Source organism: Prionailurus bengalensis, chromosome B1, assembly GCF_016509475.1.
Source record: "Prionailurus bengalensis isolate Pbe53 chromosome B1, Fcat_Pben_1.1_paternal_pri, whole genome shotgun sequence".
NCBI classification, from domain to species: Eukaryota; Metazoa; Chordata; class Mammalia; order Carnivora; family Felidae; genus Prionailurus; species Prionailurus bengalensis.
Window position 1 is genome coordinate 42,545,861 of NC_057344.1, and position 125,458 is coordinate 42,671,318.

At 39.3% G+C, this 125,458-nt stretch overlaps 1 protein-coding gene across 1 annotated transcript; it reads right to left on the bottom strand.

Moving 5' to 3' along the window:
- Nucleotides 1-32,125: 32,125 nt before the first annotated feature.
- Nucleotides 32,126-111,691, bottom strand: IDO2 (indoleamine 2,3-dioxygenase 2). The gene is made up of 10 exons (XM_043563501.1): nucleotides 111,432-111,691; nucleotides 83,159-83,254; nucleotides 67,247-67,366; nucleotides 64,456-64,574; nucleotides 62,150-62,164; nucleotides 57,881-57,980; nucleotides 55,685-55,802; nucleotides 41,125-41,176; nucleotides 34,764-34,912; nucleotides 32,126-33,344 (listed from the first exon to the last, which is right to left on the bottom strand). The coding sequence occupies exons 1-10, from the start codon at nucleotides 111,528-111,530 to the stop codon at nucleotides 32,989-32,991; spliced, it is 1,224 nt and encodes a 407-aa protein (XP_043419436.1). The 5' UTR covers nucleotides 111,531-111,691; the 3' UTR covers nucleotides 32,126-32,988.
- Nucleotides 111,692-125,458: the final 13,767 nt, after the last annotated feature.

Sequence of the window (125,458 nt, forward strand, 5' to 3'; positions counted from 1 at the left end):
AACCATGTTACAACTATGAACTCTGCTTGGACACCTCTGTCATTTGGGATCCCACACTCGGTGTTGGCCCAACCCTGCTCATAATTGGTGACATCTGCTCCTTGAATAAGAAGACTCAAGGAAGTATCTTTCATAACTTTTGCCTTACAAACTTGAAAGAAAAGGCAATTTTCCTGTACGTCTTTAAAGATTTGAGAATTATACCACTGCTGACATCCGAGGACACAGCTTTGAATTGCCCAGTTGGTTTGAGAAGGAGAAGCGCTTACACACATTATTTCACCTGTCAGACCCTACCTCTTAGATAACATGAATGCCATAGATTTTTATATTCCTCACAAGTGTGCAGTGCTCAGTTTTGGTTTCTTTTGGGTTCCAGTTTGATTCAGGAGATATTTACAAACATGGCATATGGTACTGGTACAAGCTGTACATAGTGTCTGAGGAACATTTCATCATATTAAACAATTTACATTTCCCTTAAATTTGTGTATATGTCAGACCAGATGTAAAATGCATGAAGAATCGTAGCCATTATTTACCCTTGCAGTGGAAGGGATACTAAATGTTAAAAGTTAAAACTTACTTTTGCAAAACTATTTAATGAGGCTTACTTATGTTTGAAAGAAAACATTAAATTTTCACCTTTCCTCAAGTTATTTGCATTTCTTTATAGATTTTAATGTTTAGACATATGGTCTGTAGGCCTCCATTTATACTTCTGGCCTAGGCCTTATAAACATCAGAATGGGCTAGATCACTAAGGCCTCATAGGTCATATAGTAAGACAAGTTGATTTTATTCTTTAGGTAATAGCATTTTAAAGCAGAAGAGTGATGTTAGCTAACTTTGAGTTTAAAGTAATAGTTTTCATGTTATATGGAAAATTTACTGTAGGATATAAGAATAAATGCAAAGCTAAACTAGAAGATTCTTATAGTCATCTAAGCTGTGTGGAATGATGGTTAAGACTATAGTCTCTGGAGGCAGACTTCTCACGTTTGAAATCTGTTCTTGGGCACAAGCTATCTCTAGGACATCGTGAAAATGACAATGCCCATCTTTTCACTTCCTTATCAGTAAAATGGAGGTAAAAATAAGATAATTTATTCATTTTTTGTAAAGATTGAGTTATGCAAAGCGCTTGCAACCGTGCCTAGAAATGAGTAAATGCCATATGAATATTAACTATTATTATTACCAAATGTGGAATGGGGAAAAAAGAGTGATATTGAGGGCAGTTTTAATGTTTTTGGTTCAAGTAACAAGATGAATGGTGGCAGCATTTACTGAGCTAAGAAACACCGGGAGATGAGTTGATTTGGGTAAAGAGAATGGAATCAAGAATTCAGCTTTAGACTTACTGGGTTTGCAATTTCTGTTCGATGCTTAAATGGAGATTGGATGTTGAGCAAGCAGCTGGATAAATGAGTCTTGTGAGAAAAACAATTTATATAAATTGGGGAACCAACAGTGCACTGGTTGAGAATACCTAAGAAGTGAGTGTATATTTAAAAGACAAGAGGTTCAAGGAAAGAGCCTTAGGACACTACAAAGTTGAAGATTTGGGAAGAGAAGAGGATCCACCCAAAAGAATCAGAAAGAGCAGTCAGTGTGGTGGTAGGAGAGCCAGAACAGTATGGTGACACGGATGCCACATGTAAAAAGGGTTTTAAGAATGAGTGGCCATTTGTGTAACAATGTTCTGAGAGGTCAGATAAGAATGAGAATGAGAATTGGCCACTAGATTTGACATTGTGGAGGTCATGTTGGTTTCAAAGGTATGTATTGAGTGGATTTGAGACAGAAAGGAAGAGAGAAACTTCAGACTGAGTATAAACACACTTCTGACAGGGTATCTGCCAGGATTTCCCCTGTAAATATACTCTTTTCCTATTTGAAGTAAATAAGTTATGGGTGTTTTCTTTGATATTATGTAAATATTGAATTTCAACTAAAACATTCAATGTATTCATTTATTTATATCAGAATAAGACTCATGGTTTCCTATTTTATTCAATTAGTTATAATCTGTTACTATAATGATTTATTTTGATGCCCAAATTCTTTCTTATTTGACCAATGGGACCCTGTTCAAGCTGGCATCCAGGTCCTTTTGGTATGCACAGCCTCTTTATCCTGCTTGACTTTGATACTTCATGCCAGTCTCCCTCTTGCATGGGTGCCTCCTTACCCCTTCTTGGGATATGACACCATTTGTTTTTGCATCCCTCCCCCGAGTCCACTGTCACGGATCCCCCCTTGCTCTGCCTGGACTTTGACACACTGCTGTGAGCTACCATGGCTCTTACCACCCTGGCTCAGGCACCTTGACTCCACTTAATGATTTGTGCACAGAATTGTTCCTGAAAGGAAGAAGGTGGAAGGGAAATATAGATAAAAGAAAGGAAAGGATATAAAGCATAAGAAAGAGAATTAAGGAGAAAGAAACTAAAGGGAAAGGAAGGGGTGGGGAAGGACGGGGAAGAAAAAGAAGGGAAGGAAGGAAAAGAAACAAAAAGGCATGAGAGGAAAGGAGAAAGGAAGCACAAAAAGAGGAGGAGCTAAAATAATTTCTTAGTCTTTCCATGTTCACTCGTGTCCCTTTCCCAGCCATTACCCATAGAGCAGCTGAGTGCCATTTGCAAAATCTACATAAAATCATGGGAGTATGTTGGTTATTCAAACTGTAATATGATCTAAAAGGGCCTGAATCCTCTTCTGTTGACTTCTCCATCACCATCTCTTCTACTGTCCCCCTGTTGTACTGTGATGCTGCTGTGCTCAAGTCGCTCAGACCTTCTTTCACGTTCTTATGCTGTTGGACTTTTTTCCTTCCTTCAGATCCTCAGTGTATGTCTCCTTGTGTCTGGTATGCTTTGCTTCCTGTCCTTTGTCCAGCAAACTCCCAAAAGTCCCTCTAATCTCAGCTTTACCAGAACTTCCTCAGAGATGCTGTCTCCAACCTGCCAAGCTATGAAACACCTTCCCTGGTGTTTTCTCTCACCGAACCCTGTACCCACCCCCTCCTTGCACTTAACACAATGGGTAATTACGTGCATTTATTTTTTAAACGTCATTCTCATTCAGCAGGGATAAAGTCTACTTTGAACATCATTATGTATACAGTGTCTCACATATATAAGGTACTTTATAAATAAATGTGGCCAGATGAATGTCAAGATAAATTAATAAAGACAGCTGACTTCCAAACCAGGTTGAGCCATTATGCTACTGATTGTCTACCACTTCTTTCCTAGAAATTATGCTTTCTCTCTTAGCATGGTTTCTTTTAAACCTTCCACTTTGATCTTTAATGGTAGCCTGGGGTGCATACACCAGAAATAATTCTTCTTGAGCTTTCCCACCATATGTTACCTTAGAGACAACCCCCAGAGGAGCCTTTTGGGTTATTTCCTAATTCTGAGACTCTACTGTTGACACAGTGTGCATCACGTTACCAAATGGAAAAGATTTCTTTAGAGCAAGATCACAATGAACTAAACTTTAGATCAGCAAGCTCAGGTAGGCCATATGCCACTACTCCTAGTACTACTACTACCGACGATAACATTTTCATGCATTTAGCACTTCCTGTGTGTCATTTTCTATATAATTTCATTCATTTATTTCAGCTGCAAGTTAACTACTGGGATGTATGGTACTGTTTTCAAACTCCATTTCTGAAAAATAAGTAAAAGAATAGGATCCTGTTTACCTCCAGATGAGAAAACTGAGCAGCAGAGCAGTAGGTTCCGAGGTGAGATTCGAGCCCTGAGTAATCTGACTCAAAATATCCTAACAATAAGCATCCAAAGAAGGCAAAAACAGAAGGAGAAATAAGAAGCCCTTCATCATATGATTTACCACATCTGTTGCAAAAAGAAGCCCCATCCAGAATTATGGCACCTGGGGGGAGGACAGGTTGGGAAAGATAATTTCTAAATGTTAACACTCTTTATTCTTCACCACGTTTCCCTTTCTCAGAGTCTGAAACTACATTATCTTACTGTAGCTGCACCTCTTGAAGCAAAACATTACCATTCTGTGCTGAAAAAAGGAAACCTTGACAGAAGGGGTCTTTGCCTATTTGAGATTACTGAGGAAGATCCCCGATGACATTTTCCCTTTCTAAGTGTCTCCACTGATGTCTAGGAATAAAAAGCACAAGTCCTCTCCATACAAGTGTCACTGAGTTACATGATCCATCCTGAAGTGAAAGGCACTCCATTATGAAGAGTCACCAGGCTGAGTCACCTGCTGATTAGCACTTTCTAAAAGGAAGTGCCTGTAGACAGTGTCTTTAGATGCAGAATCCTTTGGTGTTTGTTTTGGAGACCATTTGCTCCACAAACATTGAAAAAAATACACCTTGGACCAAGAACTCTATAATAAGCTGTTTCAGTTCCTGGTAGACTGAATGCTAGACATGGGGACTGTGGTTTTGATTTTTTTTTTTCAATGTTGAAACCTGAGTGATGAAGTGACCAAGCGTTTCTGTCTTACAGTTATTTCTCATGACTGGTAGGTACAATGCCCCCTAGAACTTGCTTCTTAACTTTACAGACTGAGATTTGCTAACCTTACAAAAAACTTCATCATCCATGCATTTGGGTTGTATTGTGATGATTTCTGATTTCCTCAAACATTGATAGAAATTAGAAAAAGATTTTGTAAAACCTGGAAGTATTTTTTGACAATCAGGGTATTGGCTCTGCTGGATGTCCATCTCCAATTAACATAATACATTTTATATTCTGGCATCCAAGTACTAGGTAATTACTAGTGTTTGTATTATACCTCATTGTGTGAAAGACTTGATTGAGTCAGCTTGCAAAATTGCAAGGGAAAATTTTGATTGGAATATAAGATTGTGCTTGTGGGGAGAGCTAGAAAATAGTCCCCTGAGTCATGGCGGTGGGGAATGTGTCTTGGTTTAAAAAAGCCTGAGCAGAAACAAAGCAGAAGACCTGAGTCCATTGGCTGACTCCATTGGCTTGTGGCAGGACAATGGAAAGATTTCACCTTTGTATCATTTCCTCTCCGCCCTAGTTCTGTGTCCAAAGCTAATGAGTTGACTTTGATAGTCTGTGTGGAAAGGCACCCTGTGCTCCTGAGCCACCCAGTTCTGGGGCTGCAGCACGGAGGGGTGGGAGATTCCATACCAACAGTGTTTTCTCTGCCTCTGGTCAGATGCCCCCAATTAGTTCAGGCCTCACATCCCAGCAATTCCACTCACCCTTGCTGACTCAAACACTTGTAAATTCAAAACAGCTTAGTAAGCGCTTACAAAATTAATAATCACTATTTTCTAAACATCATTTTATATGTGCTGAGCTCCTAAACAATGTTGGTCATGTAACACAGGATATGATTACTATTGTGTATAACCATCTGTAAGATTCATTATATTCTCCTCATTTGAGAGAAGAGTGAACTGGCCTAGGAGCAGCTGACTGGCTTAGTTGGTATAGTGTGTGACTCTTGATCACGGGGTTGTGAGACTGAGCCCCATGTTGGGTGTGGAGGTTACCTTAAAAGGAGAGAGAGAGAGAGAGGAGAGAGAGAGAGAGAGAGAGTGAACTGGGCTTAAAGAGATAAAATTATTTGCTTCACTTTACACAGCTAACAAGTGAAAGTATTAGAATTAGAACCCAGTTTTAGTGTTTGGATCTACACTCCATCATTCTGTACTGCCTGCCAGGATAACAGTAGTGACAGGAGCTTTGATGAATACCTCCAAAAGGAAGAGAAGTGTATCTATTGTAGTATTCTCCATATTCTCTAATAGAGAAGAGGTACATATATGAAACTGACCAAAAATAACAAATGGCAATAGATAAAAAGTTTCAGAATTGAAAGCAGAGACTTGAAGAGATATTTGTACACTTATCTTCCAAGTGGCATTATTCTCAAGAGCCAAAAGGTGAAAGCAACCCAAGGGTCCATGAATGGATGAATGGGTAAGCAAAATGTGGTATATACTTGCAATACAATGGAATAGTATTCAGCCTTAAAAAGGAAGGGCATTTTGACTCATGTTACGTGGATGAACCTTGACACTGTGCTAGGTGAAATAAGTCATTTAAAAAAGAACAAACACTGTATGATTCCACTTACATGAGGTATTTAGAGTAGTACAGTTTGTAAAACAGAAAGTAGAATGGTGGTTGGCAGGTCTAGGGGAAGGGAGATAGGGTGTGATTGTTTAATGGGTACAGAGTTTCAGTTTTATAAGTTCTTGTGGAGGGATGGTGGTTGTGGCAGCATAACAACATGAATGTACTTAATGTCATTGAACTGTGCACTTAAAAATGATTACGATGGTAAATTTGATGCCGTGTGTATTTTATCACAATTTAAAGGAAGTATGTGAGATCACCCAGCAAAGACAAAGATCTTGGTTGGGGAGTGGTCTGTGAGAGCCGTGGGGACTCTACCATAAGAGATACTTTGAAGGAGTGGGTTAGATCGTGCTTCTCCCTTTCCTGTGATGGTCTTGATGCAAAGCCACAGGACCAGAACAGCCAAATTAAGTCATCCTTTCCTTTTGCAGCAACCAGGGTAATTTTTCTGTGGTGCAAACATGGTCACCTCTCTCCTCTTTCTAAAAAATGTCATTGACTCCCTATTGCCTTCCACATAGAATCTAAGACCTCTAATATAGCTCCAAGGCCCTTTGTGATCTGAACCCTGGCGAACTCTAAGTCTCTGCCCCCTCTTGCCTTTTCCACTGCTTACTCCCTGAGCTCTGGACCCACTGAGCTGTTTTCAGACCCTTAGATGTACTAGATTATTTTAGATGTACTAGATTATTTACATATTTCAAGTTCTCTCTCTCCCCAAACCTCTCCATGAGCCCTTCTTGAAACATTCTTCTATCCTGCTTTCCCTGACTAACTCTTTTTCATCCTCCAGAATAGATGTAGGCATTACCTTCTTCAGGAAGCTTTTCCTGAGGGCTCTCCCCAACCCAAGCATGAATAATGTGGTCCTATTTGCATTCCTATAGTACCTTGTACTTCCTCATAGCACTTACTACACTTCATTAAAACTTCCCTGTTTTTGGTCTACATTCCCCCAAACACTACAGGCTCAGTGAGAACAAGCACATTATTTGTCTTACTTACTGCCCTATCTTTAATGCTTAGTGTAGTGTCTGACATGTAATAGGCAGTTATTCAATAATATTGGTTGAGTAAATAAATTCAGTGTATAATAATGTTTAGTTTTATGCAAATATCTATGCAAGCACTTTCTCATTTTGTCCTCCTAAAAATTTTGCCATCAAGAATGTATAGATCCTATAGCTTGCAATTTCACAGATGTGGAAATGGAGGCCTAAAAATACATTCAGACAACAATGTAGGCCACAAATAGAAAATGGTGGAGCTACCTCTTGTTAAAGCCTTTGCTTACATCACAATACCTCATGTCTTGGTTTCTTACTTCATATAAAGAAGATTCCTCCTCTCTCAGTATCTCTTCATTTGTTTCCCTCTAGATGCAAATTTTGAATGTGTCTACTGACTAGCAAACACCACTGATGTGCTCTCTCCAAATCCACAGCCTACCTCTGAGTACACGGTGGTGGTGGTGGTAAGTGGTTTCCAGAATGTGGAGAACTCTCCACCTCGAGAAGCTACATTTACTTCCCCTCTGCCTAAGGGTTTTCTTCAATACCACCTGCCCTTGCTCTCTGTATTTCAGTGCAGCCTAGAAATGTGTGCAGGGGGCTAATGCCCTTGGGAGCATTCCCCAGTGAATGTGGGTGGGAGCTGGATAAGTCATGCAGCCTCTACACTCTCTGGTGAACCAGTTCTAAGGGGTGCTTTCTCCTCATTGATTTTTATGGGGTCTCTTTTGGGGTTGAGCCCCAATTGCCTACAGAGCTTAGCCCACACAATAACATGGCCTTTAATGGTAATTTTCTCCCTCCCTGAATTGTTGTCATTTCTCATTTATGCTTCTAGAGGTCGCTACACAAATAAATTAGTGGCACCCAAGTCTTTGTCTCAGGGACCTCTCTTGGAGAAAGCCAACCCAAGATATTGATAAATACATAGCAAATAAGGACAGGGAAAAAACACAGCTTTATCTCCACTGCTAATTAAGCGTCCTTGGAAGACACTCCTCTCCCATGTTCCTCACCTGCCTCCTCACCAGATGATCTTTCAGGGGCTCTTTCATCTTCGGGAGGGCACTCATTCTACTCTAGGGTATTACTGTTTATCAAATGCCAGATCTGGACGTGGCTGTTCTTCCCATTTTGGTGTTCCTATAGTTGTGCAGACGCCCTGAGGACACTGACCTATGACAGGCTGGCAATTGGCACAGAGCAAGCAGTTTTCAACCTCTGTGCCAGTTCTCTCTGTCCTCTGTTTATCAGAACTGGCTGGAATTACTGACTAAAATCCCTAAGGGGAGTGCAGAAGTTGCAAACAGCCATGGCTGTCTACACTCCATTAGCTAAAGCAGACAGAGCCAGCAGCACAAGAGAGTATTAACTTCCAGACGTACGCATTTAGTTCTAGACAGTCCATGAAGAAGGGTGGATAGTGTATAGAAGAAAATGTACCCACGTACTGAAGTGCAAATGAGCAGAGCACCAAATGCCCTTGGTCAACTGTTGCACAACAGATTTTCAAAACCAGTTTTCCCAGAGTTGCTGAAATGTTTGTTTGTTGCAGGGACATTTCTCTAAATTCCAAAGGTCAATTTAGCTGACTCAAGTCAGCACCACCTCCACCACAAAATGTGCACTTCTGACTTGCACCCTCCTTTCACCTCTCCCTGGGGTCCATGGTGGCCACCTGCATCGCACCACCTGGGCACCAATTTACTATTTTCCTTACCCCAACCACCTTAACCTGATGACTGCTTGACCACACACTCTACCCTAGCAGGAAGAAATCACAGGCGCAAGGAGGCAAATGTGTTCCATAGGTAGTGGCTGACACTTGATCAAAGTTTGGGCACCTACGTAAACTTTTGCCTGATTTATCTTCATATGCCATTCCTAAGTAGAGTGTCTGGCACTTAGCAGATGCTCATTAAATATTTGTTGACTCTTTGGATACATGCATGAATGGATTAATGAATATATGCATAATTATTTTAGCTTGAAGGAGTGAGGCTTATGCCATGAATATATTTTCTGAATAATTAGCTCCGTGCATAGTGGGTGCTCAATAAATGTGAATTTATGGATCAACAATGTACCTGAAAGGGCTTTGCAGATAATAAATCACTGTGGAGGCCTGTGAATATGCCCCCACCTGGCTGTTGGTGGATTGTATGTAGTACCCATTGAGTGATTATAGTCATTGTAAGTGATTCTTGTATTAGTTTGCACTACTGAGATTAATAAGACATCATTTTAGTTGGGCTTTCTATTTTGTCATATACCCTTTTCCCATATCCCAATTTGTATTCGTCTTTTGAGGAATCTAGGCAGGGTTAGATAGTGGGGGAGGACCGGGGCTATAATTGGGGTCCAAACAAATCCTTTAATTGAATAAGAGTTTGTCTGTAGTGTTAAGTGTAGGCAATTAGTCCCCAAGGGGAAGTACTAGCTATGTTATCTATAGTACACTGTGACATGCAATACATTTTATAAAGCCATAATAAAGTAATAGTTAAATCATTCATTGTTATCTTTATCCACTTAAATGTGATTCAGAATGCTCTATCAAATACAGCTTCTTTTTTTCACTTTCTAATGATACTGTAGAATTGAGATAACTTGTTTTTCTACCCTCATATAGCATTAAATATTTCCAGAAAGTTGTATAAATAGTACACCTGAGTCAACATTTCTTATATTTAATAATAATGATAGTAGTAAAAGTGGTAGCAGTTGCTGTTTTTGAGCATTTACTATGTGTTAGACTCTACTAAATGCTTTATATGCATCATCTGATTTATTCTTTGAATTTTTTATATCTGATTTAGATAAATTTGAAGTATTTTGTTCAGTTTATGTGTGAGGAAATGTATATTTCGAGAAGTAAGTAATTTGATCAATATTATATAGCTGGTAAGTCATAGCCTATTTGATTCAGAATCCTTTGCTCTTAATCATTTTACTAGCATGAATGAAGGAACACTTCACAGAAGGTGGAATTAGGATCATCATTTTAAGAAAATGGGACTTAGAATAGAAACAACTACCATCAGATGCTGTGCTAAGCATATTATATAAGTTGTCTCATTTAATATTTAGACTGTGCATCCAATAAATTGTTTTAGGTCCTTTATATAGATGAGAACATTTATAGATGAGCTTCTAAAAGTCATGTGATACGCTATAAGCAACCTGCAAGTGGATAGTAGAGCTATGACCTAAACCAGCTCCGCCAGACCTTGAAATTTTGCCAGCATCCCCATAACAATATTGTGTCTAATAAGGTAAAGATTGCCGAAGTATCTATAATGAACATTTGTCATTTTTTGCCTGTATAGCATTCATTTCCCCCTCCTATTGACTCCTTGATTTTGTAATTTTTAAGTTGTTGGGGAAGGGGCAGATATCTCTTCTCATGTATGTAGAGTTACTGAGATAGTGGATCCATGTTCATACCTTTCACTAAAGAAGCTAAAAGGACCACTTTTTACTTTCTATCATTTCATGTGAGCAAGATGTGGACAGAAGACCTAAATTTGACAATTGAAATACTTTTGTTGCTGTTGTTGTTGTTGTTTTCAGGGACTTGAATCATGATGTCCTGATGTAAGTAGTAAAGAAACAACTGAAATGTATTAATCTCATTTCTCTTCCATCAAATTTCCCTGCTATGAGAGTATTCTTGTGATTCCCACATCACTATAACCTCTTTCAGGCATAACCCTGATGCATAATGAAGAAAGAAAATCCTTCCACGAGCTGAATTCTAAACAGCATATTTCATCAACTTTGTTTAGGAGAGATGGTATGAGATAAGATCCTCACTTAATCATGGGCAGTGGATAACAGTCTGATCAGATGATGAGGAATTTGGAAGGAGCCTGATTAGGAAATTATTGAGAAAGAAGTTTTGAGAAGTATGTGGATGGACCTTGAAGAATGGATCCTATATTATTTAGGATTCGTTTCAGCTTACTACAACAGAAAACCCTACAAATAGTAACCAAACAAGGTGGAAGGTCATTTTTTTTTGTTCCATTTGTTTATTTGTCCTCACACAGGAGGACTGATATACCTGCTCCAAGGTCATCATGGTTACTTTATGGCCCAACATGCATGCTGGAACTCCAGCCAATAATGTTCTAGGCATTGGAAAGAAGGAAGAAGAAAAAAATCAAAAGAGGAGCACCTCCCAGCTGAATTAGCTTCTTTTTGTCAATCTCCCTGAAAATCCCATGCAGTACTTCCACATACATCTCATCAACCAGAATTTAGTTACATGGGTGTACTTAGATAAAATGGTGATTAGGAAGTATAGGTTTTTTTTAGCGAGATGGTTGGACACTCTAAATAAAATCAACTTTCTATTTTATATAAATTATTACCAACAGTCTGTCACTGCAAAAGAGGATCTTAATAATTAGGTGGACAGACATGCATTTTACTAAGTTCCTTTCCTAGTCACCCCAGAATTAGCTCAATACACTCACCAACAAAGTAGCCATGTTGGCAGGCATGGAAAATGTGCATTGGCTCAACAACAGGACATTCCCTCACCAGTGTTGATATGCACTCAACCACTGCTGAATATCCAGTGGGCCTACATTGCTGAGCACCCAGTTTAGCACCACTTGCTGATAAGAGAATCCAGCATGGTGACAGGCGATTGTTCATATTAGGCCACTTCCTTCATGAAGAAAGCAAAGATTTTATTTTACTGGCACATTTTTTCCCCTTACATTTGGATTTTCTTTCCATGTCTTTCATGGCTTTGCCAGTACTATAATCCCCGAGCTTGTAGAAGTCTTCATATAACATTATGGTATCTCACAATTACATGATATCAAATATATTGCCTCATTATCAAAGTAATAAGGCAATAATTCTATGCTAATGGTATTCATTGATCCTATTCTCTGTCTTATCACCCTGAAAAAAGAGGTGTACCACAACTAAGAAACAAACCTTGCTAAGTTGTACTGCTGTCTTAGGGAATGTAATTAGTGCTATGAGGCAATGACCTGAAATATGATGGTGCTTCACCCACAGCCAAAATATATGGTTCTTAGGACTAAAATATGGAAATGGATTTGGTGCTTCACAAGACTACATATCTACTTGCCATCTACAACATCATTGCTTCCTGTTCTCAAGACTTGGAAATCTGAAACTTTTAAAAATGAATTCACTTGGGAACACACTTGGGAAGTTGGAATTCCCCCTGTCCCTAGGTGAAGAAGTCAAAAAGGAAGTTACATGGGGAAATTGAATTACTCAAATACATTTGGTCAGGAAAGAACATGAGTGAAATCCAAGTTATTCCCTTGGGGATTTCCTTATACAACAATGCCTAGTAGTGAATGGTTAACTGAAGTCTTTAATATAAGGACTGCCAAGGTCTCAGTTGTTGGCAAGGCAAAGGTATTGGTCACCATATTAAACAATCTTCTGATGAACTGGTTGTTGGCAAGGTGGCAAGGAGGAAAATAATATATGTATGGGAGAAAGGGAGAGGGAAATTTTAGCTATTGTCTTGTGACCAGTTATAGAAATGAGATCTATAATCCCTATCTTTACAGATTTATTGTGCATATCACTGCAGAACTACTGGAGGAATAATTGTCATCAAACACAGTTCTTTGATTTGGAGATGGAAATATAACTTACAAGACTTAAGTTACATAGTTTTCATTGTATGTGAAATAGTTGTAATTATATTAGTTGGGGGAGGTCTTCCAGAAAGTTTAACCAAGGGAGAAGTTTTATGGATATTGGATATGGAGGTCACATTTGATGGATATTATGTGTAAGTGAGAACTTGTGTAAGTGAGAGTGCAGACCCAGGACATTCATCCCCACTAGACAGTAATTAGCCTTCCTACCCTACATGATGTCAGCTGGATTACCACCACAACCTAACAGTCGTAAGGTGCCCTCCATTTCTTCTGTTGTAGTAGTAGCAGAAGGGGCTAATGAGAATCACCACCCAGTGACCTCAGTGGGGAGCAGTAAGAAGATACCCGCTACACTTCTCAACCAGGAGAGTATTAGCAGAGGTATAGTTCAGATACTGAACTCCCAGTAATAAAGAAGAACACCCCCATTCCATGGGTGTTGATGGAGGCATAGTGGGGAGCTCAAACTGCCACACCATCTGGCAGTAATGAGAAGGTGCTTCTCTTCTCCTGCTGAAATGGTGTCAGAGAAGGTTTGCTACACCAGAAAGTATAAAAGGATATAAATATAATACATAAAGTATCCAAGTTTATTCACCAATCACTTGTCATATAAAGACCAGGAAAACCTCAACTTGAATGAAGAAAGATAATCAAAGGACAAAAAAGGAGATGGCAGGTAATTAGAATTGTCTCACAAAGGTTGTAAAGCAGGAATCATAAATGAATGCTTCAACAAGCAATTAAGAACACAGCTGAAACAAATAAAAAATATAAAATGTCACGAAAGAAATAGAATGCATAAAGAAGAACCAACTGGAAATTTTTGAGGTGAGAAAAAGAATAACAACATTAAAAAAAAACTTAATGAATGAGCTCAACAGTGGAATGGAGAGGAAAGAAGAAAGAAGAAGGAAACTTAACAAGTTTCCTTATTCTTATAAATTATTTAGGAGTTAGAACATTAGAAATTATGCAATCTAAAAAAAAACAGAAAAAAACAGACTGAAATGAATAAATAAATAAATAAATAAATGGACTCGGGACAAAAAATAAAAAAATAAAAATCCAATATTTGTGCCATTGGAGTATCCTAGAGGAAGAGAAGAAAGAGTTGACATTGAAAAATCACTTTAAGAAACAATTTTCCAAATGTGTCAAAAGATACAAACACAGATTCAATAACTTGAGCCAACACCGAGGATAGATCCCTCAAAAGCCAAACTTCTGAAAACTAAAGACAAGGAAAATTCATGAAAGCAGTAAGAATTGACACTTACCTATAGGAGAAAAACAACTTGAAAGATAGTAGATTTACCTTTGGAATCTAGAAATGCCAGGGGGAAGTAGCACACCATTTTCAAGTGTTGAGAAAAGGAAATGTCAAGCCAGAATTCTAGTCCCAGTGAAAATGTTCTTCAGGAATAAAAGAGAAATGAAGGCACTCTGAAATGAGAGAAAACTGAGAAAATTTATCTATAGTCAAACTACACTAAAAGGAATTTCCTTAAGAAGAAGGGAAAGGATATAAAAAAGAAAAATCTTGGAACATTAGGAAGGAAGAAAAAACAATAAGCCAAGTAACAATACATGTAAATATAATAGAATATTTTGTGCTTTAATTTTAAGTTTTCTAAGTTATATTTGATATTTTTCACAAAATTTATAACAATGCTTGATCCAGTTCTCAAAGTATGTGAAGAAATACTTAAAATAATTACATTGTACATGGAAGATGGTTAAGGTGTGTAAAGTGAGGTGAGGTTTCTACACTTCACTTGAACTGATATAATGTTCATACCAGTAGACCTTACAGAGCTGTGATACTGTGTATATGTTACATAATAAAGCAAACACTAAAACTGCTATACAAAGAGACACAGTAAAAATACTGTAAACAAATAACACTAAATTGTAAAAATGTTCAAATAAGTCACAGGAAGATAAGACAAAACAAACAACAACAACAAAAATGACAGACATAAGCCCTACCATATCAATAATTACATTAAATCCAAATACTCTAAATACACTAAAAATCAGAAATTAATACAGTGGATTAAAAAAACAAAAACGAAGAACGCCTGGGTGGCTCAGTCGGTTAAGCATCTAACTTCGGCTCAGGTCACGATCTCCCAGTTTGTGGGTTCAAGCCCCGCATGAGTAGCACTGTGCTGACAGCTCAAAGCCTTTAGCCTACTTTGCATTCTGTGTCTCCTTTTCTCTCTGTTCCTTGCCCATTTGTTCTCTCTCTCTCTCAAAATAAATAAACATAAAAAAAAAATAAAGGGGAGCTTGGGTGGCTCAGTGGGTTAAACATTAGACTCTAGACTCTGGATTTCAGCTCAGGTCATGATCTCATGGTTCGTGAGATTAAGACAGCATGGAGCCTGTTTGGGGTTCTTTCTCTCCCCTTCTCTCTCTGCCCCTCCCCTGCTCATGTCTCTCTGTCTCTCTGTGTGCTCTCTCTGTCTCTGTCTCTCAAAACAAATAGGCATTTAAACAACAACAACAACAACAAAAACTTATCACCTAGCCATGTGCTTTCCACAAGAAATTCACCTCAAAAGTGACAGTATAAATGACTCAAAGTAAAAGAATGAAAAATATACCATGGAAACATTAATCAATAAAAGTAGAAGTGGCTATATAAAATCAGGTAAAATAGACTTTAGAGCCAAAAAAGGTATCAGGGACAGAGAGGGACATTACATGATAAAAGGATCAATCCACCTAGAAGATAGAACAATTCTAATGGTATACACCAAACAAAAGAACTGCAAAATGTATGAAGAAAACATTGATACAACTGATATGAAATATAAATATTAATTCATAATTAGAGTTGCAGACTTCAATACTCCTCTCTCAACAATTGATAGAACAACTAGACTGAAAATCAGCAGGCATATAGAAAAAATTCAACAATATAACTGACATGATCTAATTGACATTTATAGAACACTTCATCCAGCAATGCCAGACACATATTCTTTCAGGTACTCACAGAACACATCTCAAAGTAAACTATATCTTAGGCAACAAGTCTCAGTAAACTAAAATAACTGGAATCATACAGACTATGTTTACTAACCACAATAGAATCAAACTAGAAATCAATAATAGAAAGAGGAAAATCTCTAAATATTTGGAAACACATTTCTAAATAACCCATGAGTCAACAAGGAAGTTTTAAGGGAAAAAAATTTATATATAGATTGAACTTACCGAAAATGAAAATCCAGCATATCAAAATGTGTGGGACAGAGCTAAATGGTGATTACAGAGAAATTTATACAAGTTAAATGCTTACATTTGAAAAGAAGAAAAGTCTGAAATCAATAATCTAAGCTCCCACTTCATGATATGAAAAGAGAAGATCAATATTTACCCAAAACAAACAGAAGGAAGGAAATAATGAAGACCAGAATTCAATGAAATTGAAAGTAGGTAATAATAGAGAAAGCTAATGAAATAAATGTTGGTTCTTTGAAAAGATCAATAAAATTAAAAAAAAAAAAACCTTTTGCAAGATTGGCAAATGGAAAAAGAGAAAAGACATAATTCACCAACAATAGAAATAAAGACTACCACTACAGACCTTGAAAATATCAAGGCACTAAGGGAATACTACAAAAACTCTATATACATAACTTGACAACTTAAAGTGGCCAATTTCTTGAAAAGCATAAACTACCATGATTCATTCAATATGAAAGGGATAATTGAATATCCCTATAACTATTAAGCACATTAAATTGTTACCAAAACCAAAATAAAACTACTCAAACAGAAATCTCTTGGACCAGATGGTTTTACCAGAGAATTCTACCAAATATTTGAAGAAGATTTAACCTAAATTCAACACAATGTGTTCCAGAAAATGGAACAGGATGGGACACTACTGAATTATTTTATAAAGCCAGTATTAACTTGAAACCATAACCAGATAAAGCCTGTACTGAAAAAAGAAACAACCCCCCCCAAACTATAGACCCATAGTTTTCATGAATATAGATGTAAATATCCTTAACAAAATATTTGCAAATAGAATTCAGCATTTTATGGAAAAATTATGCACTGTGATTAAGTTGGTTTTATTCCAGGGATGCAAAGCTGTTTCCATATTTGAAAATCAAATGATATGATTCACTATATTAATAGATAAGAAAAAAAATCTCATAATTATATAATTTGCCACCACAACAAAAATATATTTGATAAAATTCAACATTTATTCATGATTAAAATTCTCAGGAAGCTAGGAATAAAGAACTTCCTCAATTTGATAAAGAACATCTGCAAAAAGACTTACAACAAACATACTTAATGGTGGAAGATGGAATGCTTTTCTCCTAAGAATGAGAACAAAGTAAAGATGTCCACTACCATTCAGAATCATCTAGATGACATAATTGTCTTTGTAGAAATCCCAAGTAATCTACAAAGGAACTTTAGAACAAATAAGTGAATTTAGCAATTTAGGGATACAAGATCGACATATATTTGACTACACTAGCATTAACATCATCGAAACTGAAATGAAAAATACAGTATTATTTACAATCACCTGATAATATGAAATATTTAGGTATAAATCTAACAAAGCATGTACAAGATTTATATACTGAACACTACAAAACACTGATGAAAGAACTCAAAGAAAATCTAAGTAAATGGAAAGACATACTGTTTTCACTGATTTGAAGACTCAACTTAGTAAAGATGTTGGTTGTCCCAAACTGATATATAGGTTTAATGCAACTCTTAATCAATATTCTCACAAGACTATTTTGTAGATATTGACAAGATTATTCTAAAATTTATATGGAAGTAGAAAAGTACTAGAATTGCTTAAAAATTGTTTTGTGGGGGCGCCTGGGTGGCGCAGTCGGTTGAGCGTCCGACTTCAGCCAGGTCACGATCTCGCGGTCGATCTCGCGGTCCGGGAGTTCGAGCCCCGCGTCGGGCTCTAGGCTGATGGCTCAGAGCCTGGAGCCTGTTTCTGATTCTGTGTCTCCCTCTCTCTCTGACCCTCCCCCATTCATGCTCTGTCTCTCTCTGTCCCAAAAATAAATAAACGTTGAAAAAAAAAATTAAAAAAAAAATTGTTTTGTGAAGAAAGTATAAAGTGGGAGGAAAAACTACCTCACTTTCAGAGTTATATAGCTAGAGCAATCTAGAATGTGCAGTATTTGAGGAGGGATAGGCACATACATCAGTGGAAAATAACAGAAAACCCAGAAGTAACCCTACATCAGCATAGCCAACTCATTTTTTTTTACAAACGTATAAAAGCTGGAAGAGAGATAGTCCTTTTAATAAATGACTTTCGACCTAAACTTCACACCTCATGCAAAAATTAACTCCAAATGGATCATAAACTAAAATATAAAATTCAGAAACAAATCTGTTTGAAGAAATCATAAGAGAAAACCTCTGCAACCTAAGTCTTGATACTGAGTTTTGGAATGTGTGACACCAAAAACAGAATCTATACAAGAAAAAAGTCAATAAAGTGGACTTCATCAAAATTAAAATCTTTTACTCTATGAAAGACCATGGCAATGGTGCAAAGAGACAAAATAAAGACAGGGAGAAAATATTCTCAAGCCACATGTCTGGCAAAGGACTCATATCTAAAATATATAAAGAACTCTTAAAACACAACAATAAAAAAACAACCCAATTAGAAATGGGCACTGACACAAAAAAACATTTTACCCAAGGCAGGCAAATAAGCACACTAAAAGATGTTCAGCATTGCTAGTCATTAAGGAGACGCAAATTAAGACCACTATGAGATACAGTTTCAACTTTTCAGAATGGCTAAAATTAAAAATAGTGACAAAACCAAATTCTGGCAAGAATGCAGAGACGCTGGATCTCTCAGACATTGCTGGTGGAAATGTAAAATGATACAGACACTTTAGAAAAGAGTTTGGCAACTTCTTAAAAAAATAAACACTCATTTACCTTATGATTTAGTAATCACACTCCTGGACATTTTTCCCAGGGAATTGGAAACTGATGTCCACACAAAAGTCTGTACAATGACTGTTTATAGCAGGCTTATTTGTAATAGTCAGGAACTGGGAACAGGTAAGATTCCCACAATAGATGAATGATTAAAAATCTGTGCTCCTACAATATCATGGAAGACTACTCAGAAATCAAAATAAATAAACTATTGGTACAACAGCAACTTTGATCAATGCCAAGGGGGGAAGAGAGGATTTTATGTAACCATTAAAAGGAATAAAAGGGATCTCTTTTTTGATGACTGAATAGTTCTGCACCATAATTACACTGGTGGTTATATGAATCTACACAGTTGTTAAAACAACATAGAAAGACAAATGTATACACACACACATACCAATATGCCAAGGTCAATTTTCTGTTTCAATGTACAGTACTATTAATTATGTAAGATGTAATCATTGAGGGAAACTGGATGAGGAGTATACAGAATGGTTCCATACTATCTTTGCAATTTTTTGCAAATCTGCAATTACATTAAATAAAATTTTGAAAAACAAATGGTTATATAGCCTTTCTTCAATTTCACAAATTCCCAATGTCTTTTAATAAATCCATATTTTGCTTAATATAATAACTCTTGCTTTCATCCAAATTATCCTAACTAAATATGTGACATTTATATGAATAATTCATCTCATCCTTGGGAGAATGAATAATAAAAAGACTTGTAGAAGGTATGTATTGGAAAAAGGGATCAGAGATTAGAACTGCCTCTTTCTTCTCTTATGTCAAAATCAGGTTATATTAAATTTGACTTGTGCTCTCCTTTCTGCTGAACACAATCATGTATTTCACACACACACCCTCACCCCAAAGTCCCTCCCCCAACTACTCTGCCTTGGTTTAATCTGTTGAGATGATCAGAGCACTCCTTATGTTTGGTAAAGGAGACATTATGTTTTTACAGCCATTTATTGAACTGATTTGTTGCAAGGGACAGAGAGACACCTAGCTAAATAAGCACCAGGAGCTCAGAGAGAGAATATTAATTTCTTTTATGTATAATGGTTTGGGAAATGGGCACTCCACGGATATTCAAAATCTTTTTTTTTTGTCAAGAATCCATGGTTATTCATGGACCTTCTTTGAAATTTTAGAATGTTTCTCCTTTAATGTGAGTCAAATATTCAAAATGTTTCTCTCTGTCAATTCTACTGTCACCTGCTTGACCCTGAAGCCCCAGAGGACAGGGTAACACAGTATAAAACATGGCCCACTAGGTAGTGGGGACTATGGATGGAGTGGATTTCCTTAGAAGGGAATGTGAGTAGAACAGGAAAAAAGCAGCATCATGAGTGTGGCTCTGCTTGAAGAATGCTGGGAAAGCTCAAAGCCCGCCGACCTGTTGAACTGCTTGAAATCACACCTGTATTCCTTTTTACTTAAAACATCTCTGCTTTCAAAATACAGAAAAACAAGTGGCAGTACTAATGTGGACATACTCCTTCAGTTAAGGAGTTTCAAGTGCTACCTGATATCCTGAATGGGTATTAAATCTCAGCTGTGTAGGTTGGTAGAGTTGCAGTGTACTTTCAGGCCAAGAGGGAAGAGCAGAGAAAACCAAGGGTGGAATGAGAAAGGTGAGTGGAGTGTGGTGTGCTTAAATGCACTGGTGTGGCTGCAAGATTGCGAGCAAGACCGAAACTTACCTACAAAGCAAAAACAGAGGCAGAGGCCTGGCCAGCAAGAGAAACTCAGCACCAGGGAGAATGTAAAACCTCATCCAGGAATCTGTAAGCATGAAATTCTGTTAATAACTCTTGAGATCACATCTGACAGAATTAAACAAGAAAGCCAGGTGCAGATTCCAGGACAGGTACATAGTGAGGACAAGTAGTTGTAGACAGTAGTTCATTGTGTTTAGCTTTTTTTTTTTTTTTAATATAATGTATTGACTTAAGAAACTGGAAAGTCCAAGGGCAGTGCCGGCTTCAGTTACAGTGCAGTGGCTTGGGACATGTCTTCTAAGCTCTCTTCTGTCTCTGTCTCTTTCTCCCCCTCACCTTTCTCACTGCCCTCCCCTTCTTGACTCCACCTCCCTGTTTCTATTGGTTTTATTCTCAGACAGGCTTTTACCTACATTTTCATGAACTTCTCTCAGCAACCCGGATGTCCAAAGTCAGAGAAGAGTCTGATTGACTCTATTTGAGTCACACGTGAACCCCCTGGCCTGGGTCATTGTGAATGTGAATAGGGTTATTCACACGTGATCCAGTCCCCCCACATCTGTGGGCAGGAGAGCTGGAATTGGCCCTTCTGGTAGTAGATGAAATGCAAGACAGCCATTCTCACCTTGATCTCACCTTGAGTTGGGGGATGCTCTTGCATGTAAGACAGAGCCAGCATGGGGGAATTAGGAGTCAGGTATAAACACATTAGAACTTTTGAGATTACATAAAAAGAAACAGAGATGGAGGACAGCACTGCAGACAAAAAAAAAAATTTACTTAAGCATGTTTTCAGAAAAGGTACATGTGGAAGGAAGCCACACATGGAGAAGTTTTGACATAGAGATATCACATTAAGATAGTCACATGAGAGGCTGAAGGAGAAAAAATAATTTCCCTCTGACTACACTGGGCTGTGTCTGGACATAAAAGTTACCCCCAGGATTTGCTTATATGGAGTAAGAAGTCTCCTGTCTCAGAAAGAAACGAAAGACAGATTGTGATTGTCCAGTCTGTGTATCTTCCTGAAAGCCTGGACTCTGAAATAGCCTACACCTACCCTTAAAACCATGAGTGAGACAGCATATGGGTAGGCTAGGAATAGAACTCATAGAGCTTAATACTCAATACTCATGGAGTGATGGATGTTTTGCCTGGTATGAACACCAGGCATCATTTTATGCATTATGCATTTAATGCATCATTTTATGTCTGAGGCTCATGGTCTCTAGGTACCAAACAAGGAACAGAGCCATTCTGGTGTTTTGCAAGGTGCCACATAACACTAATAGTGTGAACCTTACCCTTTATCTACCATCTTAGATAGACTGACAGCTCTTTGAGAACATGTCTTGAGACCATTCTCTGTGTATTTTATTTATATATCAAGACCCTAGCATGTATAAGGTAAAATGTGCTCCAAAAATGATCATTTATTTGATGGTCTAGAAATCAATGGCCATTTGAAATATGTCCTTTGGGGCACCTGGCTGGCTTAGTTGATTAAGCATCCAACTCTTGGTTTCAGCTCAGTTCGGGATCTCACCATTCGTGAGTTCGAGCCCCACATCGGGCTCTACACTGACAGTGCAGAGCCTGCTTGGGATTCTGTATCTCTCTCTCTCTCTCTCTCTCTCTCTCAGTCTCAAAAATAAATAAATAAACTTTTAAAAAATTTAAATATGTCATTGGCTTGAAAACACACAATATACTCCCTAATATTTTTATCCATTTCTAAAGTCACTAAATTATTTTATTATGCTCTATATAAAAGCTTATATGACCATGATTCAGCCCCTTAGCTGTAAATAGCACCTGCATGAGGCAGCTCTTTGACAGACAGTATTGCTGTGGATTTCAGTTTAGGTTATACTTTTTTATGCCTGGATTAGTAAACCAAACCTTACTTTCCTCTTTAGACAGAAGAGTCCCGGTATATAGCTTTGTGATGTCGTTAGAGTTTTGGAGATGGGGAGTAATGAAGCACCAAATCAAACTTGTTCCCCTGCCTCCACCCAGGGAGGCCCTGTGGAGGACTGGGGAGGGTATTTCAAAGTCTCACCTACGGAGCTCCTCCATTACTGCTGTAATAATTGGTGATCCCTGTCTCTGGATTAATCCCAGAACAAGGAAGCCAGATTGCAAATGCACTTTAGATTACTCCCTGTTTCACCATTGAGGAGTCTTGGCGGTGACCACAAGGGTGAGGATTGAGGGGAAGATGCTATATTAATGGGTATTTCTATTGAGAATGAAAAGGGACATCTGCTTTCATTTTCTGCTCTCTTTGGTCTCTGTGAGGAGACATAATGCCATAGCTGTTGCCATTGCCCCTAACTATTAAATGAAAGATGTCTCGAGTAAATGGAGCTGTTTATGAAGTATGAATTTAAGATTAGAGTTAAATGGCCTGACTCACTGGTGATTGAAGGGTAATTCACTATAGGGGAAATCTCTGCCCAAGGCCATTAAGTATAGTCTGACCAATTAGGGCCATCTCGTTGGGATCCTGTACGTCTGAGATGTTGCTGCCAGAGTGACAGGAGCAACTGTTGGGACAGGAGACCAAGTGACCAAATGCTGAGGCAAAAGAACCAAGTCCTCTGTTGAGCCATTTGGCAGAGACTGAGATAGGCTGCCTGACAACATTCTCCTCCTGCTGCCCACCCCCCTCCCAAGGAAACATGCATCCCAGTGTTTGAAATTGCTTTTGTTTTGACAACAATGTCATGAAGGAACAATACAGATGCCGTTGCTTTTGGAGCTAAAAAATCTGGGTTGGGTTCCAGTTCCACCATTTACCATGCTTTTGAACTTTGGGGAGGTCACCTAACTCCTTTGAGTTGCATTTTCTTTACTAGCAGAAGTGAGATAACAATAGTACCCACTTGACCAAGCTGTGGTAAAAATCAAATGAAATAACATCTGTGAAAGCACTTCACAAACTATATACATATTATAACTATTACTGTTTTACTACTATTGTAGTAATCGTAATGATAATAATAACTGAATGCTTCTGTCTGAGGTATTCCTGATGCTTATGCTGTAAGTCTGTCAACATCTAAAGCCTCACTTGATGTAGATTTAAGTAAGATTTTACTAGCATCAAAATGTGGTGAGGGAAATACTCATGAAGTCATTCACCCCAGGCTGCAGATTTATAGGGATAAGTAGACTCTTATTCCCTGGTAAGGCAGTTTCTTTCCCCTTTTACCAGAAGTTCTAACTGTGTTTGTATTGATGGCCCTACCACAAATGGGTTCTCTCCACACACTCTCTGAGCTTATTCAAATTCCTTCACTCATTGAAAGAATATTTACTAAATACCTCTATACTGGCATAAGGGACACAGAGGTGACTTCATGGAATTTATAGTTGAGTGGAGGAAGCAGTTATAGAAGGTAATTACAGTGACCCTGTTAGACAAATCCAGAAAGAGGGGCAGGTCCAAGTTTTAGGCAGCATCTAGGCTGCAGATGGCAGGTGGAGTGTTAGCAGGAAGGGTCCCATAGAGCTGATGCCTGAGTTGAGTCTTCAAGGATACACCCAGGAGCTAGTCAGGAAGGTACAAAATGGGAAGGTGCTAAGGAATTCCAGGCTCTCTCTACATAGAGTAGATTGACTTAGTTAGCTATCATAAATGATGAGAAGTTAGAATAACATAATTTTAAATAGCAATAGTCACCCAAATGTTCCATGATACTGTTTGGGAGGAACAGATGGCCATGCATCGGGAGGGCTTGTTCAAGAGAAGCTGGTGGTTGTGGGTTGGGCATTTCAGGTAAGGGAGAAGATGGGTTTCTCTGGTGAATGCCATTATTAAACTATGATTAGTTAGTCTATTATTTACCACTTTATTTGTCATAAATGTTGCTTATGTTCAATGCAAACAAGCAGAGTCCAGCCTAAATAACAACGAACCTCCTAGGACTTAGAATAACTCCTGATCAATATCACAGATAGAACTAATTCCCTGTGCACGTAGCCCAGGACCGACTCTTGCATACTCAGAAGAGCATTGCTGAATATTAGGAGAGACCCAGAGATCATGCATCACAGCAAACTCACTAGACAATCTAAGACCCTGAGGCTCAGTGAGGCAAGGTCATGTACCTAAGATAGGCAGCAGGGAGGAGTAATCCAATCATTTAGCTACTCAGTGTGTATTTATTTGCAGAAGTATCCTGATTTGTATTAAACATTTTCCAGCTCTGTCTCTTCTCACTAACTTTTAAAGGGGTATTTTATTCATTAATGTTAGCATCATTTAAGAAACACACAAAACTAGATTCAGTTCAAGACCCAGAACCAGATTTCCCTCTGATAAAATCATGGTTAGTCAGCAGTTGATTTGGGATTGTGCCTTTATGGGGAAACCATCCATCTCCTTTCCTGTGTCTTTTGGCCCAAGCTGTCTTATTTTTTTTTTTAATTTTTTTTTTTTTTACTGTGTCCTTCATTTAACAATAGGATTGCTTTTTTCCTGAAACTTAAATTTTTTTTTCAATTTTGTTAAAACTTAATGGTGCGAGAGAATGATCAGAAAGATATATTTCTCTTTACAATGTAAGCAAACACTTTCTACATGTTTTTTTGGAGAGAGATGCTTATGTAGGCCACCAACACAGCTTAGGTATTTTGTGCTTTCACATTAAGATGATTATAAAGAGCTTAAGGTTTCCTCCTTCAGAAAGTAAAACTCACTTTCATTACATAGAGGTAATAGTTCATGGTGCCCTTGATAACAAGGAAAAGAGGAAAACATCATAAACCAGTGATTCTCAAACTTTAGCTTATGATATCATCACAAGTAAATTATCAGGCTGAACCTGAAACCTACTGAGTCAGAAACTCTGGGAGTGGTCATATAGATCTGCGTTTTATCACGTTCTGGGCAATTCTAATGTAGGGCTAACATTTTGGTTGTAGACTGCTATACGCTCATGGAATGCAACTCATTTAAAGAGTTGACTCCTGACCTTCAGAATTAAAGAGTTGACTCCTGACCTTGAGAATAGGTAGAATTTCTTCCAACCTGAAAGCAACTCTTTACACTAGCAGGACTTTTTCCATATCAGTGTAGCTGCAAGTTGAAGACAATATTGCAATTTTTAGTGCCAGCTGCCTGGCCTCAGGTGAAGTGTGGGTTTTCCGTGTGCAGAGATTTCACCCTCTCTTCCTGTCAACACTGCCTGTACTCTCCTTGTATCCCCCTACTCCTTCTCTTGAAAATTTACTAGCAATGTTTAATAACTGTACTTAGGTGTTTCATCCTATGGTAATTCACATTTCTTAGGCAAGGTTAATGCTTTCATGGCTTATCAATCTCTTATACAATAGAGTGAATTTTAGATTCTTTTCTGAGGAAAAGTTTTGAGAAACATGAAAGGCCCTAAGAAAATTTGACTATGTAAGGAAGATATAATACAAATGGCTTTTTGTTGCTTACCTCAACATGCATTCATTCCCTTCCTTTTTTAATGTATTCTTTTTTTAATGTTTACTTATTTTTGAGAGAGAGAGAGAGAGAGGGGGAGGGAGGGCATGAGCAGAGAGAGAGAGGGAGACACAGAATTTGAAGCATGCTCTAGGCTCTGAGCTGTCAGCACAGAGCCCGACGTGGGGCTCGGACTCACGACCTGAGCCGAAGTCAGATGCTTAACAACTGAGCCACCAAGGTGCCCCCCTTTTCTTAACAACACTATTTTTTACTAGGTGTGTGGTTGTTCTGTTTAAAGACTACGTTTGCGAGTCTATGGTAGCTAGGAAGGCTGTGAGACTGAGACATAGTCAATAGAAAAAATATACATATATACATATGAATATGTATATATATACACGTGTATGTGTGTGTGTGTGTGTGTGTGTGTGTGTGTCTGTAGGGGTCTTCTTAGAAGTTTCCTCAAAAAAACCCAGAAAATTGTCCTTCTTTTCCCTTTTCTTCTCATGACCTACAGGGCAGATAGAATGGCTGGCATTCCAGCAGCCATCTTAAGCCAAGAGGTGGAAGAAACCTCCTGAAGATGTCAGGGTACAGAGAGAACAACTTGAGTCATTAATGACCCAATGGAGCCGCCGTTCTATCCCTGGATATTTTGAAACATGAGAGAGAAAAACACTTCTCTCCTTGGGACATTTTTGATTATATAAAATACAACATTGCTCTGATAGAAGAGATGTCACCAATATGGAGATTGACAGCACAGAAAGGGGAGGTTCAAGTGTGGGAGCTAAACTTCCCATACTTTACAGCTTAGCCAATCCTGTCAGGTGCTAGGATATTACATTCCTTCCCCCAGACAATTAACTTCTTGCCAGTATGCTTATGAGTCCTTTGCTCTGTCAATCCTAGTTGTAGGTTGTTGGGTTTTTTTGTGTTTTTTTTTTGTTTTTTTTCAAAATCTACAGTATCTCCACTTCTTTCAAATCATGTTGTAAGATCTCATAACAACACTGACATGATTTTAGTTTGATTTTAAACTAGAAATTTTATTTTATTCAGAATTTAGAAGGAATGTTGGCGAAGTCTTTGTATAGTGAACATGAGAGCAATCAAACAGCGTCAGAAAATATTTCCCTAAAAAAGATGAAAAAGCAACACTCTAGAAATTTCTCAGTTTTTCCAAAAGACTTCCTCTTGCATTCTTAGATCATAAATTTCCCCTTTCAGGTGAAGAGAGGTCACTCTTCTGTGACTCTATGTCCTAGGTTTTTGAAAGCAAGCTTTCCTTCCACACTGTTCAACAGTGTGTCTAACAGTCCTTGACAATTAATAATAACAATAATAATAGCAGCAAGTAGTTAAATAATGTTTGCTCTGCATAGACACTGGTCTACTACTACTACATATAGTAACTTATATAATTATCATACCCTATATAAGTGTTATTACCCTAAAATTGACACATGAAGCTGTTACAAATTGTAACAAATTGAACTGGAATTTGTAACCGGGCAAGTGACATAGAAAGGAAGGATGTTATGAGTAGATTTGTGTGGTCTTCGTACTCTGTATCGAGCTCACTAATCTCGAATTTATGTTTGCCATATGGCTATAGCAGATTGAGTGGTATATAGTCTAGATTTGTTGTTTCCGTTAGTTTCATATTAGAATTTTTAATTCTCTGGTCAGCGTCTTTATTAGTTTTTGGAAATTAATGGACAAGGGAGATGATAAACAAAAACACTATAAGTGTCCTTTCTTTTATGCTTCTTTTATATTTTCAACACAGGTTGAGCTTGGCAACTATGAGCAGATCAGCTAGAGATGTGCCTCAGTCCATCCACATTTCCCTCTCCAGAGTTTGCATATAATTCCAATGCTTGCCATAATAGGACATTTTTAAATGAACTGTGTGCTTGCAGGTGCAGATTGCATCACGGAGCTATTATAAAAGGAGGTATCCCACACAAGTCATACATGGCTAAGTGCCACAGAGCTGGGATGGATGTGAGGGGGGCAATGAGAAGAGAAATTATTTAATGAGTGATGACATTTGTATTTTCTTATAGAGAAAACCCCGACTAACCTCTTTCTAAGCCCAAGACAGTTACTTGGCTTTTCTTGTTTCCTGTATTTATATGCTCTTTTTTTTCAGTGCTAGTCTTTCACTACTAATCTTCTCTTCGCAATTTGGCAGCATTTAAGTTTCCCTGAGAGTAAAGATTCTCGGATAACACTAGTCACTGAGGTAGGATGAAGAGTTTCTCTCTCTGACTTTTACAAAAACATGCTTTAATGTTTTTCTTTTTAATAAAGAAAAATATAAAAATGGGAATGCAAATTATCTACAGTTCTAGCACCCAGAATATCCCTTTTAAAATGTACAAAGGAATAGAATATGATTTGCTTTTGGACACCAGTATTTATCTGGATTGATTTAGTGTGGCTCTGTCTGGAGGCATGGTTCTGGGTGATAACCTCTCCAGATTCCTCCGAGTCCTACTGTGGAGAAAGAGATATTTTGAAAAGGGAAAAACCTTCCTCCTATGGGATTAGCCTGGAATCTGTGCTTGAAGCTTTGGGGCTGAGCGTTGCAGGTCGCGATTGCCCTCTGGTGGTCGTATACAAGACTTACAGGCAAAGTTTAAATGACAAGCTTGAGACTTTAACAGGCCTTTTGTTTGCCTGGGCCTGGGGTAAAAGTACAAATGGACATCCACATACCGTTTCTTTTCTACACATACATAAATTAGATTATAGATCAGTCTAGCAAATAAATAAAAGGTGTTCTATTATACCCTAGAAAAAGATAACTTTCAAAATAACCCGGAAGCCCACCTTGAAGTTAATTCTCTCACTCCTTAGAATTCCATATCAAACATGGAGACATGGGGATAGTCAGTCTCAGGTCCAGCCTCACTCTTTCCAGCACTGCTATGTTGCAACTTCCAGGGACCGCTCCATAATGCCTGTAAACACCCCAGCCTCCTGGCTGAGCTCCACGCACATGCCTGCAAAAAGCCTTGTCCTCCCTGGGGGCATAGGGACTTGAATACCAATGGCACCGTCAGAAGCAAACCCAGGAGAGAAGACTCTGTACACACACCCTTGAGGCCATGTGTGCAAGGTATTTGGGCGTTCCAGGCGTCCAGAGCATGATATGGAGAATGGCAGTAATAGAAGTGATAATAGAGGGCAGGTCTAGTGACCAAATTGCATTGCCTGAATCTGACTTACTTCTAGCACTGGAAGTCTCATGTTCTGTAAACCCCTTCACTGGGGTATTAAAAGCTCCGTTTTTCAACCTTGTGTCAAAAATTAAAAGAAGAGTGAAAAATCCATATGACTGTAACACTGTTTTAGTATCGAATGGGTATGGTGCTGATCATCCCTCTCCTGTGGTCTTTGTTACTGGGTTTTCCCTTGACCCCTGATGTTGGCAACCGTAGTTCCTGGTTCACAGTGACGGATGGCTCACTGTGGCTCACTCTGAGCGACATGACCCGTGACGTGACCCAAGCAAGCGTCTGAAGCGGGTCCTAATCTTAAATAGGAACAGCTGTCGAGGCTTGTGCCCATGGATGACCAAGATAGTAAAAGTGTGATTTCTCACATTGTGAGTATTGTGAGCATGTTTCCTTAACTCTTCTGAAAAGCATAGATAATAAAAATGAAAACAATTACATAGTATTTGTTTAAATAGTCTTACTAATTACCACTTACTGCCACAGTGAACTAGCCAATTGTTTTGTTTAAATAATAGCATTTATGCAACAGAGGCGTAAGTAGTGCTGAATATTGTAACATATTTTCAAATGGATGTTTATTTTTCATACTTTAATGACAAATGAATAACACTTGTGTGTGCCTGTAATTAATTTTTATTATTATTGTTATTATTATCATTATTGGTATTTTGTCTACTATGGGTACCTGAGTATGGGTACCTCTATGAGAACCTCTGATGGGTTCTTTAAAAAGTTGATCATCCTAAAGGCAAGTTCTACTGGCCCCAGGACTCCTTGCCTTGAGAAGAAGGACATGGCCTGTGAGGGGTCAGAGTCGATCTAAGGTAAATGCTCCCTGTACAGTGCAGGTCAAATTCTGACTGATACCTTAAAAAGAATGTGGACAATTAAAGGCAAATACCATAATTGAGTTTGGTTTGAAACCTATGCAGCTGCCATAGAACCATGTGGGCCAATAGATTTGTGAGTTTACAAAGGAAATTACTTAGCAAGAAAAAATCATTTATTTTTGATGATGCTTACATCCAAAAACTCAGTTTTTAATGTTGCTGAGAAGCAGATGCTAAACTGCAAAAATTAACTAGCAATTGCATTTCAGAAAGCAATGATATCCGACTTCTTTATTAAGTTTACTGTTAAGTGAACAAAGAAAGAGAAGAGTGTTTCTTCCATTAGCAAAGCAAATAGGACATCTGTGCATAAGAAAATGCAAGACAGAATTTGGTGGGTGAAATTCACTGTTGTGGAAGAAATAATTGCTTTCAGGTACTGCAAGTTTTATATCCCAGATCTTAAATTGGATAGGATCTCACAGGTTTCAAGCATTTCTTTATGGTTGGTGTTTAGTTTTATTTTTATTTTAACCCTATATAGATTGTGTTGAAACAACAAAAAACAAATTTCAGACTAACAACAAGGGAAGAAAAACTCAGTCTCTGAGACTGTCTTTGCTGGACACTCTGTAAATTGAGAGTTTGGGGATCCTGTTCACCTGCATGCAGTCTAAGGAAAGTATAGGGTCTCTGTGCCCCACAGCATGAAGACTGAATGTTGCTCATGCCATCTAACTGGTGTTCCTTTATGATTTTTGTTGGCTTGCTTTTAAAATCATCCCTGAGTCCTTTCTAATGTCTTCTAAAAATGACTAAACTAATCCTAACTGCACTTGGGCACAGGATAAAAAAGAATCAGTGTCTCCTTGTCACCAGAAGGCTTAGGTGTGTGTGGGGGGGGGGGTGGTTAGGTGAAGGTGACTCTTATGTACAAGGTTTAAGACTTTAAGGCTTTGCCCCCTTCCCAGGTGAAGATTAGCCCTATAAGGTCAACCTCGAAACAGCGGGTTGGTATTTTTATTAAAAGAGACAATGGTTTCATTCTACACAGATCACCTGGTATAAAGAGCCTTTAGCTGTCAATATAGTCAGATTTTTGTGGGCAGTATTCCATCCTTCTCTCTAGGGGTTTCCATCCAGTGTACTGCCTGTATCCCTTCCCAGCATCTCCTGGGGAGAAACTATACATCATTTTTGTACCTCCTGCCCATCATTACAAAAGAGGATTCTTCTCTAATAGAAATGTGGGGAGGGTGTGTATCAGATACCATAACTTTACCCTAATTCAGTTTCTTGTAAAGGAGGCTTGTGATAGCTAATTCTATGTCATCTTGGCTGGTCCATGATACCCAGATATTTGGTCACACATTATTTTGTACGGTTTTGTGAGGGTATTTTGTTTGGATGAGGCGAACATTTAAATTAATGGACTTTGAGTAAAGCAGATTGCTGTCCATAATGTGAGTGGGCCTCACCCAATCAGTTGAGGGCCTGAATACAACAAAGACTGACCTTCACTGAGCAGAAAGGAATTCTACCAGCAGTCAGTCTTTAGATGGTGATTCCCTGAGTCTCCAGGCTGCTGGTCTACCCTGCAGATTTTGGAATTTCCAACCTCTATAATCACATAAGCCAATTTCTTAAAATTTCTCTTCTCCCCCCCCCCCCCCCAACTATATATACAGTAAAAGTGGGGTTTAAGGGCCTGGGCAATGTTGGAAGTGGTCAGATGTTTTTCCAAGTGATATGACAAGACTTTGAAGGCTGATTAATCTGAAAGGCTTGTTTGAAAGGATTAAACAAGCTGCAAGCTCCATTTGACCAGTACTCATATGGGGAGGGGAACTGCTCAGCAGATGCTAACTTGGGCAGAGGCTGTTCCTGATGATCAGGTCCTTCTCCTTGAGGCCATGATTCCAGATTGGCCCTGTGGAATGTAGATACTGTCTCAGATATATGTGTGTGTGCACAGTGTGGGGCTGGGGAGGGGGGGCAGGCCTAAATTCATGGAGTTTATCTTAAATTGGCAAGATTAAAGTTTTCTAGCTTTTGCTATCAGATGAAATGAGATCTTGAGATAGAAAATAAATCAATAAAAAGTTACATTTATTTGTAAACTAAACATGTGAGTTTACTATTTATTCCTGTTTCGATCATTTACTTCCAACGGGTCAATTAATTCATTTTACAACTATAAACTTTTGGTGTAAGAAGAAAGAATCATTCTTCCAAAAATAAAGAATGAAACTAAAACAGAATTTGCAAATTGATGAACCATGCCAAAGAGCCTCATCCGTTCGTTCCCACATCGTTAACTATTCATTGTTACACTGGTGACTTCCAAGTCTTATGTGAGCCTCCTCTTTCCTCCACATCGCCACTGGAGCATTTCCAACCTCCTGCCACAAACTCAGCACACTCAGGGAAAGGAAAGCTGGATGGGGACCACAAAAATTCTCTGCTCTAATCCCTAAACCAGTGCTCAGTAGGAACGTAGTAAGTCGTTGACTCACTGAATGAATGAATGCATGCACGAGTATTTAATTTGCTTTTTAAAGAAATCAAAAGGGGATCTGTCCACAGGCAATTTGGTTTGTTTTTTGAAATTTAGATTGATTTTCTATTATTTGAAAATGGAATAGGGGTACACAGGCTCCTCTGTGGGGTTCTGAATGAGAAAGTGTCCAAAGCTGTTTGCTATTAACCAGTAATTAGATAGGGAAAGGAAAATTTCTGACTAGCCATGGAAATTCTCCTCTGTGAAGACTAACAGCTCTCAACAAGGGAGAAGATGGTGTTCTGTAGAGCAGGAACATAAACAGGGCTGAGGTTCCTGTCAGATAATTCCAGACATTCTCATTCTCCAGGCCTACGTGCCCTCCAGTGGGAGAAAGGGCCAGGGGAAACCCAAGTTTCTGGTTTTGCATTCTTGGGAAGAGGGCAGTCTCTTAATCACTTTGGTGGAGAATTGCCTCTAAGGTCTTATCCCTGACACTCTTCAGGAAGCTCAGAACTACAGTCCCACCTGTGCCCCTCTCTTCTAAGGCTAGTGGTGGCCCAGGGACATAGTTCGGCCTCCTGCCCTTTGCTTTGGTGGCTGCTGTGATGAGGTATTTGGTCACCACAGTGATGTGATAGCTGCGTAGCTCCGCCAGGGCCTCCACACACTGGTTATAGGCTGTCAGAAGTTGGCCATTTCCAGAGGACAGAATGTGGTCTCTCAGTGAAGGAGTTGAATGAATTTCTTCTATAAAGGCCTTGTGGGAAGGAGGCATGTACTCCCTCATCCTGTGCAGAAAATCAGCTGAAAGAAACAAACCAGAACTATGTCATAGCTCCACATGGAAAGATGCGAGAGCCTGTCTGGTTTTCCAGACATCAGTGCAATGAAAACTTGCTGTCATCTAACTTTCCAATCCACTCTGCTGGCTCTTTTGCTTGTAGACTACAAATACTACATTCCTGAATATTGATGGGGAAGGAAAAAAGAAGCAAGTACATCTCAGATAACTGAGTTGGAACCATATCTACCAGTCAATGTGTAAATATGTATCATATACCCAAGGTAGGCAAAGTATCTTGATGAGACTATCGTCATGAGAGATATCTACAAATGTAAGGCATAAACCCTTAAACCGATTTGCTAAATACTCTCCTGAATTTTGCTTTGTTTGGAGAGTGCTAAGGAAGGGGAAAGTAATAGAATTTATAAGGGCAAGAAAATAAAGAGTGAGCAACTGTTGGGGTGCCTGGGTGGCTCAGTCAGTTAAGCGTCTGACTTCGGCTCAGGTCATGATCTCACGGATTGTGGTTGGAGCCCTGTGTCGGGCACTGTGCTGACAGGTCAGAGCCTGGAGCCTGCTTCGGATTCTGTGTCTCATTCTCTCTTTGCCCCTCTCCCACTTGTGCTCTCTCTCTGTCTCTCAAAAATAAATAAATGTAAAAAAAAAATTTTAATAAAAAAAAAGAATGAGCAACTGTTTTTGTAATAATAGCCTCTTGAAGTCAAGTTGTTTAAAAATCAAATCAATAGATATTTATAGGAAATACAGATAGATTGATCTTTTATAGGAAATTCATTACGTGTTTAATATCATCATAGTTCTTGATAAGTGACTTTTGTGGATGAGACTGGATGCTATTTGGCTGCACACCAAATTCTAGTCATTTTTTCCCCTAAATCCGACTTGAAAATGCCATACTCTGAAGTGCCTTTTTGCAGCTCTTAAACATCGGCTTGATGCTGGCAGGTAAGGAAATGAACAATTTCAAGCTTCTAAACTGGTAGGCCTATCTTCTGGTCTAAATAGACTTGACTTGAAGTTGCAGCATTTTTACGGGGAAGGGCTTTGGTGAGGAGCTCAGACCCATCATCAGCCATATCCAGACTTTGTAACTTAATTCCACAGTCTTCAAACTCCGGATCTCTCCCCCATTTTAGACAAAGCAGGCTATTGCCTAGGATCCAAACAAAACTATGCGGAACAGTTGGATATATGGCAATGTTTTAAGATATGGAAATGGAAACCCAATATCCTGCTGAGATCAAATATTAACTGACTTGACACAATAACATCTGGCAGGCACACAGCCTCCTGGTTGACTTAGAGAAGTATAGACTTCATGACATTTTAATTTACACTTGGTCTTATCAATTGATAAAGACATCTCTGTTCTTCCTCCCTGTTAAGGAACAGAAAGAAAAAGAAAATGTCTGACTTACCACTTTCCTTGCTGTGACAAATGCCTAAGAACTCATCAAAGGCATGAAGCACTGTGCTCTGAGCTGCACTCCCCCCAGAGTATTTCAGGGGCTCTGGGGAGACTCCTTCATAGATCAACCCCACTGGCATTGCTGGGTTATCCTTCCATCTAAGCAAGAGTAAAAGTCAAAGAGAAGAAGTGGGTGCTAGGAGTTAAGAGCATATTTTCTGATACAGCACAGTGAGTAAGAAAGCAAACACAATTTCAACGGTGTTTTTAGAGCAAAAGACTGGGTATCTTTGTAGAATATATACTTAAGCATACTTCAACTTCATAACAGGCCATTGAATACAGCCCTTCCTTTCCCCAGTTGGAGGATTATTCCAGAAGAGTAAAGGAATCCTTGACATTGATCCTATGACATATTTATTAGAAAAATTCAGTCATAAAGATGACATCAGTGCTGCTCAATAGGAATAATTTAGGGGTTCTGGAATAATCTTCACTCCTTCTGCTCACCTCAACCTTAATCACCTGATACCTTTAACTCCACAAGTAGAGCTTTGTAAATAAGTACACACACACACACACACACACACACACACACGCCCCTTTGCTTTTCCCTGTAACAGTTTTAACAGTTGTCATGTTGAACTACCAGTGTTAAATAATGCATGACTTTGTGGGAATACCTTTGTCAAATACATTCTTGACAGCACGTGTTGATAATGAGGGCAGCAACAAAGAGAACACAATACAATCTTGCAGGTTACCAAAGGACAGGTAGATGGACTGGAATTGAGGCTCTGGTCTTGCTCAGATGAAGTGGGTTTTCCCCGCTTCCTCTCCTCTCTTATCTCCTTTCTTCTCCCCTTCTGTCTCCATGATTCCATTTCTTTGCCTTTTTGTGTCTGAAAACCCCTAGTTCTACCTCCAACTATTTTACTCATTTCCCTGTCACATTTTTTATAGAGTCTTAAACAATTACAGAATGTATGTGCTGATTCCATAAGATAAACAATAGCACCAAGAACACGTTATTGTACTTCCAATGTGTTAGTCTATAAACTCTCTTCACATTCATTTTCTTTTTTTAATGTTTACTTATTTATTTTTGGGAGAAAGAGAGAGAGCACAGGCAGGGGAAGGGAATAGAGAAAGAGAGGAAGACACAGAATCTGAAGCAGGCTCCAGGCTCTGAGCTGTCAGCATAGCGGGGCTCGAACTCACAAATTGTGAGATCAAGACCTGAGCCAAAGTTGGACAACCGACTGAGCCACCCAGGTGCCCCTCACCTTCATTTTCTAACTTGACCTCTTTTGAGTAGATGAAGGCAGGTGTCTAAAAACCCATTTTACAGATAAGCAAACAAAGGCTCTGAGCAGTTAATTCTCCAGGGCCACACTGTTCAAAAATGGGAAAACCAGAACTTAAATCCCAAACTTGTACTTTTCTATGTTCATTTTCTCAAGACCCCCACATATGGATTTCCACTTTTACTAAGGAATATAATCTTTTTTCTCTTATTGCCAGGAATGAGCCACTGTCCCTGCTGTGAACAGTTTAAATAACAGGCTTACAGTGGAAGACGTCTCATCTTCTTCCTATAATTCTAGAAGTCATTTTGCTCAAGAAAAGGAAAATGCATCACACACATAAAAAAGCTGTAGCCAGACTGCTCAGCTGGCTGTTCATGACCTTTGTCAAATACTTCCTTATGGTAGGAAATGCTATAAGGAGCTGCGTTGTTTGCATTGGAGAATGGTTTGGTCAGCCGTTCTACGGTTTCCACTGGATGAACGTCAAAATGGCCTTTTTAGGTGGGGGGACATCACTCTGGAAACAGATGAGGCATAGACAGCAGAGCAGGGGGAGAGCAAAGGAAGGAGTCTGGTCATAAGAGGAGAACATGAGGTAGCTGTTGGGTGAGAGGGCTCTATTTCAGGCAGATAGAAAATTTAATCTCAACTTTGATATTTATTAACTGTGAGCCTTGGTTAATTAACCTCTCTGAGCCTCTAGTTCCTCACCCAAGTGATATTAGGATCTACCTTATTGAGTTCTTGTGGGAGCTAATTAAAATAATACCTGCTCAGTGCCTGGAACATATTAAGCATTTGCTAAATATTAGCCATTTTACATTATTTAGAGTGAGTTGGAATCCCGCTCCCTCCATTCATTATTTTGTACATTTGTACACACCTTCCTGAGACTTAGTCCTAATTTGCACCTACTTCCTAAAGCTGCTGCATAATTAAATGGGTTCCAGAGAATTTTCGTGACTTGTCAGAGTTCAGGACACTGCTCCAATGAAATTTCTAAACAGCATTTTAGAAATATTTGGAAATAGGGAAGAAATATTGAAAGCGTGAGTAAGTGGAAGAGAGGCAGTGGTCACACTGGTTCAGGGTTGTCTCTGCCATGTTGTGGATGATCTCAGATGGTCACTTTTGTCTCTTTCAACAGTCCCTCCTCATCATGACCACTTTGGTGTTGGACTTTCTCAGAGCTCAGTTTATGGGATTCTTGCTACTCTCACTTCCCAAGTGCTCTTATCTACTTCACTGATTTAAAAACCAACTATATTAGGAGTCTTTAAAAATGTACACTTCTACCTGGACCATTCCCCTACGTTCCAGACTCATATATTAAACTGCCAACTTACAGATATCTCCACAGAAATGGACATGTCCCAAACTGAGCTCCAGATATCCCCTCCCTTTTGCCAAATTTCTTCCTCCTACAGTCTTCCCCATCAGAGAAAATGGCAGCTCTATTCTTTCAGTGGATTGGGCCAAAACCCTAGAGTCATCTTCGACTGATCCCATTTTCTTCCTTCCTCCTGCAAACCAATAGCAGATCCCATCAACTCTACCTTCAGTCATTTCCAAAACTGAACATTACTCAATGCCTCTTCGGCCACCACCCTAGTCCAAGCCATCACCCTGATTGTGGGCATAGCTTCTTGAACGTTTTCCTGGCTTCCATTCTTGCTCTTCAATTATCTATTTTCCACGTTAGAAAATAGAGCGATGAGTTGAATTAAGACAGATCATTTCATTTGTCTCCAGACTTGCCTCTGCTGCCCTTGTCTCTCAGAAAGTAGCCAACAAGCCCTGACATGATCTGGTCTTCTGCCGTCACTTGTATCTTTCTCATTCTCCCCCATACACACTGCATTCCAGTGCTGCTATCTTCCTTGCAACAATTCCTCCATGACAAGCATGCTCCAATGTCAGGACCATTGCAATTTTTATTCCTTTTGCTTGTAACAAGTATCCAGATAGCTTAGTCCTCACTGCCTTCAGTTATCTGCACAAATGAAGTATGGCATTCCCAGACCATAATAAATAAGTAAGAAACTTACACCACCTCTCCCTAATACTCCATGATGGCCTGTATCCTACTTTACATTTTCCCGTATCACTTATTGTTGTAACATATATTGTATAATACTTTTTAAATTATACTTATTTATGCATGATCTGATTCCCACCATTAAAATGTAAGCTCCACAAGAATAAAGTAGCTGTTTTGTTTTATTGCAACATTCCCTGCACCAGGAACTGTGCCTGGCATATGGTAAGCACTCACTAAATAGTTGATGAATGAATGAATGAATGAATGAATGAAAAAACTATTATTCTATAATTCTGTGTTATATATCTAGAATATATAAACCCAAATGTTTTTTTCTGGAAAGGACCCGCCAGCTTTAAAGAACCATCAGATGCTCAAATGGCCAGGAGACATCAATATTTTTTTGGCGCCCCAACATGAAGCGGATGTGTTAAAGCCACATTGAATGTGACAGAGAAGACACCAGAATGTAAGTCAAAAAAGATAAAACAAGGGGATCTACTTTCAAAAGCCATATTCTCCACCTGTGATACAATTGGTCTGAGGGAGGGAAATAGGGTTTCTCTGAGCAGTCCCATACACTCTCAGGCCCAAACTAATGATTGCAAGGAAAGCAATTACTTTCCTTTCAAATCTCTGTAGGCAAGGTTATTTTTAGTCTTTCTCATAGCCTATTTTTAGGAAATCCAAGAAATATAAACAGAAGAAAAAAAAGAAAGAAATGACATTTTTCCACAGGGGCTAACTTCCATGTGAAATTTAATGTGAGTGGGAAATGGAAAGAATAAGTTTAATCTACAAATGATGAAACGCCTAAATAAAAATGTTTTTAAAAAGTAAATGGAAACAATAAATCAAACATGGGACACATCAAGAACATAGGAGGAGATTTCAATTTTCCAAGACCCCAAGTTCCCATTGGGAACTCTCAAAAATCCAGATGATTTTGGCCATCAACACTTTCAATACATTTAAGATTTGGTGCTGGTCACTTAGTTGCACTACATGAGAAATATTTTTGAGGCTCAGACCGACGGGAGGCGTTTATGTAGATCACAGATAAAATGCATCACTGACCCAGAACTTATTTTATTGAAAACATAATCACCCTCTAGTGACCATTTAATCATGATAGGCAGAAATTGAAAAAGATAGTCCCAAGATTTCCATTCTCATTCCTAGAACTGTTCATATTATAAGCTATCAATACCTGTCAATATGATATACAGCAAGGCAAAAGAGACGTTCCAGGTATAATTAAGGTTACTAATCAGTTGACTTTAACATAGGGAGTTACTCTACATTGTCTAGGCGAGCTGAATCTAGTAACATAAGACCTTGGCAGAGGTTTTCTCTGGCTAGTCGCAGAAGGAGAAATCAGAGAGATTTAAGTACTAGAAGGATTGGAAGTATCATTGCTGCATTGGAGGATACCGTGTGATAAGGATTGCAGGAAGTCTAAGCTGAGAGCAGATCCTATCTGACAGCCAGCAAGGAAACAGAGACCTCAGTTCCAAAACCATGAAGACTTGGATTCTACCAAAAACCTGAACGAGTTTGGAAGTGAATGATTCCCCAGGTTCTCCTGATAATAGCTCAGCTCAGCAGATAGCTTGACCTCAGCATTTTGAGACCCTAAGCAGAGAACCAAGCTGAGTTTGCCTGGCCTTCTGGTCTACAGAAATGTAAGATAATAAATGTATGTTGTTTAAAACTGCTGTTTTAATTTGTTAAAACAGCAGTTTTTTGTTATGGTTTTCTGTTATGTTTGTGATTTGTTATGTAACAATGGAAGACTAATACACATTTAGAGAGCAAAGTGAAACACAAAGAGATTTTCCAGAATTGGGTACTTCGTAAACCCCAATGTATTTAAAATGTTTAAAAGACTTTTTTTCCTCTAATTTTACCAAAACATATCTGCATATTTTGTTTTACATTTGTTGCTAGAATCACTATTGCACAATCAGATCTTTGTCTTAACCCTGATTATATGTAAAATGTGCACACAACGAGAAGAGTTCTGAGCACAGATAACCTCTCTGGGGAGGATTTTGGGATTGAATGGGTATACAGCAAAAGTCTGAATTCTGAGAACACTCCCAATTCCATTCCACACTCTTCACCATTTTTCTTGTTTCCTCATAAACCAGGAACCCATTAACCTCAAGTTATTCTCTAGAGACCCTCCTGCTTCCCCTCTCTACTCCCTAGAGTGAGGAATGCCCACCCAGGCTGGCGTCCCCTTGGACTGTCCAGATCCACTCAATCTAGAAAAAACACTGGGTTCATGTTGTCACTCCCTTCTTGCACCCATGTCCCTTCCAGGTGCAACTTCATATTCTTTCTGTCTATAGCAATTCGGCACCTCCTGGGTATCAAGATGGAACACTAGGTGAGCCCTATGTCAAATTTTTCACCTCATCCATTCACTACCTCTACTTTTCACTATTAAAAAAGTAAACAAACTTAATTTCTCTCGGTTAATGTGAATGGGAAAGCAATTTGATTAAAACATGTCAAGGTATAATTAGTATATCTAAAGGAAGAAATGTATCTAAGGGTAGAGTTCTTTATCTGGAAAAATTACAGTCCATGTGACAAAAGAAGAGACCCACAAATATGAACAAATGACTTGGGGTAACTCTTCCAAGAATATTAGAAGAAGGCTTGCAAGTTACTTTCTATGCTCCCATCAGCCTTAGTAACAGGGGAAGAGAATGGATATAAATGAGAGAGCATTGTGGTTACACAGTGGGCTTTTTTTTTCTGCCATCAATATGGGATTCTAAGTGAATACAAATGAATGTAATATGGTGGCCTAAGGACAATTATTCTGACCTTAAATATTCATTTGTCCTGCAGATGGTACCCCACCTCTTTTATCCAAGAATGGATCCAAATGATCACTTTGTTAGCAAGGTTTCTTAGTGTGTTTATTACTATAGGAAGCTTCTGCCTCATAAATTTGGAATATGCTACAGAGGTCTCATGCAGGAAAGCAGTTGAACTGTACTTACCCAGAGAGAAAGATCCGGATGACTGCATAAAATATGTCTGGATCAACATAATCTGGAGAAACAATCAAAATGTGAACTTTACTACAGGCAAAAAAAGCAATTGGTTACATGTGCACGGGTCCTGCTGCTCTCTTGGGGCCACCCCCTCTATCTGATCTGCACGGAAACCTGGAAGGAAGGCAGCAGCAAGAGGGGGATGGAATGTTCTCTTCTGTAGCCCCCTCACTGGCACTGGCCAAACTTTTAAACTATTCCAAATGCTGCCCTTTTCTATTTGTGGTGCTTCCCTTTTCTGGACTTAATAACTACAAAAGTAGAGATCAAGGCCATCTTTGAAAAATTAATATTTTAAACAGACATGATATTTGAGAGAATGTAGGAAGTAGAAAGGAGAAAAGCAGAGAAAAAGAATCACCTCTGTCCAGGCTTTCACAAGAGAGGAAAACTCAAGTTGTCAATGCTCAAGCGAAGTTCTATATAGGCAACCAAAGATGGAGGAGTGGAGAGGCTCTTGCCCAGGGATTGCCACACCAGGTCAGATATAGGCTCATTTAGCTCCATGTTAAGCTGCATTCATTAATCTGTGCAGCTATTTTTGGCTCTAAGCCACTGCTTGGGGATAACTTATTCCACTAGTTTATTAACTTGTATATAAAGAAGGGTGTCCTCACATTTGTACTAAATTTCTTTTCATTAACTTTTGAAGGCTGTTCTCTCTTCTTCACATAATGGGGCCCCTCTGTGAGCTGGTATGTTTCTTTTACCTGGATCCTGTCTATGTTTCTTTGTTTCTCTTTGAGAAAAAACAAAACAACACAGCAAAACAAAAACAAAAAAAATCCACATCTTTTTTATGAGACCCAAATAATGTCATCTCTATACCATCAGTTATCTTTTCTACCATCATACCTAGTCTCTGTTCCTCTATCTCTATGTTCTCTGAAGGCCCATGGGCTCAGGTAATTCAGATATTCCTTTGGTCCCAGGATTTCCCAATGCTCCTGAGTGGTGTCACATTCTCTCTACTCTTCTGTGACAATGTTCCATGTGCTGGTCTTTTATTGGGCCTTGTTTCCATGTCTTTCCCACCTGGTGCCCTATTCCCACAAAAATGCTAAGCATTATGTACAAATTTTCTCTGAAACAGTAATGACTAGCAATAATTTAATATTTTATCTTCTAAAGTAAAATCATTAGTCAATAGATATAAAATAATTTTAGTGTAAAAAAAGTCAATAGATGTAAAAAATGTCCATTTATGATTGTAACAAATAAAAAAATTAGCCAATTAGGAATAAGAGGAACAATTTTGAAATGATAAAAAGAATCCACAGAAAGCCATTTCAAGTATACATTTTATACTTGAAAGATTAAAAATAAGTATTTGAAAATGTGGAACAAAACAAGGATCAACACATCCATTCAACAATACGGTGTTAGAAATTTTAGCCAGAAGAATACGAAAAAAATATATATTTAAAGAAATAAAAGTTATAAGTATTATACATGAAGGAACAAAATAATTCTCAAATAATATGATTTTCACATAGAAGACCCAGATAATCTGCAGATAATCATTAGAACTATTAGAATTAATAATTAGAATTAATTAATAAGAATTTTTTCTATAAACCAGTAACAAACAGGAGTTAGTTAAAATCAAAAGATACCATGTTCACTAGAAACAAAAAATAAAGTAACTGTGAAAAAAAAGAAGATATCAAAGTCTCTTATTTTGAACGAAATTAAAGAAAATTTAAGAAATTCAAGAAAAAAATTGTCTCTACTGATGGACAAAAAACTCAGTATCAGTATCAAAGAGAAGAAGTGTATCTAAAAAAGTTATTTATCTGGATAAGTTTTAGTTCACATCCAATAATATGAAGGCATGATTTCCAGTACCTTGTCCGACTACCTTACTTAGCGTTTCTGTGGTATTCTCTGATTGTCCATCTGCCTTGATCATAAGGCAGAAAGACTGGATATAATATCAAAATCATGTAAATTTTCTCCAAATTAATATACAGATGTAATGCAACAGGAGCAAATTTTTTTAATGTTTATTTTTGAGAGAGAGAGAGACAGAGAGAATGAGTGGGAGAGGGTCAGAGAGAGTAAGGGGGACAGAGGATCCGAAGCGGGGTCTGAGCTGACAGCAGTGAGCTGATGCAGGGCTTGAACTTATGAACCATGAGATCATGACCTGAGCAGACATGGCACACTCAATTGACTGAGCCACCCAGATGCCCTAGCAAAAACTTTAATTTTTTTTTTAACGTTTATTTATTTTTGAGACAGAGAGACACAAAGCATGAAGGGGGGAGGGGCAGAGAGAGAAGGAGACACAGAATCAGAAGCAGGCTCCAGGCTCTGAGCCATCAGCCCAGAGTCTGACGCGGGGCTCGAACTCATGGACCCCAAGATGGTGACCTGAGCTGAAGTCGGACACTTAACCGACTGCGCCACCCAGGCGCCCCGAGCAAAAACTTTAACAGATTTTTTTTCAGAGCAGTTTGAAAAGCTGATTGTTTACATGAAAGACAAAATGTTGGAAATAGTACAGGCACCTCTGGGAAAGAAGGGCAAGAGACAGGGGTTTTCTTCACCTGAAAGAGATACTATGAAGCTATAGTTCTGAAGACAAATGATATCTCTGTTGGGAAAGGTAAACAATGACAAAGAGTAGGAAACCTGGAAACAGAGCCAGTCATTTAAGAAAATCTGTTATAAAACAGTGCTAATATTGCAGATTAGTGATTCTTCAAAGAAGGGACACTGAATTTATTTCCTTTGTCATATTACATATAGATAACAATTATATGTGAATTAAGGACTAACATGTGAAAGACAAAACAACAATTTCAGAAGAAAATGCAGGAAAATATACTTATCAACTATGATTATGAAATAATATCTTATGTAAGACTTCCCCAAACACAGACTTTTGCAAAAGAAATGGCAGATACTTTGACTATACGAAAATTAAGAACTTCTGCTTTCAAAAGTCATAAGGCAAACCACAATATTTGCAACACATATAACTAATGAAGATCAGGCTTCTGGGGTTTACAAAAAACTTTTAAAAAATCAGGAAGTAAAAGATAAAAGACCATTAGAAATATAAGGAAACACATGCATTCACAAAAGAGGAACATGCGTGGTGAGCACCCACAAGGACGCACGCACACACACAAACACACACACAGAAGACAGTTAAATCAGGGAATGCAGGAGTGACATCAACATCAAGAAATAAAAGTTTTCTACTGTTTTTCCCACAAAGAACACTGGCTTAGACAATCACACACAGACAAGAGGGCCTTTGTGAAAGTCCAGGAATTCAGTGGGGAATTTCCAGCACACCACTGAGCAAAGAGATCCAGAACTGGATGCACTGAAGAGGGTAAGAACATTTCACTGTGCTCACATCACCCCTTCCACAAGGCAGCACAGCTCAGTGCTAAGAGAGATCTCCTAGGGCTGTGATTTTTCCGGTAAGGGAAAATGAGAGCATAAGATTGCGTGCCTGGCTTCCCCAGCTGCAAGGAATGCCGCCGCGCAGACCCACTTCTTTCCCATCCCATCCAGAACACTGAGGTGTCCTGCACAACTAGGGAGCAGAGGAGCCTGGGGGTAGGGAGGGACTAGGAGAATGCCACATAGGGCTTTTGGCTGGGGGGTGGGGGATTAAAGGGAGGCAGATTATACTGATCGCCTCACAGATTCCATTAAGAACCCCTCCCATGAGATGCTGGGAATGCTTCACCCGCAGATCACCCCAACTAGCCACGGGTGCCCCTAGTGCTCAGGGTGTCTCACAGCTACACCTTCACCCACTCTGGCCAGCTCCTTGCGTGCACTGCTGAAAGCAGAAAGGGTGAGCCTCTGCTGTTGATTCGTGAGCTCCTCCAGCAAGGTGGCTGATTCTATGGGACTGGGAGAAAGCACACGACCTGAGCCTTAAACACTGCCCCAGGGAAAGCCAATGTTAGGTGGTCAGCACCTGGCCTGACTTCGCAGACCTAGAGAAGCCATACGCAATTAAAACTTTTGCCAAGAGAGGGAGCAAGAAGTGTGGAGCAGGTGTATGCACAGGAGGTCTGAGAAAGCCTCAGAATCCCTGCCAGGGCTGATGGAAGGTGTTTCTCTCCTGAAACCAGTCAGTAAATACTGGAGAAAGTGAATAAATAACTTCTTCACGTAATTCCTGCAGCAATGCCAAGCTTCAAGGAGCACAAAATATCAGGGAAACATGACATTACCAAAAGAAAAAATAATTTCCCAGTAACTGACCCTAAAGAAATGCAGACCTGTGATTTGCCTGATAAAAACAATTCAGAATATATTTTTTAAATTAATTTATTATTTATTTAGAGAGTGTGAGCAGGGAAGAGGGACAGAAGGAAAGAGAGAATATTAGGCAGGCTCCATGCTTATCACTGAGCCCCCACACAGGCCTCCATCCCGTGACCCTGGAATCATGACGTGAAGTCAAGAGTCAGACACTCAACCAACTGGGCCACCTAGATGCCCCCAAAATATCTGTTTTAAGGAAGCTAAGTAAACTACAAGAAACCATAATAAGACAATTCAATGAAATTAAGACAACAACACATAAACACAATGAGAATTTTAACAGAGGAAAAAAAAATCATAAAAAAGAACAAATTACTAGGAAATATATTTTGGCAACTGACTCTGAACGGTGTTCAGAAAATACCAAGTAGAGAACCTCCTCCTCAATTAACAGTGATCTGGTAAGGTAAGAGAACCACGTATGCACTCTTACTTCTAGGTCTAACATGTGCACATTTTGGCTAAGAAGGGCAGTTCCTAAAAGCCAATGACACAGAGGATCTAAGAACACACCTGAGTTACATCTCCTCTTTTTCCCTCCATGTGGCTTCCTAGAAGAGCAGGAAAATGACACTAAGGACTGCAGCTTCTGCCCAGATGGCCAAGCGCAGGTTCATTTACTGCCTGGCTAGCCATCATCCAGTGTTTCTAAGGTTGTTGTTCAGCAAAACACAAAACATTTTGGTCAAGCACCTTTTTCTTTTAAATCTAAGTGAGTCTCTAGAGAAATAGAACATCTGCCTTTGACTCATTTACACTCATCATAATTTTATGTCATAAGCATTAGTTTGGAAAACCTAAGGAAACTTGCTTTTTAAAGTTTGCAGGGGTAGGGATTTAGATTTTATACTGAGAAGTAGCCTCTACACAAATGAAAACTCAGCAAATCCTTGCTTTGGATCAAGCGCTATAAAACCACAGCCCCTTGGGGCGCCTGGGTGGCGCAGTCGGTTAAGCATCCGACTTCAGCCAGGTCACGATCTCGCGGTCCGTGAGTTCGAGCCCCGCGTCGGGCTCTGGGCTGATGGCTCAGAGCCTGGAGCCTGTTTCCGATTCTGTGTCTCCCTCTCTCTCTGCCCCTCCCCCGTTCATGCTCTGTCTCTCTCTGTCCCAAAAATAAATAAACGTTGAAAAAAAAAATTTTTAATAAAAATAAAAAATAAATAAAAAAAATAAAACCACAGCCCCTGAATTACTGTAATATTTTCACATTACTTTAGTAATATTCATATGGTCCCACTCAGGAAAGTAACACAACAGGTGCTCAATTACTGACTACAACAAAGCATTGTCGATGCATAATCAAACCATACATCTGATGGCCACGACCACCAGGCAGTAAATTTTTCGTGTAATTCCAACTTTCAAAGCCACGAATTTCCACTAAATATCCTACCATCACCTTGAGCATGACATATCTCAAAGCAAGCTCATCATCCTTCCTCCGTGTGCCCATTTACTTTGAAAATCAATCAACCCATCAAGCAGAACTTGATTCAAACTTTCAAGTGACAAATCTTTGCCAGGGGTATCATGATTTTTTTTAACCAGCTTTGAAATCTTATATACATCCTGGACACCTCCTTCTGTCTCTGATCATACCTATACCCTGCCATTTCTTAGTCCTTTTCCTTGATGTCTCTTGTTGGTCTCTTCTGTTGCTGTGACTGCTCTAGCACCTTCTTCTTTCTCCAGATTTAGTAGCATTGTTGGTAAGGTGTAAGCAGCTCTATGTGTCTGGATGAAACCAGGGCTTACTTAAATCTGAAGCATAAGTAGGTGTGAACCAGGCAGAGGGTGAATGGGAAAGAATGTCTGAAACAGAAGAAATAGTGCATAAACAAGCCTTGAAGTAGAGGAAGTTGTAGAGAGCAAAATGGATTCTCTCATGTCAACCAGGAGACTGCATCAAACAATGACGCAAGTAGTCGAAGGTACCACAGCTACGAAATATTGTCCCGACCAGCATCAGTCCTGACAGCCCAGAACTGATAACAAACAGGACCAGAGGAGGTCTGCAGGGGCCCAAGAACCATTAAATCCATTTAAAAAGGAGAGGGCTCAGGGGCACCTGGGTAGCTCAGTGGGTTAAGCATCCAACTCTTGATTTCAGCTGAGATCATGATCTCACAGTTTGTGAGACCGAGCCCCACATCTGGGATGTCAGCATGGAGCCCGAGCGGGATTCTCTCTCTCTCTCTCTCTCTCTCTCTCTCTCTCTCTCTCTCTCTCTCTTTCTCTCTCTCTCTGCCCCTCCTCCACTTGTGCTCTCTCTCACTCCCTCTCAAAATAAGTAAAGAAACTTAAAACGAAAAGAAAAAAGTAAGGGGTGGGGGGAGACTTTTGCAGCAAATTATCAGACTCTTCCAACATGACCTCTATGCCTGACCACGAAGAAAAGGCAGCTGCCACTGAAGGCTCTGCCAGATTGATCTCCGAACAAAACCGAGATCCTTCCCCGCTTGAACGTAATAAGCACTAAGTGCCAAGAGCTGACCTGGACCAGACTGAGGCTTTATCTCAACTGTGTGCCCACAGACCAACTCTGCATTTAGTTTGTTCACTTCCTACACCCTTCTGTTATCTTGTTATCTTCTGCTATCTTGTTTGCTTGTTGTCTTCTGTCCTGCTCCGTGTGCCATATAAGAAGCCAACTTTAATCATATGGTGAAACGTCATTGAGTTTGGAATCCTGAACATGTTTTATAACTGTGGTTAACTTTGTTTTATGATTGACTAAAGTTGACACTGTGGAAGGACAAAACTCATGTGTGCACCTTCACACCATGCTTGTGACCGAAGTTCTTTGCAGGAACTAAAAGCTAGTGTCAGAAATAACAGGTGAAGGAAAGCATGGTGTCAAATAAAGATAAATTGAAATTAAAATATTCTGGGGTCAGATCATGCTAGGTCTTGCAGAAAGATTGGGATTTTGGCCTTATCCTTAAAATAATGGAAAAACAAGTGCGGGCAATAGGAATGTAATGTGATGGGCATTTATAATTTAAAATTTTCTAGTAGTCATATTTTAAAAGGTAAAAAAAAAAGTTGGTAAAATTAATATCAATACTATGTTTTAGCTAACCCACCATATCCAAAATATTATAATCTCAAAAGATAACCAATATAAAAATTATTATATGTTTTCTTGTGATAAGTTTTTGAAATTTTGTCTATACCCTTACAGACTTAAAATCTACTTTACGCTTATAATGCATTTCAACTTGGATTTTTAATTTTCGACAATTAACTGACATATGACCTATTCAGTACTAAAGCTGTGTTTAACAAACAACTATTTTACATTGATTCGGTTTTTATGTTTCAATATCAATTCACTACTATTAAATACAATTAAAAATTTAGTTCCCCAGCTACCCTGGCCACTTTTCAAGTGTTCAGTAGCCACATGTGTTTGGAAGCTACCTTACTGTACTGTGCCAGAAGAGAAACTGAAGAGTTGGGGGAGTAAAAGTGCTTCAGCGTGCACTTTTAAAAGCTGATTCAGGCTTCTGTGTACAGAAGGAAATAGATAAGGTAAAGGGCAGAAAAGAAACTGTTGTAGGGTCCCCTCCCTAAGGAATCTGGTGATAAAAGACCTCAGGATAAGGGAAGACAACCTCGCTATGTGTGTAAGTGACATCCCTCACGACCCTGTAACATGAGACCACCCAATCAGACCGTATGTCTATACATTACCCATATATAGGAGACAAAGAAGTAGAAAATGCATAAAAGACTACGCCATGTGGCATTCGGGGCTCAGTTTTTCAGGTACAAACCCAACTGAACCAGTGCTGGCACAAATAAAGTTGCTTCCTGGAAAGAAAGCCTCAGTGTCATAACTGTCTGTACAAGAAACCTGCTACAAGACCACTGCAAAGTCCTGGCAAGTGATGATGGGAGCCAAGTTCAGAGCAAGGGATGGTAAAAACAGAGAAAAAGGAAGAGATGCAATTGATATTCCAAAAAGAAACTTTCATTTGCAGTAGTGGAGTGTTGTTTCATTCAGATCTGTCCTTCCACTAAAAACAATCCAAAAAGAGGGATAAAGGATGCAAATATCCTAAAGGCATCACGTAGCTGAAAAGACAGGAAGGAACTGCCAAGCAAAATTTTAAGGGAAAGCAGGAACCTAGAATGGGAGGCAGAAACTAGGGTGGCAAAACCTCTTTTTCCTGAAGTCATTTCCCAATCCAGGTATGCCTGGCCTTGCTTTTAGTGGCTTCTCTGGATGGTAGGTGTCATAAGTAAGACCCCGGCCCCAGCCATGGGAAGGAATTTTACAGGAGACCCTGTTCATATTAAACTGGAAGTCCCAACTACCTATATCTCAACATCAGTGTGCATCAGAGCTCCCAACCCACCACTCCTTGCCCCCAAGAGACAAAATCGAAGTCACCTTGGCACTGAGCAAAACAGGATTTAAAAAAATCTGTCCCTGAAAAGTTGTGAACACTTTTTTTTTTTTTTTTTTTTTTTTTTTTACATTCTTAGCCCAACTTTAAATTGTCTAATTGGTACATGGGCCCTCACTTGCTGAACTTGCTTCAAGATGGTCCAGAATTTTAATGTCCCCAAGAACCAGGAAGAACCAAGTACAAATATTTCTCTGCCCTAGTTCCAAAAGACTGTCTACAAACAATGTTCCAAGGACAATGAGCATTATATAGAATGGAAAAAAAAAAAAAAGCAAAACAAAACAAGCCTAAACACACACAAAAAAAACATGACAACCTGACAACCAACAATAGGAAAAAAGAAATAACAAGAAGGAAACAATCAAGTTTCCAATATTAGAATCACACACAAATTATGACACAGCCACAAGTAGTATGTTGAAAAAAACTAAAAGTGAGCTTGAAAATGTCTCTGGGGAACAGAAAAGTATGAAAAATAAACAGGTTAGAAAGTAATAAAATATAACTTCTGGAAATGAGACAATAAAATAACCTTTTCAATATATGTATTCAGCAACAGATTAGAAGCAGTTGACAATGAGTTAATTAGATTAGAAGAATTAATGCAGCACAGAGAAATAAAGAGATGGGGAAAAAACAGCAAGGCTAGAAGAGAATGGAAGATGGTGGATCAAGGTCTAACATCCTCAATTAAAGTTGAAGAAGGAAAACAGAAAGAGAGTGGGGCACAATTTGTGAGGATGTGATGGCTAAGGACTTTCCAGAATGATAAGTCGTATCAGTTAAAGAAGCATAATGAAACCAACCATGATAAACGGAACAACACAGACCCATAAAGAGAAACTCACAAGCAGATCAGAAAAAGATAGGTTTCCCTGACATCTAACTTCTTAGTAGTGACAATGGAAGCTAAAAGATATTGTACGGATTTACTCAACATCTACAGGAATATTGTTGCTAGCAAATATATTCTTTAGGCATTGGAGTGAAACAGGGCAATTTTCAGACGAGAGAGTTAGCCAGCAGCAGGTCCTCACTAGAGGAAATCCTAGTAGCAAAAGAGATGTGTGTAAAGGAGTGAAGGGCAAAAAGAAGGTTATAATAGGTAAGCAAATCTGAGTGAATCTTAACCATATGCAACAATAATAATCGCTGTAGATTTCTGGATATTTTTGATGTGTGATATGCAATGTATATTCTTCCTTGTAAGCCTAAAAACATCTTTTGTGAAGAGTCATGGGACTCTTCAATATTTTGAGAACTGATTTTGTGTGGGCATGTTTCTTGATTTTATGCATTGACATGAGAAAATAAGATTCAAGGTAAAATATGGTGGGTCAGGTGACTAGGGTATACTGAGATTACTATGTGTAAGTAATCCACGAGTGAAGACAACTTTAGAAATATGAATGGAGTCGTTATTATCCCACAGTATTTAGCAGAGAAGAATCCCAGTGTTGATTATTTTCCACTTTGCTTTATTTATTTTCTATTATTATTATTTTCAAAGTTAACCTTTGATAACTTTGGATAACTTTTATTACTACCAGAGGTTTCTCTCATCAGTGCACAGTTCTGACTGCAATACCTTCTTCAGACTGCACAGGGAGCTGAAGATCCAGAAATCAGTAGGCTGGGAAGGTAGGGGGAATGACTTTCACCAAGAAAATCCAAATGCCTTAACATAAACCAAGGGTACTGAATTTAATTATTGCCGTTTATAGACCCAAATCATAGAGCTGCCCAACATCTAGACAGTCTCTCTTACTAATTATAAATTAGTAAAAACTTATCAGTTACCAAAAACCAAAAACAAAAAAACAAAACAAAACAAAACAAACCTTTACCAAATATTGTTTTATACAATGTCAACAATGCTTTCAACAAATCTAAAAATATCTTAACTGCATGCCACTTTTAAGCTTTAATTTAAGATAAACAAAAATGGAAACAATAATTTTGTTTCCAATTAGTTGTAGACAAAGTAAGTTTACAAATTAGGAAGAAAACTTCCTTAGGCAAAATTAAGTGAGCCAGCCAGAAGAGGGTAGCAGCAGGAATTCACACTATCATTTAGTACCAACTCACGGAGTAAGAACCTGACTTAAACACATGCCAAACTCTTAGAAGGAAACATTTTGACTCCTTGCTATCATTAAAGGAAAAATTCTTACAGCCAGCAATCTGTCAAGGAGAAGATGGAAATTGTGTTGATTCAGAAGGAAATACAAGGCAAAACTTTCCGTGGCATTTTGGAGAGAAATTTATCTCTCAGCGTTTCTAAGGAGGAAATTAACTCTTAGAAACAAGAGGTATTCAGAAACCTACCAAAAGACATGCTTGTGTAGTCGGGATGCTTGGAAATCCGAACATATTTTAGCCTTCCAACAGAGCACAATGCCCAGGCCTGGTTGAGCTCTCTGCAAATCACCCAGAAAAGGGGAGCTAGACACGGATCTTACAGGTGCACAGCGCTGACACTCAGCGAGCAATGCACAGTGTGGGTGTAGTCTGGAAGTCTAGTGCTGTGACGGACTTCCGCCTGAAGAGGAGTACGTCTGCGCTGAGGACTAGATTAAGGTTGTGAGGTGGAATCACCTGTGGGCTGGGCAAAGGCCCAGTGATAACATGGGGGTTCTCAGAAATATAAATTGAAGCCTTAAAATAAAGAGTACCTTCTCCTCTGCGTTGGGCATGTTTTCAAGCTATCCTGCCTGGAAATGAGGTAATTATGGAGGAAGGGAGTAGAGCACACAACTCTTGCTAAAGCTGAGCTCAGAAAGAAAAAAAAAAAATTCATGAGCTCCATTTGGCGGAGGGGGGGGGGGATGGGAGAGGCGGGGGGGGGGGAGGGAAGTGCTGCTGAGCTCTAAAGATCATCAGAAAAAAGTCATCAACTACAAACCAGACACAATGACATAATTTATGTGATTCCTTACACCTGGCAGTTTCCAGGGGCACCTGAGTGGTGCAGTTGGTGAAGCGAAGCGTCCGACTCTTGATCTCAGCTCAAGGTCCCGATCTCAGATTTCACAGCTCATGAGTTCAAGTTCCAGATCAGGCTCTGTGCTGACAGCATGGAGCCTGCTTGGGATTCTGTCTCTCCCTTTCTCTGCCCCTCTCCAACCTGTGTGCTCTCTCTCTCTCTCTCTAATAAGTAAAACTTAAAACTTAAAAAAAACAAACCTTTTAAGTTTCTAGTATTTGTTATTTTTATCATTTCATTTTTCTGTTTACTGTGGCTGCATAACAAACCACTCCCAAGTGAGGGGCAAGAAACAACCAGTATATGATGCTCTTGGAATCTGCAGGCTAGAAATTTGGACAGGACACAGGGGACGGGACACAGGACACACTGTGCTTCACAGTATTTGGGCCCCCAGGTGGATGACTAGAAGACTGAGGACGGTTTGAAGGTGGAAATCTAGAGTCATCCAAGGGTTCATTCGCTTCCATGGCAGCTTCCAACTAGAGCACCTACATATGGCCTCTCCGTGAGGCCTGGTGTTCTCACTCGCAGCATGGTGGCCTCAGAGCAGGTGGCATTTTTATGTGGTGACTCAGTATACAAGGTAACAGTTGCATCACCCCCTCTAGCCTTCCCTCAAAGCTCACGCAGCATCACTTCTGCTGCGTGCTATTGATTACGGGCATGTCACAGGCCCACCAATACCACAAGTGAGGACACAGCCTGTACTCCTTGAGGACAGGCACGTCAGAGCCACATTGGAAAGGAGCCTATGAGATGGAAGATTTTGTGCCTTGTTTGGAAAATGCAGTCTGATGCACTCCTGTTTCACTGCGGTGACTACAGATACAACTTTTAGAATAAATCATGCCTGTGTGGGAAAATTAACTTTTTAACAAAACAAGGAAAGTAGCCCTGCAATCTCCAAGGCACCAGACTCCTGCAGGGGATAATGGAGAGAGAGCACTGGGCTGGCCTGGGCTGAGAAAGTGACTCTGACAATGAGCACTAGGAAAGCTTGTGACAGACAGGACTGTGCCCTCTTACTGCAGCAGGCAGTGAGGTTCCAGACTACTCACTTCTGTTCTTTCATACTGATGGGGTTTGGGGGTCATGGGGGTCTGGAGCTGACTGCCAAGAAGGAATTCTTGAGGTGTCTTTGGTACAAAAAGGTGATCCTATGAAAGCACAGGGACAGAACCCTTGGACAGTAAATGCTGCACTGGGGTTGTGCAGAGTGACTGGTTATATACTATGGAGTTGGGGGGAGGCCTCCAGAGGGACTTTGATATGCTAAAGGGGATGCCTAAGATACCTGAGGCCTTGCTATTGTCAAGCGAAGGTTGTTTTCCCTCTAGTAAGGCATTCACATTATGACAGAAGGGGGTTCCTGGAGAAATGGTACACTCTGTATTTGCCTCAAGTACTTGTTAAGGGGCTGCAGATAATAAAGAAATGTAATTTTACCTGCCATTTCCTTCTTGCCTTTGTTCCCCACATCACGAAGGAGGGAAGGATAATATTAGGGCTCCAGGAAACTGAGTCCACAGGTTTCTGGAGATTAGGCTACTGATGAGATTACCTTTTTATTACAATTTACTAAGACATTTGTAAACTTACTAAGACATTTGTAAACTCCTGTCCTGCACGACTATAATTTCTATCCGTTAACCATCTGTTTCCCCTTTCCTTTGTTCTTGGGCAGCCAGAAGTGCCTGAGAAATATCACACATACGCCACCTGAGGTGGGGTGGGGGAGGGGGGATGCAGGGTGTCAGCTTGCCTTATGCTCCCTCATCAATATGATCTGAATGCACCTGCAATGTCACTTCCCCTGGTCTTGATATCCTGACTAATAAACTCAGGGTACCTTGTTAAGGCTCAAATCTATGTCACTCAGTTTAGAGAGCTTGTTTGATGTGATCAGGAGGGCTTTAAAATTAAAATTCAGGGAAGTGGAGGAAGTGTGGATCTGAAATATAAAACAGGATGTTGAATGGAAATAATACATAGTCCTGTGACTTCTGATGGACTTCCACTAGTGCAGAGAGTCTGAGATGACAAATAAATTTACTCCCTTAATAAAAAGTAATAAAGCTGGTGTCCTCCCTTTCTCCCTCCCTCCCTCGCTTCCTCCTGTCCTGTTTCCCATAAACCTCTCCTTTCCTGGACTCCCTCTATTTGTCAGTGAAGCAGGATCCATGGAAACTGATACTTAGATCCTTACCCTCTTGTTAAACAGATCACACCCCTCTCCCACACCTTCTTCAAACACACAACAATTACATTTTCTAGATTCTTCTGATAAAGGAGTTAGGAGCTGCAGTTAGGATAAGATTAACCGGCCACACCTGTAACAACTCCTCTTTAAACTAGCCTCAGAGGAGCCATGGAAGGCCCCTCAGATAAGGCCCAAAGCCAAGGTCAGTCATCTCAGCTTCCACTAGAGAACAAAGAATGAGAGAGGCTTTAGAGAGTGTAAGGACAAACTCTCTCATATCACAATTCTGTCCTTCAGTAACCTAACATTGCTGGATAGAGCTTATACAACCAATGTCGTGTGCTCCACCCTTTTAGCCCCAGCTTCGTTACCGTAAGACCTCTACATGCAAGGAAATATTTTGGCTAGCCAGAAGAGGAAACAACTGAATCACAAGAGATATAAAGAACGATAAAACCATGAGAAAGTCACTGCAAACTGAGAGTTCATTTTCAGTAGCATGAACAACATTTGGTTGCCTTAAAACAAAGACATTGACATTTTGACATTTTATGTCTTCCCGAGCAAAGCCCTCAGCCTTCAGAAGCCTCATACCATGCATTTGTCCTAAAGTTCTGGTGATATCCTGAATGCAGAGTCTCAGTCGCTGCAGGGCTTGAAGCAACGAGTTCTGGCTGGGCTGCAAGATGGCATTCACTGCCTGAACAAGTGCCTGAAGAGGAGATTCATTCACTCAATTCATTAACATTCAGTCCACTGAGGTAGAGCAGCAAAGCTGTGGGAATCTAGAAAAAGGGGACCCACCTGACTGCTGGATTGTTAGGCAGGGCTCCCCAGGGGCATTCCTAAACTAAACATCCTGTGAGGTTTTCCTGAGAGCCAGAATCTTTCTGGGCACCCTTCAGATAGATCCCTAGTTAAGACTTTCTGGAGCTTTTCCATTGACTGCTACTTCTTGTACCTCTCAAGGGCATAACTCTAATCAATTTTGTTCTTTCTTCTGGATTTATCTCATATTATTGACGGGGTTTTGGAGTGGTGGGGGTCTGGAGTCAATGGCCAAGAAAGAATTTTTGAGATGTCTTTGGTGCAAAAAGGTGATCCTATGAAAGCACAGGGACAGGACCCTTGGGCACTGGGGTTGTACAGAGTGACTGGTTATATACTATGGAGTTGGGGGGAGGCCTCCAGAAGGACTTTGATATGCTAAAGAGAAGTCTAAGATGCCTGAGGCCTTGCTGTTGTCAAGCTACGGTTGTTTTCCCTCTAGTAAGGCATTCACATTATGACAATAGGGGGTTTCTGGAGAAATGGTCTGCTTTGTATTTGCCTTAAATATTTGTCAATGGGCTGCAGGTTATAAAGAAATGTAATTTTACCCGCCATTTCCTTCTTGCCTTTGCTCCCCATATCTCTGTGGAAGGGAAGGTGATATTAGGGCTCCAGGAAACTGAGTCCACAGGTTTCTGGAGATTAAGCTATTGATAAGATTGCCTTTTTCTTGCAAAGACCTTTGTAAGACCTTTGTAAACTGATGGAGACTCATGTCCTGTATGACAGTAATTTCTATCAGTTAACCATCTGTTTCCTTTGTTCTTGGGCAGCCAGGAGTGCCTGAGAAATATCACACATATCCCACTTGGGGAGGGGGTGGGTTGTGCTAGCTTGTGTTTGGCCCTCAGCTTGCCTTATGGTCCTTCATCATTATGATCATTTCTACTTCTAGGACCTTGAACTAGGGCAGCCTCACTCCTGAGCTCTGTTGTACATAAAATCAGACAGATTCTGTAGATCCCGTAGCATCAGAGCTCCATTCACCAGGAAGACTTCCTTGTCCTCTGGCAGTCTCTACCTTATTTGAGCTATAATTTGAAGACCAATGCTTTACTCTGTATCTTTCAGTGAACTAAACACACGAAGGAGAAGTAAAGTAAGCATATAGTTTCACTTTTGAGACTGAAAGAGGGTGCTAAGGTAATCATCCCATGATCTGGTCACTCTACTGAGGACACAGTAAGCACTCAAAGAATGTTCACCAGGGAAGGTAGTGAGGAAAGACTTAAATCTAATCTAAATATCTTTGTGCAAGGCAAGCATTCCCTAGATGATTATCTGTCACTGCACCTTCATTTGCTTTACACCTGAACTTTCTGTTATCTACCTGACCCCTGAAGGAGTTCAAATATGCAAGCTCAGGGCTACGTATTCTCAGTGAGGGTTCACTGTCCTCTGAAGAGGGTTCACTGTTTTCTGACGCTTTTGCATAACAGTTTTCTCTGCCAGGAATGAATACCCACTTCCATTCTTACTTCCTGCTTAATTCCCATACATCACTCAGATTTTAACTTCAGCTGTCATTTCCCTTTGCCTGATCCTGCAAGTCTGGATTAGGTCTTAGATGTTTTTTCATGAAAAACACTGGGTTTTTGTTTTTGTTTTTGTTTTTGTTTCTTGTTACCCCATACATCAGTCCATCTTTCTCTACTGGATGGTGAGCTTCTATAGCGTCCAGAACAGTATCTGTCTTGTTCTCCCAGACATACATTATTCAGAACAAGACATGTCAGTTGAATGGTTGAATGGTCATTCCAAGTGATGCAGTAGTTGAAGAAAGGGAGAGCTGTGGGCTAGAGATCAGACCTCTTTTCCCAGACATACACCAAGTAGGACAAGGCCGATACTCATCTATATTTATTAGTTCTCTACAGGGAAAGGGACTTGGTGGGAAGTAAAGCTCAGACTAATTTCTCATTTAGGACAAAAAAAAAAAAAAAGCCATGAAGAAAATACCTTAATCCCAGGTACTGCTGCCTTCTCCACCAAAACAGTCACCAGTATAAAGCCACGCAGGCTTTCTTCCCCAGGAAATGAGAAAATGACGTCCAAGTTCCTTGGGAAGGAAATGACCACATGTTTAGAGAGGTTTGTACACTGTGGTGTGAGCAGGGCCCAAAGACCACCTCAGAGCCAGACAAATGCAAGAGCAAGTAGACTTGAAGAAAACCCCTCTCATCTCTGTAGAATAGCTCTGAGGAGGAGAATCTGCCTCCAGCTCTGCTCCAGAAAGGAAAGAGAATAGACCTATTCAAGACCATGGTCAAGGACCAGAGGACTCTCAAAGTCTAGCATGTCCTCCCAGTGGAACAGCTGACATATAACTGGGCAGGCACTGCTGATTCTCCACAGGGCCAGTCTGTGGCCCATCACACCATCCCCGTCAGGAGCAGGGGCAGTCTTAGAGGTATAGTGACCACAGACAACAGCTAATTTCATGCTCCTTTTTTAGACTTGAAACTATGGCCCAAGGAAGCAAAATGGTTTCCCCAAAGTCATGCAGCTGATTAGTCACAGGACCAGGGCAGGAATATTTCATAACTCAGGTGAGTGCTTTCTCTCATCAGTGACCTTTTCCCCCAAGTGCTGTATTATGTAAGAATGACAGCTGCAAGACCATCATAGAATCATCTTTAAATGACCAGCTATCTAGATTCAAATATTCCAGATGTCAGTCCAATCTGCAAAACCTAAAATTTCACTCCATAAATCACTTCTGTCTCTAACATTTTAAGCATGACCAGAGATGAAAAACAAACACAAAAGAAAAATAAGTCAGGAACTCCATTGTGCCAGCGAAGTTACACTTGTGTGGAAAGTGGCTTCTTCATCCTTCCACTCTCCATCTGCTGAGCTACAGTTTTTATACGGAATGCCTTCATTGAGCTGAGGAGAGGCAATGTCAATTTAGAGGCTAATTTTTCTCTCTGGGGAAAGAGGAACCTGAGGATGTCTGGACCAAACCTGGCCCATGAGCTCCAGTCCATGTAAAACAAGATATTTCAAAGGGATTCTTCTGTAGCTATAGAAACCACTCTACAATTTTGGCCTTTCATATAAGCTATGGTGAGACCATAGACCTTTTTCAGGTCTTAGACTTCAAAGAATCACAGAGGATTTAGAGAATTTTTAAAGTTTTTTTTTTTCTTTTCTTGCATTGAACTTTATTTGTTTCATTATGAACAGACTTGAAAATATAGTAAAGAAAATTAATCACCTAATCCTTACAAAGCACAGGGACCATTGTTAATTTTTGGACTTTTAATTTTTTGCACATTTCCCTCTAGTCTTTTTTTCAGGCATTTTTATTTTTATTTTTTAATTTTTTTAATTAATTTTTTTTTAATTTAGTGACTCATCAGTTACATATAGCACCCAGTGCTCATCATAACAAGTTCCCTCTTTAATACCCATAACCCATTTATACCATCCACCACCCCCCTCCCTCCATTAACCCTCAGTTTGTTTTCTATCATTAAGAGTCTCTTATGTAAGGGTGCCTGGGTGGCTCAGTTGGTTAAGCATCCAACTTTGGCTCAGGTCATGATCTCACAGTTGCTGAGTTTGAGCCCTGCATCAGACTCTGTGCCGACAGCTCAAGCTGGAGTCTACTTCAGATTCTGTGTCTCCCTCTCTCTCTCTGCCCCTCCCCCGCTCATGCCCTCCCTCTCTCTCTATCAAAAATAAACATTAAAAAGAATTTATAAAAAAAATTACAAGAGTTTCTTATGTTTTGCTTCCCACTCTCTTTTTTTTCCTTTCCATATGTTCTTCTGTTTTTCTTCTTTAATTCCACATATGAATGAAATCATATAGTATTTGTCTTTCTGTGACTGATTTATTTTTGTTAGCATAATACTATCTAGCTCCCTCCACGTCTTTGGAAATTGCAAGATTTCACTCTTTTTTTTTCTTAATGTTTGTTTATTTATTTTGAGAGAAAGAGTGCAAGCATGAGAGGGACACAGAGAGAGAGAGAATCCCAAGCAGGCTCCGTGCTCAGTGCAGAGCTACATGTGGGGCTCCATTTCACGAATGTGAGATCACAACTATGATATCACAACCTGAGCAGAAATCAAGAGTTGGAGGTTCAACCAGTTGAGCCACTCAGGTGCCCCATGATTTCATTCTTTTTGATGGCAGAGTAATATGCCATTTTGTGTGTATGTGTGTGTGTGTGTGTGTATGTATATATGTATGTATGTGTGTATATATCATATCTCCTTTATCCATTCATCAGTCTGTGGACATTTGGGCTCTCTCCACATTTTGACTATTGTTGATAATGCTGCTATAAACATTGGAGCACATGTACACTGTCAATCTATATTTTTTTTATCCTTTGGGTAAATACCTAGTAGTGCAATTGCTGGATCATAGGGCAGTTCTATTTTTGACTTTTTGAGGAACCTCCATACTATTTTCCACAGTGACTGCATCAATTTGCATTCCCACTAATACTGTAAGAGGGTTGCTGTTACTCCACATCTTCACCAACATCTGTTGTTTCCTGTGTTGTTAATTTTAGCTATTCTGACAGGAGTGAGGTGGTATCTCATTGTGGTTGTGATTTGTATTTCCCTGATGATGAGTGATATTGAGCATCTTTTCATGTCTGTTAGCCATCTGGATGTCTTCTTTGGAAAAATGTCTATTCATGTTTTCTCCCTATTTCTTAACTGGATTATTTATTTTTCAGGGTGTTGAATTTGGTAAGTACTTTATAGATACTAACCCTTTATCTGATATGTCACTTGCAAATATATTCTCCCATTCTGTAGACTGCCTTTCAGTTTTGTTGGCTGAAATAGTTCATCTTTGCTTGTTTCCCTTGCCTCTAGCAACATGTCTCATAAGAAGTTGCTATGGCCTAGGTCAGAAAGGTTTCTGCCTATGTTCTCCTGTAGAATGTTGATGGTTTCCTGTCTCACATTAGGTCTTTCATCCATGGCGAATTTATTTTTGTGTTTTGGGTAAGAAAGTGGTCCAGTTTCTTTCTTCTGCATGTTGTCATCCAGTTTTCCCAAAACCATTTGTTGAAGAGGCTGTCTTTTTTTCCATTGGATATTCTTTCCTGCTTTGTCAAAGATGAATTGACCATATAGTTGGGGGTCCATTTCTGGGTTTCCTATTCTGTTCCACTGATCTGTGTGTCTGTTTTTGTGCCAGTACCATATTGTCTTGAGGACAAATGTCTTGAGGACAAGCTTTGCATTAAAGCTTGAAGTCTGGAGTCGTGATGCCCCCAGTTTTGCTGTTCTTTCTCAGGATTGCTTTGGCTATTTGGGGTCTTTTGTGGTTCCATACAAATTTTAGAATCGTTTGTTCTAGCTCTGTGAAAAATGCTGGTGGTATTTTGATAGGGATTGCATTGAATGTATACATTGCTTTGGGTAGTATGGGCATTTTAACAATGTTTATTCTTCCAATTCATGAGTATGGAATGTTTTTTCCATTTCTTGTGTCTTTTTCAGTTTCTTTCATAAGTGTTCTATAGTTTTCAGAGTACAGATCATTTGCCTCTTTGGTTAGGTTTATTCATATGTATCTTATTGTTTTGGGTGCAGTTGCAAATGGGATCAGTTCCTTTATTTCTTTTTCTGCTGCTTCATTACTGGTGTATAGAAATGCAACATATTTCTGGGGCACCTGTGTGGCATAGTTGATTGAGCCTCTGATTCTTGATATCAATTCAGGTCATAATCTCACAGCTGTGAGATCCAGCCCCACATTGGGCTCTGCATTGAATGTGGAGCTTGCTTGGGATTCTCTCTCTCCCCTCCCCTCCCCCACATGCTCTGTCTCACAATAAATAAACATTAAAAAAAAAAAAAGAAAAGAACTGCAGTGATTTCTGTATGCTGACTTTATGTCCTGCAACTTTGCTGAATTCATGTATTCATTCTAGCAATTTTTTGGTGGAGTCTTTGGGTTTTCTTAAAAGAACATCATATCATCTATAAATAGTGAAAGTTTGATTTCTTCATTGCCAATTTGGATGCCTTTTATTTCTTTTTGTTGTCTGATTGCTGAGGCTAAGACTTCTAGTACTATGTTCAGTGGTGAGAGTGAAATATCCCTGTCTTGTTCTTTTTGTTCTTTTTCAGGCATTTTTAGATAGTTTATATACTATACACAAAATTTGATGTGCTTTCCTTTTCATTTATTTGTAAGCTTTTAGTTAGCATGGATTCTAAAGTTAGTGAACGATTTCTGAGAACTTACCTGATTTCCAGGGGTCTAGTCAAATTTCAGTATCAATAACCACAAAGAGAAAAAGGAAATAAAAGAACAAATCAGTTTCTAAACTGGTATGCGTTTTGAGAGGACATAGACACAGGCACATACATTTGTGTCCAAATGCACATACACACACACACATCCATGCACACTTTGGATGTCACAGGTCGTGACTACACTGTGGGTCTGAAGGAGAGCAGAATTGCTCCACCCCAAATGCACTGCTTTGGCACACTGATTATTTGAACTAATGTTATGTAAGAAAGAGCTGGCACAAGAAGGACATTCTGACTTCCTTTGTTTCCCTGAAAGCAGGAAATAAATCTGGTATGTGACCCAACCTGTACAAGGAAAATTAACCCGAGAGGGAATTTAGGGCCAAGAAGCCTGTGTAAATACACCTTCACTAATTTGCTAACCCTAAGCCCAAACCCCTATGTCTTGTCAATTCTTCCCAAATGTATTGTCTTCTTGTCTAAAGGTATAAAATCTTCCTGTTTTGGTCACTTGTCTGAGTCTCATATTTTATGGGCTCTCATAGGTAAAATAATTAATTTCATTTTTCTTCTGTTGATCTGTCTTATGTCAATGTAATTATCAGACCAGGCAAAGAACCTAGAAGGGAAGAAAGGAAAAATTTTCCTTCCCTGAAAGTCACTGTGTGACAAGGAGTAAGCTAAATCTCCACTCACACAGGAGCCCAAGAATATTTAGCCTGTGGCCACCATGATAACTTATCTTATTCTTTTTATATATTTGTCATTGCCACAAACCCATATTTCTGTTATAACTATTATACTCTTACTTACCTTTATCATCAGATCAAGTTTCACTTCCTCACCAAGCTATTTCCTGATTTTTAAAGCCTGCATTGCTATAATTGCTTTGAAATGCTTAAGGGCTATTGCTTATGTCCCTCTTTGACATTTGTCTTGTTCTTTAACCATGTTGGTGCCCTTTGTTTCCATGTCTTCCATTTCTCTATAGCACTTAGCTCTATGGAAGGCATATTAAAAGACTCCAAACTTAATCACCAAGAAAGCTAACTACTGAGCCCCAGACTGTGTCTGCCTCTCTGGGATGCAGCCCTTCTCACTCACTCACTAGGCAACTAGCCCCTTGTTGTTGTATTTTTGACTTAACCATTCCAGTCCAGACATTTTTTTTCCCTTCAACCTTTCCTGTTTCTCTCTTTCTCTTCAAACCAGAAATCCAGCTGACTCAACACTCAATGCCTTGACCAGAATTATTTCTGCACATATATTTATTATTTCTTTCTGTCAAAACTCTGAGTCAGGTTCAGCAGCTTTTCATGAGAATACTGGTCACTAATTTTGTTATGAAAGAACTGGTCAAAGATAACAATTAATAATTATGGAAAATGTATCCTCCCAGGCCTCAGGCTTCCTTAGAAAGATGAGATGGCCTCCTTTCTTCCAAGAAGCACATAAATTAGTCCCAAAATCTATAATGTTATATTAAATGTTTAATCATCTAGAACAGATTCCCATCATCTCCTCTGGCATTCTTGTGGTACCTACAACCCTCAAGCTGAGGAAGTTCTTCCTCACATCTAACCTAAATGTCCCTTTAGTTATTTTATTAAGTTACAAAAGTACTATTTCTTGTACCTACAGCCTGAAATAAATTTGGTTGTGATAATAAAGTTCAAAGGGAAATTTAACAATTTACCTTTTCCACCCATTCTGATTAATTATTGTTTGTTAAAAACTCACACTATTTTTTCTTTAGACCAATACTTATCTACATTCCCAGCCCAACTTTCCAAGGATTGATGCCAGCTAGGTAGAAGAGATAGCATTATTAATCAAATTCTCAATCTAACTTTCTAGAGCCCTACTCTTAATTCACCTATAATCATAATCATAATCATAATCATAATCACAATCATTTATGATCATTATATCAGGATGACTTATTGAAGTCACTGGCCCTAATTTGACATGAATGGAAGGCATGTTGTGGAATGGAAATTTGATGAGAGAGAATGAATGAAGCCTAATTATGCAGGAGCTTGAAGGTCAAGTTAAATTCAGACTGGATGTGGAAGAAAACAAGAAAAAGTAGCCTGCTCCAATGTATTCAGAGTGGATTGAGAAGAAACTTCCGGGACGTGTAAATTTTGAACGTGAACACAAGTCTTTGGAACCATAAAGCAGACACTAAATATGAACATCTAGAATCACACATAGCTGAAAACGCCAGGCCTTTACTGTAAGGAGAGGAAGTTTCCATCAATTCACATCCAAAGCACTCACTCCCTGTCTTACCTTTCAGGATCCCTAGTGGTCCAGTTTGTCAGCACCAAGTCTGCATGGACCAGGATAGGAGGGATGCCCAAGTTCCTGGAGACTTCAACAAAGGGAAGGGCAAGATTTCTTGGCAGAACCTTTTAGATATAAATACAGGAAATTAGCATACACCAGAAAGAATGCAGCAAGGGAAGTAATCATGATTGCCCTTTACTCCAGTAATCCTGTGGTAGAGAAATGACCTGGGCATAAAATTGGAATTATCTGAGTAACCCATATACACACACCTCACTCTCATATTTTTTTCCCGTAACATTCTAGTGGATATAATGTGTATGAGTACAATCTGAAAAATAAATGAAAGTTACAAAACTGGAACACATACATATACATAGCATATAAAATAATCTCTGAAAACTGACTCTGCAAAGAAGGGCATCACCAATGTTTAAACATAAACTGGGGGCTGAGTTGATGAGCAGTGGGAAAAATATCTCTAACTCTTTATATATCTACTTATCTATTGACAGAGATGTCTACATAAATATGTATGTGTGTATTTGTTTGTATAAAACTACATATATACATACATGTGTATGTATACACACATATACGTGTGTGTTTATGTTTCAATCAGGAACAGGAATGGGGAGGACAGAACACTTCATCCTGTGTGGCAGCCAACTCTGTTCATCACTTCATAAGCCAAACCCAATAACAACTTCAAGACGGTCCCTATTTAACTCCTAAGTTATCTGAGGAACACTCCAAAGAGACATATCTGCCCACAAGTCCAGAAAAACTACTCAGATCCGTGGGAGATGGGGGGGCGGGGGTTCTCTATCTGTAGACAAAGTTAAATTGGTTTTGATCCAAAATAACATTCTTATGCTCCCTATCTCCCACTTGCATTTTTATTTCCCCCTAGGATAAAAGTATCTATTAAAGAAGTCTTGCTTCCGCTTTTGCTTTCCTTAGATTTTTAGACTTGGGACAGAACTGTTTTTCAGGTAAGAAACAAAAAGAACTATAGAGTTTTAAAATTCAGACTTAAGTTTAGTTTCCCTGAGTCAGGGGTTGAGGAGAGCAATGCAAAAGTGAGGTGTCTATTTAGGTAAAGAGTTAGAAGAGGAGATGTAGAGAAAGTTGGAGATGATCCCAGGCCATGGACAGGGGAATCCCTGGTAACCTGGAAGTAGATGGACACTCCACGAAACTGAAGGCTTCCTCCCCTGTCACCCTTTCTCTACCCCTTCCCCATATCTGGGATTACGGTTTGGAGAACACAAGGGGGAGGGAGGCCCAGCAGGACATTTTGTAGTGTGCCTAGATTTCAAAGTTGTTTTTTTTTTTTTTTCAACGTTTATTTATTTTTGGGACAGAGAGAGACAGAGCATGAACGGGGGAGGGGCAGAGAGAGAGGGAGACACAGAATCAGAAACAGGCTCCAGGCTCTGAGCCATCAGCCCAGAGCCCGACACGGGGCTCGAACTCCCGGACCACGAGATCGTGACCTGGCTGAAGTCGGACGCTTAACCGACTGCGCCACCCAGGCGCCCCGATTTCAAAGTTTTTATATCAGACGTACATTTTTTTTTTTTAAATGAGATGTACTGACATTTAAGAACTCTGAAGCACATCTATATCTTCTTCTTCCCTCCTTTCTCATGTTCCCTTCTTTTTGTCACAGGGGGGTTTCCTCTGTTTACTTGAAAGAAAACAGGCAGCCTTCACCAAGCAAACAAAATAGGCCTGGGCTGCTCAGTGAACCACGGAGTACTGGAACAAGTAACTCTGATTCCTGGAAAAGGGACACTTAAACAAAATGAAAGGGAGTGGTGCTTTTTTACTGGTGTTAATGGAACTCAGAGATTTCATGTCTCCAGGTTTAGGTTTTTTGTTTTTTGGTTTTTTTTAATGTTTATTTATTTATTTTTGAGAGAGGAACAGAGAGAGAGAGAGAGAGAGAGAGAGAGAGAGAGAGAGATGCAGGGGAGGGGCAGAGAGAGAGAGAGGATCTGAAGCAGGCTCTGTGTAGACAGCAGAGAGCCCGATGCAGGGCTCGAACTCATGAACTACGAGATCATGACCTGAGCTGAAACCAAGAGTCAGATGCTCGACTGACTGAGCCACATGGGCACCCTCCAGGTTCAGGCTGAAACTATAAAAGGTTAAGTAAAGATTTAGAAGAGATTTAAATGAATTATTAAGAGATCAATAATCAGTAGAAAGAGCAGAGTATTAAAAAATTAAAATTAATCTTGTTAATGGGTACATTTTAGGGAAAGAAGGTTACATTAGTGAATCAGAAGGTCTAAGCATGGCCTTGCATTTTACACTAACTTTCTATCTGACTCTGGAGAAGGATTTTTGTCTTCTGTAGTCCTCAGCTGTCTATAAAATGGACACAGTGGAGTTCTGTTTACTTTATGGGATTGAGAAAATCAGGAGATAATATATGTGCATAGGAATACAGAATGCTGCAAGTGTAAGCTATTATTACGTTTCTTTTTTTAATGAGATCTCAGTTCTTGCCTTCATATGCAACTTGTTAAACATTCTTGCCAGAAAAAAAAAAAAAAAGATGTGAAAGCTAATGAATGGCTACAACTTCTAAAGAAAATTAGCTTCTTAGGGAAAAAATTTCTCTCATGTAAGTGGGCCATTTGTCCTTCCTTCAACTGACAGCCAAAGAAAAGAACAAGAAAGGACCTATTTTCCAGGAAAACAGTGTGGCCAAGCAGTGAGTGTACTTCAGGAGCAGCAGGCTTGCCAGATGACAAGACAGGCATGTGTTTTGTCCTCTTACCTCTTTGGGCTGCGTCTCTCCTTTCTGCCAGACATATCCCATGGTAATAAAGCTCAGAACCAAGTGGGCCAGGCGCTGTTCCCGGTAACTCTGGAGGAACTGGCAGGTCAGGAGGGGCATCTGTTCAAGAGAATATCCAGAGATTATCAGTTGCACGGTGAGGACGAGCACAGGGGTTCTTTGACGTGAAGGGTTCTATGTGTATAAGGAGCAGGTTATATTTTAGTGAAGGAACTAAGAGCCTCCATGCACACCCCATTTCCCCCAATCTTAGGACACTGCAGTATCTGAGGCATTTCAGGGGACCTTGCTCAGGAACTACCTAACCACTCCATCCAAACTCCTAAATTGCGCCCATGGTTGCGCCCAGACGCTAGTCACCTTCACTGAACTGACAAAGTGTGTAGTGTTCTAGAATAATTAATTTACAAGACTGAGATCACCTATTTCATGGAGTCTATCGTGGCAACTTTTACAGTCCTACGTATCAAGGCACCTCTGCTTCCTTGGTATCATTTAACCCTGGTAACAAGCCTGCACTGTGAGTGTTACTTTCTCTGTTTAATTCCGAAGTAAAAGGAGAAACAGTGCAATTAGGAGTTTGACCAAATCCCTAGGGGGTGTTGGCTGAGCTGGGCCAAAGAGTTGTTCAGTCCTGTATGAAACCTTCCAGTGACCGTGGCTGGGTGTTTTCACCTCTCCATGCCCTTTTTCTCTGATACGTATCACCAGGGGATTTACAGATGTTGTCTTCATGAAAACCACACCCGTACAGAAGTCAATTGTTGACAGCTCTGCCCCAACAAAACAGTTTTTCACTTTTGTCTGGAACACCCTTGCCTGTCTTGGTTGACTGAAACAGTGAGTTCCACCTTCCTGGCACACCCCCTCCTCACCTCGGCCTTTTTCCTTGGTCCCCCTATCTCTTCCCCAGCTGTAGACACAGCCTGATCCAGATCTTCCCAGGGGTCCTTCTGTGGGTCTTTAAGTGCCCCAAGAGGCAGCGGTGGACGTCTTGTGTATCCCTTTAAGCGCCAGGCACCGCCTCTGCGGCCTCAGACCCGCTGCCCCTCCCACCCAGGCTCTCCGAGCAGCTTGCTCTAGAGCATCCGCCACGGAATCCTTCCTCCGCTCTCCGCCAAGGGGCAGCCTTCCCATGTCTGTTCGCCCCGCGCAGCTGCGTGTTCCTTCCTCCTAAAAGTTGGCTCTGAATCGCAAATGCAATGTGCTCTAGGCTCGCGTGCGTTTGCGTGTGCGTGTATGAGGTGGGGGAGTGACTGCTGAGATGTTGCATTTCAACAGGAACCGGCTTGAGAATTATGACCATAGTTATTAAGCACTTGTTGTAAGGTGCTTAGGAAAGCGTTTCCAAGGCACGCTGCTAAAAACTTCCCATGCCGGATGTTGTTCTGTCTTGCTCCCCAATTCCACAGGACACAACTAAGTCAAAAAGGGTAGGGTCAGGGTCACAGAGCCGGCAGGGACTGAGCCCGGATGCTACTTCAGTTCTGCCGACAATTGCCCTGTTCTCCCAAGTCAGCACTGCCTGCTAGAAACATGGAAACCACACATGTAATTTAAAAATTTCCAGCAAGAAGGGCAAAAAAGGTTCTACTTAAAGGCCCCTCCCTAGGCAAGCTTATCGAGAAACCCTGCAGATGTCCGTGTTTGAGCCTCTTTCTCTTTCAGGTCGTGGTGCACTTCATTCTCAGAAAATAGACCACAACTATAAAACTTAACCTTCTCTAGCCTGGGACCATAACCCACATCCCAGCAGAGCCTGGGACAGAGCATCCTGAGAAACTTGTCACCTCCCAGTCCCGCCCCACCATAGGTGTGGCTGCAAACCTCTCACAACCTTAAAACCCTTTAAGAGGCCCAGCCTAATACAAACTCGGGCCACCGTTTCTCTTGATATCTGGCCCCTCTCCTCTCTTGGAGAATGAATAAACTCTGTCCTGCTAGTTGTTCTACTCTTCGTGCAATTCTTGGTCGCTGGTGCCACCAGCCACCCTAACAAGAGACATTTAAAAAAATTAGTAAAAGAAACATGAAATTTGTTTTAGTAACATATTTTTTTCTAGATCAATATATGCATAATATTATTAACACATAATCAGTATAAAAATATTGAGATGATTCGCAGTCTCTTTTTTAGGGGAAGTCTTCAGAATCCAGTGAGTAGCTTACATCGCAATTTGTCTTAACCACATTTCAAATGCTCTATAGCCATAAGTCCCTATTGGTTACCTAGAGTACAGCCAAGGTAAAGGAACAGGGTCCAAGTTGAGAATGTGGCTTTTGGTTAGAGGGGTTTTTTTTGGAAATTTCCTGCACATCCCAGAGTCCCTGGGTTCCTCTTTCCAAGCAAACCCACACATTTTTTTTAAACATCAAAATGATTTAGAAAAAGTAAACAGAAACAACAAATACCCTTTGTAATGGAAATTTTTTTCTACAAAAAAAAAAAAAACCCCAGATAAAATAGTTAGGGAGAGAGTGAGTCATAAACTTAATGTTTTCTTCAGTTTAAAGAAATCAACTTCATTTCATATTTGTGTTTTATTGTGAGATGGAAAGTAAATACGAAAGTTGTAAAATCCAATCCCATTACACTTTTAATTTTCTTTTCCTGATTATTAATACAGGTTACCATCTTCCAACGTCACTTGGTCATGTATGTTTGCTAGTTTGTAAAATGTTCCTGTTTATACCACATTTTTTTTTTTTAATGTGGTTGTTTCTCTTTCTGTTTTATTTCCAGGACTTTATATATACAGGATACAAATCTTTTCCTCAGTTATATACATGATAGCATTTTTCAGTTTGTGCCTTGGCTTTTCATTTTCTTTATAGTCTATTTTGAGGAAAAGAGGCTCTATTTTAGTGAAATGAAGTCTATCATAAAAACATCCTCATCTTAGTCATTAGGAAATCTTCCTTAGTCCAAGTACATATTCTCTTCAATTCTCTTCTAAAACATTTAATTTTTGTCTTTTACATTTAAATTCTTAATCCATCTGGAATGAATATATTTTTGTTTATGACACAAGGAGCCAATCCAATCAATGTATTCTTTTGCTCTGTGCTGCCATATGTATCGATAATCAGTCATTCTAGCACCATTATGTTCCCTTCTAATCTATCATTTCCTCTGTGATATAGTAACATTTCACATATGTGTGGGTCTGTATGTCAGTTCTGTATTAAAGTTTTGGGTGCTCGTTGTTACTGCTGCCCTATATCATCTGGTCTCAAATTTTTTAGTTTTATATGTCATGATGACCGACAAGGCAAATTTTCTCACCTTGCTGTTAAATATACATATATTTATTCATTTACTTTTTACATGGCATAACAAACTAAACATTATTTTATATTTACAACTTCCAAATTTTTTAAACTTCTTGTTAAAAATAAATATGGAATTTTAGCTCCATCATCATGTTAATGCACTTTGGCCACAAGACTACATTCATACACATACATGCAGGCACACATTATTTTAGAAATTCCTTCTTATTTCACAGCCACATAGCAGTGCTTATTAAGATTAACCATACAAAACAAAAGTTGACCATACATTTCATTAATTTCATTATTTGTCAATGTTTCTTAAATGCTCATTTTTTTCTCTCCTGAGTCTTTTTTTTTTCAAATTTTTATTCAAATTCTAGTTAGTTAGGATTCAGTGCAATATTGGTTTCAGGTGTAGAATTCGGTGACCCATCACTTACATACAACACACAGTGTTCATCACAACAGGTAGCCTCCTTAATACCCATCACATGTCTAGCCCATCTCCCATCCACCTCCCTCCATCAACCCTGTTTCTTTTCTATCTTTAAGAGTCCCTTATGGTTAGTTTCCCCCTTTCTTCTTTCTTTTTTTTTTTTTTTACCCTCCCATATGTTCATTTGTTTTGTTTCTTAAATCCCATATACGAGTGAAATCATATGGTATTTGTCTTTCTCACACTGACATATTTTGCTTAGCATAATATACTCTAGCTCCATTCACATCATTTTATTTATTTTTTTATTTTTTTATGAAATTTATTGACAAATTGGTTTCCATACAACACCCAGTGCTCATCCCAAAAGGTGCCCTCCTCAATACCCATCACCCACCCTCTCCTCCCTCCCACCCCCCATCAACCCTCAGTTTGTTCTCAGTTTTTAACTGTCTCTTATGCTTTGGCTCTCTCCCATTCTAACCTCTTTTTTTTTTTTTTTCCTTCCCCTCCCCCATGGGTTCCTGTTAAGTTTCTCAGGATCCACATAAGAGTGAAACCATATGGTATCTGTCTTTCTCTGTATGGCTTATTTCACTTAGCATCACACTCTCCAGTTCCATCCACGTTGCTACAAAAGGCCATATTTCATTTTTTCTCATTGCCACGTAATATTCCATTGTGTATATAAACCACAATTTCTTTATCCATTCATCAGTTGATGGACATTTAGGCTCTTTCCATAATTTGGCTATTGTTGAGAGTGCTGCTATGAACATTGGGGTACAAGTGGCCCTATGCATCAGTGCTCCTGTATCCCTTGGATAAATTCCTAGCAGTGCTATTGCTGGGTCATAGGGTAGGTCTATTTTTAATTTTCTGAGGAACCTCCACACTGCTTTCCAGAGCGGCTGCACCAATTTGCATTCCCACCAACAGTGCAAGAGGGTTCCCGTTTCTCCACATCCTCTCCAGCATCTATAGTCTCCTGATTTGTTCATTTTGGCCACTCTGACTGGCGTGAGGTGATACCTGAGTGTGGTTTTGATTTGTATTTCCCTGATAAGGAGCGACGCTGAACATCTTTTCATGTGCCTGTTGGCCATCCGGATGTCTTCTTTAGAGAAGTGTCTATTCATGTTTTCTGCCCATTTCTTCACTGGGTTATTTGTTTTTTGGGTGTGGAGTTTGGTGAGCTCTTTATAGATTTTGGATACTAGCCCTTTGTCCGATATGTCATTTGCGAATATCTTTTCCCATTCCGTTGGTTGCCTTTTAGTTTTGTTGGTTGTTTCCTTTGCTGTGCAGAAGCTTTTGATCTTCATAAGGTCCCAGTAATTCACTTTTGCTTTTAATTCCCTTGCCTTTGGGGATGTGTCGAGTAAGAGATTGCTACGGCTGAGGTCAGAGAGGTCTTTTCCTGCTTTCTCCTCTAAGGTTTTGATGGTTTCCTGTCTCACATTTAGGTCCTTTATCCATTTTGGAGTTTATTTTTGTGAATGGTGTGAGAAAGTGGTCTAGTTTCAACCTTCTGCATGTTGCTGTCCAGTTCTCCCAGCACCATTTGTTAAAGAGGCTGTCTTTTTTCCATTGGATGTTCTTTCCTGCTTTGTCAAAGATGAGTTGGCCATACGTTTGTGGGTCTAGTTCTGGGGTTTCTATTCTATTCCATTGGTCTATGTGTCTGTTTTGGTGCCAATACCATGCTGTCTTGATGATGACAGCTTTGTAGTAGAGGCTAAAGTCTGGGATTGTGATGCCTCCTGCTTTGGTCTTCTTCTTCAAAATTCCTTTGGCTATTCGGGGCCTTTTGTGGTTCCATATGAATTTTAGGATTGCTTGTTCTAGTTTCGAGAAGAATGCTGGTGCAATTTTGATTGGGATTGCATTGAATGTGTAGATAGCTTTGGGTAGTATTGACATTTTGACAATATTTATTCTTCCAACCCATGAGCAGGGAATGTCTTTCCATTTCTTTAAATCTTCTTCAATTTCCTTCATAAGCTTTCTATAGTTTTCAGCATACAGATCCTTTACATCTTTGGTTAGATTTATTCCTAGGTATTTTATGCTTCTTGGTGCAATTGTGAATGGGATCAGTTTCTTTATTTGTCTTTCTGTTGCTTCATTGTTAGTGTATAAGAATGCAACTGATTTCTGTACATTGATTTTGTATCCTGCAACTTTGCTGAATTCCTGTATCAGTTCTAGCAGACTTTTGGTGGAGTCTATCGGATTTTCCATGTATAATATCATGTCATCTGCAAAAAGCGAAAGCTTGACTTCATCTTTGCCAATTTTGATGCCTTTGATTTCCTTTTGTTGTCTGATTGCTGATGCTAGAACTTCCAGCACTATGTTAAACAGCAGCGGTGAGAGTGGGCATCCTTGTCGTGTTCCTGATCTCAGGGAAAAAGCTCTCAGTTTTTCCCCGTTGAGGATTTTGTTAGCTGTGGGCTTTTCATAAATGGCTTTTATGATCTTTAAGTATGTTCCTTCTATCCCGACTTTCTCAAGGGTTTTTATTAAGAAAGGGTGCTGGATTTTGTCGAAGGCCTTTTCTGCATCGATTGACAGGATCATATGGTTCTTCTCTCTTTTTTTGTTAATGTGATGTATCACGTTGATTGATTTGCGAATGTTGAACCAGCCCTGCATCCCAGGAATGAATCCCACTTGATCATGGTGAATAATTCTTTTTATATGCTGTTGAATTCGATTTGCTAGTACCTTATTGAGAATTTTTGCATCCATATTCATCAGGGATATTGGCCTGTAGTTCTCTTTTTTTACTGGGTCTCTGTCTGGTTTAGGAATCAAAGTAATACTGGCTTCATAGAATGAGTCTGGAAGTTTTCCTTCCCTTTCTATTTCTTGGAATAGCTTGAGAAGGATAGGTATTATCTCTGCTTTAAACGTCTGGTAGAACTCCCCTGGGAAGCCATCTGGTCCTGGACTCTTATTTGTTGGGAGATTTTTGATAACCGATTCAATTTCTTCGCCAGTTATGGGTCTGTTCAAGCTTTCTATTTCCTCCTGATTGAGTTTTGGAAGAGTGTGGGTGTTCAGGAATTTGTCCATTTCTTCCAGGTTGTCCAATTTGTTGGCATATAATTTTTCATAGTATTCCCTGATAATTGTTTGTATCTCTGAGGGATTGGTTGTAATAATTCCATTTTCATTCATGATTTTATCTATTTGGGTCATCTCCCTTTTCTTTTTGAGAAGCCTGGCTAGAGGTTTGTCAATTTTGTTTATTTTTTCAAAAAACCAACTCTTGGTTTCGTTGATCTGCTCTACAGTTTTTTTAGATTCTATATTGTTTATTTCTGCTCTGATCTTTATTATTTCTCTTCTTCTGCTGGGCTTAGGCTGCCTTTGCTGTTCTGCTTCTAGTTCCTTTAGGTGTGCTGTTAGATTTTGTATTTGGGATTTTTCTTGTTTCTTGAGATAGGCCTGGATTGCAATGTATTTTCCTCTCAGGACTGCCTTTGCTGCATCCCAAAGCGTTTGGATTGTTGTATTTTCATTTTCGTTTGTTTCCATATATTTTTTAATTTCTTCTCTAATTGCCTGGTTGACCCACTCATTCGTTAGTAGGGTGTTCTTTAACCTCCATGCTTTTGGAGGTTTTCCAGACTTTTTCCTGTGGTTGATTTCAAGCTTCATAGCATTGTGGTCTGAAAGTAAGCATGGTATAATTTCAATTCTTGTAAACTTATGAAGGGCTGTTTTGTGACCCAGTATATGATCTATCTTGGAGAATGTTCCATGTGCACTCGAGAAGAAAGTATATTCTGTTGCTTTGGGATGCAGAGTTCTAAATATATCTGTCAAGTCCATCTGATCCAATGTCTCATTCAGGGCCCTTGTTTCTTTATTGACCGTGTGTCTAGATGATCTATCCATTTCTGTAAGTGGTGTATTAAAGTCCCCTGCAATTACCACATTCTTATCAATAAGGTTGCTTATGTTTATGAGTAATTGTTTTATATATTTGGGGGCTCCGGTATTCGGCGCATAGACATTTATAATTGTTAGCTCTTCCTGATGGATAGACCCTGTAACTATTATATAATGTCCTTCTTCATCTCTTGTTACAGCCTTTAATTTAAAGTCTAGTTTGTCTGATATAAGTATGGCTACTCCAGCTTTCTTTTGGCTTCCAGTCGCATGATAAATAGTTCTCCATCCCCTCACTCTCAATCTAAAGGTGTCCTCAGGTCTAAAATGAGTCTCTTGTAGACAGCAAATAGATGGGTCTTGTTTTTTTATCCATTCTGATACCCTATGTCTTTTGGTTGGCGCATTTAATCCATTTACATTCAGTGTTATTATAGAAAGATACGGGTTTAGAGTCATTGTGATGTCTGTATGTTTTATGCTTGTAGTGATGTCTCTGGGACTTTGTCTCACAGGGTCCCCCTTAGGATCTCTTGTAGGGCTGGTTTAGTGGTGACAAATTCCTTCAGTTTTTGTTTGTTTGGGAAGACCTTTATCTCTCCTTCTATTCTAAATGACAGACTTGCTGGATAAAGGATTCTTGGCTGCATATTTTTTCTGTCTAGCACCCTGAAAATCTCGTGCCAATTCTTTCTGGCCTGCCAAGTTTCAAAAGAGAGATCAGTCACGAGTCTTATAGGTCTCCCTTTATATGTGAGGGCACGTTTACCCCTTGCTGCTTTCAGAATTTTCTCTTTATCCTTGTATTTTGCCAGTTTCACTATGATATGTCGTGCAGAAGATCGATTCAAGTTACGTCTGAAGGGAGTTCTCTGTGCCTCTTGGATTTCAATGCCTTTTTCCTTCCCCAGTTCAGGGAAGTTCTCAGCTATTATTTCTTCAAGTACCCCTTCAGCACCTTTCCCTCTCTCTTCCTCCTCTGGGATACCAATTATGCGTATATTATTTCTTTTTAGTGTATCACTTAGTTCTCTAATTTTCCCCTCATACTCCTGGATTTTTTTATCTCTCTTTTTCTCAGCTTCCTCTTTTTCCATAACTTTATCTTCTAGTTCACCTATTCTCTCCTCTGCCTCTTCAAGCCGAGCTGTGGTGGTTTCCATTTTGTTATGCATTTCGTTTAAAGCGTTTTTCAGCTCCTCGTGACTGTTCCTTAGTCCCTTGATCTCTGTAGCAAGAGATTCTCTGCTGTCCTGTATACTGTTTTCAAGCCCAGCGATTAATTTTATGACTATTATTCTAAATTCACTTTCTGTTATGTTATTTCAGTCCTTTTTGATCAGCTCATTAGCTGTTGTTATTTCCTGGAGATTCTTCTGAGGGGAATTCTTCTGCTTGGTCATTTTGGATAGTCCCTGGCGTGGTGAGGACCTGCAGGGCACTTCCCCTGTGCTGTGGTGTATAACTGGAGTTGGTGGGCGGGGCCGCAGTCAGACCTGATGTCTGCCCCCAGCCCACCGTTGGGGCCACAGTCAGACTGGTGTGTGCCTTCTCTTCCCCTCTCCTAGGGGCGGGATTCACTGTGGGGTGGTGTGGCTCGTCTGGGCTACTTGCACCCTGCCAGGCTTGTGATGCTGGGGATCTGGCGTATTAGCTGGGGTGGGTAGGCAAGGTGCTCGGGGGCAGGAGGGGCAGGCTTAGATCGCTTCTCCTTAGGTGATCCACTTCAGGAGGGGCCCTGTGGCAGCGGGAGGGAGTCAGAAACGCTGCCATGGTTTGGCTCCGCAGAAGCGCAGAGTTGGGTGTTTGCGTGGAGAGAGCAACTTCCCTGGCAGGAACCGTTTCCCTTTGGGATTTCGGCTGGGGGATGGGCGGGGGAGATGGCGCTGGCGAGCGCCTTTGTTCCCCACCAAACTGAGCTCTGTTGTCAGGGGGCTCAGCAGCTCTCCCTCCCTTTGTCCTCCAGCCTTCCTGCTTTCTGAGCAGAGCTGTTAACTTATGACCTCCCAGACGCTAAGTCGCGCTTGTTGTGGGAACACAGTCCGTCAGGCCCCTCCACTTTTGCAAGCCAGACTCGGGGGCTCTGCTTGGCCGGCGAGCCGCCCCTCCACCCCGGCTCCCTCCCGCCAGTCCGTGGAGTGCGCACCGCCTCGCCGCCCTTCCTACCCTCTTCCGTGGGCCTCTCGTCTGCGTTTGGCTCCGGCGACTCCGTTCTGCTAATCCTCTGGCGGTTTTCTGGGTTATTTAGGCAGGTGTAGATGGAATCTAAGTGATCAGCAGGACGTGCGGTGAGCCCAGCGTCCTCCTAAGCCGCCATCTTGCCGCCTGTATGTATGTATTTTCCATTCACATCATTTTAAATGGCAAGATTTTCCTTTTTGATGGCTGAGTGATATTCATATAGATGAATCTGTGAGTAATATTCATATTATATATTAATATTCATTACATATCATGTATATTCATTATATATGTGTACCACAATTTATTTATCCATTCAATCACTCTATGAACATTTGGGTTCTCTCCATAGTTTGGCTATTGTTGATAATGCTGCTATAAATATCAGGGCATGTGCACCCCTTTGAATCTGTATTTTTGTATCCTTTGGGTAAATACTTAGTAGTGCAATTGCTGGATTGTACGGTAGTTCTTTTCTTTAACTTTTTGTAGAACCTCCATACTGTTCTGCAGAGGAGAAAAGTGTAAGAGGTTCCCCTTTCTCCTTATCCTAGCCTTATCCTGTTGTTTCTTATGTTAATTTTAGCCATTCTGACAGGAGTGAGGTGGTATCTCATTGTGGTTGTGATTTGTATTTCCCTGATGATGAGTGATATTGAGCATCTTTTCATGTGTCTGTTAGCCATCTGGATGTCTTTGGAAAAATGTCTATTCATGTATTCTTCCCATTTCTTAACTGGATTATTTGTTTCTCGGGGTGTTGACTTTAGTAAATATTTTATAGATTTTGGGTACTAACCCTTTATCTGATATGTCATTTGCAAATATATTCTCCCATTCTGTAGACTGCCTTTCAGTTTTGTTGGTTGTTTCCTTCACTATGCAGAAGCTTTTTATCAAGATGAGGTCCTAATAGTTCATCTTTGCTTGTTTCCCTTGCCTCTAGCAACATGTCTCATAAGAAGTTGCTATGGCCTAGGTCAGAAAGGTTTCTGCCTATGTTCTCCTGTAGAATGTTGATGGTTTCCTGTCTCACATTAGGTCTTTCATCCATGGCGAATTTATTTTTGTGTTTTGGGTAAGAAAGTGGTCCAGTTTCTTTCTTCTGCATGTTGTCATCCAGTTTTCCCAAAACCATTTGTTGAAGAGGCTGTCTTTTTTTCCATTGGATATTCTTTCCTGCTTTGTCAAAGATGAAATGACCATATAGTTTGGGGTCCATTTCTGGGTTTCCTATTCTGTTCCACTGATCTGTGTGTCTGTTTTTGTGCCAGTACCATATTGTCTTGAGGACAAATGTCTTGAGGACAAGCTTTGCATTAAAGCTTGAAGTCTGGAGTCGTGATGCCCCCAGTTTTGCTGTTCTTTCTCAGGATTGCTTTGGCTATTTGGGGTCTTTTGTGGTTCCATACAAATTTTAGAATCGTTTGTTCTAGCTCTGTGAAAAATGCTGGTGGTATTTTGATAGGGATTGCATTGAATGTATACATTGCTTTGGGTAGTATGGGCATTTTAACAATGTTTATTCTTCCAATTCATGAGTATGGAATGTTTTTTCCATTTCTTGTGTCTTTTTCAGTTTCTTTCATAAGTGTTCTATAGTTTTCAGAGTACAGATCATTTGCCTCTTTGGTTAGGTTTATTCATATGTATCTTATTGTTTTGGGTGCAGTTGCAAATGGGATCAATTCCTTTATTTCTTTTTCTGCTGCTTCATTACTGGTGTATAGAAATGCAACAGATTTCTATATGTTGACTTTATATCCTGTGACTTTACTGAATTCATGTATTAGTTCTAACAATTTTATAACTTTTGGGTTTCCTACATAGAGTATAATGTTCTCTGCAAATAGAGAAGAAGTTTAACGTCTTCCTTGCCAATTGGATGCCTTGTAGTTCTTTTTGTTGTCTGATTGCTGAGGCTAAGACTTTCAGTACCATATTAAATAGTAATGGTGAGAGTAGATAGATATCCTTGTCTTATTCCTGACCATAGAGAAATGGTTCTCAGTTTTTCACCATTGAGGATGATATTAGCTGTGGATCTTTCATATATGCCCTTTATGATGTTGAGGCATGTTCCATCTATCCCTACTTTGTTGAAGGTTTTTATCAAGAATGGATGCTATATTTTGTCAAATGATTTTTCTGGATCTGTTGATAGGATCATATGGTTCTTGCCCTTTCTTTTATTACTGTGGTGTATAACATTGATTGATTTGTGAATATTGACCAACCCTTCAGTCTAGAAATAAATCTCACTTGATAATGGTGAATAATTCTTTTCATACTGTTGAATTTGATTTGGTAGCATCTTGTTGAGAAATTTTACATCCAGGTTCATCAGGAATATTGGCCTGTAATTCTCCTTTTTAGTGGGGTCTTTGTCTGGTTTTGGAATCAAGATAATGATGACCTTGTAAAACGACTTTGGAAGTTTTCCTCTCATTTCTAGTTTTTGGAACAGTTTGAGAAGACTTTTGTTTGTTGGGAGATTTTTGATTACTGATGCAAATTCTTTGCTGGTTATGGATTTGTTCAAATTTTCTAGTTTTTCCTGTTTCAGTTTTGGTAGTTTGTATGTTTCTAGGAATTTGTCCATTTTTCTCCAAATTGCCCAGTTTGAAGGCATATAATTTTTCATAAGGCTTTATTATAATTGTTTGTATTTCTGTGGTATTGATTGTGATCTCTCCCTTTTCATTTGCGATTTTATTTTCTGGGTCCTTTCTCCTTTCTTTTTGTTAAGTCTGGCTAAGGGTTTATCAATTTTATTAATTCTCTTGAAGAACCAGCTCTTGGTTTTACTGATCTGTTCTGCTGTTTTTGTTTGTTTGTTTGTTTGTTTGTTTGTTTCTCTATCACTTATTTCTCCTCTAATCTTTATCATGTCCCTTCTTTCATGGGCTTTAGACTTTATTTATTGTTCCTCTTCTAGCTTGTATATTTGAGACTTTTATTTCTTCTGTAGATAGGCCTGTATTGCAATATGCTTCCTTATTAGGACTCCCTTTTCTGCATCCCAAAGGTTTTGAACTGTCATGTTTTCATTTTCATTTGCTTCCATATGCTTCTTACTTTCATTTTTAATTTCCTGGTCAACCCACTCATTCTTTAGTAGGATGTTCTTTAACTTTCATGTATTTGTGGTCTTTCCATAATTTTTCATGTGGTTAACTTCAAGCTTCATGGCATTGTTGTTATAAAATATTCATGGTATGATTTCAATCTTTTTGTAGTTGAGCGGTGATTTGTGCCCCAGTAAATTTTCCATTCTCTAAATGTTCCATGTGCTTTCAAAAAGAATGGGTATTCTGCTGCTTTAATATGTTTAAAAACATTGATTTCATCACAGCCATTTGTTCTGAACCTTCTTACTGCTTTTTGACTTACCCCTTCTCTTTATATCACATGGTAATTTGATATTATCTATTCATGTTCAGGAATGGTGGTCAGTTTTACCAGAAATAATAGCTAATATAGCTTCCCTTATCATGTTTACAGAATACTACTGAGATTCCTCTTGTGTAGCTTCCTGTGAGTAAGTCTGTTGCCTGTAATGTTTTGTAGCAGTGGAGTGGAGAAAGGGGGCGCTTTCCGGAAGAAGATGGATGCATCTAAACCAAAAACAAGTTTGTTTGTTTTGTACCTAAACATAGATAGATATATTGGGGCTTTCTAAGAGCAAGGTGGTTGGCCTTGAGGTACTTTAAGATCAAAACTGTAAATTCAATTATTGTGTTGCCTGCGCAAAGTAAAGGTCTCAAGAGAACATGTTTTTAGTCTGTAGCTCCATATATGGCCCTGGAAACCATAATGATTACTTTTTATGACTGATTTCCAATTGATTCAGTATGAGCCTGAGCTGGTGAAGTCCTTTTTTAAAAATCTTTTTTTTTTTTTATTTAAAAGTAATCCCTACACCCAGTGTGGGACTCAAACCTACAACACCAAGATCAAGAGGTTCATGCTTTACCAACTGAGCAGCCAAGTGCCCCAGTGAAGTCTTAAAAGTGGTTTCATGTAGTTAGATGTTTTTTTAAGTAATTAGAAATGTAGAGACTGGCCAAGAGTGTTTTAATAGTTTCCTAGGGCTGCCTCAACTAATGAACACAAACTCAGAAGCTTAAAACTATAGAACTCACAATTCTGGACAATAGAAGTCTCAAATTAAGGTGTTTTAAGGTTGGTTCCCTCTGGAATTTCTGAGGGACAATCTGTTCCATGTTCCTTTCTCAGTTTCTGGTGATTACCAGCAACTGTTGACACTTTGGCTTATACATACATTATTTCTATCTCTGCCTCTATCTTCATATGGCGTTCTTCCCCAATTGTTCGTAGGTCTCTGGCCATATTTCTTTCTTCTTATAAATACACCAATCATATTGGATTAGAGTGCACCCTACAGTATGACCTCATTTACCTTGATTTTATCTGCAAAGACCTTATTTCCAAATAAGGTTACAGTCACAGTTTCCAAATGGACACTATTTCTGGTGAAACACTATTCAACCCAGTAGAAGTGTCTGGGGATTATTTTCACTGCTGTACTAAGCTGTTTCCCCATCTCCCATGTATTCAGTGGCCAGAAGTTAGCTGGACACTCCTAGCTTTTTCTCATTGATATTTAACATATGAAGAGCACCAATTCAATGAGTCCTTCATTTCACTCATGACAGTTTAATCAAACAGAACCTGAGGAAAGCCTGGTGCAGAGAATTGTGTAGATCACAAATTGAATCTTAATCTGTCCTTCTACAGACTATCCCAGACTCCACCTTGTTTCTATGTCCTGTTACTCTGACATGGGAGAGGGAGGCTACAGAGGCTTAATTTACTTTGGTTGAATGGTTGGCATGCATACCACAGACTCTGATGTAATTTGCTTGATGTGATACAGTTTTTTAAGTTTTATCCACCTTTGGTACTTTCTCTTGTTTTCCTGCATTTAAAGATATTTTATTATTTTTCTTCTTCTTCTTCTTGTATTTCTTTGTCATATTGATAAGACTTTATGCAGCAGGAAAATACATTCTTAGGTTTAATTTTCCATCTTCATAAATGTTGAAGACAGTCTCTTGAATCTTTTCCAGGATTTCTAATCTTGTGCCTGAACTTAGCAGACATCTAGGAAGTATATTTAAATGCATTAGTATTTATAGATACTAAATATGTTTAAGTCAGTGATGGAGAGTTTGAGAGAATGAAAAACCTTTCTTGTATCTCTGAAACCACATGGTATTCCATATAGGTGGGATTAAAGCTGATGGAGAGGAGACTAGATGGAAATATAAATATATATTGAGCACTATGAAGTAGCAAGGAATACAGAGGGTTATTCAAAGCCATGTAGTTTCCACAACTCTATGACACCAGAATTACTCCTCTTCTATAAATAAGGAAGCAGAGTTACTTGGGTGGAGTAATCTGTTTACAAGTTAGATAGCTACTAAGTGATAAAAACCAAGATTCAAACTCAGGTCTTTCCAAATCAAAGTCTATATTCTACCAATTATATCTTCTTATTATTACTGTGTGGTAATGTCAGTACTTCCAGGACCAAGAAATTTCACTGTCTCTTATTCACTCTTGGAAAATATTGCTTCTTTTATCAATTATTTTTGCAGAGCTACCAACCCTGACTTTAAAACTCAGCAATTCTCTTGAGTCCAATACTCTCTAAGACCCGGATGGTAAAATTAAGGCAGAAGAAACCTGACCATGTGACATGCAATGAGGACACTGAGAATTTCTATGCTCATCCTTCTCAAGGTAGACCTTATCCATCAACTTGCCTACAATTCCTAACCAGACTGCCTTCCTTTTTTAGGCAAATATTTGTTGAGGGCTTAATATGTTCCAGAAATTGTTTTGTGCAGACTCTGGAAATTTTACAGAAATACATGTGTCATATGAAGAAGTAGTCATTCCACTCTTTAGGAAATGTGAGATACCCTTTTTGGTAATCTCAGGGGCAACATTTGGTGTCGTTGGGTCCTTGACCCACTTTCACAGTGCTGAGAAAAAAAAGTGGTACGGGGATGAAAATAGGAAGGTGAGAAGAACTTAAGGGGAATAATGAAAAAAAGATATACCTTGTCCACTTGAGCTTGAAGCTGGTGACTCTCAATCAAGTGAGGGAGTTTGTTAGCAATTTCCATCCAAGGTCTATAATGATCTGGAAGTTCTTTCTGCATTCAAAATATAAACATCTCAGTATTTCTGACCTCTTTGGGAAGCAGCATCAGGGCAGTAGCTTCTTTCAAATTTCAGTCTTAAAGTAGAATTCAGGTCAGTTCAGTTGAACAAATATTGAGAATTCACGCCATGCTGAGACTTATGCTAAGCACTGTACACTCACAGATGACTGAAATACAATCCTTGGGCTTAAGGAGCATATGGTCTACTAAGGCAGAAAAAAGTGTAGTCAGATATATCTGTGTATATGCAGTGCAATATGTTCGGTTACTGATATGTGTATAAGTTTAATAAATTGCAAAGAAGAGGGAGTTGCTAATTCTGTCAGTGGTTGTAGGATATTAAAGGGAAGTATTTGTAGAAATATGAGAATTGGGGCTAGTATTAGAGTCTGAAAGTGACTTTGGTATGTGACAATTTGAAAATGGGAAGGCAGTAAAAAAGAAGAGATAGTGGATAAATAGAGATAACTCCTTCTTGGGACTACAGATGATTCAGTGTTACTGGAATATAAAGCTCAACAGAAAAGGTGATAGCAGATGAGACTAGAAAATCATATCAAATGTGCTTTCAATAAAGTACATAAGAACTTTCTTTTCATGTTGTGTGTGGCATGGTTTGATTTGAATTTTGTTTATAAGATTTGTTTATAAGATTTGAAAGTCAGACTAGGAAGGCTTTGAAATACTAGTTGAGGACTAAATTTAGTTAATGGCAACGAATTTAGAAAAGAAAAGGCATGTATTCAAGAAATATTTGGAAAGTAAAATTAAAATGATGAGATGATCAAATTTAGAGATGGAGGCTAAAGGCATGATGACTTCTAGTCCAATAACATTGCCTGTGTTGGACCCATGGTTTAGCCAAGTAGAACATGGGCTGAATTTCAGCAATCCTAGCTCCATCCCAGGAAATGGCACACTGTACCTGTTACTGTAAGTAAATTTTCATTGGAATACAGCCACATTCATGTGTTTACATGTTGTCTATGGCGCTTTCACACAGCAGCAGAATCGGGTAGTTGCAACAGAAAAACCATATGCTATGCAAAACTCAAAGTATTTACTATATACAACTCCTGAATATTTTTTTTTTAATTTTTTTTTCAACGTTTATTTATTTTTGGGACAGAGAGAGACAGAGCATGAACGGGGGAGGGGCAGAGAGAGAGGGAAACACAGAATCGGAAACAGGCTCCAGGCTCTGAGCCGTCAGCACAGAGCCTGACGCGGGGCTCGAACTCACGGACCGCGAGATCGTGACCTGGCTGAAGTCGGACGCTTAACCGACTGCGCCACCCAGGCGCCCCCTGAATATTTTTTACAGAAAAATATTTGCCAACTCCTGAATCCATCCCTATGGTAAGGTCTGGGCCTACATTTTCAGTGTATAAACTGTACAACTGAATGTTGTGTTTCTGGGTTAAGAAGGAAGAGGTCATAAGGATGATTGACATGTTTATGAAACAGGTAACTGAATGAATTGAAGGGAACACAAACTGAAACAAAAATGCAAGGGAATGTCAAGGAGAGGGCCCAAAAATAGTGAATTTATTTTTTGATATATACAGCCTAAAATGTCTGTGGAATTTCAAGATATGGCCACATATTGGGCAGGCGCATTTACAGCTTGAAGTTCAGGAAAAAATTATTAGAAATACATAGTTAGGAAGCATAATTGCAGTAGAAACTTCACATTACTTCAAACCACAAAAGTGTGTAAAGTTATTTGGGAGAAGTTGCAAAGTGAAATGAAAAGACTGAGATCAGCACACGCGAATTTTGACAAGGCAGGCAGAGGAACTGAAACCAGTAATACAGATCAACAAGAGGTTCAATGAGTCAGAAGGGAATCACCCTACAGGATTCAAGACGTCAGATTTCAGATAAAAAAGGAATCATCAGAAGGTCAAATGTATCATTAGAAAGTAAAAGAAAGACACTTTCTGAGAGGGGCCAAGATGGCGGAGCAGCATGAAAGTTTTTTTTTGCCTCTCTAGTCCCTGAAATGCAGCTAGATTAACACCAAACCATCTTACACACCTAGAAAATTTGATTTGAGGATCAACACAACAATCTGCACAACTTAAACCAAAGACCCTTACAGGTACGCAGCATGGAGAGATGAACTTAGGGAGCGACAAGTCTCACATGGTAGGGAGCTGTTTTTGCTTGCAGAGAGAGGATGGACATGGGGGGAGAGTACAGTAAAAGCACCCCTCCCCAAAACAACTGGAGAGAAAAAGGAAATAGCCACAAAGGACTGAACAGAAAAGGGAGAAAGGAAAAATGAGAGGGTTTAAATTCCATTAAGACTCTATAAACAGGGAGAGAACAGAGTCTGAAACTCTGCAGCTCAATACCTGGAGGAACTCTGCTGGGGAGGACTAATCCCCAGGAGCAGAAAGTGAGGTCTGAGGGGTTCTCGGGTCACATGGGAAGAGATGGTTCTCATTTTGGGAGGACATTTGGTAGAGACTGTACAGCTTCACCACAGGCAAAGATCCTAGTGGACCCAGAGAACAACCACATTCACTGGTGTTGGAATAAGGATGTTAAGGGTGAAGCTTGATGCCAGATGTGTGTTGTGATTTACCATAATCCCTGAAATGCTACTGCTACACCATTGTGCCAACATTTTCTGGGGCAGGCTGGCACCCAGCCACAGTCTCTGGGCATATACAGCATCATGGTCACATGAATGTTCCATTGCTCTGCAAGACCCTCCTCCAGAGGGTCTGAGAGGGTCAAAGCTACAGGGCCTTCAGAAGTGAGGGATTTGGAAACACACAGCCCCATCTGAGATAAAATTTGGGAAGGAGGTGCTGCCTGGAAAGCTGATGGTTTGGTTGTGGACAGTGTAGAAGCAAGGAGTGGACTGAAGACAGAGAAAAGTAGGGGTGCTTGATTGTCCTATGGGGAGAGCACAGAGTCTGAAACTAGGGACTGGGTAGCTGGGTGACACCATTTTCTCCCCTGCTGCACACAGTCTTACATGCCTACACACACCACAACCATCAACCCCAGTAAACTAAGCAGCACTATCTAGTGGAGAACGGAGCTGCTACAGCAAAACCTGCCCAACTGGGCCAACCACACTCTTGAGGAACACCACAGGTCTCTCTGCCAGCTTAGTTTGCGGACTGTAAAGTGCTTCATAGTTTGACTTCCAGGGGAAACTAGAGGTAATTTCCATCGTATTTCATTCTGTTCACTGACCCATTTATTTAATTTTTTTTCTTTTTCTTTTATTCGTGAATACAGAAAGAGAAAAAAAATATTTTATTTTCCAGTTTTATAAAAAAGATTTTCTTTAATTTTCTTCTACTATATTTTTTGTAAATTTTTTAAATTCTATTTTACTTTCATCATTTCATTTTATTCTATTTTCTTGTGTTCATTTTTTAAATTTTCAAATGTTTTCTTTTTTTCTTTTCTCTATTTTCCGTTTTTTTCTCTATTGTGCAAAGTTTCTTTCAACAACCAGACCAAAACACAGGATATAGCATCCTTTATTTGATTTTTTTGTGTTGTTTTCATTTTTTAATTTTAATTTTTTTTAATTTTATTAATTCCTTTTCTTCCTTCAAAATGATGAAACGAAGGAATTCACCCCAAAAGAAAGAACAGGAAGAAATGACAGCCAGGGACTTAATCAACACAGATACAAGCAAGATGTCTGAACCAGAATTTAGAATCATGATAATAATAATACTAGCTGGGGCTGGAAAATGCATAGAATCCCTTTCTGTGGAGATAATAAACATGAAATCTAGGAAGGATGAAATTAAAAATGTTATAACTCAGATGTAATCTTGAATGGATGTCACGGTGGCAAGGATGGATGAAGCAGAGCAGTGAACCAGTGATATAGAGGACAAACTTATGTAGAATAATGAAGCAGAAAAAAAGAGGGAGACTAAGGCAAAAGAGAACTATACAAGAATTAGAGAACTCAGTGACTCATTAAAAAGGAATAACATGAGAATCATAGGGGTCCCAGAAGATGAAGAGAGAGAAAAGGGGGTAGAAGGTTTATGTGAGCAAATCCTAGCAGAAAACTTTCCTAACCTGGGGAAAGACACAGACATCAAAATCCAGGAAGCACAGATAACTCCCGTTAAATTCAACAAAGACCGACCATCAACAAGGCATATCATGGTTAAATTCACAAAATACTCAGGCAAAGAAAGAATCATGAGAGCAGCAAGGGAAAAAAAGTCCTTAACCTACAAAGGAAGACAGATCAGGTTTGCATCAGACCTGTCCACAGAAACTTGTCAGGCCAGAAAGGAGTGGCAGGATATTTCAATGTGCTGAATCAGAAAAATATGCATCCAAGAATTCTTTATCCAGCAAGGCTGTCATTCAAAATATAAGAAGAGATAAAAGGATTTCCAGGCAAACAAAAATTAAAGGAGTTCGTGATCACTAAACCCACCATGCTAGAAATTTTAAGGGGCACTCTCTAAGGGAAAAAAAAAGATGAAAAAAAAATCAAAAAAGACCAAAAACAACGAAGACTAGAAAGGAACAGAGAATACCACCAGAAACTCCAACTCTACAGACATAATGTTGGCAACAAATTCATATCTTTCAGTACTCACTCCAAATATCAATGGACTAAACGTTCTAATCAAAAGACATAGAGTAACAGAATGGATAAGAAAAGAGGATCCATTTATATGCTGTTTACAAGAGATCCATTTTACACCTTAAAATACCTTCAGATTGAAAGTAAGGGGATGGAGAACCATCTATCACACTAATAGTCACTAAAAGGAAGCCAAAGCAGTCATACTTATATCAGACAATCTAGGCTTTACTTTTTTTTTTTAATGTTTTATTTATTCTTGAGAGAGAGAGAGCGTATGAACAGGGGAGGGACAGAGCAAGAGAGGGAGACACAGAATCAGAAGCAGGTTCCAGGCTCTGAGCTGTCAACACAGAGGCCAAGGCAGGGCTCAAACTCACAAATCACGGGATCATGACCTGAGCCAAAGTCGGATGCCTCACCAACTGAGCCACCCAGGCACCCCAAAACAATCTAGACTTTAAAATAAAGACTGTAATGAGATGAAGAAGGGCATTATATCATAATGTGTCTATCCACCAAGAAGATTTAACAATTGTAAACACTTATGCTCCAAACGTGGAGGTAACCAAATAAATAAATCAATTAATAATGAACACAGAAGCTCATTGATAATAATACCTTAATAGTAGGGGACTTCAACACCCCACTTACAGCAATGGACAGGCCATCTAAACAGAAAATCAACAAGGAAACAATTCCTTTTAATGACACCCTGGACTAGATGGACTTAATGGATATATTCATAATATTTCATCCTAAAGCAGCAGAATACACATTCTTCTTGAGTGCACATGGAACATTCTCCAGAATAGATCACACACGTGGACACAAATTGTCCCTCAACAAGTACAAAAAGATAGAGATAATACCATGCATATTTTCAGACCACAATGCTATGAAACTTGAAATCAACCACAAGAAAAAATTTGGAAAGATAACAAGTACTTGGAAACTAAAGAACATCTTACTGAAGAATGAATGGGCTAACCAAAACGTTAAAGAGGAAATTTAAAAGTGCATGGAAGCCAATTAAAATGATAACACCACAGCCCAAAATCTCTGGGATGCAGCCAAGACAGTCATAAGAGGGAAGTATATAGCAATACAGCCCTTCCTACAGAAAAAAGAAAGGTCTCAAATACACAACCTAAGCTTACACTTAAAGATCTGGAAAAAGAACAGCAAATAAAACCCTAAACTAGCAGAAGATGGGAAATAATAAAGATTAGAGCAAAAAATCAATGCTATTGAAACCAAAACAAACAAACAAAAAAACCGAAAAACACAAAAAACACAAAAACACAAAAAACCAGTAGCTGGTTCTTTGAAAGAATTAACAAAATTGATAAACCCCTAGCCAGTTTGATCAAAAAGAAAAAAGGAAAGGACCCAAATAAATAAAATCAAGAATGAAAGAGGAGAGATCACAACCAACACAGCAGAAATACAAGCAATAATAAGAAAACATTATGAGCAATTATATGCCAACAAATTGGGCAATCTGGAAGAAATGGACAAATACCTAGAAACATGTAAACTACCAAAACTAAAACAAGAAGAAATAGAAAAGTTGAATAGACCCATAATCAGTAAAAAATCTAATTAACAATAAAAAACTTCCCAAAAAACAAGAGTCCAGGGGAATTCTACCAAACATTTAAAGCAGAGTTAACATCCATTCTTTTGAAGCTTTTCCAAAAAATAGAAATGGAAGGAAAATTTCCAAACTCATTCTATGAAGCCAGCATTACCTAGATTCCAAAACTAGACAAAGACCCCATTAAAAAAGAGAACTACATATCAATTTCCCTGATGAACATGGATGCAAAAAACCTCAACAAGATATTAGCCAACTGGATCCAACAATACATTAAAAGAATTGTTCAGCACAACCAAGTGGGATTTATACCTGGCATGCAGGGCTGGTTTAATATCCGCAAAACAATCAATGTGATACATCACATCAATAAAAGAAAGGATGAGAACCATATGATCCTCTCAATAGATGCACAGAAAGCATTTGACAAAATACAGCATCCTTTCTTGATAAAAATCCTCAAGAAAGATGGAATAGAAGGATCATACTTCAAGATCATAAAAGCCATATACAAAAGACCCAACAATAATATCATCCTCAATGGGGAAAAACTGACAGCTTTTCCCCTAAGGTCAGGAACAAGACAGGGATGTCCACTCTTGCCACTGTTATTCAATATAGTATTGGAAATCTTAGCCTCAGTAATCAGACAACAAAAGGAATAAAAGGCATCCAAATCGGCCAGGAGGAGGTCAAACTTTCACTCTTTGCAGATGACACGATACTTTATATGGAAAACTCAAAAGATTCCACCAAAAAACTTCTAGAAGTGATTCATAAATTCAGCAAAGTCGCAGGATATAAGATCAATGCACAGAAATCAGTTGCATTCCTATATATCAATAATGAAGCAACAGAAAGAGAAATCAAGGAATCAATCCCATTTACAATTGCACCAAAAACCATACAATACCTAGGAATAAATCTAACCAAAGAGGTGAAAAATCTATACACTGAAAACTATAGAAAGCTTATGAAAGAAATTGAAAAAGACAAAAAAATAGAAAAACATTCCATGCTCCTGGATTGGAAGAACAAATATTGTTCAAAATGTCAATACTACTCAAAGCAATCTACATATTCAGTGCAATCCTTATCAAAATAAGCCCAGCATTCTTCACAGAGTTAGAATAAACAATCTTAAAATTTGTATGGAACCACAAAAGACCCCAAATAGCCAAAATAATCCTGACAAAGAAAACCAAAGCTGGAGGCATCACAATCCTGGACTTCAAGATGTATTATAAAGCTGGAATCATCAAGACAGTATGGTACTGGCACAAAAACAGACATTCAGATCCTTGGAACAGAATAGAGAACCCAGAAATGGACCCACAAATGTATGACCAATGAATCTTTGACAAAGCACGAAAGAATATCCAATGGAATAAAGACAGTCTCTTTAGAAAATGGTGCTGGGAAAACTGCACTGTGACATGCAGAAAAATGAACCTGGACCACTTTCTTACACCATACACAAAAATAAGTTCAAAATGGATGAAAGACCTAAATGTAAGACAAGAAGCCATCAAAATCCTCTAGGAGAAAGCATGCAAAACTTCTTTCACCTTGGCCACAGAAACTTCTTACTCATCATGTCACTGGAAGCAAAGGAAACAAAAGAAAAATAAAAACTTTAATAATAAAAAAGCTCCCAAAAAACAAGAGTCCAGGTCCAAAACAAACAAAGAAACCTGTGAAGAAATGGGCAAAAGACATGAAAAGACACTTCTCCAAAGAAGACATCTAGATGGCAAACCGACACATGAAAAAATGCTCAACATCACTCATCATCAGGGAAATACAAAATTAAAGCCACAATGAGATACCACCTCATACCAGTCAGACTGGCTAAAATTAACAACTCAGGCAACAACAGGTGTTGGCAAGATGTGGAGAAGGAGGAATTCTTCTGCACTGTTGGTAGGAATGCAAACTGGTGCAGTTACTCTGGAAAACAGTACAGAGGTTCCTCAAAAAATTAAAAATAGAACTACCCTATGACCCAGAAATTGTACTACCAGGTATTTATCCAAAGTATAGAAGTGCGCTGTTTCAAAGGGGCACATGCACCCCGATGTTTGTAGAAGCATTATCAACAATAGCCAAAGTATGGAAAGAGCCCAAATGTCAATCAATGGATGAATAGATAAAGAAAAATTGGTATATATATACATATACCATTATATATATATGTTTGTGTGTATATATATATATATACACACACACCATTATACCATATATACCATTATATATATATATATATATATATATATACACACACACACACACCATATATACCATTATATATATATAATGGTACCATATATACCATTATGTATATATATATACACACACATATATACCATTATATATATATATATATATATATATAATGGTATATATACCATTGGTATATATATGGTATATGGTATACATATATACCATTATATATATACATATATATATATATAATGGTATATATACCATTGGTATATATACCAATGGTATATATACCAATGGTATAAATGGTATATATACCAATGGTATATATACCAATGGTGTGTGTATATATATATATATATATAATGGATTAACTAGGCAATCAAAAAGAATGAAATCTTGCCATTTGCAACTACATGGATGGAACTAGAGGGTATTATGCTAAGCCAAATTAGTCAGAGAAAGACAAATATTATATGACTTCAGTCATATGAGGAATTTAAGACACAAAACAGATGAACATAAGGGAAGGGAAGCAAAAGTAATGTAAAAACAAGGAAGGGGGCAAAACATAAGACACTCTTAAATACAGGGAACAAATTGAGGGTTGCTGGAGGGGTTGTGGGTGGACAGATGGGATAAATGGAAGGAGACTTCAGTAAGAGACACTTGTTGAGATGAGCATTGGATGTTATACATAGGGGATAAATCACTGGAATCTACTCCTGAAATCATTATTTTACTATATGCTAACTAACTTGGATTTAAATAGATAGATAGATACAGTACATAGATAGATTAATAAACAAATAAATACATAAATAAGAAAGTTAAAGGAATATTGTCCCCATTGAAAAAAATTAAGAAGCCACTCATGTATATCAGTCTCCTGTATATATGACATAGAGAATTAGGTCAGGGTCATGGAAGCAGGGTTCAAATTTTAGTGCGTTGAGGAAGTGAGAACATAGAAACCAAAAGCGTAAATTACTGTTGTTAGGAGAGTCAAGGGCATTAGCACGCAGGCATTTTGGGTCTGACAGCTATCTCAATTTTCAAATGAGAACGTTGAGCACTTTAGTCTCATATTGCAAAAGGAAGAGATTGAAGATAAAGGACAGACAGGAGTAATTGCAGGCAAAATGTCACAAAGGAAGGGGAGAAGGGGAGTAGGAGCCCAAACGGAGCATCTGGTTTTGGAGTGATAGAAGGAGAAACTCTGGAATTTGAGGGAATTTGCTTTTTATGAATTTAATTTCTCACCAAATGGTAGTGAAAAATCAGGTTCTATGACTTGAAAAAAGGGGTTGGCGTTAAATTAATTATGGGGGGGAGAGGGAACAGGAAATTAAACATAAAAATACAAACACAAACAATACAACATGCTATTATGTATTATTTTATGTATATTACCCTATATTAAAATAATTTATAAGACCCAGCCCAGTTTGGAAACTGTAAGTTTGGAGAGGTATAGAACTGTAAGCTGTGTTCTTGTCTGATACATAAAGTAAATGTTTCACATTATTTCCACTCTGGGGAAATAAGGAAATACTTTTCTTTTTATATTTCTGTGTTTAGAATGACCTTTTCTGGTCAGAAAATGTCCATCTCTCTGTGGGCTTTCTATTTGTTTTCACTTCCTCACCCCCTTACTCTTTTGGGGTTAAAGATAGTCCTTTTTTTCACTGGTACCATCTATTATTATCATTTCCAGCATAACTGTGTAAGCATATAATTCTGGGTTTAATTTAATATGTAACACATATAGTGATTACATAAGGTAATACCCATAAGAGCTGTAATTTCTTACTTGGCCAAGAGATTTCACATTTAAGTGTTAGAATTTCCACTTCAGTGAAATCTTACCATATCAAAAAATGTTGGAAGGAGGGATTCCCTTTGGTGTTTGGTCCTCTACTTAGGAAATACCTGTTGCAGTTCAAGTTTATCTCACATTATTCATCTTCATATTTTGGAGAGCATGAGGTTTGAATTCATTAATATACATAGAGGTTAACTAAAGTTCTTGATCCAACATGAATTATAAAATTGATGAGATCCATGGGTCTTCATCATGGAGTTGATGGTATCATGAGTTATTGTTACTCCTACTCAGCTCTTAAATGCACCCCCCCCCTCCTTTTTCTCCATCCCTCTCCTCCAAGGATAAAGAAATGATAGATTTTCTGTTGTACATTTAACTCTTACTTTAATTAAGATTAAGTCCAGGTGCTGTACCAGGAATGCTAGGTTTTTACCTATCTTTCAATTTAAAGCACTGGTTTTTAAAAACAGTTCCAAAGGATGAGAACTTGTGTACTATGATTTTTTGAAGAATCAGTGGTAGGAGCAGTGAAGAAAATTTCATGGAATACATTTCTGAAGTAGCACATTTCTGAAATCATAAGTAAGTTGATTCAGGTTCTCATCCTTCGCTGTACACAAGCAGATAGAAATGCATCTGTTATATAAGCGAGAAAAGCTGTATACTTATTAAACCTTTTACAAATACTCGGCATACAAACTTGCCTTTGAGCTTGCTGGTGTTTTCTCGTTGTTGCTAATGTGTGTTCTCTCTCAAGGTTTCTAATGTGTGCTGTGAATAATTCAAGAAGACCAGTTTCTTTTGGATTCCTTATTTTATTGACCTAATTATATATTACTTAAGTACATTCTAACACTGCAAATATTACTATAAATGGGTCAAAGTAAATTTGGTCTTCTAAAAATATGTCCTGTGCTTTTAAGTTCCATAAAGTACCTTCATTTTCATAAAGACTCAGTATCATTTGTAAACCAGAAGTGTTTTATTTTTTCTTGTGCTAACAATGCTATAAGAAGGACAACTAAAGGAGGTTTTTTTCTGTTTTAAAATATACAGTTATTAGATTTTGAGCTACATTAAAAATAAACTATGGTTTCAAACTGGAATAAATAAAATTAAATAAATAAATAAATAAATAAATAAATAAATAAATAAATAAATCTTGTATGGTATTCCAGTATTCTATTAATAGATATTACTAATTGTTTTTAATTTTTCAGTATTAACAAATCTGAAACAGTCACCCATATACATGTATTTTTGGATGTTTTCTTCTTATTAGGACAAATTTATAAAAGCAGATTGGCTTGATTAAAGATTCTGCATGTGGAAAAGTTGAAAACTACTTTTTGATTTTCTCACAGAAACATAACATGAATTCATAATTGTAATTATAGTATGTGATATATGAGTGCCAGCTTATTTATGATTCTAGGAACACTGAGCATTACCAAACTTTTTTTGTTTTGTTATGCTTTTAACATAAGAAATGTATTATATTGTTGCATTAAAATTCTATAATTGTTTTAATATTTAATGAACTTATTAAAATAACTTCCCAGGAAATATACCTCTTTTAGAAATGATGATTAAAAATTATATAATCAATGTTTATGTCAAAAGAGCCAAAAAGAAAAATTTATAAGATAGAAAGTAAAAGTACCCTAATTCTCATCCTCCCATCTAGTAATGACAAACCCTGCAAATTTCTTGTGTGGTTTTCCAGAAATTGTATATCCTATCATAATATTGTATACATTTACAATTTCATGATTATTAACGAGTTTGAGTATCTTTCCATATGCTTTGATCATTGCATTTTGTGCACTCATGTAAAATAGCCATTCACAAAAGAGTAGTCAAATGAACCAATATTTTCATTTATGTCATTGGCTTTTACATTATGTTTAGAAAGTTCTTCCCATCTAACAGTATTTCCTTTAGGCTCTTTCTAGTTATCGTTGATGCTTACATCTTGACTCTATCTACATTTGTGTATTATGTGTTATGGGTTAGAACATAGTATCTCATTTCCATCTTGAAATAGAGCCCAAAGGTGTTGGATGAATTTCTACTTTCCTGAGGTCACACATCGGGTCAGTGGCTGGGTCAAACCTCTTCTGATTCGGAGTTCAGTGTACTTAATACCTCCTCAGTGTAAACACATAGAGAATTGTGTTCTAGAGTATGCAGGCAGGGGGATGGGTGCGACTGGGTAGAAATTTGAAAGAAACTTTGCTTGTGTTTCTTTCCCTTTTCCCAATAATTAGATGATCCAGAAGTGGGAAGGCCAAAAATGATTAAATCTTTGGCCTTCCTTCCTTTATGAAGCCCCATTTCCTATTTTATGTTATTCTTTTGCTAGACTTTCACATCTGTCACAGTATAATTTTCAAAAAGTTAAAAATTTACTCATATAAATATAGAATGTATGTCCAAAATATATTTGGTTCATCAATAAAGAAATCAGCAAGATGGTAAAGTTGCTTCAAAAACACTTGTTAAACTAGGTATTTACAGAGTTTTTTTTTTTAAAGGACATGAAATCAAATCACTATGTTTAATAATAACCATAATCCAGTTAATGTCCTATAAGGCAGTACAATCATTACTTTAAGGGTATATCTTATACTCACCAGAATTCAATAGAAGCTTCTTTTGTACAAACATCTTCAAATTGATATGTAACTTTACAGACTGGGCCATAATCAGTAGTATGTAGCATATCAAACAAAAGGACATTCCTTGGATGATTACATAATACTTAGGTGAGACTGTTAGAGCTCCAGGATGGTATTAAATGAATACACAGCCATCCTTTTGCTTTATTATGAATAATTTTTCTTAACACATTTATAATGTGAAATAGAATAGGCTTTTAAAATAAACCATTTTTTAGAAATGATACTATCTTTGTTAGACTAGTACTTTGGTTAACTAAAACTTCTGGTTAAGAAAATAACACAGAAAGTTTAAAAATAAAAGTCTGAGTAGAAATAAACCAGGAAAATATCAACAAAGTTAGGTGACAATATTACTGTAAAAATTAGAATGTAAACTATCAGACAGATTAGAATTTAAAGCAGATGGTCTTAGTGAAATAAAAGATTTAAGTTTCAATGGAAAGAAACTCACATGATATTTCAGTAAAGTGAAGTGAGGTGAAAGAAAGACCAGATGGCTTTGAAGAGATAGGTGGGCAGTGTGAGGGGCCTCATAGGCTACATTAAAATATTTGGTTTTGTTCTAAAGATCAGTGAGAGTTTTAAAGAGAAGAATGATGTGGTTGGATTTTTGTTTCAAAAAGTCATTCTGACTGCTGTGCAGAGTGTTATACAGCTGGGCAAAAGTGGAAATGAGACAAAGTAGAAGGTGTGGGGGGGGGAGGGGGGGGAGGCAGGGAGAACCCAGAAGGAAACAGGGGGAAATAATGGTGGATTATAGTAGGGTGGATAGCTAGGAGATACGTTCAGAGATAAAGCTGAATCCACTCATTCTCAAATGAATTATTTGTGAATAGTGAATATTATTGTGAGGCTCAGGTGAGAAAAATGTAGTTAAGATCAATACAGGCCAAGTACCAAGCAAATACTTACTAAATAGTAATTACTACTATTATATTATTATTATATATTATAAAGGGATTATAATAGGAAATAAGAAAAACTCAACTCTTAATGAATATAGGAGAATGGTATAAATGTATTTTGTTAATACATTTGAAAATCTGAATTCAATCACCATTTGGAAAACTGTAAAAGATAATTTTCTAAATCTAGAAGTGTAGAAACAATGGAAAATGTAATTAAAAACTTACTACATAAAATTTCTTCAGTCTTGAGAATTGTAATATATTTTCTGTTCCAGAGCATATTAAAAATGAGACAGCATTGGGGTGCCTGTGTTGTTTAGTTGGTAGAGCGACTGACTTCGGTTGGGGTCATGATCTCACAGTTTGTGAGTTCAAGCCCCGTGTCAGACTCTGTGCTGACAGCTCAGAGCCTGGAGCCTGCTTCAGATTCTGTGTGTCTCCCTCTCTCTCTGCCCCTCCTCCACTCATGCTCTGCCTCTCTCTGTCTCAGAAATAAATAAACATTAAAAAAATTTTTTTTAAATGAGACAGCATCAAATGCATCTTTTTTTTTCTTAATCTTTTAAATGTTTACTTATTTTTGAGAGAAAGACAGAGCATGAGTGGGGGAGGGACAGAGAGACAGGGAGACACAGAATCTGAAGCAGGCTCCAGGCCCTGAGCTGTCAGCACAGAGCCTGACATGGGGCTCGAACTCACTGACCATGAGATCCTGACCTGAGCTGAAGTCAGATGCTCAACCAACTGAGCCACCCAGGTGCCCTGAATGGAGTGCCTCTTATGAAGATAATATAACCTCAGGAGTAGTCCTTGAAAGAATAACACTACTGTTATTTATGAATACAAAAGGATAATCCTTAAAGAAAATATTATCAAATTGATTCAATAGTATGTTACAAGACCAATCAATTTTGAGCACTGCAGTAAGTATATTTTAACATTAGAAAGTTATTATGCAAGGGGTGCCTGGGTGTCTCAGTCAGTTAAGCTCAGGTCATGATCTCACCATTTGTGAGTTCAAGCCTCACATAAGCCTCTGAGCCTGGAGCCTGCTTCAGATTCTGTGTCTCCCTCTCTCTCCTCCACTCCCCTGCTCACGTTGTGTCTCTCTCTCAAAATAAATAAACATTAAAAAAATTTTTTTAAATAAAATAAAAGAAAATTAGTATGCATGGAATTAGGAAAACCTAGAAAAATAATATATAAGATGTTTGGAGAAAATATTTTCATAAGCTGCTGGAAGATAAATCAAAGTATAAGTAAATGATGGCTAAAATGCCTTCTAAGGAAATGGTACTTAACAATAACTATTTTCTTTTCTTTTCTTTTTCTTTCTTTTTTCCCCTCCCCTTGAGGAACAGATAAATAGATTTGAGACTGAAGCTGAGTAGCTATGGATAGCAGCTACCATAGAAAGCAGTTTACCTTCTCTGGCCCCTCTCTCCACCTAGAAAGGGAGCATATTCATTTCCCATAATCAATACTAACTAAATAATACAGACTATAGCTTTTAATTGGCACTAAGCTAATTAGTCATCTAGAGTCCTCAAATCTTTTGTTTTGGTCTCCTATTGTATTCTAAGCATCTATCTAAGTGCTCTTAAATGTAAAAAGTAGTGACAAAATACTCACTAAATTGAAACAATGAACAAAATACCAGCAAAAAAAAAAATGAGAGAATAGTAAATCCAGAGAGTCATTAATTTGACACTAGAGAGCACAAATGGTTGGAGGTTAGAAAGAATGATGAGAAAGGGTTCTAACTTAGCTAATGCTGACAAGTTATTTTCAGGAACAAGATAGTGAATTTTTGGCAAATGGTTTGGTTTGAATTAAAATATCAAGCTTGGGGGTGCCTGGGTGGCGCAGTCGGTTAAGCGTCCGACTTCAGCCAGGTCACAATCTCGCGGTCCGGGAGTTTGAGCCCCGAGTCAGGCTCTGGGCTGATGGCTTGGAGCCTGGAGCCTGTTTCCGATTCTGTGTCTCCCTCTCTCTCTGCCCCTCCCCCGTTCATGCTCTGTCTCTCTCTGTCCCAAAAATAAATAAACGTTGAAAAAATAAATAAATAAAAAAATAATAATAATAAAATATCAAGCGTGGAATAGACACAAAAGTTTTACATATCAGTTTTATTAATAGTGAGAGGAAATTGAAATTGACCAATATGTACAATGTTGTTTAAATTTCAGTGTTATATCATGCAAATGGAATCTGATGCAACCATTAAAATTATATTATTAAGCATAACTATTTTAAAAATTTTTGATATTTATTTAATAGGCTTCTATTAATTTAGTAATAGAATAACAACACTTAGAATATATTTTTCATAAAATCATTTATTTTGGCTAATGATAAACCACCATACTTCAGTAGTTCCCTAATTCCTAAAGATTAATAATATATAAACAGTAAAAATAAATGTAAAGTAAAATACCAAACATTGGATTGTCAATTTATGGGACTTATTAACCTGAGTATATAATTCAAAGATATGATCAATAATAAAGCCATAAGATATTAGTAAAAGTAGTTGGAAGATATTCAGTGTAATCATGTTTCAAAATCAAATTAAGACACATAGTTTGCTAAATATTGGCATAATTATTGTATGAAATGGGATTAAATATTCTATTTCAAATTGGTCATGATTTAGAAATTCTGGGCTACCTAGGAAGAAGATGGCAGCGTAGGAGGACGCTAGGCTCACCATGTCCTGCTGATCACTTAGATTCCATCTACACCTGCCTAAATAACCCAGAAAACCACCAGAAGACTAGCAGAGCAGATTCTCCAGAGCCAAGCGCAGGCAAGAGGCCCACAGAAGAGGGTAGGAAGGGTGAAGAGGCTGTGCGCACTACACAGACTGGCAGGAGGGAGCCAGGGCAGAGGGGCAGCCCTACGGCAAAGCAGAGCCTCTGAGTCTGGCTTGTAAAAGTGGAGGGGTCAGACGGAGTGTGTTCGGTCAGCAAGCGGGACTTAACATCTGGGAAGTTATAAGTTAACAGCTCTGCTCGGAGAGCGGGAAGACTGGAGGACAATTGGAGAGAGTCCCGGATTGAGTCCCGGATGACAGAGCACAGCTTGGCAGGGAACAAAGGCCTCACCAGCGCCATCTCCCTTGCCCATGCCCCAGCCAAAACCCCAAAGGGAACAAGTTCCTGTCAGAGAACTTACTTGCACCGCACAAACACCCAAGCTGTGCTTTAGTGGATCCATCCCTCCGGCGGTGGCGGGTCTGACTCCCTCCCGGTGACGCAGGGCACCTCCCGAAGCAGATCAGCAAAGGATAAGCAAGCTGAGCCTCCCCGTCCAGCCCGCTTGCACCTTGCCGATCCACACCAGCTAATACGCCAGATCCCCAGCACCACAAGCCTGGCAGTGTGCAAGTAGCCCAGACGGGCCATGCCACCCCACAGTGAATCCCGCCCCTAGGAGAGGGGAAGACAAGGAACACACCAGTCTGATGGTGGCCCCAGTGGTGGGCTGCGGGCAGACATCAGGTCTGACTGTGGCCCCGCCCACCAATTCAAGTTATTCAAGACTGCACAGGGGAAGTGCCCCGCAGTTCCACACCACTCCGGGGACTATCCAAAATGACAAAACGGAAGAATTCCCTTCAAAAGAATCTCCAGGAAATAACGACAGCTAACAAACTGATCAAAAAGGACTTAAACAATATAACAGAAAGTGAATTTAAAATAATAGTCATAAAATTAATCGTTGGGCTTGAAAACAGAATAGAGGACAGCAGAGAATCTAATGCTACAGAGATCAAGGGACTAAGGAACAGCCAGGAGGAGCTAAAAAATGCTATAAATGAGCTGCAAAATAAAATGGAAACGACGACGGCTCTGATTGAAGAGTCAGAGGACAGAATAGGGTAACTAGAAGATAAAATTATGGAAAAAGAGGAAGCTGAGAAAAAGAGAGATAAAAAAATCCAGGAGTATGGAGGGGAAAATTAGAGAACTAAGTGATGCACTAAAGAGAAATAATATACGCATAATTGGTATTCCAGATGAGGAAGAGAGAGGGAAAGGTGCTGAAGGTATACTTGAAGAATTCATAGCTGAGAACTTCCCTGATCTGGGGAAGGAAAAAGGTATTGAAATCCAAGAGGCACAGAGAACTCCGTTCAGATGTAACTTGAATCGATCTTCTGCACAACATATCATAGTGAAACTGGCAAAATACAAGGATAAAGAGAAAATTCTGAAAGCAGCTAGGGATAAACGTGCTCTAACATATAAAGGGAGACCGATAAGACTTATGACGGATCTTTCTACTGGAACTTGGCAGGCCAGAAAGGAATGGCAGGAAATCTTCAACGTGATAAACAGAAAAAATATGCAGCCGAGAATCCTTTATCCAGCAAGTCTGTCATTTAGAATAGAAGGAGAGATAAAGGTCTTCCCAAACAAACAAAAACTGAAAGAATTCGTCACCACTAAACCAGCTCTACAAGAGATCCTAAGGGGGATCCTGTGAGACAAAGTACCAGAGACATTGCTACAAACATGAAACCTACAGACCTCACAATGACTCTAAACCCATATCTTTCTATAATAACAGTGAACGTAAATGGACTAAATGCACCAACCAAAAGACATAGGGTATCAGAATGGATAAAAAAACAAGACCCATCTATTTTCTGTCTACAAGAGACTCATTTTAGACCTGAGGACACCTTCAGATTGAAAGTGAGGGGATGGAGAACTATCTATCATGCTACTGGAAGTCAAAAGAAAGCTGGAGTTGCCATACTTGTATCACACAAACTAGACTTTAAATTAAAGGCTGTAACAAGAGATGAAGTAGGCATTATATAATAATTACAGGGTCTATCCATCCGGAAGAGCTAACAATTATGAATGTCTGTGCGCCGAATACAGGAGCGCCCAAATATATAAAACACTTCCTCACAAACATAAGCAACCTTATTGATAAGAATGTGATAATTGCAGGGGACTTTAACACCCCACTTACAACATGGATATATCATCTAGACACACGGTCAATAAAGAAACAAGGGCCCTGAATGATACATTGGATCAGATGGACTTGACAGATATATTTAGAACTCTGCATCCCAGAGCAACAGAATATACTTTCTTCTCAAGTGCACATGGAACATTCTCCAAGATAGATCACATACTGGGTCACAAAACAGCCCTTCATAAGTTTACAAGAATTGAAATTATACCATGCATACTTTCAGACCACAATGCTATGAAGCTTGAAATCAACCACAGGAAAAAGTCTGGAAAACCTCCAAAAACATGAGGTTAAAGAACACTCTACTAAAGAATGAATGGGTCAACCAGGCAATTAGAGAAGAAATTTAAAAATATATGGAAACAAACGGAAATGAAAATACAACAATCCAAACACTTTGGGATGCAGCGAAGGCAGTCCTGAGAGGAAAATACATCGCAATCTAGGCCTATCTCAAGAAACAAGAAAAATCCCAAAATCAAAATCTAACAGCACACCTAAAGGAAATAGAAGCAGAACAGCAAAGGCAGCCCAAACCCAGCAGAAGAAGAGAAATAATAAAGATCAGAGCAGAAATAAACAATATAGAATCTAAAAAAAAACTGTAGAGCAGATCAATGAAACCAGGAGTTGGTGTTTTGAAAAAATAAACTAAATTGATAAACCTCTAGCCAGCTTCTCAAAAAGAAAAGGGAGATAACCCAAATAGGTAAAATCATGAATGTAAATGGAATTATTACAACCAATCCCTTAGAAATACAAGCAATTATCAGGGAATACTATGAAAAATTATATGTCATCAAACTGGACAACCTGGAAGAAATGGACAAATTCCTGAACTCCCACACACTTCCAAAACTCAATCAGGAGGAAATAGAAAGCTCGAACAGACCCATAACCAGTGAAGAAATTGAATCAGTTATCAAAAATCTCCCAACAAATAAGAGTCCTGGACCAGATGGCTTCCCAGGGGAGTTCTACTAGACGTTTAAAGCAGAGATAATACCTATCCTTCTCAAGCTATTTCAAAAAATAGAAAGGGAAGGAAAACTTCCAGACTCATTCTATGAATCCAGTATCACTTTGATTCCTAAACTAGACAGAGACTCAGTAAAAAAAGAAAACTACAGGCCAATATCCCTGATGAATATGGATGCAAAAATTCTCAATAAGATACTAGCAAATCGAATTCAACAGCATATAAAAAGAATTGTTCACCATGATCAAGTGGGATTCATTCCTGGGATGCAGGGCTGGTTCAACATTCACAAATCAATCAACGTGATACATCACATTAATAAAAGAAAAGAGAAGAACCATATGATCCTGTCAATCTATGCAGAAAAAGCATTTGACAAAATTCAGCATCCTTTCTTAATAAAAACCCTCGAGAAAGTCGGGATAGAAGGAACATACTTAAACATCATAAAAGCCATTTATGAAAAGCCCACAGCTAACATCATCCTCAACGGGGAAAAACTGAGAGCTTTTTACCTGAGATCTGGAACATGACAGAGATGTCCACTCTCACCTCTGTTGTTTAACATAGTGTTGGAAGTTCTAGCATCAGCAATCAGAAAACAAAAGGAAATCAAAGGCATCAAAATTGGTAAAGATGAAGTTAAGCTTTCACTTTTTGCAGATGGCATGGTATTATACATGGAAAATCATATGGACTCCACCAAAAGTCTCCTAGAACTGATACATGAATTCAGCAAAGCCGCACGATACAAAATCAATGTACACAAATTAGTTGCATTCTTATACACTAATAATGAAGCAACAGAAAAACAAATAAAGAAACTGATCCCATTCACAATCGCACCTAGAAGCATAAAATACCTAGGGATTAATGTAACCAAAGATGTACAAGATCTGTATGCTGAAAACTATAGAAAGCTTATGAAGGAAATTGAAAAAGACATAAAGAAATGGAAAACATTCCATTCTCATGGATTGGAAGAATAAATATTGTCAAAATGTCAATACTACCCAAAGCTATCTACACATTCAATGCAATCCCAATCAAAATTGCACCAGCATTCTTCTCGAAGCTAGAACAAGCAATCCTAAAATTCATATGGAACCACAAAAGGCCCCGAATAGCCAAAGTAATTTTGAAGAAGAAGACCAAAGCAGGAGGCATCACAATCCCAGACTTTAGCCTCTACTACAAAGCTGTCATCATCAAGACAGCATGGTATTGGCCCAAAAACAGACACATAGACCAATGGAATAGAATAGAAACCCCAGAACTAGACCCACAAACGTATGGCCAACTCATCTTTGACAAAGCAGGAAAGAACATCCAATGGAAAAAAGACAGTCTCTTTAACAAATGGTGCTGGGAGAACTGGACAGCAACATGCAGAAGATTGAAACTAGACCACTTTCTCACACCATTCACAAAAATAAACTCCAAATGGATAAAGGACCTGAATGTGAGACAGGAAACCATCAAAACCTTAGAGGAGAAAGCAGGAAAAGACCTCTCTGACCTCAGCCGTAGCAATCTCTTACTCGACACATCCCCAAAGGCAAGGGAATTAAAAGCAAAAGTGAATTACTGGGACCTTATGAAGATCAAAAGCTTCTGCACAGCAAAGGAAACAACCAACAAAACTAAAAGGCAACCAACGGAATGGGAAAAGATATTCGCAAATGACATATCGGACAAAGGGCTAGTATCCAAAATCTATAAAGAGCTCACCAAACTCCACACCCAAAAAACAAATAACCCAGTGAAGAAATGGGCAGAAAACATGAATAGACACTTCTGCAAAGAGGACATCTGGATGGCCAACAGGCACATGAAAAGATGCTCAACGTCGCTCCTCATCAGGGAAATACAAATCAAAACCATACTCAGATAACACCTCACACCAGTCAGAGTGGCCAAAATGCAGAAATCAGGAGACTATAGATTCTGGCGAGGATGTGGAGAAACGGGAACCCTCTTACACTGTTGGTGGGAATGCAAACTGGTGCAGCCGCTCTGGAAAACAGTGTGGAGCTTCCTCAAAAAATTAAAAATAGATCTACCCTATGACCCAGCAGTAGCACTGCTAGGAATTTACCCAAGGGATACAGGAGTGCTGATGCATATGGGCACTTGTACCCCAATGTTTATAGCAGCACTCTCAACAATAGCCAAATTATGGAAAGAGCCTAAATGTCCATCAACTGATGAATGGATAAAGAAATTGTGGTTTATATACACAATGGAGTACTACGTGGCAATGAGAAAGAATGAAATATGGCCCTTTGTAGCAACATGGATGGAACTGGAAAGTGTTATGCTAAGTGAAATAAGCCATACAGAGAAAGATAGATACCATAAAAACATATGAAGAGTGTGAAAACACACTCTTATGTGGATCCTGAGAAGCTTAACAGAAACCCATGGGGAGGGGAAGGGGAAAAAAAAAGAGGTTAGAGTGGGAGAGAGCCAAAGCATAAGAGACTCTTAAAAACTGAGAACAAACTGAGGATTGATGGGGGGTGAGAGGGAAGAGAGGGTGGGTGATGGGTATTGAGGAGGGTACCTTTTGGGATAGCACTGGGTGTTGTATGGAAACCAGTTTGACAATGAATTTCATATATGGAAAAAAAATAGAAATTCTGGGCTATATGGTCATAACTTATCCTGTTGTCAGTAAGACCATGGCCTAGGCTGGTCTAGAATTAAATTCTAGACTTAAACCAGAGTGTCAAAATTATAAGGGGCAGTCATATCTAACTTGTATGGATTTCTTACTTTGATCCTTGCAGCATACCCATAAAGTGTTATCCTCACATAGGGAAAATAAGGTTCAAAGAGATTAAATATAGTTAGGTTTAAAACTGATAAGAATTTCAGCTGGAATTCAAACTCAAATCAGTATGACTATTGTCGAATCTGCCTATGCCATTAATCAGAATTTGTCTTATTGACTATGCACTATTTCTTAACTAGAATTTTCTTAAGAGAAGAGACATCACAGGGCACCTGGGTGGCTCAGTCAGTTGAGCATCTGACTCTTGATTGAGCCTGCTTAGTGTGGACCCTGCAAAGGATTCTCTCTCTCTCCTGTCCCTCCCCCACTCATTCACGGCACATACTCTCTCTCTTTCTCTTAAAAAAAAAGAAGAAGAAGAAGAATATTCAGAAATATCATGAACCTCAAAGAATAACTTCCTGAGATACAAAGACTTCATTGGAAAAAATGAAGAAAGAAACTGAAATCTGATTTTACGGAAATATCTTTCAATTGTAAATTATCATCCCAACATAAAATTTTTGTTTTTTATTTCTAGTCAGAGAATAAAAACACAAAATTGAATTTTTGAAAAGTATGTCCTTGCTCCTCCTCCCTATTTCCTACTGCAAAGGCCACAGTTTCAAAACATGATGGTAGCATATCCATATTTATTTATTTTAATGTTTTTGTATTTGTTTTTGAGACAGACAGAGACAGAGCATGAGCAGGGAAGGGGCAGAGAGAGACAGAGACACAGAATTTGAGCAGGCTCCAGGCTCTGAGCTGTCAGCACAGAGCCCGATGCGGGGCTGGAACTCACAGACTGCGAGATCATGACCTGAGCCGAAGTCACACGCTCAACCGACTGCAACACCCAGGCGCCCCTGTAGTATATCCTTTTAAATTCATGTAGAAGAGGCTCCTTTCCCATGTAGCTCTGGTCATATAATTACTGCCCATACAATGTTTTTTCATATTCTAACTTCCCTCTGACCTCATACCTACAATTTTACAGCAGAGGATTGCCTTTTCTTCAGAATATCAAGGTCATACTGGTGAATATGAGCTAACGTTATGCTGACAAAACTGGTCAGTGATATTTAACTGTCCCTATGACCCATTGATATTTTGATATCTTGAACACTGCTTTTCATTGTCTTCGCCCTCCCATGCTTGTGTGGTCAGATTTGGGAATCTTAGGGTAATTGTAGTTCTGGTTGCTCAGGCCCCTCCCTCCTTCTAACATTCTATCTTTTCATCTCACTCCCCATGGTGTATTTAACGTATGCCTCCTCCAAAAGGCAAGAAAGAAAAAGAGACAGAGAGAGAGACAGAGACAGAGACAGAGGAAAAGGAAGGGAAATCTCCTTGGAAACTGAATGTGACCCCATTTGGAAAAAAAGGGTCTTTTTTGGTTAATGACTGATTGCAAGATGAGATCATCTTAGATTAGTGTGGCTCCAATAACAAGTGTCCTTATAAGAGAAGACATAGACAAGAGGAAGAAGACACAGCCACAAAGAAGGCCACCTAAAGATTGACCCAAAGATTGGAGTTATTCTGCCATGAAAATGGAATGGCTGGAAACCCAGGAAGAAGGGAGAGGACAGTGGGGATCCTCCTGTAGAATGATTGTAGGGAAACTGAGCCTGCCAACACCCTGAATTCAGACTTCTACTCTTTAGCTCTCTGCAAGAATACATTTCTATTGTTTTAAGTCACCAAAACTGTGGTACTTTGGTTACAGCAGACCTGGGAAACAAATAAATGCCCTGAGCCTCAATTTGAATGAAATTAGCAGATTTGTATTTTCCCATGGCCAATCTTTTCATTCTTTCTTAGGGTCCGTCAGCTCATCTCATGTTGTGTCATGTTTCTCTATAGCGGAGATGTCCTGCGTGAGAAAACTCTAAGTGGTTTCATTGTTTAAATTCTGGTTTCCAGATGACTGTCTTGGTTATTCCTGCTCTTCCTATTTCCTTATCTCTGTCTGCACATTTCTCCTTTGGCTTTACTCACCTTCTTAGTGCCTTAATTTTGGCACAGAAATCCACACCCCATCCAACCTCCCTACCCCCAAACACGTTTTTCTTTATTGATCTACATTAACTATTATGAAATCTGATCACTTTGTCTCTATCACTACTATATCACCATCACTGCCTCAAATCCCCCCCTTTTTTAAGTTTATTTATTTATTTAGAGAGAGAGAGATAGAACAAGAAAGGGAGGGGCAGAGAAAGAGAGACAGAGAGATGGAGAATCCCAAGTAGGCTACATATTGTCAGTGTGGAGCCCAATGCGAGACTCAAACTCACAACCCATGAGATCATGGCCTGAGCTGAAACCAACAGTTGGATGCTTAACCAACTGAGCCAACCAGGTGCCCATGGAGTCCACTGCTTCTATCAAGGACTTTGGATTTCTACAGGAGAGGATATATCTATCTCTTTTTCCTAAGTAGCCACTTGATTGCTATAAAGAATACAGTTCCCAGTGTCCCCATGGCATCATTCCTTGTCTGCTGCTCCATGGCACACTTAAAATGTCCCTCTTTCTTTGTTTTTGCATATAAATGACTTCTAAGCTCTACTCAGAGCTTCTTGTAGCCATGACACCTATAGCCAGCCTCTCAAGTGTAGGCCCCTGTCTCTAACCTGAACCTGCACTGTCCTTGAAGCATTTTATGATTTTCAAGCACTGAATTATTTAGGTTAGAGATTCTGAATTAACCGTTGGGTTGGGGTTCTGGCATCAGTATTTTTTAAAGTTCCCTGAGTGATTTTGATGTGCAGTTCAGCAACAGCTGTTCGAACCCACCCTGCACTTAACAGTCTTTTGGGAAAAACATTGAAATGCCTGTTGCATTATATTATTTTCCAGATGTGCAAAATCTAAACTCAAGCCTGACATTGGAGATCTTAGTTCCACACCAATCTGATCTCCATCTATTGTGTACATAGACTCCTGTTTTTCTGCCAAACTGATTTCCTTGTATTGTTTATATCTAAGAAAAAATTACTTCCCACCTCTCCCCACCCAAACACACATACACATGCATGGGACCCATGATCTGGCAAAGGATTTTTGTGGCATATTTATGGACACGGGTCTGACAGCTATACAGTTTCTACACTGAAACGTTAGACCCTGGAAATGTTTGAGAGTGGATACAAACAGTGGGGTAAAGCACTGAAAACTAACCTAGGCCCCTCCCCTAAAGCCACAATATTTGCTTGCTTATTCCTTAGCTTGACTGTTTTCTGGAGAAAGACTTTGAAGTAAATATTTATAGAAGCAATTAAGCTTGCTGAAAGAGCATCTTTGGGCCAGAGGGCATGAAGGAACAGTTCTCCCATCACTTGCCTTTATACTAAAGGAAAGAAAAACTTATTTGAGCCCTTGGCAATGTCAGTGACAGACATTTCCTAATTTGTAATCAGTATCAACACTGCTAGCTGACTGATGCAACCTGCGACAGAACCCCTCCTAATGAAGCAACTACAGGGCAGATTCTGATGAAAACTTCCTTCTCTCACCTCTTCCCAGAAGCAGAGCTGTTTAAAATTTCACACCAATGAGAGGAAATGAAAATAAAACTGAAATACAGAATCACTTTTCATAAATCTAGCATAGGACTATTATAAAGTTGGCCCAGTTTGTCAGGGAATTTTTTTATAATGAGCTCAGCAATGGAAATTTCTCCTAAGGGATAGCCATTAACCAAATCACAAGACAGACATGATCTGGCTCAGAACCAATCACAAGCCCTTGAAACTTTTATTGTTTCTCATCTAGTGTTCTTATTTATATATAAAAAAGGAAACAAAGAGGGGAGCTCAATCATTATGGCTCTATAAAGTTACATACTTTATATTATTATTTTTCCTCTGCTCAGTGTAAATATTTAACCTCAATAAGAATGTGTTAGCTTATTGGCTTTTCTTTCCTTGTGAACCAGGGACAGTGGGAATATTCCCAAATCAAGTTTTACACACAGAGTGAGCACTGGAATGAGGGTTCGAAGAACTGCTTCTATTCCTTACGCTGGATTTATTAAAGTGTCTCATGCTCCACAACAATCCAGGGGGAGTGGCATCAGATCTTCACCTACTACATGTGAAAACTGGGGTCAGGCAATGCTTGTGATTTATACAGGGGTACAAGATTTAGTAAGTGCAAGTCAGAGTGACTGACATGTTCTGGTTTGCCCAGGACTTTCTTGCTTTAGCCCTGAAAGCCTCATGTCTTGACAACCCTTTCAGTCCCTGGCAAATACAGATCCACAATCACCCTAGTTGCAGTCAGAGATTGCAATCTGTACACTGGGCTACAACCCTATTCTCCATAACATCCTGAAGTCATTACTTCTAATGCTCAAGTTACTTGCAGATCTGTGACTTGTTCTCTCAACTAACAGCTCTACAGAGAGCTTTTGGGAAGAGTGAATAGATGATATCTTCATCTATATTCTTCTAATAACAATCAAAAATAAATAAGCATTAGAATAGGTATTCAATAAAAGTTCATTGAATTCCAGAGTATTCTTTAATTGTAGTTAAAGACGAATTAGGCCTACAGGGAAGGTGTAGAATTGGATCTATTAAGTCATCACAAAAGCCGCAGTTTTGGACCCCTAGATTCTCACCCGAGTAGTTTGGGCCCTTATCAATGATGTAGTAGAAAAAAGATGTTAGCAGTGCTGAGTATTAGTTCAGCTTTTGACACTAAAATGACTTTGGCAAGCCACTTCCTGTGCACTTCAGCCAGCTGAAATGTAAAAGCAGGAAGGTGGGACCAGGTGACTTCTAAGAACTCTTACAGTCTTAGCGTAGTAGGCTTTGAGCCACAAAGAGTAAACAATGTTAAGGGTTCACTGATGGGGCCCCTGGGTGGTTTAGTTGGCTAAGTGTCTGACTCCAGCTCAGGTCATGATCTCACAGTTTGTGGGTTCAAGCTCCGTATCTGTGCTGACAGCTCGGAGCCTGGAGCCTGCTTCAGATTCTGTGTCTCCCTCTTTCTCTCTCTGTCCCTCCCCCACTCACATTCTATCTCTCTTGCTCTCTCAAAAATAAACATTAAAAAAAATGAGTTAACTGATGAAACAAAATTGGATTATAAGCTGTGCCTTCAGTAGAATTCAAAAATAGGTATTGTTAGTTCTCACGGGTTTCTTCCTCTTCTCAGCAATGTCTGTGAATATCTAACTCTTCCTACCAACACCGAAAGTACCCATGATCTTTTGTGTTCTTTCTGCACTCCTACTAGCAAGTGAAGATAAACTCATTTGCTCCCTTACTTGATCTCTAAGTTCTGTCTTTTCCTTGGTAACCCAGATTTGCTAATAAGTTTACTGGACTGATTGACAATCTATTAAAAATAACTGGCATTAAAACATTCCATTTGAACTATCCCTTGCTATATGTAGCTGTCACTTTTCTCTTTTCATAATTCCATGTTGATTTATTTGTAAAATCTTTCTCAGGTATTTATATTGCATCTCCCCTAATGACCACATAAATTAAGCAGATAAAAGAGAGAACAAATCAGCATCATGAGAAACCTATTCTGTCCTGGTCCAAGGTTCTATACTTACCAAAGGATTTGGCAGAAGAAAGCCATACTCTTCAGAAATATGAAATCTTCCTAAAGATAATAATGGTATTGTCTTCAAATTCTGACTTTGAGGTTCCATAATTTTGTCTGAAGTATCTGAACTAAAGCCAGTCCTGAGTGACAACGATTCCAAATATACCAAAGACCCAGGTTGAGGGAGCTTCAGGATGGCATCTTCTTGCTGCAATTCTGCAGTGTCTCAGCAACAGAGGAGAACCTTGGTCTGAGGTTGAATTCCAGAATGCCATAAACTTTCTCTGACACAAGGTTGAGTAAACAATTAGAGACTGCTGACTAAAACAAACAGGCAAACAGAATCACAAAAGAAAAAAAATATCTCCTTTCTTTTTACACACATGTAGTAAGAGAAAATTGGTTTTAAAGATTGGTTTTAAGTCCAAAGACAATTTGTTCTCCTTTGGAAAAGGGGAAATGAGCTAGTACTTTGGTTATGGCTGATTCCAAATATCCTGACAGTAATCTTGTCCAAAATGAATTTTGACAACAGGGTCTTTATCCCAACGGAGTGAATGATTAAAACTGGAAGTGAGTCACCTTTAGACAGATATTTCAGTGGTTGGTGGTGACTGGAGATCAGAGGAAGACTCTAAATACATATCAGAACCTCAGAGGGGGTCTGAACAACATATTCTAAACAACTGCTTTGATTTACTTTAAGAAATAACATTTAATCATTTTTTGAAATCTTTAGCCACAATAAGGAGGACATATATATTTTTAACAAATGAAGTAGTGGATATTAATAAACTTAGGAGTCTGAACAGAGTATTGATTGAACCCTCTACCTTTATCAACCATCTTTTGAGAAACTTCTACTAAAATGGGTGACTTTACCTATGAAGGAACTACTACTTTTACTGATTTTACAGAGTAGTAAACTGAGGAACACCATATAGATAACCCTGTCTATTGTCACTCCACTAATTATTGGCAGAGTGAGGACTAGGACTGAGGTATCTTAAAATTTTTTTTAACGTTTTTTATTTATTTTTGAGACAGAGAGAGACAGAGCATGAACGGGGGAGGGGCAGAGAGAGAGGGAGACACAGAATCAGAAGCAGGCTCCAGGCTCTGAACCATCAGCCCAGAGCCCAACACAGGGCTCGAACTCACGGACCGCGAGATCGTGACCTGAGCTGAAGTCGGACGCTTAACCGACTGAGCCACCCAGGCGCCCCTAGAGCTGAGGTATCTTGATTTCCAAGCCATTGCTGTGTTCCCTAGATCAGGCTGCCAGGCTGTCAAAAGTGCTCTTACAGTTTGTTTGTTCTTTGAGAAAGAGAGAGAGAGAGGGAGAGAAGGAGAGAGAGAGAGAGACAGCATGTGCACACACGTGTGCTCTCTAACAGGGGAGGGACAGAGAGAGAGAAGAAGAGAACCTTTTTTTAAAAAGGTGTTTGTTTATTTATTTATTGTGAGAGAGAGAGAGAGAGGAGAAGTGCAGAAAGAGAGGGAAAGAGAATCTCAAGCATGCCCCGCACTCAGGATGAAGCCTGACTGAGGGCTCAATCTCACGATCATGAGATCATGACCTGAACTGAAATCAAGAGTTGGACGCTTAACCAAGTGAACCACCAGGTGCTCCTATAGTTTGAATTTTCTTTACTATGGAGCCAGGTTATAAGTTCCAGTCCATAGATCTGCAGTATGCAAATTCTGAAGACTCTACCTTTTGCCAAATGGACCATAAACTTAGGTCAAAAGTTGTAGACAAATTTATTTGGAAGCTAATTTATCTGAACACATCTTCTTCTTCCCTTTCTCTATGATAAATAGAAAAGCTAAGAGCAGGAAGTTCTCTGATCATTCATTGAACAGTTCCTACGGAAGGTTCAACTTTAAAAGTTGTCTTTCAAAAGTAGCCTAATTAGTCTATGTATCTGTTTTTGTGCCAATACCATACTGTCTTGATGATTACAGCTTTGAAGTACAGGCTAAAGTCTGGGATTATGATGCCTCCAGATTTGGTTTTCTTTTTCAACATTACTTTGCCTACTCAGGGTCTTTTGTAGTTCTATAAAAATTTTAGGGTTGTTTGTTCTAGCTCTGAGAAGAATGCTGGAGGCAATTTTGATTGGGATTGCACTGAATGTGTAGATTGCTTTGGGTAGTATCAATATTTTATCCATATTTATTCTTCCAATCCATGAGCATGGAAGGTTTTTCCATTTCTTTGTGTCTATTTCAATTTCTTTCATAAGTTTTCTATAGTTTTAAGCATACAGGTCTTTTACATCTTTGGTTAGGTTTAATTCTAGGTATTTTATGGGTTTTGGTGCAATTGTAAATGGGATCAAATAGAGAACCCAGAAATGGACCCACAAATGTACGGCCGGCTAATCTTTGACAAAACAGGAAAGAGTATCCAGTGGAATTAAGGCAGTATCTTTAGCAAATGGTGCTGTGAGAACTGTACAGCAACATGCAGAATAATGAAACTGGACCACTTTCTTACACAATATACAAAAGTAAACTCAAAATGGGTGAAAGACCTAAATGTGAAACAGGAAACCATTAAAACCCTAGAAGAAAGCAGACAACACCCTCTTTCATCTCAACCGCACAACTTCTTACTCAACATACCTCCAAAGGCAAGGGAAACAAAAGCAAAAATGAAGTATTGGGACCTCATCAAGATAAAAAGCTTCTGCACAGTGAAGAAAACAACAAGCAAAACTAAAAGGCAACTGACGGAATGGGAGAAGATATTTGCAAATGACGTCTCAGAAAAAGGGTTAGTATCCAAAATCTATAAAGAACTTACCAAACTCAACACCCGAAAAACAAATAATCTGGTGAATAAATGGGCATAAGACATGAATAGACACTTCCTAAGAAGACATCCAAATGGCCAACAGACACATGAAAAGATGCTCAACATCACTCATCATCAGGGAAATACAAATCAAAACCAAACTGAGATGCTACCTCACACCAGTCAGAGTGGCTAAAATTAACAACTCAGGAAACAACACATGTTGGCGAGGAATCCTCTTGCACTATTGGGGGGCATGAAAACTGGTACAGCTACTCTGGAAAACAGTGTGGAGGTTCCTCAAAAAATTAAAAACAGAATTACCCTATGACCCAGCAATAGCCCTACTAAGTATTTACCCAACAGATACAGGAGTGTTGATTCATAGGGGCACATGCATCCCAATGTTTATAGCAGCTCTATCAACAATAGCCAAATTATGGAAAGAGCCCAAATGTTCATCAACTGATGAATGGATAAAGAAGATATGGTTTATATATACAATGGAATATTACTTGGCAATGAGAAAGAATGAAATCTTGCTATTTGCAACAATGTGGATGGAACTGGAGGATATTATGCTAAGTGAAATAAGTCAGTCAGAGAAAGATATCATATGTTTTCACTTATATGTGGAACTTGAGAAACTTAACAGAAGACCATGGGAAAAGGGAAGGGGAATAAAATAGTTTCAAACAGAGAGGGAGGCAAACCATAAGAGATTCTTAAATACAGAGAACAAACAGAGGGTTGAAGGGGGTGGGGGAGGGGAAAATGGGTGATGGGTGATGAGGAGGGCACTTGTTGGGATGAGCACTGGGTCTTGTATGTAAGCGATGAATCATAGGAATCTACTCCCGAAACCAAGAGCACACTACATACACTGTATGCTAGCTAACTTGACGATAAATTTTATTTAGAAAAAAATTTTTTTTAAGTATCCTTATTGATTTATGCTCCATCTGACACCTGAGAGCCATTTTCAGTTATCTACTTTCCCTCAACCCAATATTCAACCAGTGTTGACATTCAGTTTCCTACACCTTCTAAATGCAATTTCTCAAACTTTATACATTTGGTCATCTTGTTTTCTCCTACAGTTTCAGATGAACAGATGGCCCAGTTATTTTTGTTTATGCTAGTCATGTTAGTTTTCATCCATTCCCTCTATACCATCTCAAGAATTTACTATAACATTATAAAAGCATAGAATAATAAAATATCAGAACTGAAAGGAACATTATAGGATAAAAGATCTAGTTCAACACCCTCATTAAATATGTGAAAAGCTTGACATTTATGGGGGTGAAATGACTTATCAACTGTCATCAACAATCCATTCTTGCATGGGAGGATTGGACTGGAATTCTGACTAGCTGCCTCTCAGCCCAGAATGTCCCACTGTGAAATCAGCTAGGCCTACCTGAGTATGAATCTCTATCACCTACCCATTATGTGGCTTTTTAACAGGTGGCTTAAAATTCTGAGGCTCTGTTTCCATATCTGCAGAAAATAGTAACATTTATCCAAGAGACATTTTGGAATAAATAAATGAGAAACCAGAAATGAAACATTTATCAGACAACGGTAAATGCTATTTTTCTCATGCTTTTTTCACCTCATTCTGGAAATCCTTTTTAAAAACCTTTTCCTGGTTTTCTTTGCTATCATTCTGATTATATCCTTTTCTGTTCCAATCGCTGACTCCATTTTTTATATCAGCCCTGATATACAATTTGTACATATTCTCTACTTCAGTGTGCTTATGTATTTCTATCGGATCTTAACCATCAATTCTATATGCCCAGGTTCCCAAATCTTCATATTGTGGGGGACCGGGCCCCGGTGCCAGGCTGAGACCAGGTCGAGCGATGTTCCCTGTTGACTCAGCCAACCCGGTGGTTCCCCCTCCCATTCATGTGGGAGGCCAGGCCCCAGCGCCAGGCTGAGACCGGGTCGAGCAATGTTCCCTGTTGATTTAGCCAACCCTGTGGTTCCCCCTCCGATTCCCCCACCTTCAAGGGCATACAAAAGCCTTGTCAAGGCTGAGAAAGTTAAGTCCTGAAGCCTGTGGTCTGCAGGTGTTGGCAGTAATGTTACCTCCCTTTTTCTACCCCGAGTCAGATAGAAATAAACATGGGAATTGTGTTTTGCTAGCAATCTTATCAACAAGGTCTTGTGACCTGTCTAGAAAATTCACAAGAAACACAGAACTAAATGTTTTAGTTGGCAGTGATTATGTGAAACCTGATTATTCTTAGAATGACCTGATCCATAAGAGTCTTATATTATAAAAGATTGTGTACAGCAACAATAAAGTCGTCACTTGGGCCATCAGCCCAGGGGACCCTCCTGTTCCCAAACTTTCTCTTCTCTCTTTTTTCTTGCATTCCCCTACCCTCAGGACCCTGACCTCGGTGTTTGTCGCGCTGGTCGTGACAAGTGGCGCCCGAACAGGGACCTGAGACAAGGAGGAAAGCGAAAGCGGACCGCTTGGCGTCTAATTCAGGAAGGGGAACTGTGCCAGCAGCACAGACGATGGGAGTAAAACTATGGGACAGAAACAGTCTATGGAACAGGGATATTTTATAACTGCCTTGCAGACTCTTATGAAGGAGAAGGGAATTAAGGTTTCTCAGTCAGCCCTTAGGGAATTTTTTGACATAGTGCATGATTATTGCCCATGGTTTCCAGACGGGGGTACAGTTGATTTAAAGGATTGGCAGCGAGTTGGTCAGGAACTTAAAAATTAAATGAAGATTCGTGGAGCTGCAGTTCCAGAGACTGTGGTATACTTGGACCTGTATTAAGGAGGTCCTTGATCCGCAGGATTCTATTGAAATAGTTTCTCTTAGCTCGGAAGCAACCCAACCCTTAGTGACTTCAGATGCTCCTCTCCCTCCAGAAACTACTTTCAATGCCCTTTCAGGACAGTCACAGGTGCCTTCACCTTTACCTCCTCTCCCCCTCCTAGAACAGTTATCTATGCAAGATCCAGAAAATAATGATGGCTCTCCTTTTGGAAATCAGGGGGATGATGGGCTGTATTTGGAAGACCAGAGGACGCCTGCCTTCTTGGCCCCTCTGGTCCAGAAGGTACCTTTAAAACGACCTTCTTTTCAGGCACAAGATAGAGGCTTCCCTCGGCTGGCTTTCCCTATTACTCAGAATCAACACTCCACTGAACCTTACCCCATTATGGGAGCTACTCCTCTGCAGCAGACTCTGTATCAAGCAACACAGTATGGGGAAGACACCTCTGCTTTTCACGCTTACCTGGTTATTCAGCAGGGGGACAGAGAGTGTACTCTGCCCTAAGTTTTAAATTGCTGAAAGATTTGAAATCCTCTACAGCCCAGTATGGTCCAACAGCTCCCTTTACCCTGTCTATGCTTGATAATTTGAGCAGGGAGGCGTTGTGCCCAGGAGATTGGAAGGTCATTGCTCAGGCTTGAGTGTGGGAGATAACCTCTTGTGGAAAGGAGAATTTGCAGAGAATGCTGAAAAACAGGCTATGTATAATAAAAGAACTAATATACCAGTGGATTTCAACATGCTACAGGTACAGGACAATATTATGATGTGGCCCTCCAGCTGAATTATCCTGAAATTGTGTATAATCAAATCAATACCTGTGCCATTACAGCTTGGAAAAAACTCCCCTCCACAGGGGGAAGAACTGAGGAATTGTCTAAAATTAGGCAAGGGCCAGACGAGAAGTACCAGGATTTCGTTGGGCGCCTTTTGACTGCAGTCAGTCGTATCGTTACTGATGGGGAGGCAGGTACCATTATTGTAAAACAACTGGCTTATGAAAATGCCAATTCTGCATGTCAGGCAGCCATTCGTCCTTGGAAAAATCAGGGTACCCTGGAGGATTATATCAGGCTATGTGCTGAGATTGGACCATCTTATATTCAGGGCATTACCATCAGCCGCCTTAAGGGGAATGGACCCCTTACAGGTGCATGCCCAGCTTCAGGGTAAAAACGTAAGAACTAATCCAAGGAAGTTGGGTGGAATCGTGTGTTTCAAATGTGGCCAAAAGGCCCATATGAAGGCCCAATGTCATAGTAAAGAAATAATTCCAACCACCCCTGGTTTGCCAAGTGGCCCTAACGTTAATAATAAGCCGGCAATGATTTGTCCCAGACGTAGACGGGGGTATCACTGGGTCAATGAATGCTGCTCTAAAACTGATTGTAATGGCAAACCTCTTCAGGGAAACTGGAAGCAGGGCCAGCCGCAGGCCCCTCAAACAATTGTGGCAATGTTCCCACAGGCACCTTCTCACCCATTGTGTCCAACACTGGAGACCTCCCAGGTATTAGCCAACTACACTGCGGTACCCCCGCCAGTGCAGGACTAGATCTTACCCCAGCTCAGTCCGTTTACCTAGAAGGAGGTCAGCCCCCAAAGCCATCCCCACAGGGATATGGGGGCCTCTACCCAAGAATACTTGGGGGTTATTATTGGGAAGATCCAGCTGGACTCTTAAGGGATTGATGATCTATCCTGGAGTTATTGATGAAGATTACACTGGAGAAATAAAAATTTTGGCCAGCTTAACTATGGGAACTTTGGTGCTTGAGCCCAAGACTCCCATAGCACAATTGATCTTGATACCCCGGATATCCTCCAATAATAAGGCTGTTAAACCTTATCGGGGAAATCAAGGGTTCAGCTCTACAGATCTTTATTGGGCTAAAGTGATCTCTGTAGAAAAGCCCATGCTTACATTGCATATCCAAGGAGTCCCTTTTGAGGGACTAGTGGATACAGGTGCAGATGTCTCAGTTATTGCTCAAAAAAATTGGCCTGTCACATGGCCTACTCAAGTGACTAATATTCCAATTAAAGGTGTTGGTTATGCCTCTGCTCCGTTGCAAAGCTCTGATTATTTACATTGGAGACTGCCTGATGGTATGACTGGAACTTTTCAGCCTTTTGTTTTGAATATAGATCTTAATCTCTGGGGCAGGGACATATTAACTGCAATGAATTTGACTCTGGAGACTAAGGCAGTCCTGATTCAAAAACAGACTAATCTTGCTATGCACCTTATGAAGGAAATGGGCTATATTGAGGGGAAAGGCTTAGGGAAGGAGTTGCAGGGGAATCCTGAACCATATGTCCCCGAGCCTAAAAGAGACCATTTCGGATTGGGTTTTTCCTAGGGCCATTGGAAACTCCCTATGCTATGCCTTTCCAGTGGATGACTTCCACTCCAGTGTGGGTTGACCAATGGCCCTTACCTACTGTTAAGAGGGAGGCTGCTGCTCACCTCATAGAAGAACAACTGCAATTAGGTCATTTAGTTCCCTCCACCAGTCCCTGGAACACCCCAATCTTTGTGATTAGAAAAAAGTCAAATAAATGGAGGTTGCTGCAAGATTTGAGAGCAATTAATGCTGTCATGAAGCCCATGGGGGCTTTGCAACCCGGCCTCCCTTCCCGATCCGCCATTCCTTTACAATATCAATTACTAGTTTTGGACTTAAAAGATTGTTTTTTTACCATTCCGTTGGCCCCTGGTGACGGAGAACATTTTGCCTTCTCCCTGCCTTCCACTAACTTACAGGAACCTGCTAAGCGGTATCAGTGGAAGGTCTTACCGCAAGGCATGGCTAACAGTCCGACTTTATGTCAAGAGTTTGTGGCCAGAGCAATTACCCCTTTTAGACAGAGTTTTCCCCATGTATATTGTATCCATTATATGGATGACTTACTTTTGGCTGCTGAAATTGAGGAATTATTACAGGAGGTTTTATTTCTCTTCAAAGATGCCTTAAAGCATATAATTTGATTGTTGCCCCTGAGAAAGTTCAAAGGGAAGCACCTTTTGGATACCTAGGGTATCTCATCTCCAAATCAACTGTCCGACCTCAGAAAGTATCAATTAGAACCGGACATTTGACTACTTTAAATGATTTTCAGAAATTATTAGGAGATATAACCTGGATTAGAAATACACTAGGGGTCACCACAGAACAATTACTGCCTTTGTTTAATATTCTAAAAGGAGATAGTTCTTCAGCATCCCCGCGAAGTCTCACTCAAGAAGCTAAAGAAACTATAAGACATATAGAACAGGCCATTCAGCAGGCCCAAGTCACTAGAATTGACCCTTCTCAGCCTTTGTATCTAATAATATTAAAACCTCAGGTGATCCCCTTTGCAATTCTGTGGCAATCTCATGGCCCACTTGAATGGCTACATTTAGCCTTACATTCTCTGCATGTCATTAATCCTTTGCTATCTATGGTTTGTGTTCTCATCATTAGAGGAAGATCCCAAGCTGTTCAGCTCTTTGGACACGATCCAGAATTTATTGCATGTGTCTTTCTGACACAGAAGCTGGTGGACGCTGCTTTTGCCCAGTCCATCGAATGGCAACTTGCCTTGGCTAATTTTACAGGTCAAATTCAATTTCATTTACCTTCTGATTCTTTAATACGAGGTTTCAGTCTTATAGATATTTTGCCCTATAATCCTGTTGTTTGTCAGCCGATTGGAGATGCTGCTTCCATTTTTGTGGATGCTAGTAAAGAGGGTAAAATTGCAGTGTATTATGTCACTTCCCAACATAAAAATTTGATCACTTTAAATTATACGACTAAATCTGTCCAAAGGGCCGAGCTTTATGCTGTACAGGTAGCCCTAAAAACTTACCCGGAATCTATAAATGTCTATTCTGACAGTCAATACGTTGTCAAAGCCGTGTTGCAGCTTCCCACTGCCTTTATATTGACAGCAGATGAGGAACTTTATCATCTATTTCATGCTATACAAAAACTTCTTAATTTACGGCACAGTCCAATTTATATTTCCCACATTCGAGCTCACACCGACCTGCCTGGTCCCCTAGTTGCTGGGAATCGGAGAGCTGATGCAGCAACCCATTTATTGCAAGTTCTGCCCATTACCACTCCTTTGGAAACAGCCAAAAGGAGTCATGATAATTTTCATCAGAATGCAGCAGCCCTTTGGTGAGAATTCAAAATATCTCGTGAAGCGGCCAAATTGTTAAACAATGCGGCATCTGTCCGCAATTCTTCCCACAGCCGGTCTATGCCATTAATCCCCGAGGTCTTCGGCCCAATGATTTGTGGCAAATGGACGTCACCCAATATTTACCTTTTGGGAAATTGCAATATATTCATGTGTCTGTAGATACTTGCTCAGGCTATATACATGCTTCAGCCCACTCAGGAGAAGCATTTGTTGATGTTCAAAATCACCTATTTTCTGCCTTTGCAGCAATGGGCAAACCTCATAAAATAAAAACTGACAATGGTAGTGCTTATACTTCTAAATCTTTTACAGAATTTTGCCGCGGACTCCGAATTGAGCATACAACTGGCAATGCTTATAATTCCACAGGACAGGCTATTGTTGAGCGAGCTCATCTGACTCTAAAACAGTGTCTACAAAAACTTAAAGAGGGGGAGATATTAAAGAGAAAGATAAAGTATTCCCCACATGTACATCTCACTCTTGTGTTGTATGTTTTAAATTTTTTAAATGCCAATGAAGCAGGGATGACTGCCACAGAGCGTCACTGGGGAAGGAATCAAGAACCTCTCTTGATGGCTAGATGGAAAGATATGCCGGAAGGCATTTGGCGAGGCCCAGACCCAGTCCTTCGAAAAGGGCGACGGTATGCTTGTGTTTTTCCACAGGATGAGGAAGTGCCGCGCTGGGTCCCGCTTCGGCTCCTCAGAGATATTAAGGTTGCACCGAAAAATGGCCAAATTGACAGTGACGGAGCCCCCCCAGAAGCGACAATAGCGGAGTCATAAGGCAGGTACACCCACCTGGGGACAGATAAAGAACCTGCTGACCCAGGCCACTGATATAGTGATGGCCTCAGGTAGAGAGGTAATGGCCACACATGTCTTCTTGGCATGCCTGTGCATTCTCACTACAACTGGGGAGTCTGTCCTCTATTGGGCATACATGGTAGGGCCTCCTACAGTACAACCTGTAACATGGAGAGACCTCACACCCAAAGTATACACCAATCTCACCTTTATGGGAGGGGAAGATGCAGGGTTTTTGCCCACTGTGTCGGCCTCTATAAATTGGACGGCACTCTCTGCAGGAGTACCCATCTGCCTGCAAAGGGAGTCTACGCCGTACAAACTTGCTTATTATGGGTGTTTGGGTACAAAACCAGTAGGGCAGTCTATTACTTATACTATGTGGCAAAATGGCAAGCGTCCTTCTGAATGGGTACCCCGCTCCGTTGCTGCTTATTGGCAAAAGAGAGAATTATTAGGAGAATGGATGTTTTTTGGACCACGTGATCCCCCTCAGAATCTTCCTATATTTCCCTCAGCTGGTCAAGGCCTTACTGGGGACTTACCTTGGGGTATATGTGCCCAATCCTCTTCATTGAGGATGACTCCTAAAGACATAAACTATACCATTACAGATTATTCCCGAAAGGCCCGGCTAGCTCAGTTGGTAGAGCATGGGACTCCTAATCCCAGGGTCGTGGGTCCACCTCCTAGCGAGGTACAGGTACACCACAAGATTATTCCCACAAACCATTTTGCAATCCCCTGAAGGAAGAATTCATTCTGATCTTTGGAAGGTATATGCTACCTTTGGTAAAATATATACTAATGACAGCTTTAGTTTTCCAGAATATTATGTTTCTCCAGTTCTGCAATTGCGTGCCTGTGTTCCTCCACCCTACTATCTGATTGTTGGATACTATCTGATTGTTCATTACTCCAGTGAAAGAAGATGGTCATCAGTTATACCGGCTGACGTGTCCTGCTTGTGTTTTGACCAATTGTCTACCAGTAGATGGACCCTCTAGAAGTGAAATGAAGGTTTATCTGGTCTTACAACCTCCCTATTCGATGTTGCCAGTAAATGTTACAGGACCTTGGTATCCTAATTATGGGATGCAATTGGCCTTAGAAATCAGTAAACGGCTACGTAGGACCAGACGATTTCTTGGACTCTTAATTGCTGGACTCATAGCAACAGTGACTGTAATTGCCTCTGCAACTGTATCTGTAATATCCTTACATGAAAGTGCCCAAACGGCATCCCATGTAAATGAATTGGCTCATAATGTATCCAAGGTGTTTGCCACTCAAGAACGAATAGACCATAAATTGGAAGCCCAGTTAGAGGCACTACAAGAAGCATTGATGTATCTTGGTGATCAGTTTGCTGTTTTGTGTACCAGACTTTAATTTGTCACGATGCATATAAGCATATCTGTGTTACCCCTTTAGAGTATACCAATATGACATGGGGACAAGTGCGTCGTCATTTATAATGGGTTTGGCATGATGCTAACACTAGCTTAGACCTCTTACAGCTACAAGAAGAGATAAATGCTGTTGCAAGAAGCTCACTCAGTTTCCCTGACCCTGGAGATCTTGCTGGAACCATACTGCACCAACTTAATGGGTTTAATCCATTTAATATTCTTCAGCATTCCTTTTGGATCTTTATTGGACTTGTTTCCGTAATATCTGTTATACTTGTCTTGCTGTGTTGTTTCTGGAGATGGGGTCTTACTGCCTTTACCACATACCAAGCCAGGATGCACATGTTGCAATTACAAACAATAGAGGGAAATGTGGGGGGCTGGGCCCGGTGCCAGGCTGAGACCGGGTCGAGCGATGTTCCCTGTTGACTCAGCCAACCCGGTGGTTCCCCCTCCCATTCATGTGGGATGCTGGGCCCCAGCGCCAGGCTGAGACCGGGTCGAGCAACGTTCCCTGTTGACTTAGCCAACCTGGTGGTTCCCTCTCCCATTTCCCCACTTTCAAGGGCATACAAAAGCCTTGTCAAGGCTGAGAAAGTTAAGTCCTGAAGCCTGTGGTCTGTAGGTGTTGGCAGTAATGCTACCTCCCTTTTTTTACCCCGAGTCAGATAGAAACAAACATGGGAATTATGTTTTGCTAACAATCTTATCAACAAGGTCTTGTTGTGACCTGTCTAGAAAATTCACAAGAAACACAGAACTAAATGTTTTGGTTGGCAGCGATTATGTGAAACCTGATTATTCTTAGAATGACCTGATCTATAAGAGTCTTATATTATAAAAGATTGTGTACAGCAACAATAAAGCTGTCACTTGGGCCATCAGCCCAGGGGACCCTCCTGTTCCCAAACTTTCTCTTCTCTCTTTTTTCTTGCATTCCCCTACCCTCAGGACCCTGACCTCGGTGTTTGTCGCGCTGGTCGCGACACATATTCAGTCTTGAATTTTCTGGATCCTAGGGTTTAGACCTATGGTACTTGTGGGTCAGTGAACCTTTCAGGCTCTACCATAAAACCTTTTAAGAGCTCCTCACTTTAAATTAAAGTTCAAATTTTATTGACCTGGCATCCAACGATACCCATTGCCTGACCCCTTAGCTCCTCACCTTTCTAGCTGTGCAATGTTCTACAATCACCTTGGATTTCTTTCACATCCCATTTCATGTTCTTCCTGGTTTGATAGTTACTAACACATTTATCTGATTTTTTCTGTTAGATTATAAGCTTCTTGAAGAATTCATACCCAACTCTGCATTTTCCCTTATCAGAATGTGTCCAGTATCTGGTACTCAAGAAGTGTTTGTTAAACAAGTGGTCTCTCAGAGTGTCATGGTAGACTCCACATGTTTATAACCAGGGTCTCGATGCCTGGTAGATGTTCATACTGGTCTCTGTTGCAACACTGCAGGCCTTACCCCATTTTCCTTTGCCCTAAGGAACAAAGTGGCCACACACCCCAGTAAGATCTGCCTTGCATCTTTCTTATTTACTAAGAGGAAGTCCGTGAAACATCATTGTGCCCCGGAATTTCCTCTCCTAAGACAAAGATTTGTAGTTTCAACATCCTGGGTTTTGTAATTAGCTTTCCTGTGAATTATGGTCGTGTGCAACAAGGATTCTGCTCTTAGACTGGGTATTAGAGCTTTTTGGAAATGGAACAAGGGGTATTCAGAAAAGAAAGAAAAACATTCACAATTTAAAATTTTAAGATATAATTTATATGTTTAATGGTGGCAATTTCAGATATAATGAGTCTCGATTTCAAAATAATAAAGTCCAAAATCTGAATTGTCGAAAACAATCAACCCAAATAGTGCTGGTACACTGAGACTATTCCTGTAAAGCTCATTAATCCCTTCTTTGTAAATTCAATGGGACTTTTCCTTCCTTTCTAATGTTTATTTATTTATTTTGAGAGACAGAGAGCTAGCAGGAGA

Excerpts from the sequence above, each read along its gene's own strand:
- IDO2 (XM_043563501.1), bottom strand. The coding sequence starts at position 111,530 with ATGGAACCTCAAAGTCAGAATTTGAAGACAATACCATTATTATCTTTA. Across the intron at positions 67,367-83,158 it reads TTCAAGCTCAAGTGGACAAG|ATGCCCCTCCTGACCTGCCA; the intron begins GTATATCTTTTT and ends TCTCTTGAACAG. Across the intron at positions 64,575-67,246 it reads GAGAGACGCAGCCCAAAGAG|GTTCTGCCAAGAAATCTTGC; the intron begins GTAAGAGGACAA and ends TATATCTAAAAG.